The following is a 144179-nucleotide window of genomic DNA, read 5'->3' as shown; positions in this document are numbered from 1 at the left end:
TTCACATTCTCAATGTCCATCAAACCAATGTTGCCTTTTTAGATCTTCTCAGTTCCTCTATCCCTAACTGGTCCTGGTATCTTTTTTAATGACAAACCTCTGACTTTATGGTCATTCTCTCCTCTATCACACAGCATTATTCTACAAGCAGTAATTGGTTGTTCTGCTCGGGCTTTCCAAACTCATCTGTTAACAATATCTATCAGCACCAGAGCCAAAGACAATCAGCTGCTGAGCATGGATCATACCATGAGTGGGATATATTATATCAAGAAACCATGCTGACTGATATTATTTCAAACCATATGAACCCCTAACGCAATGTGAGATGAGGCACAGCCAGCAACCTTGCCATCTGCCGTGTGCTGCACCGCTGTGCCTTGCTTTCCAACTACAGTACATATGTTTCTGTTTCAACGGGCAGTAAAATCTAGGTATGAATGTCTACAGACAGTTATATCAGAAACAACGAGCAACAAAAAGCCTATGTGTCGGGATCAGCTTTCAAAGAGGAATGGAACCTGCATGTTCTCTGAATTCATGTTGACCGTTGTATTCTGGGAGCTCTACCATCCAAACTAATTTTATTGACGAGCATCTGAATAAAACTGATTTCTCTATACAATCCAATTCATTCACTGTTTTGTACTTGGCTGATTGGACCTCAAACTTATCTCAAATTGTCATTGTCAACTATTGCACATACTTTGCTTTCAGGGTGCTTTTGCCATTTCCCATGTAAGAATATAGGGAAAGTATTACATCCTCCCATAGCTGTCCACAAAAGAGATAAAATCAATCTGCAAGTAAGGGAGACAAGCTTCTTTTAAAGTATATTTTTGCTTGTATAATGATATTTTCCCTTTTAGATGGTTTTCTTCGAACACATTGAATTTGGTTGAGAATAGCGACCAGTGACCAGTCCAGTGTCACCCAGTGAAATTTATGGCAATTTGAATCCATGTCACTCTAGCTAGTTCTTGCCCAACACTTAACAACTGCAGATACACTTCTCCACTTTCTGTACTCTAAAAGAAATTAACATATTTCAGTTAATTAGTTATATGGGAACTCCTTTCCTAAGCCATGAGCATTTTTGTGTTAGTCTCAGCTAGTACCATAGCATATAGTACCAAACATATAGGAAAGAGATCATGCAGTGGCCACTAATTTTAGACAATCAAAGATAAAATTTTCTGAGTTTATAATGTGAGATGAGTTTTGGGGGAATCTACCAACAAAATTGTTCTGACTTATTCCAGCTGGGCAGAAAGCATAGCACATTCTCCTTACCATATGCACCACACAGGGTCAGCGAAGGCTAGATATACATTGCCTTCTATCCCAGGATCTGGTCCCAGATTATCTGTTTTGAGTCTACACTGCCAGATAATATCTGCCAGATATCTGGGATAGATAACCTGGGATCAGATCCTGAAATATAGGCCAGTGTAAATCCAGCCTAAGATATGTTTTAATTGCTAACCACACTGACAAGCAAGTTATTTTATTTTTCATCTTCCCTGAAGTACGACTTTAGAAACGAAAATATCTGCCACTGCATCTAATGTTTATCTATATATATAATAAAAGTGAAATCGGAGTATGTATCAGCGTTTTGATTGGCCAGGCGGAATATGTGCTCGCGATTTGATTGGCCGCCACTATCCCAGGCCACTGAGACCAACAGGAATGACGGATCTGCACCAAACTTGGCACACTTCATCCCCACGATGCACTTTATGACCTGCTGCCATTTGGGGGAGGATGGACCACAGATGATGGGATTTGCAGTACTTTAAAACACTTTAACTCCCACAGACTACTGCAATGCCCACCAATGATAGAAATGGACCAAACTTGGCACACAGAACTCCTGTGGACCCCTTTACGTCCTGATGTATATTGGGGCAGGATGGACCAAGGATGATGGAATTTGCAGTACCTTCCCTCACTTCTTGAGACCACAGCAACTGCCACAAATCACAGAACTGAACCAAACCAGGCACACATATCCCAAATGACACACTTCACATGCTGCAGCAGTTTGACGGAGGGTGGACCAAGGATTATGGGATTTGCAGTACATTCATCCAATTCACCTCCCACAAACCACTGTGATGCCCATGAATGACAAAACTGTATCAAACTTGACACACAGGTGCAGGGTAGCCCACTTTACATCCTGGTGCAGTTTGGGGGAGGAGGGACCGTGGATGATGGGACTTACACTATCTTCACTTACTTCCTGGGACTACTGTGACCCCCACCAATGACTGATCAAGACCAAACTTGGCACATAGAGCCACCATGGCCCACTCTACATCTTGGTGAGATTTGAAAGAGCTTGGACCTTGGATGATGGGACTTGTAGTATATTCATTCACCTCCCGAGACCACTGTCACCCCCATCAATGTCTCATCAAGACCAAACTTCAAACAAACAACACCCATGACTCACTCTACACCCAGGTGCAGTTTGGAGGACGATGGGACTTCCAATACCTTCACTCACTTCCTGAGAGCACTGCGACCCGCACAAATGACTGATCAAGACCAAACATGGTACATGGAGCCCTCATGACCTACTCTACATATTGGCTCTGTTTGGAGGGGGGTGGACACTGGACGATGGGACTTGCATATGGGAGTTGGAGCTCACCCGCACCCACTGAACCCAGCTGACATTGGATATAGGCTACACTTGGAACACAGGCAAACAATGCCTTTCTCAAATGACCCGGGCATCGCCGGGTCTCCAAGCTAGTATACTATAATTGTCAAAACCTTGGACATGTTGCTTCTTTAGATTGCACTTTTTTGTTTTGGTTTTAGCAAGCAGCTCTGTGTCCAGAAATCTTCATCAAGAGAAACCATTAACGAACAATATTAGTGAAGACCTGGGATCGCTATCAGTCACTGAAGATTTATTATCTATTTAAATGGACATCTGATTCACAAGCTTCAGTTAAACCTGTAACAGGAGAACCTGAAATGAAGGCACCACAGACTATCACAAAACAGATGGCATAGAAATTACTTGGGATGCTCAGCACAGCAGTTGTGTTTCATTTCAACACACCAGAAAGAATGAGAACATAGAACAAAACCTGAAGCTACTGTGGTTCCTTTGGAAAATGACGGATAAAACTTGAGACCTGAAAAGTTGTTTTTTCTGACTATAATTTCCAGAATCCCCAAGGAGACATGATAGACTAGAAAAGCTATTCTCCCGGAATACAGCTAGAACCTTTTAATCACACACACATATTGGCGTGATTAATTCATTTGTGAGCATTTTGGAAGAAAGAGCCCTCCCCAAGATAATTCCGATATTTTGTTATATGGCAATACTAGAGTAAGCACCTGGTATTTTTGGCCATTGCTGGAGTCCCAGTACTTTAGCTGTTCCTGTTTATGATACTTGCTCATGCATTGTGTTGGTGAGAGAACATGATTAACACTCAACTTGTCTATACGAAGCCATCACCTACATAAATGGTAGATAGGAAATAACAACCAATGTTAAATCAGAACATAAGCTGTCATGAGGGGATATCCACCAAGTTCTATGCCACAGTGGAGTTTTTATTTCTGATTGCTGTCATCTTCTGTGTCTTTTATTGTTCTGTCTTCCTGTCTGTCTGTCTACCTGCATTTCTAAGTAAATGAACAAAATATGAAAGATTATAGCTTCCTTTTTTTTCTTCTTCACAAGATATCAAGGCTTTCATTCTGTAGACTTGGCTGGTAAGAATGGACAGAAGCAGGCCCAAGGGATATTTAACAACATCATCTGGAAAATGTAGTGAGATTTATTCTGTTTGTAAACTTGCCATTTAGATGCTATCAGTGTTTTGTTTAAAATAAAATACCAAGATATAGTGAAAAGTCAAGTACAAGTTCTTTGTAATATATGCAATTAAAAATAGAAATGGATTCCCTACACCTGTATCACTGGTAAGTGTACATGTACCAAACCACAAAGCTACATTTTTGACTTAAAAATGAAACCTCCAAAAGAGGGTTGACTGTGAACTACAATGATAAAACTTCATAATAGAGAATAGGATAGGTAAGAAACAAGAATTCATTTTCCTAAGAAATTTTTCAGCTATTTAGACAAAATATTTCATAATATGTGTATTTCATGTCTGGATTTAAGCACTGAAAACAAATTCCTAGTCCTCTAAAGTGTTATGTAATGCTGGGCAAGAGATTTTTAAAACAGGAAACACCTGAAATGTAGGGTTTCATTTCAATCAGTTCTATGCAACATTATTTTTTTTGGCATTAATCTTGGCCAAGTTTTTACAAAGCACAATAGAGCATCTTCAGTCCTATGGCTCACACTTGGAGAGTAGCAGGAGAGAGATCTGTTCACAGCTATGACTGTCTTTTGTATTGTAATCCTAGACGTCATTCACTTCAGCTTCCAGCAAATGGAGCCATTATAGCCAATAGGGAGGAATAGAAGGAACTATAGTCCAGCAACATCTGGAAGATATTCTTAAAGCACAGAAAAAGAATGACTGCACAGCATTCTTAAAAGTGTGTCAAAAAGTGTTATATGGATGCGGTTTAGTAGAATATATAGCAAGTACAACTAAACACTATTTTCTTGTATTGATGTCTGAGTTGAATACAATATAACACATCATTATTAACATCAACACTAATATTAATTTTATTTAGACCCTACTTTTTGTTCAAAAAGCAATTACAGACTAAAACACAATGTAATTTCAACATACCAAAGATCAAAATTAAAATGGCCAACATTTAAAAACAATTTAAAGCATGCAGTTAATAGTGATAAAAAGAAGTTATAATTTAAACAATAAAAATAAGACAGTACACTCATTAAAAGAACTTTATTAAAAATTCAGTTCTTAATACCCTGTCAAAAGAGTAATAAAAATCTTTGCCAGTGAGAAGCAGCTCTAAGTAGCTTCCTAGAAAAACCTCGCTGGCAATGTTGCTTCTGGAGATCACATGACTGAGCGCCACATTGTGATCTCACCAGAAGTGACATTGACACCAAGGCTTTGCTGGAAAGATGCTTGGAGCTACTTCTGATTCTTACACTGAGTAGACCTAAAACAAGGAAGGAGGCTCGTGGTATCCTTAAAGATAATTTATTTTGGCATAATTTTTCATGAACTCTAGTCTGCTTCTTCAGATGGACAGAGGGAAACCCAAGTATCTGAACTCACATATATACAAATGCTTTGGGCTTGGTGTGGGAGTGTGAGATGTAGCATAATGCTATAAGCAGATATAATTGAATGCAATATTGAATCTCTCTACACAGACAGACAGACAGACAGACAGACAGACAGAAAGAAAGAAGAGTATTTGTCTGCTTCAGTATAAAGAGAAGGAACGAGCTTTCAGCATAAGCTTTCATGCCAATCCACTATCTCAGATGCTTTGAATAAAATCTCAGTGAACACACACACACACACACACACACACACACACACACAAATATGTTTTGCATGCAGTTCTAGGCAATATTTTTGATTTTGGGAAAGTTGAAAAATTGTACTTGTTTGATGTTTTACCACCACCCCAAAAATGGCACATAAATCCCTATTTCCTTTTTCTGACATCTCCAAGCACATCTCTTATTTTTGAAAAACAGGCTTTTAAAGGACATCAATGAAAACAGATTTGAAAACATCACAATAAAATAACAATGGCTCTAGTAATCCGTGATAAATGAAAATTGGAAAATTTACAGTAAAAATGTATGTGTGCTTTTGGTTTGGAACATGACACATTTACTGTGCTGTGGAATTGATGTACTGTTGTATCAAAGAAATAAATGGGTTCTGCATGAGATAGATACGTTTCCAAAGGCTGTATTTATAAAAGCCATGATTTAAAAAGAGTGCAGATGTAGTTATACAATTTTTCAAGTTTATAAAACGCATGCCCCGGAGTCATATCCATCAGAAATAAGGTGTCAGTTGCTACTTCGGAAAATATTTTTTACAGGAATTGTTGTTTTACTGAAGCAGAAGTCCCATGCAGTCAAAAATGTCTACTTCCAAAGTCAATGGCTTCAAATTACAGGAAAGGAGATTACATGTGAATATTAGGAAGAACTTCCTCACTGTGAGAACTGTTCAGCAGTGGAACTCTCTGTCCTGGAGTGTGGCGGAGGCTCCTTCTTTGGAGGCTTTTAAGCAGAGGCTGGATGGCCATCTGCTGGGGATGCTTTGAATGTGATTTTTCTGCTCCTTGGCAGGGGGTTGGACTGGATGGCCCATGAGGTCTCTTCCAACTCTATGATTCTATGATTCTATGTGTAGTAAAAAAAGGTTAGCTTCCACAAATGATGGGTTGACTCTGCATTTTGTTTTTTAAATAGGTTACAAAATGCTGCACAGTTTCTTGCTCTGCATTACCCACATTAAAGCTATAAAAAGATGTTAAAAGAAAAGCCCAGTTACCAGGTCTGTGTGATATCGTCATCTAAATATATCATGCCTGCTATTCCAGAGCGTGAAATTGGGTACAATGGTAAGAAATTAACAGCCAAGGCTTCATAACAAGTTCTTGAAGGTACTTGAAAGGAAAACACTAAGCGTTGTCCTCTCTGAGCTTTGCAGAAGTAGTAGTTTTGGTCTTTCAGATATCCAGCTAAAGTAAGTACCCCTGTAGCATTACATTGTTGACAGGTAGCCACGTCTTCAAATGCCTTCTTAAAAATCAAAACTGGGTATTTTTCTTCCTTTGAGTCTCTAGCTGCTTAAGTATCTTTTGAGAGAGAAAAAACAGGATATACTACTACTACTACTACTACTACTATCAAGGTTGCAGCTTTCCAGAATTAATATTTCTAACGCATGAGATCTTATCTTGACTGAAGATATGTCTTGAACATTTCAAATTTATATCTTAAAACTTAGGACTATTATTCCCATTTCTCTCCACTATTGTAAAGTTTTCATATGAGGTGATGCGCATTCAGTTTGTATATTTTAGAGAGAGGGATGGATAGAACATGTGTGGCAGGGAAGGGAAAATGAGGGGTGCATAAAAATAAATCTCTCTTTATGTTTGACAGAGGATGATGAGTTGTAGTCCAGCCACATCTGGAGAGTCATGTGAATCTCACCATAATAATAATAATAATAATAATAATAATAATAATAATAATAATAATAATAATATCTAACCCACGCCTCTCTCCCCAAAGGGACTGAGGGCGGCTTCCAAATATAACACAAAACATGGCAAACATTCAATGCCGTTAGATCAAATACATTCAAATACATTATAAAACATTTATACATACATTAGAAACAGCAAAAATGACTTTGGCTAAAATGTTGTAAAACAGTCAGCCATCATTGGTCATACTAAAGAGTTAAAATCTGTATTAAAATATAGTTCTTCAATAAATTAGATTCAAATAGACTTAAATAGACTTAAATGGCCATTGTCAACTTGGTCCACTAGGATAGTAGCAGAAATTTTATTCATCATCCTTACCATAAGCCATCAAAGAGAAGTAGGTTTTTAATTACTTCTTGAAGGAGAAGAGTGTGGGGGCTGTTTTGATTTCTTTAGGGAAGGAGTTCCAGAGGGAAGGAACGACCACGGAGAAGGCCTCCTCTCTCGTTCCCACCAGCCACGCTTGAGACGGGGGTGGGACCGAGAGGAAGGTCCCCTCCAATGATCACAGAGGGATCGACTGGTGGGATCTTTTTGGGGGGAGTGACAAAGGATGATGGGAGTTGTGGTTAACCCCATCAACAATGAATCTGGTCCAAACTTGGCACACATATCCAACATGACCAACCAAAAGAAAAATAAAGTCCTAATTAGAGGGAAAGGAATAATTGTTTTTTATCCAATTGCTGCCAGTTACAAGGCTAAACTCTGCCCACTTGGTCTCCTAGCAACCTACTCAGCCCAGGGGACAGGCACAGTTAGGCCTCAGGCCTCTTCCACACTGCCTACAAAATACAGATTATCTGATTTTAACTGGATTATATGGCAGTGTAGACTCAAGGCCCTTCCACACAGCTACGAGGGTTATCCAGAAAGTAGGCTACGTTTTGGATTTTAAAACGGACAAAGTATAGAATAAATCATTTACCATATGCAGCTGAAAGACACATCCCAAAACTACAATCTCATGTAATTCCCATTTAAATTTAGCCACGTTTCTTATAGATAAATGAGTTTGAAAAGTACTGCGCCAGTAAATTTGCCGCCTCTCTCCTCCGTTTCCAACAATGGGGGCGTGGCTGGCAGCACAGCGTTTTGGCTACGCTGCAGGAAGGAAGACGGGGGAAAAGCCCAGGACACAGGCAGGGAATTTACTGGTGCAGTACTTTTCAAACTCATTTATCTATAAGAAACGTGGCTAAATTTAAATGGGAATTACATGAGATTGTAGTTTTGGGATGTGTCTTTCAGCTGCATATGGTAAATGATTTATTCTATACTTTGTTCTTTTTAAAATACAAAACGTAGCCTACCTTCTGGATAGCCCTCGTATATTACCCATTTATAATCTTATATTATCTGGTTTGAACTGGATTATCTTGAGTCCACACTGCCAGATAATTCACTTCAGTGTGCATTTTATACAGCTGTGTAGAAGGGGCCTCATATAATCCAGTTCTAAGCAGATAATATAAGATTATAAATATACAGTAGAGTCTCACTTATCCAACATAAACAGGCCGGCAGAACGTTGGATAAGTGAATATGTTGGATAATAATAAGAGATTCAGGAAAAGCCGATTAAACATCAAATTAGGTAATGATTATACAAATTAAGCACCAAACATCATGTTATACAACAAATTGGACAGAAAAAGTAGTTCAATGCTCAGTAATGCTATGTTGTAATTACTGTATTTACAAATTTAGCACCAAAATATCACAATGAATTTAAAACATTGACTACAAAAACATTGACTACTAAAAGGCAGACTGCGTTGGATAATCCAGAACACTGGATAAGCGAATGTTGGATAAGTGAGATTCTACTGTAATATGAAATAATTACTGTGGTAATCCAGTCCAACCCAATTCTGCCATGGAGGACACAATCCAAGCACGCCCAACAGATGGTCACCTAGCCTCTCAATAATAATAATAATAATAATAATAATAATAATAATAATAAGAAGAAGAAGAAGAAGAAGAATATCATACAATCCTAAGGTTAGCAGATACCCCTAAAGATCATCCAGTTCAACTTCCTTATATCATGCAGGAGGACACAATCCAACCACTCCTGACAGATGGCCATCCAATATCTGCACAATAATAATACACATCAAATCATAGCATCAGACAGTTAGGAGACACCCCTAAAGGCCATCCAGTCCAACCCAATTCTGCCATGCAGGACACAATCCAAGCACTCCCAACAGATGGCCACCCAGCCTCACAATACTAATACTAATACTAATACTAATAAATACTGACAACAACATCATACAATCCTAAGGTTTGGAGTGACCCCTAAGGATTATCCAGATCAACATCCTTCTACCATGCAGGAGGACACAATCCAAGCAATCCTGACAGATGGCCATCCAGCCTCTACATAATAATGATGATGATGAAGATGATGATGATGATAATAATAATAATAATAATAAGAATAAGAATAGAAGCATAGAATCCAAGAGTTTGGAGAGACCCCTAAGGGCCACCCAGCCCAACCCTTTCTACTATGCAGCAGGACACAACCCAAGCATTCACAACACATGGACAACGTATAAATACTATACAATACTACACAGGGACATAGACCCCCTCTATCCTCACCACTTTCACATTACACAAACAACCAAATGCATACTAAACATAAAGACAACTATACAACAGACATTCAATACCACCACTACCTCAACAAGTTCTCACCAATACCACCAGACAACGCCACAGCAACGCGTGGCTGGGCACAGCTAGTTCATTATATAATATCATTGCAGTACAATCTGGTTGCATCTGAGGGGAAATCAATAGCCTTTTTTACACCTAAATATTACAATATTCAAATGTACTTTAGTTTCTTCTCTTTTTCATTTTTCTATTGCCACTATTCAACACTCCAAACATTCGTCTCTTTGCACACCCCTGTACTTGGGTCTAGGGTGTAATCAATGGATAAACAGATAAAAGACTTAAGTCTGTATCATGTTTTTAGTCTCTTCTAGAGAACAGAAGTTGAAGCAATTAATTTGATTGGTCTACTTTAATTGGAACGAACCATGGAACACAGGCCTTATTTAAAAATTTAATTAAGTTTTTTATTGTTTATATAAAACATGTTAACAGGTTAGGTTATAGGAGTGTATTTATTTATGAGTATGACTTTTTGGTTACTTGCTTTAAAAGCAAGTATCATTCCCTTGCCAATTACGCTGTTCTCGGCTCTGCTCCAGTTAGCTCACTTATTCATCCATCTGGACTTAAAAGTCTTCCACTTGACAGGAACTGATAGGAAACATAGAGTTACAAAGGGTCTGTTAGCTGTCTCCCATGTTGAGCTCACAACTATCTGAGACAAATGATCTTCAGCTGGAAGGCTTGCTTCTGCTTCATGTGAAGCCTTCCTTCTGATCTAGGACTTCTTAAAGAAAAGACAGCCTTCTGAGAAGTCTCATAGAATAGTAGAGCTGGAAGAGACCTCATGGGCCATCCAGTCCAACCCCCTGCCAAGAAGCAGGAAATCGAATTCAAAGCACCCCCGACAGATGGCCATCCAGCCTCTGCTTAAAAGCCCCCAAAGAAGGAGCCTCCACCACAGTCCAGGGGAGAGAGTTCCACTGACGAACAGCCCTCACAGTGAGGAAGTTCTTCCTGATGTTCAGGTGGAATTTCCTTTCCTGTAGTTTGAAGCCATTGTTCCGCGTCCTAGTCTGCAGGGCAGCAGAAAACAAGCCTGCTCCCTCCTCCCTATGACTTCCCTTCATGTATTTGTACATGACTATCATGTCTCCTCTTTGCCTTCTCTCATGTAATTCCCATTTAAATTTAGCCACGTTTCTTATAGATAAATGAGTTTGAAAAGTACTGCGCCAGTAAATTTGCCGCCTCTCTCCTCCGTTTCCAACAATGGGGGCGTGGCTGGCAGCACAGCGTTTTGGCTACGCTGCAGGAAGGAAGACGGGGGAAAAGCCCAGGACACAGGCAGGGAATTTACTGGTGCAGGCTAAACATGCCCAGTTCTTTAAGCCGCTCCTCATAGGGCTTGTTTTCCAAACCCTTGATCATTTTAGTTGCCCTCCTCTGGATGCTTTCCAGCTTGTCAACTTCTCCCTTCAATTGTGGTGCCCAGAATTGGACACAGTATTCCAGGTGTGGTCTGACCAAGGCAGAATAGAGGGGTCTCATTGTTTTTTATAATAAGTCTCATTGTTTTTTATAACAGCTTCTGTCAAAAGATAATCAGAAAAATACTGTTTTTGAGATCTTCCTTTGTTAGAAATTTTCACAGCTTCTGCTATATATTATTTCCCTGTGATTCCTCACCCTCTCCAGCCACGCTCCTCAAGACTATGCTACTATTCTTCTCATCCCACAGATTTCTCTCTGCTTGGTCCGAAGTGATCCAGCTGAGTCTTGATGATGCCAGGACCATCCTTAGAATACTTTCAAAGTACCGTAGGAGTATTCTAATCAATGAGTTTTTAACAGCCCATTCGTGTGTAATTCATGAGTTCATAAGAACCAAAGGAATGTTTACTAATTGCTCATGTCATCTACATAAATGCATGGCTCAACTGTAAATCTGCTAAACATTTTATATAGTAACAAACACAGTTTTACTAACAGTTCGCAGGCTGCCAAAGCACACATCATACTTATTTCACGTGTTGGCAGAGGCAGTCCAACAATGAGGCGAATTAGGCAGTCACCTGTGGTGCAGACCATGCGGGGGCGCCCTCGACCATGATTTTTGGGCGATGGGCCTGCGCACATGCACAGGCTCATCGACGGGCGGGTGGCAGGTGAGGAGTCCTCGGACAGCGAGGGAGAGCAGGAGGGCAGCCACGCGGACGGGTGGCTGGGCCTTCTGATGCTGCCACCGCTGGTGTTTATCAGCAATTTGTTTGGGGGGGGGGCAAAATTCGGGAGGGGCGCCAAAATTCCGGTCGCCTACTCCTGAAAATTACCTCGGGACTGTTCTGCGTGTTGGTCAATAAAGTAATTGTTAGACCTTAGATCTAAGCTTTCACCTCTCTACTATTTTTAACCACAGCAATATGATATGACACAATATTTATAAATGTGTATGCCCTACAGGATTTATAATAGGTCCCAGGATTCATGTTTGCCTTTGCTAAGCAGTAAATATGCAAGGAGTTGCCTAAATTCCCCAAGGGCAACAAATCCCACATAATCTTTGAAGCAAAGCATGGTTAGTTCTGGTTGGTACTTCGACGAGAGACATGCAATGAAGACCAGATGGTTGGCTATATTTCAGAGGAAGGAACTGGCAAAACTACTTTTGAATGTTATTTGCTTAAGAAAACCTATGAAATTCATGAGGTGATCAAAGTTAACAGATTACTTGAAGGCACATGGTCACACAAATACTTGAAAGCACATGCACGCACACTTGAGGGCACATGCACACAACACACACACAAACAAAAAACCCTTTCACAGCACCAGAAGTCTGTTGTGAAATTTGAGAGGCAATAACATGGATTGTTTCTGAGAAAACAGACAGAATAAAATTCCAAGCACTCAAGATGCAGATGCAAACCTATAGAGTAATATGAGCAACAACATTTCAGTCTTCACTGCCATATAATCCAATTTGTGTAGACCCATATAATGCAGTTCAATGATGTTAAACAACATTGAACCATATATCTATACAGTAAAACCCCGGTAAATCGAGCCCCGCTCGTTCGAGTGTCCGGGTAATTCGAGCCAAATTCCTCCCCCCCCCCACTCACCCCGCCAGATCCCAGTGCTGCAGGAACCCAGCCGGGTGAGTGAGTGAGCGAGGAATGGAGGGTGGGCTCGCTCTCTCACTCCTCCGCCATGCTGGGCGCTGGTGCTGCCGGCCCCAGCATGGCGAGGGAGCCGAGGCACGGGTGGGTGGGTGAGCGAGGAGGACTTTTGGAGCCCTCCTCACTCACCCACTCGCTGGCTGGCTTCTCCTGTGTTGTCGAAGGCTTTCATGGCCCAGATCACAGGGTTGTTGTCAGTTTTCTAGGCTATCTGGCCATATTCCAGAAGCATTGCGATGTTTTGGTGCTAAATTAATAAATACAGTAATTACTACATAACTTTACCGTGTATTGAACTGCTTTTTCTGTGAGTTTGTTGCAAAACATTATGTTTTGGTGCTAAATTAATAAATATAGTAATTACTAGATAACTTTACTGTGTATTGAACTGCTTTTTCTGTGGATTTGTTGCAAAACATGATGCTTTGGTGCTTAATTTGTAAAATCATAACGAAATGTGACATTTCCTTAATCCCTCCTTATAATCCAAGTTATTCGCTTATCCAAGCTTCTGCCGGCCCATTTAGCTTGGATAAGTAAGACTCTACTGTATATATAAATGAGTGATGGCATCACGGCGACCAACAAAACAACAAAACTACAGGCCCCCCAACCTCGAAATTTGACAACACAACCCATCATCCACGCCTCTAGGTTGATACAACAAAAAGAAAAGAAAAATAAAGTCCTATTTAGAGGGAAAGGAATAATTGTTTTTATCAAATTGCTGTCAGTTAGAGGACTAATCTCTCCCCACTTGGTCTCCTAGCAACCTACTCAGCCCAGGGGACAGCAGACTTAGGCCTCAGGCCTCTTCCACAGATTATCTAATTTGCACTGGATTATATGGCAGTGTAGACTCAAGGCCCTTCCACACAGCTATATAACCCATTTATAATCTTATATTATCTGCTTTGCACTGGATTATCTTGACTCCAAACTACCATATAATCCACTTCAGTGTGCATTTTATACAGCTGTGAAGAGGGGGCCTCATATAATCCAGTTCTAAGCAGATAATATAAGATTATAAATATACAGTAGAGTCTCACTTATCCAACATAAACAGGCCGGCAGAACGTTGGATAAGTGAATATGTTGGATAATAATAAGAGATTCAGGAAAAGCCGATTAAACATCAAATTAGGTAATGATTATACAAATTAAGCACCAAAACATGATGTTATACAACAAATTTGACAGAAAAAGTAGTTCCATGTGTAGTAATGCTATGTAGTAATTACAGTAGAGTCTCACTTATCCAAGCCTCGCTTATCCAAGGTTCTGGATTATCCAAGCCATTTTTGTAGTCAATGTTTTCAATATATCGTGATATTTTGGTGCTAAATTCATAAATACAGTAATTACTACGTAGCATTACTGCGCATTGAACTACTTTTTCTGCCAAATTTGTTGTCTAACATGATGTTTTGGTGCTTCATTTGTAAAATCATAACCTAATTTGATGTTTAATAGGCTTTTCCTTAATGCCTCCTTATTATCCAACATATTCGCTTATCCAACATTCTGCCGGCCCATTTATGTTGGATAAGTGAGACTCTACTGTACTGTATTCACAAATTTACCACTAAAATATCAAAATGAATTTATAACACTTGATTACGAAAAGGCAGACTGCGTTGGATAATCCAAAACACTGTATAAGCGAATGTTGGATAAGTGAGATTCTACTTTAAGATGAAATAATTACTGGGATAGAATAATGCAGAACAATATAATCTCTAAAACCAGGACAGTAAATAAAAACCAACAGTCTGAAAGCAGGGAAATTGGAAATTCCACAAAGGAAACAATCAGGGCCAGCTAACACCTCCCAAGAAAGGATTCTTCCAGAAAGGAAGCTGAGAAGGGAGTGAAGCACTGTGTATTACCAAAGTCATTATTATTACTATCATCATCATCATCATCATTATTGTGTTGCGGTCAACCGTGAAAATGAATACAATCTGGCTCCAAGTATTCAAAACACTAAAATCAGAATATATAAAAATTAATGTGGTATAATAAAACAGAACAATACGATCTCTAAAATCAGAACACTAAATAAAGAACAACACTCTGAAAACGGGAATTCCACACAGGAAACAATAAAGGCCAGCTAACACCTCCTAACAAAGTATTCCCATCATCAAAGTCTGGCAGATCCTCTGTTTTCTCAGGGCCACAGACAGTAGAAGCACATAAAATATCGCAAAGAACACCACTCTGAAAACAAGGGAATTCCAGATAGGAAACAATCAGGGCCAGCTAACACCTCCCAACAAAAAATTCACTCAGGGAGGAAACAGCCAGGCTTTAAAGCTGCAAGGCCATTACATCGTAATCATTTCCCCTAATTGCAGCATTCATACTTGCCTCCAACAGACAAAAGAAACAATCAGAAATATTGTATATTCCCAACCTTTAGGAAATAATATCCCCTGATGACGCAGCATGTTAAAGCGCTGAGCTGCTGAACTTCTGGACCAAAAGGCCGCAGGTGTGAATTGGGGGACCAGATGAGCCCTCACTGTTAGCCCCAGCTTCTGCCAACCCAGAAGTTCGAAAACATGCAAATGTGAGTGCATCAATAGGTACTGCTGCGGAGGGAAGGTAACGCCGCACCATGCAGTCATCCCACATGACCTTGGAGGTGTCTATGGACAACACCGGCTCTTCGGCTTAGAAATGGAGATGAGCACCAACCCCCAGAGTCAGACATGAGTGGACTTAATGTCAGGGGAAAACGTTTATCCTTTACCTTAACTACCACCAATTCCTCAATGCTTTATTTCCCATACCACCATACTTCGCCACAGCAATGCGTAGCCGGGCACAGCTAGTGCATTATATGATGGTATAGATCAGGCCTTATTTCCCCTTATTGCATTTGCTGGCAATTCTGGAAGAGAAGGAATATTTGGGGTCATGAGAGGGATGGATTGCTGTGAGTCTTTCGGGCTGTATGGCCATGTTCCAGAAGCTTTCTCTCCTAACGTTTTGCCCACATCTATGGCAGGCATCCTCAGAGGTTGTGGGTTCTATTGAAAACTAGGCAAGAGAGGTTTATATATCTCTGTAAGGTCCATGGTGGGAGAAAGAACTCTTGTCTGTTGGAAGCAGGTGTGGATGTTTTTATTAATCACCTTGTTTAGCATTTGATGGCACTGTGGCCTCAAGGCCTGGCTTCTTTCTGTCTGGGAGAATCCTTTGTTTGGAAGTGTTAACTTTCCCTGATTGTTGGGATTTTTCCAAATGGCTAGAAGAGCAGGGGGTTGTTAGAGGATCTTACCAGTTGGACTACTGATAATAAAGCATGATTTTATCCCACTCCCCTTTCTTTATGCTGTACTTTTATATCTCACCAGATGAAATTGCAACCCACCCCAGTATTCTTGCCATGAAAACTAAATGGACCAGTACAACCAGAGAAATGTCGGTATACCATCGGAAGATAGGACTCCCAGGTCAGAAGATGGTCAAAATGCTACTGGGGAGGAACAGAGGACTAGTCCAACTAGCCCCAGATGTGATGACGCAGTTAGCTCAAAGCTGAAAGGAAGGCTAATGGCCGACGGTGCTGGAAATGAATGACAAATCCAATGTTCTAAAGATCAACACACTATAGGAACCTGGAATGTAAGATCTATGAGCCAGGGCAGGGGTCCCCAAACTAAGGCCCGGGGGCCACATGCGGCCCACTGAAGCCATTTATCTGGCCCCTGCGGCGACAGCTCCCTCCTCCTCTGCCGAGGAAGGTGCATGCAGTGCTGGGTAGGAGGAAAAGATGTACACCTTTCCCGGCTCCTCCCTCGCCCGGAGCATGCCTTCAAAAGCTTTGCTTGTTTATAATGGTATTTTAATTATTATTTAATTAATAATTATTAAGGGGTGCTTTGCTAGTGATTTTGGTGCACAAAGGCAGAAGGAGGTTGGACTAAATGGACCAAGGCCATTTTCCAACCCAATTTATTATTTTTATTATGATTATGATTAACATTGAGGCTATATTTATTTCTGTTTTGTTTTTTTTTACTTCAAAATTAGATATGTGCAGTGTGCACTGCATAGGAATTTGTTCATAGTTTTTTAAAAATAAAACTATAGTCCGGCCCCCCAATGGTCTGAGGGACCGTGAACTGGCCTCCTGTTTAAAAAGTTTGGGCACCCCTGAGCCAGGGCAAACTGGATGTGGCTATCGGTGAGATGTCAAGATTAAAGATAGACATTCTGGGAGTCAGTGAACTGAAATGGACTGGAATGGGCCACTTCACAATAGATGACCACCAGATCTACTACTGCAGACAAGAGGTACACCGAAGAAATGGAGTAGCCTTCATAATTAATAATAAAGTTGCTAAAGCAGTGATTGGATACAACTCAAAAAATGATAGAATGATCTCAATTTAAGATCAAGGCAAGCCATTTAACATCACAGTGATCCAAATATACGCCCCAACCACAGCTGCTGAAGAAGCAGAATTAGACCAGTTCTATGAGGATCCGCAGCACCTACTGGATAATACACCAAAAAGAGACATTATTTTCATTACAGGAGATTGGAATGCTAAGGTGGGCAGTCAACTGACAACCAGGATCACAGGCAAGCATGGCTTGGGATAACAAACTGAAGCAGGACACAGGCTGATAGAATTTTGCCAGGAAAACTCACTCTGCATAACAAACACTCTCTTCCAACAACCTAAAAGACAGCTTTACACATGGACTTCACCAGATGGTCAACACCGAAATCAGATTGACTACATCATTTGCAGCCAAAGGTGGTGGACATCCATCCAGTTGGTGAAAACAAGACCTGGAGTTGACTGTAGTTCAGATCACGAACTTATTGCAAAATTTAGAATCAAACTAAAGAGAATGGGGAAAATACACAGACCAATTAGATATGATCTCACAAATATTCCTAGTGAATACACAGTGGAAGTGAAGAATAGATTTCAGGGACTAGACTTGATAAATAGAGTCCCAGAAGAACTATGGACAGAAGTTCACAACATTGTTCAGGAGGCGGCAACAAAGTACGTCCCAAAGAAAAAGAAAACCAAGAAGGCAAGATGGTTGTCTGCTGAGACACTGGAAGTAGCCTGAGAAAGAAGGAAGGCAAAAGGAAACAGTGATAGGGGGAGATATGCCCAATTAAATGCACAATTCCAGAGGTTAGCCAGAAGAGACAAGGAACTATTTTTAAACAAGCAATGCATGGAAGTGGAAGAAGACAATAGAATAGGAAGAGCAAGAGACCTCTTCCAGAAAATCAGAAACATCGGAGGTAAATTTCAGGCAAAAGCGGGCATGATCAAAAACAAACATGGCAAGGACCTAACAGAAGCTGAAGAGATCAAGAAAAGGTGGCGAGAATATATAGAAGATCTGTATAGGAAGGATAATAATATAGAGGATAGCTTTGACGGTGTGGTGAGTGAATTAGAACCAGACATCCTGAGGAGTGAGGTTGCATGGGCCTTAAGAAGCATTGCTAATGACAAGGCAGCAGGAGACGATAGAATCCCAGCTGAGTTGTTTAAAATCCTGAAAGATGATGCTGTCAAGGTGCCAGCAAATGCCATATGCCAGCAAATATGGAAAACACAAGAATGGCCATCAGATTGGAAAAAAATCAATTTATATCCCCATACCCAAAAAGGGAAATGCCAAAGAATGCTCAAACTTCCATACAGTGGCACTTATTTCTCATGCCAGTAAGGTAATGCTCAAGATCCTGCAAGGCAGACTCCAGCAATACATGGAGCGAGAGTTGCCAGATGTCCAAGCTAGGTTTAGAAAAAGCAGAGGAACGAGAGACCAAATTGCCAATATCCACTGGATAATGGAGGAAGCCAGGGAGTTTCAGAAAAACATCTACTTCTGCTTTATTGACTATTCTAAAGCCTTCGACTGTGTGGATCATAATAAACTGTGGCATGTTCTTGGTGGTATGGGGATACCAAGTCACCTTGTCTGTCTCCTGAAAAATCTGTATAAAGACCAAGTAGCCACAGTAAGAACAGACAATGGAACAAAAGACTGGTTCAAGATTGGGAAAGGAGTACGGCAGGGCTGCATACTTTCACCCTATCTATTCAACTTGTACGCAGAATACATCATGCGACGTGCGGGGCTTGACGAATCCAAGGCTGGAGTTAAAATTGCTAGAAGAAACATTAACAACCTTAGATATGCAGATAATACCATAATACCTCACTGAAAGCGAGGAGGAGCTGAGGAGCCTTATCACCAAGGTGAAAGAAGAAAGTGCAAAAGCTGGGCTGCAGTTAAACATCAAGAAAACCAAGATTACGGCAACCAGACTGATTGATAACTGGTAAATAGAGGGAGAAAACATGGAGGCAGTGACAGACTTTATATTTCTAGGCACAAAGATCACCGCAGATGCAGACTGCACCCAGGAAATCAGAAGACGTCTACTTTTTGGGAGAAGACCAATGGCCAATCTTGATAAAATAGTGAAGAGTAGAGGCATCACATTGGCAACGAAGGTCCGCATAGTTAAAGCAATGGTATTCCCCATAGTAACCTATGGATGCAAGAACTAGACCATAAGGAAGGCTGAGCGAAGGAAGATAGACGCTTTTGAACTCTGGTGCTGGAGGAAAATCCTGAGAGTGCCTTGGACAGCAAGAAGATCCAACCAGTCCATCCTTCAGGAAATAATGCCTGGCTGCTCACTGGAGGGAAGGATATTAGAGGCAAAGATGAAGTATTTTGGCCACATCATGAGAAGACAGGAAAGCTTGGAAAAGATCATGATGCTGGGGAAAATGGAAGGAAAAAGGAAGAGAGGCCGACCAAGGGCAAGATGGATGGTATTTTTGAAGTGACGGCCGACAGGGAGCTCTGGCGTGGACTGGTCCATGAGATCACGAAGAGTCGTAAACGACTGTGTGAATGAAGAAGAAGAAGAAGGAAGAAGTTGAAATTGCAATTGATGCAATGACATAATTTGGAATTGCTGTTCCAGGAGGGAAGGGGGAAATGGGGGGAGGATATGGGTAATGGGAGATACACACCTGAGAAATGTATAAAGTGACATATAAGGCAAGCTTATTTTTGAACAATGTAAATTGAAAAAAGACAATACAAGGGGTGGGCGGGGGGGAGGAGGATAAAGATCCATCCTAAAAAAAAAAGTTGAGGTTGCTGGTAGAATGATAATAACAATATACTTCATATGTTATCAAGGTAAAGATAAAAGTTTTCCCCTGACATTAAATCTAGTTGTGTCCGACTCTGGAGGTTGATGCTCATCTCCATTTCCAAGCCAAAGAGCCGGCATTGTCCGTAGACATCTACAAGGTCATGTGGCCAGCATGATTGCATGGAGCACCATTACCTTCCCATTCGAGCGGTGCCTATTGACCTATTCACATTTGCAGGTTTTCGAACTGCTAGGCTGGCAGAAGCTGGGGCTAACAGCGGGAGTTCACCCCGCTCCAAGGATTCGAACTGCCGACCTTTTGGTCAGCAAGTTTAGCAGGTCAGTGGTTTAACCTGCTGTGTCACTGGGGCCCTTATCTTATCAAACATATTGTTATTATTAATATCATATTTCTTAGTTTAATTGACTTAGCTGATTCATGTTTTGATTCTATATTAACTGTTCCTAGATCTGAATAACAAAATAAGGCTCCACACTGAATTGGAGCTCGGTGTACAGTCCTAAAATCACTGATTCTCCAAAGAAGACAAACATAATCCTGAATGTGGCAGACTTCTTAGCTATGTAATTACAAGGCAGTGGGTTAATAATATAGTTAGCCTTAACTTACAATAGCAAGAGTTGTGGCCCTTCAGATATGAATCTTTCAATGTCCATAAATAATGTCTATGCTGTTCAAAGTCATTGGAAGCTGCTCTACAAATTCTGGAAAGCCACACATTCTCCACTCTCTGCCATTCATCAATGGGAATTAAGCCTTCTTTCTCTATGTGTTGAAGAAGGCTTAATTTCAGTCGATGAATGGGAGATCTAGCCTAGGCCCGGGCTGTGGCGCAGGCGGGAGAGCAAGCCAGCTGCAATTAAATGCAATGAATCACTCTGACCAGGAGGTCATGAGTTCGAGGCCGCTCGGAGCCTATGTTTGTTTGTCTTTGTTCTATGTTAAAAGGCATTGAATGTTTGCCTATATGTGTAATGTGATCTGCCCTGAGTCCCCTTCGGGGTGAGAAGGGTGGAATATAAATGCTGTAAATAAATAAATAAATAGTTATTGCTACATGTTATTTTATGCTTTACAGCAGCCTTATATAGTGCATTCAACAGTAGACTTGAATGAATTGGGGGGACGATACTTCAGGATGAAGTGTATCACAGATGGACATGTTTCTCAACTTTCCCAGCAAGTTCTGATTATGGAAATCAGAAATTGCACAGATCTTGTATTGACACATGGATAAGTTGAACCTGGTCTTGACTTAAATTTCCAGACTTATACATGAGTATATACAGCAGCCATGTCTTATAGCAATGATATGCATCTGAGATTGATTGACGCCTATACTGAAAATTGGATGTAGGTGACAACCTTATTCAAATTCTATGATTCTAAATGATTCACATCAGCTGTTTGATATGGATGGTACTCATGTAAACACTGAACAAAATGTAGTTAGTAGTAAATTTTCTATCTTGACTTTCTACAAGTATATGTTTACGCCTTGCAGGTACAGAATCCATAAATAGAGCTTGTCTAAGAAGCTGTAAGAAAAACAAGTTTCTCTTTAAAAATCAAAGGTTGACAAACCTAGCCAATTTATGAGTTTTTTTTTTAAAAAGCAGGCAAACATCTCCATGGTGATACATTTCAGTGTTTAGTGCCATGTTCTGTAACCATGTTATATAGCTGGAAGCTACCTTACATAAAATATTCCCCCTGAGCAACTCTCCTAACACAAATCTTGGTTTTAGTTTTGCATGTAAGATATTGATATTCTTGATGACTGGAACCTTAACTCTTTCTTTTTCCAGTGAACTGGCATACTTATTTTTTTGCTAGATATTTTTCTCTTAAACTCTATCTATGTTAAGTGTTAAAAGTGTATATATAATAATCATTTATCAACATTTATTATGAAATAAAAAGCTAATCACACTGCATATGGTGCTGTCAGATGTTGAAAATCCTAAAAGTGAGGTGATCAAGAATACCCTGCCACTCATACATACCTGCTAAATTGCTTTTACAATTGGTATTGATTTCAAAATGACATCAGACATCCTAAATAAAGCTATGTTGACTTGGAGTAACAAATAGGAAGGGAAATATGAAAATAATTCAAATGTTTATTATTAGTTGATAATTTTTCTAGGGGGAAAGAAATTGATTGTATAATAATATTTTATTAATGATTTGTATAGTTCTAATATGTATTTTTAAGTTATCTAGAATTTCATTATTGGCAGAAAGAATATTCATTAATTAAATAAACACATCACCACAATTAGGGTTTCTATAAACTTTGTGTCTGCTTATTTATGTAATAGCATTTGAAAATTCTTCTTCTTGAAAAAAATGCAAACTGGTTTAGAATGAAAACAGATACAATAAAATACTCATTTCAAAACAAGTTATTGAAAAGCAGAGGCAATTGACAAGTTTTGCAGTCAGAAAATAATTGGTTTGTTTTATAACAATATTGTTATTGTTATATAACTTTATTTTCTTCACCTTTTATGAGTCTGCTGCTTTTCAAACTAGTCACAACTGTTCTACTTGCAGTTTTTCTTTTCCAGTTTTAATTTCTCCTTGATATCATTGTAATAAGGATGAGTTCATACATTTATATTATTTGGAGGATATATTATGACTACATGCTGGCATAGATCACTATAGCTGATACGTAGCCAGTGCCACATATCCTTGATTTTTACTATGCACAAAAAGTATCTCCCAAATGAGAATGAAACTGTAGAATTAATGCAGTTTCATACCTCTTTCATTGCCATGGCTTAAAGCTATGAAATTATGGCTGTTGTTGTTTTGCAAGTACTTTAGCCTATCTGCCAAAGAGTGTTAAGTGCCTCACTAAACTACAACTCCCATGGTCCTATAGTACTGAGCCATAGCAGTTAAAGGGGTGCCAAACTGCATCCTAAGAGGCAATAGTGGGATGTTAGGTGCTTCTCTCATTACATAGCTTAATGTTAAGGGCACATATATCACAGGAAACATAGGCGGCCTTGATTTAGAAAGTTATATCATGGCAAAGGCTATCAAGGTTATAAGTGGATTTCCCCAAGTTTTTTTAATCATGTCAGAAGCGACTTGAGAACATACTGCAAGTCGCTTCTGGTGTGAGAGAATTGGCTGTCTACAGAGACGTTGCCCAGGGGATGCCCGGATGTGTTAGCTGGGAGGCTTCTCTCATGTCCCCGCAAGCTAGAGCTGACAGATTCAAGCTGGCAATTCAGGTTATGAGGATTAGGAGTTGCAGTTGGGACTTTTTTTTCCATTGAACAAAAGATAGCTATGAGAACTACTCCAAAATGTTTCTAGTGGTTATTCTGAGAACAGAACAGAGATTCTGCACTGAAGGATTTGCGATCTCCACCTTCTGTCATTTTAAACCAGGGAAGAATAATTTACACAACTTACGCTCTAAAAATAACTCATGATTGATGTGAACCTTATTAGTCAAAGGGAGATCGGCTGGACAATGGTTTGTGCTGATTTTGAAGGGAAAAGGCTAAGAAATATTACATTACTGGGAATTTAAGTTTATAGAATCATAGAATCATAGAATAATAGAGTTGGAAGAGACCTCATGGGCCATCCAGTCCAACCCCCCGCTAAGAAGCAGGAAATCGCATTCAAAGCACCCCCGACATATGGCCATCCAGCCTCTGCTTAAAAGCCTCCAAGGAAGGAGCCTCCACCACAGCCCAGGGGAGAGAGTTCCACTGCCGAACAGCCCTCACAGTGAGGAAGTTCTTCCTGATATTCAGGTGGAATCTCCTTTCCTGTAGTTTGAAGCCATTGTTCCATGTCCTAGTCTGCAGGGCAGCAGAAAACAAGCTTGCTCCCTCTTCCCTATGACTTCCCCTCACATATTTGTACATGGCTATCATGTCTCCTCTCTGCCTTCTCTTCTGCAGGCTAAACATGCCAAGCTCTTTAAGCCGCTCCTCATAGGGCTTGTTCTCCAGACCCTTAATCATTTTAGTTGCCCTCCTCTGGACGCTTTCCAGCTTATCAACATCTCCCTTCAACTGCGGTGCCCAAAATTGGACACAGTATTCCAGGTGTGGTCTGACCAAGGCAGAATAGAGGGGGAGCATGACTTCCCTGGATTTAGACGCTATACCCCTATTGATGCAGGCCAGAATCCCGTTGGCTTTTTTAGCTGCCGCATCACACTGTAGGCTCATGTTTAACTTGTTGTCCACGAGGACTCCAAGGTCTTTTTCGCACACACTGCTGTCAAGCCAGGCGTCCCCCATTCTGTATCTTTGATTTCCATTTTTTCTGCCGAAGTGAAGTATCTTGCATTTGTCCCTGTTGAACTTCATTTTGTTAGTTTCGGCCCATCTCTCTAGTCTGCCAAGATCGTTTTGACAGGCAGTGTAGACACTCGGGGTCTTGAATTTGTGACTCAGTTTATCAATGTCTTTATGCCTTTCAGAAAAGTTATATGTTAGTTCATGGACACCCAGACCCTAAATATAAGATGAAAGCCCTGGGGATGCACAGACAGAAAATGTCACACCCAAAACAGCATTTTTAGTAATGGTAGCTTTCTTTTCAGACTGCTGGAAAAAATGATGTTCTCATAATCTGCTCTTCAAAGCTAAGCTGAACTGTATTGAAAGCAAGTTTAAAAGTACAAATAATTGACAATGAACCCTGCAAAAACAAGCAATCTGATTACCAATGGAAGCCTTCTGTCCAATTTGTGTCCGCTTGATGAAATGAGCCAAATGGGTTAATGCTGAGCTTAAAATGGAGAATGAAAAGGTGAGGGATATTCCCAACTAAAAAGTCATCTTCTTGATCTGTAATCATTAGCATTTGCCTTAATTCTTTAAATGCAATTTCATACTAAGCAGTAATAGGTTACAGAGGTGCAAAAGGGAGTCAGGGACCTCTCCACACGGGGCTTTTTTCACCCTGTCCTTCCATTTGTTGACAGGGCCTGCTGAGCATCATCAGGCAACGCTGGCTTGGCCCTACCTACATTCCTCTTGAAGTGGAGGGGAAAGTGTTTTTCAGGAAGCTCCCATGGAGCTACCTGCAATTCTCTTTCCATTTCTATTTTTTATTCTTATCTATGTTTTTGTTTTTGAAGGATGTTTGTATTTGTATCTAGGGGCACTTGCCCCGTGTGTAAGCTGCCCCGAGTCCCAATTGGGAGATGGTGGTGGAGTATAAAAATAAAGTTATTATTATCATTAAATATTCCTGATATGATGGGGACAGGGACATGGCGCTTTGTCCCATCCCCACCATATGATGGGGATGGGACACACTTTTCCTTTCGCGGGCAACTGCCCCAGGGGCCACATGAAAAGGTTGCACCTGCAGCACATAGTAATCTGATGTGTTTCATTTAGAAGAGCAAAGATGTTAATTAACCCAGCAAACTCGTTTTGCTATCTGATATAATTGTGCTTCTCATTCTCAGTATCTAAAGCCAGGATTCACAGGTTAAATAGTGCTCACGGGCAAATCTGGCACTGTCATCTTGATGAACTTCTCATAGTGGTGAAGAAAAAGAAGGCCAAAAAAAAGAAAAGAAAAGAAAACCATGCAACTAGTCCTATTAGTATCAAAGTCAATAAATTCACGAGTAATTTCAAAAAAGAAAAAAACATAGGAAGCAACATGATACATTAGAGATGTTGGTTGATGATTTGGGAATATTATTATTTTTGTGGTAATGTAAGACACATCATTAGGTCCATCTGCTCCCACTACTACTGTTATTTTACTTTTGAACCCAGTTTGATATAAACATGCAAATAGTTTAATACTGGTTTTGAGGAAAATGATTCACACATGCCAGGAAAAGGTATGTGTGAATCGCCCTTAAACTAGGACACTAGTATTCTGGGTATTTGGGTACTTTTATCTGTATTTTGATCTACTGGATAAAGAAGTTGTCTACTTGATTTTCAGCCTATAGATTTTGTTGGGATTATTTTAGATTATTTTATGAACTCTAGTGTGGATAATTGCGGAGACACCCCAGTAAAGTATGTGAGCTATTATTTTTTAAAGAGCATGCTAATGCATCTTCTTCTTCTTTCTTGCAGACTGGAGAAAGCAGTGGGTTTGTTCTTCTTGCAGACTGTAGGAAGCAGTGGGTTTAAACATGAATTATACGGATTTACCTAAAAGAACCAAACAATTTATCAAAATTATAATCTGATACATGGTTTGACTTTTCTACATAAGACACTTTGGAGCTATATGATTGTCATGCCATAAACACTATGAATTTCCTTTTCTTTTGGAAATGTCCAGTAATCAGCAGCAGATGGACATGTTTTGAGTTTGTTCATGTTTCTGAATGTTTTGGTATGCTCACGCTGACACTCACATACACATATGTGAAGTTCACCCACAGGACAAAGTAGTTCTCCATGCTGCAAATTATTCTCATCTCTGACACTTTTAATCCTTTTAACTGTCCATGAGTGCTGTTTGGGGCTATTTTATTCTCAGAACTGTCTTGAACATGCATTTATTGCTGCTTCCCCCCTCCTTCTCCTGCAGCTTCTTCAGGATTTTTTTTTCTACCCACATTTTCTCCAGCACTAACAACAGCACAACAACAACATAAAGTTGGGGGACAGAAAGAAGATTCTGTACAGAGGTTCTCACAGCATAAGCAGACTTGTATGGAGATTATAGTCTATCCGTTGAAACAAACAAAGGGAAAGTCTGGTTTGTATGAACAGCTTGTAGGAGGAAAGCAAGGAATCTTGGTATATTGTTTGTCAACGAGTAAGGCACTGATTCATGCTTTGGCAAATCTATCTAGCTAGAGTCTAATGTTAAGGGAAATGAAATCCAGATAGATTATTGTGTCTCAAGAAAACACAAGTACAGATGTATTTTATAAACCTGTGAAATGCTATTTCGCTTAGTTATATAATTGGCCAGAAACCTGGATTTTCAAATCTATAAACACAAAAAATTTCATAGGTTTGCACAGACACTTTGCCCCTCATAAAATAAAGTCTATGCAGGTGAAAGGGGATTACAAATACAAGCTAAAGTCTGAATTTTGACCTACTTATTCTTTATGTTTTATGTTTGACTGTACTGGGAGCACCATCTTGTGGCAACATGAATACATGGAAACAGCATTCAAGGCACATCAGTCTTCCATTTTTAGGATTTGAATACAGATAACTTTAGTGAAACATAGTTTCTCTAGTCATTGTGTGTGTGTACATGGTACTAAAATTGATTGAAAGATTTATCAATTATGCACTTATTATTTGAAAGTTGAATAATTTAACATATAGAACATCTTGTACTTATTGTCAACGGCTTTTATGGCCAGAATTACTGGGTTGCTGTGAGTTTTTCAGGCTGTATGGCCATATTCCAGCAGCAGTCTCTCATAACGTTTCATCCTCATCTGTAGCTGGTATCTTCAGAAGTTTTGTTGGCAGTGAAGCAAGTGGGGTGTATATACCTGTGGAATGTAAGGGTGGGAGAAAGAATCCTTGTCTGTTTAAAGCAAGTTTTAATGTTGCAATTAGCATTTGAGTAACCATGAAATTTGCAAAATCAGTCATATGTTTAATGCATTTGTAAAATATTGAGGTTATGTCAATGAATTTATCATGCATAAACAACTGTAGGTTTTGACAGCATGACTGGCATGGAAAGTTTTACATCAGAATCATGATCTTGAAGTTTATAGATAGGAACAAATCTATGAGCTTTTAAAATCATAATCTTAGAAAATACATTATTATTATTGACACAACGATGTTGTATGACACAGCAAACAAGATAGACATGCTGGATTTCGTTTCACAAAACCACAAGTCGAACACTTCCCAAGTGTCTAGGACTGTGTGATGTATTTTCGGATGATGCGTGCAGATCCCAGCAGGGTGGCCTTTTGCAGTTGGCAGATCGTAATTTTGTCAATGTCTATTGTTTCCAAATGCCGGCTGAGATCTTTTGGCACGGCACCCAAAGTGCCCATCACCACCGGGACCACCTGCACTGGTTTCTGCCAGAGTCTTTGAAGTTCAATCTTGAGGTCCTGATAGCGGCTGAGTTTTTCCTGTTGTTTTTCATCAATGCGACTGTCACCTGGGATGGCGACATCAATTATCCAAACCTTGTTCTTTTCCACAACTGTGATATCTGGTGTGTTGTGTTCCAGAACTTTGTCAGTCTGGATTCGGAAGTCCCACAGTATCTTTGCGTGTTCATTTTCCACGACCTTTGCTGGTTTGTGATCCCACCAGTTCTTTGCTGCTGGGAGGTGGTGCTTGAGGCATAAGTTCCAATGGATCATTTGGGCCACACAGTTGTGCCTCTGTTTGTAGTCTGTCTGTGCAATTTTCTTACAGCAGCTGAGGAGATGATCAATGGTTTCGTCAGCTTCCTTGCACAGTCTGCATTTTGGGTCATCAGCTGATTTTTCGATCTTGGCCTTAATTGCATTTGTTCTGATGGCTTGCTCCTGGGCTGCAAGGATCAGGCCTTCTGTCTCCTTCTTCAGGGTCCCATTTGTGAGCCAGAGCCAGGTCTTCTCCTTATCAGCTTTTCCTTCAATTTTGTCAAGGAACTTTCCATGCAATGTTTTGTTGTGCCAGCTGTCAGCTCTAGTTTGTAGTGTGGCTTTCTTGTACTGGTTTTTTGTCTGCTGTGCTTTGAGGAGTTTCTGATTTTTGACTTCAATCAAAGCAGGTTCTTCACTTTGCTTGACATATTCTGCCAGGGCATGTTCTTCTTCTTTGACTGCTTGTTTGACTTGTAAGAGTCCTCTGCCCCCTGATCTTCTAGGCAGATATAGCCGGTCAACATCACTGCGAGGGTGCAGTGAATGATGAATGGTCATGAGTTTTCTTGTTTTTCTGTCCAAATTGTCCAGTTCCATCTGTGTCCAGTTTATAATGCCAGCAGTATATCTTATGACAGGTATGGCCCAGGTGTTTATGGCCTTGATGGTGTTGCCTCCATTGAGCTTGCTTTTGAGAATTTTTCTGACCCTTTGTGTGTATTCTTTACTGACCACAGTCTTCACATGTTCATGCTTGATGTTGTCCAGCTGTAATATGCCCAGATATTTATAGGCCTCTGGCTGGTGACACTTTATTGTTTGGCCATTAGGCATATTTATGCCCTCACTTTCAATGATTTTCCCCTTCTTCAATGCCACTGTCGAACATTTGTCCAAACCAAACTCCATGTTGATATCAGTGCTAAAAATTCGGACAGTGTTAGTCAGAGACTGGATTTCAGTTTTCGTTTTTCCATACAGCTTCAGGTCATCCATGTACATCAGATGCGAAATTTTGTGAGAATTCTTAGATGTTTGGTAGCCGAGATTTGTTTTTTGTAAGATTGTTGACAGAGGGATCATGGCAATAATGAAAAGCAGAGGGGACAATGAGTCTCCCTGGAAAATTCCTCTCCTGATGTTGACAAGTCCATAGCTTTCATTTCCAACAAACAGTTCAGTTTTCCAGTGCTCCATCATGTTTTCAATGAAGGTGCCAACTGTTTTACAAATCCCGATGGCGTCCAGGCACTTGATGATCCAGCTGTGTGGGAGTGAGTCAAAGGCCTTTTTGTAGTCAATCCATGTCATGTGAAGATTAGCTTTTCGGCTTTTACAGTTCTCCAGAATCATTTTGTCAATCAATAACTGGTCTTTTGTGCCCCTGCTTTTCCGTTTGTTGCCTTTCTGTTCATCTGGCAAGATGTTTTTTTCTTCAAGATAGTCTTGAATTCTGTCAGCTATGATGCCAGTCAGTAGTTTAAACATAGTGGGCAGACACGTTATTGGCCTGTAGTTTCCTGGTGCTGCTCCTTTTGCTGGATCCTTTTGTATCAGGTAAGTTCTTCCAGTTGTTAGCCATTCACTGATACTTCCTTTCTGCAGCATCTCATTGAATTGTTGGGCCATTTTTCCATGTAAACTAATCAGATGTTTGAGCCAAAATCCATGAAGTTGATCACTACCAGGCGATGTCCAGTTCTTGACTTTTTGCACTCGTTTGCTGATCATTTCAGTTGTTATTTCCATCTGTTCCATTTTGTTCTGTGAGAATTTTCCTTCAAACTCCTTTATCCACCCAGCGTTTTTGTTGTAGTTCTTATTATTTTCCCAAAGCTCTTTCCAGAACTTTGTTGTTGCAGTTTTCTCTGGCTTTATGGTTACTGTGTCTGTTGTTTGGTTCAGACTCTGGTAGAACCGTCTTTGGTCTGATTGAAACAGTTGATTTTGTCTGTACTGGATGATTCTGGCTTCATATCTTTCAATTTTTCTGGCTGTTGCTGTAATTTGTTCTTTCACAATTTCCAAAGCTTCTTCAATTTTTCTAGTGTTCAGCCAGTACTTTCGGATCAGGTATTGCTTGATTTTGTCATTCTTCAGTTTCCTCTCTTTCATATTTTTCAGGTTACTTGCATCTGATCTAAGCTTCTTGATTTTCAACTCTAGCCTGACCTTCCACTTTGGTTTTCCAGTCGATTTTCTTTGGGGCTGCCTTGGTTGTAGGAGCCCAAGCTCTTCTGTTATTATCACTGCTGCACTGTAGGCATACTGGTTTGTTTGTTCAATTGATGTTATTTGGACAGTGGAGAGTGCTGCATTCACATCTTTCATGAGAGGCGCCAGGTGTCTCTTGGGCACTGTTTTTAGAGTTGGGAGCCGCTGTCTTATTGCATTTGCTGCAGCATGAGCCATGATCTTATTCTTGAGCTCTTGTTGTCTTGCTGTCAAGGTTCCTGGTGGTTCAACAGGTGTTTCAAGTGTTGGTTCATGAAATTCTTGCAAAAGCTCCACCCTTTCTTCTGGTTCAATCTGTTCCACCATTCCAAGTGTTGCTGGAGTCTCTGCTGCTGTCTGCTGTGGTCTGATGGTAATTTGCTTTGCAGATTTTCTGGATTTCTTCGAGTTCAACTTCACTGAACACTTTGTTTCTGATTATGAATCTTCGTTGGTCAGCCAGTCGGTAGTTACACTACCGCCAGCACAGCCCTCAGCATCCTCGGAATGGCTAAGCCCCCCCACCACGTCAAGGTGGCACCTGCGGGGGGGACATTATTATTATTATTATTATTATTATTATTATTATTATTATTATTATTCCCAACAGGTGGTTTGCATAGTCTTATTTATATAACCTAATTTTTTTGGAGTGATGTACCATCTGTGGAACATTTTTATCCAATTCTCCTTCAAGTCATATGAGTACATCTGTTTCATTTTCTGATTCCAAATATTCTCCCACTGATCCATCCGGATTGTTCGACCTATGTTAGTTGCCCATTTTATCATACATTATTTTACCAATTCTTTCTCCTTTTGCCATTCTAAAATTTTCTTATATGTCTTTGTTATCATTTTTTTTCCTCAGAGTTCATAATTCTGTCCCAAAATGTCTCTTTGGTCATAAATCCTTCTTTTATGTCTATGTTATAATACTCTCTAAACTGTCTATATTGAAACCACGAGACATTTGCAAAGTTTGTTTTAATTTCTTCATGAGGTCGCATTTCCATGTTTCCATCAATCTGTTTCAATGTATCTTTATATGTAGGCCATTTCACCCAGTCCAACCATCTTCTTTGCCCTGCTTCCCATGGGGAAACCCAAAGTGGGGTTTTCGGATATACTATTGTTTTATATTTGTTCCAGATTTTTATCATTGCAGATTGTATGAAATGATTGCCATTTTTTTTCCAATTTTATTTTTCCATACTAGAGGTATGCATGCCAGCCAATTCGCAAATCATGTCCCTCAAGGGCTATAATTTTTTCTCTTTTCAATGTCATCCAGTCTTTAGCCCATAAAAGAGCACATGCTTCATAATAAGATTTCAAGTATGGCATTACCAAACCTTCTCTTTTTGTCTCGTTGATTACATTTGTATACTTAATCCTGGATTTTTTTGCCTTGCCAAACAAATTTTGTCAAATCTTTTCCCCACTTTTTAAATAGAGTCATTTTCTAATAACTGGCAAGTTCTGGAACAAATACAGCATTTTTGGTAGTATATTAATTTTTATCACCGAGATTCTGCCCAGTAATGATAAGTTTAAGTTTTTCCAATTTTCTAATTGTCTTTTTATTTCTGTCCATTTTGCCTCATAATTATTTTTAAGTAGTTGAGAGTTTTTAGATGTAATGGAAATCCCTAGATAGTTGATTTTATTCATTACTTGAAGTCCATAAATTTATTTTAACTTTTCTTGGTCTTTCTTAATAATATTTTTAGCCAGCATCATCGATTTATTTTTATTAATTTTGAAGCCTGCTACTGAGCCAAATTCTTCTATAGTACTTAGCCATTTTTGTATATCTTCTATTGGGTCCTCAATAATACAAATTAAACCGTCAGTGAATGCCCTTGTTTTATAGTGTAAGTTTCTTATTCTTGTCCCCTTAAGATTGGGATCATCCCTTATCATGTTTAGAAGAATTTCCATAGCAAAAATGAAAATAAGTGGGGAAAGTGGGCATTCTTGACAAGTGCCTTTTTTATCTTTATCTCTTTCGTTTCATATCCGTTAATCAAAATTTTGGCTGTTTGCCCTTCGTATATCGCATTTATTGCATTTAGAAATTGATATCCTAGATCCAATTCTTTCATTAATATTTTAAAGAAGTCCCAATTAATGTTGTCAAAGGCCTTCTCTGTGTCGACCGCGAGCAAGGCCATTTCTTTCTGATTATTTGCCTCATAATATTCTATTACATTGATGATTGTTCTGACGTTATCTTTCAACTGTCTGTTTGGGAGAAAACCAGTTTGGTCCTCTTTGATCCAGTTTTTTAAAGAAAATCTTTCATTCTGTCTGATAAAATGTTGGTAAATATTTTATAATCTATATTAAGGAGAGATATAGGTCTATAATTCTTGACACTCGTCAGATCTGTTTTCTCTTTATGGATGATTGTTATATTAACTTCGTTCCATGTGTTTGGTAATTTCTCTTCATTTAGTATATTGTTCATCAGTTTCTTAAGGTATGGCATTAATTCTTCTTCAAATGTTTTGTAGTACACCACTGTGAACCATCTCATCCCAGTGCCTTGTTTGAATCCATTCTTCTAATCACTTTCTTTATCTCTTACTCAGTGATCGGTTTATTCAAATGTCCTCTTTGCTCATCTGAAATTTTTTGTAAATTCTTTTTACCTAAATACTGTACTATATCATCCTTTTTTATTAGACCCGTCTTTATATAGATTTTTATAGAAATTTTCAAATTGTTTTAGCATTTCTTTATCTGTCTGATAGTGTTTTCCATTTACATCCATTCTAGTTATATGTTTTCTCTGTTTTTTCTTTCAAATTTTCCTTGCAAGCCGTTTACCTTTTATTATTATTTCTATTTCATAATTTTCCTAGATTAGGTTTCAAAATTGCCTACAATAATAAAAAAAGACATTTAAAACATTTTAAATTGTGCTAATCAGGCTATTCGTTTACCACACTGGTTCCCATGCCCAGTTTGTTTTCACAAGTGCTCATTGTACATTTGAAAAAAACAAATGTCCTTTAAAAAAGTTATAGTTTAAAGTAGGCCTACACAATCCATGGTCCTCTAGGAGTTTGGGACTCACAATCTGGAGGGTGCAGATTGTGTAGATCCTTGGAGCGGTGAGAGCAACCAGATGTGTTCTAGTGTCACGACCCAGGCTACAGAGCACCAATAACCATACGCAGAGGCCAGATTCTATCTAATATCTTTATTAAGGAAATATATAAAGTTAGTAAAAGCAAATGTAAAAGTTAGTCCAGAAGCAGACCTTTCAGGAAAGGTCAAAATTAGTCCAAAGAAACAATGTCCAATATGAAATATTAAGGTCCAAAGTTGTAATCCAATAACCGAAACACTCACTTTGCCAGGCAAAGTGAGGGGAGATGACAAGGTCCTTTAGTCCATGAACTTGAGCAAGGCTAGGAGATAACTTGATACTTGAAAACAAGGCTTGAATCGTGGAACAAGGTAACGAGGAACAAGAACAAGGTCCGTGGAATAACTTGGTAAAATCCGTGAAACAAGGCAAGGTTTAGTCCTGGGAAACAAGGCAAGGTTTAGTCCTGGGAAACAAGGCAAGGTCCGTAGGTAAACAAAGGCTGGGAAGCAGGAGCGAAGGCAGGAAACAAGGACAAGGCTTGAGCAGGAACGAGGCTTGAAACGGAGCGCGCTGTCCAGACACAACTCGCTCCGGAGGCTGACGAATTGACTCCGCAAAGTTACTCCGCGGGTAAAACACCTATATAGAGTCTAACTTTCCCGCCGAGAGCAGTTCTCTGGGAACCAGAAACGAAAGCTAATCTCTGAGACCAGATGTTTGACTCCTTAAAGATTCTCATGGAAAGCAGGCTTAATTGGCAAATTCTTAGCAATTATTCTCGCACTCCTGCGCGAGGCTGCTTCCAAACCTCTCTGTTGTTTACAAAACTCATGGCGAGAAAACACTGGAGATGTAGCCTCAGTATTTGTTTGACATACTTCTGGAACATAATCCTCTTGCAGGTGCAAGGTTCCCAGATCTGGCTGGGAAGAATCTGTCTGGGAAGAATCCAGTTCTGACTGGGAAGGTAAAAAACCCAAGTTTTCTTCTTCATCAGGCATCACAATGTCATGAGCAGGACTACAAGGCCCATGGGTCATCACATCTAGATCCTTGCCCTTTTTGGCTTATCAAACGTGCCAGCGGGGGACTAGTTGAGTGGTTTGTGAAGATAATAAATGCTTTGTTGGAACAGGGACAAAGACCATCTAGCCTAGAAAAGGCAATTGTAAGACCAATTTTGAAAAAGCATCCCTAGATTTCTCCAAACTCAATAGCTACTGGCATATTTCCAATTTCCCCTTCTTGGGCAAGGTTTAGTAAGAGATTTGGGATGGGATAAGCACTGAAGTTATTTCAATGGATGTATGGGGGCCTGTCATCCCACGCCTTGCATCATCGTGGTTTCCCCCTTACCTCATCACATGGGGGGGGGGACCTTCTATATCCAGTTTTCTATATCTGGTGGCAGGGTTTTTTTTCCAGTTCAGTCACAGAGTTGCCCTGGAAGTAGTTTTACTGGGCTCTGTGGCCAAACTTACAAAACCCCATTGTCACCGCCGAAAAAAAAAAATCCCATGTGAAGAGGTCCATGGTAATCTTCAAGATGTCTTGAATTTCTGAGAAGAATCATAGGTTGCCCTGGGTTAAACTAGGCAAAGTTGGTGGATGCGCCAGAGTTTGTTTGACACTCCAGAGGCTCCTGTGGCTTTGGGGCAGAGTAAATTTGGACTGGTCTGCTTTCCACATATGGCAACTTTTCCTTATCAAAATCATGCCTATGTCATCATTGTGACTGCTCCCAACTGGCCACAGCACTCCTGGCTATTGCAGATGCCCTCTTCTGTCATCTGCAGAGGCACCCATGGAACCAGGAAGAGGGAAGGGAGATTGGCCTTTTCTTTTTTCTATCCATACTTTAAACTATATCTGTTCTACCCAACAGAGATGACATCAAAATAGGGTACTAGAAATAGTCAGGAGCTCACATGGAGCTGTGCAACTGGATGTGAGTAACTATGGTGACATGGAAGATGAAGTGACAGTCAATGGGGCAATGTAGCCTTGGTCTGGCTGGACCATGTAGATGCCAACCTGCTGCCATAATAGGTTTGTCAGGTACATATGGCCATCACTGGGACCAACCAGAAACAGATTTACTGGTTAGTGTAGACTCCTCTGCAGTAGTCTTAAAAGCAACCTTTTATTGGGAAAATACATATAAATGATGTAATTGCAAGTTATTTCATTTCTTTCCTATGGAGATTGCAAGTTCAATTTTGTCCTCACAGATCAGAGAAAATGACTGGCAAAGTTATAATGCTAAGAGAACACTTCATAAATGTTGAAACTATTTTACACAAGTATGTCTTTTAATTTATTTAGGATAAAAGCCATTCTGCTCTTTTTGTAGGGTACTTTTATAATAAAGGTAATAGCTCCCAAGAAATGATGTGCAATTAACTGAACTCCAAACTGAAGACTAGTGATATCTGAGTGTTCTGATAAATGTTCATGGAACAAGAACATGCTGTTTGTGATTATTGTATTTCTAGATGGTAGCACTGTATGAATGGGTACCTTGATACACCTACAATAGCTTTGTTATTTTTCAAAAATAATGAATAAACTGGAGAAGAGCAGAAGTACAGAAGGAAGAGATGGCAACATGCCCAGTGCCAAACAAAGGCACCAAAACAAGCAAATGAAAGTTGAAGATATCAGAAATACATGATGTTCTGTTCCTGAGAAAAATATACAAGGGAGCAAAGAACCACAAAATGTTGCCTTTTTATTGCAATATGAATTAGTTATTTTAGTTTTTTTAAAAAACCATTAAAAGGTTACATATCTCATTATCTGTACTTATGTCTAGCTACCCATGTCCATAACTGAATTTAATCAAGTTATCAATACTCTTCAATGATTATTAGCATGTTTTTTCCCTTAAAACATTAAAAAAATATTGCTTCTTTTGTGGTGCTAACACTTTTCAACCTCTGCTTACTGATAGCTATAGTAAAATACAATTATATGAAGTCTTCTTCTATCTGTTTCACTTGCTTGTTGAATATGTCAGATGCAAGAATTTATTAAACTAGAGGAAGGAGGCATTAAAACCTGATAAAAGAATACCAACTGTTTAAGGTATGCAAGTGACACCATACTATTAGTAGAAAATAGCAAAGATTTAGAAGGACTATTTTAAAAAGTCAAGATAAAAAGTGCGAAGGCTGAATATTAAGAAAACAAAAATAATGATCACAGATAACTTACATATTTTTAGCAAATAAAGAGGACATTAAAATAATTAAGTTTTTTTTTCATAACTTGGCTCAGTCATTAATCAGAACGAAGATGGCAGTCGAAAAATCAGGAGTCCAGGAAGGGCAGCTATGAATGAATTAGACAAGATCTTGAAATATAAAGTATAAAGATTTATTACTGAATACTAAAGCCAGGATTATCTATGCCATGGTATTTCCAATTTCTATTTATGATTATAAAAGCTGCATAGCAAAGCCAGTCTGATAGAAAAAATATCAATTCATTTGAAATATGATGCTGGAGGAGAAATCTACGGATACCACGAAGAGCCAAAAATACAGATAAATAGCTCTGAGAGCAAATTAAGCCTGAATATTACCTGGAAGCAAATTTCATTAACCTGTTGTACTTTAAGATGTATTGTGCTCGAAAACTTCAGCTGGTCCAAAGAGCTGCAGTCAGGTTGTTAACTGGGGCTGGCTACAGAGAACAGACAACCCATCTGTTGCAGCAGCTCCACTGGCTGCCAGTCTGTTTCTGGTCACAATTCAAAGTGCTGGTTATGGCCAACTGCATCCCCTTGTATGAACCTGCACGGGCCCTGAGAGCTTCAGGAGAGGCCTTTCTCAGTCCCACTTCCATCTCAAACTTGGTTGGTGGGAACACGAGAGCGGGCCTTCCTTCTTGGTGGCTGCCCCTTGACTCTGGAACTCCCTTCTTCCCAGGGAAGACAGAATAGCCCCCTCTCTGTAATCCTACCAGCAGCAGGCTAAAACCTTTTTATTCAGGCAGGCTTTTAAAGGAGACGGTTTTAAAGATCAAGTCAGGAGTTACTGTGGTTTTATAACATTGAATACATTTTAATGGATTTTAACTGTGAATTTTTAAATATAGTTTATATTTAATTCTGTTTTAATGTTTGCATATTTGTATATTTTAAATCGCATACTAATGCTTTTATGTTAAGCTGCTTGGAGTCTCCTTTGGGATATAAATATATAATAAAATAATAATAATAATAATAATAATAATAATAATAATAATGCGAATTTTGTCAGAGTATTTGCAGCGCAGCAGTAGTTGGATGGAAGCAGTGGAGCGCAGAACAAAGAGACACTCAGAGACGTTGGTAAAACTATTTACAAAGTTTTACTGTATCAACACAAACAGACTAACAGACGACAGATGAACACAGGACTTGACTAAAACTCTAGGCAGACAAAACTCAACTGAACAGACGCAATCAGTCAGCACATACACTTGTGTCTGGATACTCCCTGGTTCCAGCCAAACATCAAGGTCATCATAGCTTCTTGGCAATTAACTCTTTCCACACTATGGCACATTATGGATGATGCAATCAGTTGCAATACAAGCATGACACAAATTGCATTTAAACACTATCAATACACAAATCCCACATTAACAAATTTCAGATTATAAGAATCTATTTGCTTTTGGAATAGAAGATTTTGTAGATGGAATTTCTTTATATACCAGATAATATATATAACAATTCCCTCCCCCTTCACACAGTACAATAGAGTCCTGTGTAGAATTAATTTACTAAGAAAACTCCGTAACCAACATATCATATTTTCCTTTATCTTCCATCCCATTTTTCTTTCCCTCCCTTTCTTTTATGTTATAAAACTGAAAATGAAATGAAAACTTGTAAATACACACAGAAAAGAAGATGACCTGCAAAGAGCAAATATTTCATTCATGTAATTTAATGGGATGGCTAGATAGTTTTCAGCTAATGGACATAGGCAAGAGTGGGAAGATATGAATGTCGCCACTTGTAGCTTTCGAGTTCAAAATCTGATATTTCCAACTGCCTCAAAAGTGAATGACTCACTGAAGAAGGGACATACAAAAAAATGTGGAATTGCCAGTTTCATGATTTATTATTTATTTCATTAAATAACTAATATATTGGTTTATATACAATATAAATATATTGGTTTATATACAATATAAATATTGTATATTTAATGCATATAATTATGAAGAACAGTAAAACAACAAAAACAATAAAATGAGGTAGCAGAAAAGCTTTGGGTGGGTGGAGGTGAAGACAGGGCTGGTCCAAAATATGTTCTTGGCTTTCCTGAGAAAAAGAAGGCAAGCCAATATCTCTCCATATACAACATGTTAGCTACTACATGCATCTCTCTTCATATCCTTCTCCATATACAAAACCTTGCTGGAATACTACTTGGTTTTCATTCCGTTTTGATGATGGGATACTACAGTTAATTCACACAAAGAAAAATGAACAAGCTATTTTGGAGATGAGACAAGAGGAGATAAGAAGTACAAGAGAGCTTGTTTCAGAGGGCTGCTGCCCTAATGGTAGGGTGAGACAGCAGAGAACAAAAGAAAGAAGTATCATTAGAAAAATAGTCTTTATAGTTTTACATGGGTAGAGATAAAGGTTTTTCCCTGACATTAAGTCAGACTCTGTGGATCGGTGCTCATCTCCATTTCTAAGCCGAAGAGCCCGCATTGTCCGTAGACAACTCCAAGGTCATGTGGCCAGCATGACTGCATGAAGCGCCATTACCATCCCGCTGGAGCAGTACCTATTGATCTACTCACATTTGCATGTTTTCGAACTGCTAGATTGGCAGGAGCTGAGACTAACAGCGGGTGCTCATTCCACTCTCAGGATTTGAACCTGGGACCTTTTGGTCCGCAAGTTCAGCAGCTCAGTGCTTTAAAATACTGTGCCACCAGGGACCCCATGTTTTCGAACTGCTAGGTTGGCAGAAGCTGGAGCTAACAGTGGGAGCTTATCCCACTCCCTGGATTTGAACCACCAACCTTTCGGTCCACAAGTTCAGCAGCTCAGCGGTTTAACCCCCTGCACCACCGAGGGCTCCTACATAGACCCTGTGTAATGTTTAAAAGGGAAAAAGTGATAGCAAGTGTTTGCCTACATAATATTAATTTACTAATAGATAAAATTAACTTATTAGATTTATAAGGTAATAACTAAAATTAGATTAAAGATTTAAAATAAACAATCTGATAAGAATAATGATGACGAACTTTTAATGGTCAAGAGCTGGGGGGGAAGATAAGAAGAACATAAGATAATACAGGAAAATGTGATGACCAGACTTAAAGTTGGAGTACAATATTTCTCCTCTCTTTGCTAGAGGCTATACAGAATTTTTAATACATTGGGCAATGTGGGCAATTGTAACTGATATGAAAAAATAGATCTAACAGTATTAACTTTGCACAATGTTTTCTCCCTCCACGACATAAAGACTTAATTTACTAACAATAATTCCACTCCCCCCACCTAGTTTCTTTTTCTTTTTTCCCTGACCCCCTCCCCTTATATGAAAAAAATGGAAATGTTCAATAAAAACATTTAAAAAAGAATGAAAGAAAAGTAGTCTGCAAATAGAATACTGTATCTGTTGTTGACACACATTGCAGTCTCTCCCACCCAGTTCCTAAGATTGTGCACACAGCTTTCACTTTCTTTTTTCAACTAAATGCAAAGCCTGTGACTTCCGAGAAGGAGAGCATATTATCTGTTCTTGTAAAGTGTTCATTTTCACATTTGTTTCTTCTTCCTCAGTTGAAAAATTCTGAGGGATTGTAGAAGCAGCACCAAGTAACAGCAGTGAACAAGACAAACAACCACAGTAAGAAAAAAATGTGCATTTTAGATTAAGCAAGTTTTTTTTTCTGTGTGTGTGCTTGCCATCTTTTCCCCTGAATCTGTTCTTCAGCTTTGTCACTGTTCTTTCCATACAGGGTCCTTGCGATTAGAGTTTTTATGTTATTGTTGTTGGTGTGTATGCATGCCTATGTGAAAGGTCTTTTCTTTTTAAAAACTACACACTCTTATTTTCTCACTTACAGTATTCCTGAGTTACTACACCCTCCTCAGTTTGTGTTATACATTGTGGTTATACAGCTTTGTGCCTACTTTATTACTTCATTTGTTGTTGTGTGTCTTCAAGTTACGAGCTGGCATGTTATAGTGTTAAAACCAGGACAGTGGGAGACCAGGGTTCAAATAACTTTGAAGGCACAAGGTGACCTTAGGCAAGTCACACTCTTTTAGCCTCAGAGGAAGGGAAATTCTCCTAAGAAAACACTGTGATGGTTTGCCTTAGGGCAGGGGTCCTCAAACTTTTTAAGCCGAGGGCCGATCCACAATCCTTCAGACTGTTGAGGGGCCGGGTTATCATTTGAAAAAAAAATACAAACAAATTCTGATGCACACTGCATATGTCTTATTTGTAGTGCAAAAACAACAACAACAACAACAACAACAATGAAAGAACAATACAATATTTAAAAATAAAAACAATTTTAACCAACATACATTTATCAGGATTTCAATGGGAAGTGTGGTCCTGCTTCTGGCCAATGAGATAGTCAAGTTAATTAGGGTTGTTGTTGTTGTTGTTGTGTGCCTTCAAGTCATTTCAGACTTTGGGCGAGCCTAAGTCTAAAATTTATTTATTATTTATTTACTGCATTTATTTACTACATTTGTATCACACCCTTCTCATCCCAAAGGAGACTCAGAGTGGCTTACAAATTATATGTACATACAATATATATTATTAGCATAGCACAATATTAGCATTATATATTACCATGTTGAACTATACCACTATACTGTAATATTATTAGTAATATTATATGTAATATAGAATATATAATTAATATTATTATATGGTATTATTATTAGTGTTATATTGTATTACATTATAATATTATTATCAATATTATATGTATATACAATATATTATATTATAAAACTGAGGGCGGGGGCCAGGTAAATGACCTTGGAGGGCCGCATCCGGCCCCCGGGCCTTAGTTTGGGGACCCCTGGCTTAGGGTTACCATAAGTCACATGGTGACCGATCACAGGATTTTCTTGATAACATTTCTTGACAACATCTTCAGAGGAGATTTCCCATTGCCTTCCTTTAAGGCTTGATTTTCCCAAGGTCACCCAGTGAGTTTCCACAGACAAGTGGTGATTCAAAACCTGGTTCTCCAGAGCTCTGGTTAAATACTCCAATGTGTAATCATTTATGCATTTCTCTGACAGGCAATGGGAGGCCTTTTTTCTAAACCTGAACCTGCACCTACTCAAAAGAAGGAAATAAGTGAGTATATGAAGGAATGTCTAGCAAATTTCCTCAAGCAGTCACCTCCCTTTACTTCCAAGTAAAATGTCACGTTAAGCAACTGTTTTTTTTTTGTTGTTGCAAATATGCATTTAGTATGGCTGAAGCTACAGGGGATATACATTTCCACATGGGGTGGATTTATTCAGAGATGCCTCAGCTAACATTCTTGTAGATCAAGCCCTTATTAATGTTCCAATGAACATTCAGAAATAGAAATCATGCTAAAAGAAAAGAAGTTCTGAAAAGGTATGTGCTATCAGATATATCACCACTTCTTTGGATTGTCAGCAAGAAGACACCACATAGCTATCAGTCCATTAACAATTGCTAGAGAAAAACCTAAGGAAGCAGAACTTTTTAGTTAGGTAAACCAAAATGGCCCCTCTTCCTTGCAATGTTTACACCCACTTTTCAAGGATATATGTTTACCATTACTAATAGACGATTCTTCTAAAAAGAAGAGGCCAAAATGCTATTGGGGTAAATTTGTAATTTTTACAAAGGCCTGTTTTGAGGTTTTGTTACATTGCTGAAGTGGCACGAGGGGTGTGCATTGACTGCTATGGTGAATTTGCTTATAGATTCAGCATTTCAGAAGAATTGCCACTTTTATTTGGACTAATTTACACATAGACCACAATGCACCAGTCTACAGACACATTATGATGCAAAACACTTATAATTCATTACATAAGACAATTACATATTACACATAGAAAGTATAAAATCAACCATAGAACAGATGGTGGGGTGACTTTGCAATGATAGCGTATTCCAAGTACAGTAGACTCTCACTTATCCAAGCTAAACGGGCCGGCAGAAGCTTGGATAAGCGAATATCTTGGATAATAAGGAGGGATTAAGGAAAAGCCTATTAAACATCAAATTAGGTTATGATTTTACAAATTAAGCACCAAAACATCATGGTATACAACAAATTTGACAGAAAAAGTAGTTCAATACGCAGTAATGTTATGTTGTAATTACTGTATTTACGAATTTAGCACCAAAATATCACGATATATTGAAAACATTGACTACAAAAATGGCTTGGATAATCCAGAACCTTGGATAAAAAAACAAAACAAAACCCTAGACTATAACACCCAGGAAGAGTCATGTCAGTTAAAGTGATGTCAAACTGCATTAATTTTACAGTATATATTATGCTAAGTCTCTACAGCTCAACAGCTCTGTTACAGTGAATAAAACAAGCTGGACAACTTTTTCTTACCATATCCTATAGTGTGCAGTCTCTTACAGTTTTCTTAATGCTTCATTCTTAGTCAATTTAACTTGAAGACAATTCAGGCAAAAGGCCAATCTTTTAATATAACTTCACATCTTTTAAGAATTTTATCCTCACTGTATTCCTCAACATTTGAATTCTTATTGTCATTGCAGTGGTGGTGGTGTTTTAAAAAAATTCTTTGAGTACATTTAAATAAATTTTCTTGGTTGCTTATAGAAATTATGATGTTTGAATGTTTTTAACATCGTTTGGAAGGATACTCTATACATTTCCTAGGTCTTAGAGTTGATTTTACAGTGCTTTTGTCCATTTTTGTGTGGCCATTGCCTCAATGAGGCAGGTTGACAGTCTTGGTTCCCTCCATCTCAGTTGCTAGGAATCAGGGTACAAGTCCTTATTTTCCCCTATGCCAAAGGGAACACTTTTTGCCAGGAACATGTTTGCAGTGTCTAGGGTCTAGTGTCTAGTGTCTCCTTTGATTGGAGCTCCTACAAGGAGTTACAGCACATTCCTATTGCAGCCCAGAAGTCTTCAGAGGAATTTATTGGGGCTTGCTTCTGAGTACAGATATACAATATAGAATTGTACTGCCTTGAGAAACATTGGTCCTCCAGATGTAGTTGGATTGGTGCTCTAGTCATGCCAACCAGTTAGATGTGTGGTTTACCGCAATAGAGAGTAACCAACATCTGGAGAGCCTTGCAAACCATTCATGTATAAGAGAACCTGCTGTTACCTCTTCTTTCTTTGGTAGATTATGAATAGCTAATATTACATCCTGACCAGCCAAGGAGGAAAAAAAAGAGGCTGCTACATTTAATGGGAAGCAAACACTTCATCTTCTGTATAAGGGAAGCAAGCACTCATGGAACAATGGGAACTTATTTTGTACTCTTTCAAAATCCCAGTGAGAAAATGCCGATCAGGCTATATATGATTGCACTGTAGTGGATATGGTCCTGTGATCTCTGATATTTCTCTCACAAAATACTACTGCAATAGCGAAGAATGTCAATGCTTACATCTATATGTGAGCAGAAATAAAGAGATAAGATTCTCTGCATGGGGCTCAGCTGATTTTACACTTTTGTTTTTTGTTTTTAATATCTTTCCTCAGATGTGAATGAGATGATGGCGCAACCATGGAGGAATGTTACCTGGACAACTGAGTAGGTTGATTTGAGGCTATCAATCTGAAATGATCAAACTATTATAAATAGATTCTATAGTAATAGTGAAAAAATGCATGGCGCCATTTAGCTTTAATTTCCAAATGTGTGAAGATGGGCCATAGGGCCAACCCCCCGCCCCAAAGAGAAAGATCCCAGGGTCTAACATTGTTTACACAAGATAGACTTCTATCATACCTTGGTCCATGCCAATGTGGGTCTTCTAGTGTGATGCAGCAGCTGAAAAGCCAATCCAGTTGTGGGCTACATCAAGAGGAATATAGTGTCCTGGTCAATATAATTATTAGTGTTGCTCTAGTCAGAAATAACTTGGAATACTATAACCCCTTCTAGTTACTAGAGTTCACATTTATCAACTTGAACTTGTTCAGAGAATAGCCACCAAGGTCTGAAAAACAAGCCTTATAATGAATTTTGGAGATAGAGTTGTTTATTTTGAAAAAGACTGAGAAATGACATGGTATGCAATGGATATAGACAATGGAACTAGCCTGTTTTCTGCTGCCCCAGAAAACTAGGACATGAACCAAGTAATTTAAATTACAAGAAAAGATATTCCTCCTAAGAACTGGGAAGAGCTTTTTACTGTAATAGTAATTTTGAAAGTGGAATAGATTGCCTTTGAGGGACATTTTGCAGGAGGTCTCGTCTATTTCTACATGGTAGGAGTCTGGACTAGATGGCCTTTTTGGTATCTTCCAACTTTTAACTTTTTTTTATAATTCTACAGGAAATCACTCCAAAACTAGGGAACACGAAAGGCAAGTGCTGTCTAGAAATGTTTAAACAAAAGCAGGTAAAATGCTAGATTAATTAATCTAGCTTGAGGAAAGCATATACAACCCAACCAGGGTGTGTATCTTTCTAATGGGAAAGTGGAATAAGAGTAAAATATACAGAGAACCAGAGAAACATTTGGCAAAGGTATAGACATGCAAAAATAACAAAGTTTAGTACACACCAGCCCTATAACTTAAACTGGACAAGATGTCAAACATAGATGGCCAGATGATGAGCTGGTTTAGCAGCATTTAAATGAAGTTGGGGATTATCTGAAGTTTTGCTGAGTGAACTAATCCCTAGAAAGAAGATGGAATTACTATATTATTATTATTCATTAACTATTAATTGATTATTTATTATTAGACTCATACAATTGGAAGGGACGCCCAAAGGCCATCAGGTTCCATTTCATTCTGCCAAGCAGGAAGATGGAATTACTATTATATTATTATATGCATTATCATTTATTACATTTATTATCATTTATTACAATTATCATTTATTATTATTATTATTATTATTATTATTATTATTATTATTATTATTATTATTATTATTAGACTCATAGAGTTGGAAGAGAACCCAAGGGCCATCCATTCTGACCCCCTTCTGCTCAAAAGGAAAACCCCATTAAATACTTCCTGACAGATGGCCATCCAGACTCTGCTTATAGAATTATAGAATGCTGGCAGTTTCAAGGGACCCCCAAAGGTCATCCAGTCCAACAATACACAACAGGCAGGGAGATACCATCCAGGCCCTCCCAGCAGATGGCCATCCAGCCTCCGCTTAAAAACCAGTCCCCGGTCACATGTGCTGAAATTGAAAAAACCTTTAAAATCAGAAGATGAATGAATTTTCTGAAACATTGCAGGATTGATGCCCTGCTTATGTTGTGTCATTGTACAGAAATTCCAGGGGATCCTTCTTGTAGTTTTTTTTAAAAAACTTTATTTGAAATTTAAAAACAAAATTCCTAAAAATCTATGGATGATTGAAATGTTCTGAAACTTGTCAGGCTTAAAGTGGTAAATGTTGCCCACAACTGCAGCAAGTTTCAGCCTGTAAAAATATTTTGAAGCCTCTTGAGGCTGAGAGAGCGTGACTCACCCATGGTGCTTAAATGGAAAAAAAATCCCTACAACTCAATGGATGACTGAATCTTTCTGAAACTTTGCAGGAATGATGCTCTGCTTATGTTGTGTCACTGTGGAGAAATTCAAGGGGAGCCCTCTTGTAGTTATTTGTAATTTTTTATAATTCCTAAAAATTAGTGGATGATCCAATGTTCTGAAACTTGGCAGGTTTACAGTTATAAATGTGGTCTACAAAGTGTGGCAGGTTTTATCCTGATAGTCATAAAAATGATGGAGAAACAAGCTTCTAAAGTTTCCCCATTGGCAGTAATAGAACAAAACTTACTGAAACAATAACGAAACTTTGGAATTCATATGATGAATCAAAACACCTCCCGAATCTTTCCAAAATGGGGGTCATCCAAATTTTGATATGAATTACAAATCGGATTTCTGCCAGTTTGCCCAACTCTATAAACCAATATACTTAATATAAATATGTGTTTTGCTGTCTTAACAGGGAAAGAAATAAACTGATGAGTGAGATAGCAGCTTATCATCCTCGTTTGAATACAGTGCCACAGTTTCGGGTTCTGTTCGTGGGGCCAATTCAAGCAGGAAAATCCAGCTTTTTCAACTCTGTGAAGTCTGTTTTCCGGGGTCACGTGACATCTCAGGCCATAGCAGGAACTGATCTTAAAAGTGTGACCACGCAGGTTTGCCTTGCACAAAGTAAAAAATTGAGATGTATTCATTTAGTCTGTAGTTTTTATTACTCTATTTCTTGATGTTTCAGGTAAAGTTTTCAATAGATCATGGTAAAAAAAGATAACTGTAATCCATAGGGTTGTTGTGTGTTTTCCATGTTGTATGGACATGTTCTAGAAGTATTCTACAAGTATATACCTCACAACCTCTGAGGATGCCTACCATAGATGTGGTCAAAATGTCAGGAGAGAATACTTCTAGAACATGGCCACACAGCCCGAAAAACACACAACAACTCAGTGGTTCTGGACATGAAAGCCTTTGACAAACTGTAATCCATACTTTCAAAGTGAGCAGTGGTCAAATACATTCATGTTGAACAAACTTATGAAAAATATCAAAAAAAGGTTCTGTTATTCTTGCTCTCTCCGTGTTTAAATATCTCTCTGTTACCATCATTGGAAGTGTAATTTATTTCCGTTTAATGAAATCGTAACTATTTGACTAATGACCAAATCCATTCATGCTGAACAAACTGATCATGCAGAAATCTCTCCCTCTGAAACAGAAACAAGTTTATTAATCTGCCATGTTTGTTTCCTTGATAGGTTCACTCAGTATGCTGTGATATTGCCATGTGATAGTAGATAAAGGCTTCCCATGGAAGCAGGAGGCCACCAACAGAGCTATTCTCCCCTATGAAAGAGTTTGGGCCTTAAGATCTGCTGGGAAGACCCTCCTCACGGCTCCACCTCTATCACAAGTGTGGTTGATGGGGACGAGGGAGAGGACCTTCTTGGTAGTGCCCCCCCGGCTCTGGAACACCCTCCTCAGGGAGATTAGACAGGCCCCCATGTTATCCATTTTCAGTAGGAACTGAAAACCTGGCTATTCAAACAGGCATTTGAAAATGGGTAAATTTAATATCATCCAATGGTTGGAGAAATGAGATAAATCTAAAATTCAATCTTAATGTTCCTTTTCTCTTGAGCAGTGGCTGGGACTTTTAATGAATGATGTTTTATGTAATTTTAAAATACTGCTTTATTTTTATATTGTTTGCCTCATTATTAACTTTGATTTAATTTAAATTGGATATATTTCTGTGTGTTGTTGTCAAGATTATTTGTATAATTATATTGTTGTGAGCTGCTCTTGAGTACCCTTGGATCCCCTCAGAGCAAAAGGCATTTACATACCAAAATACAGATTTGATGAGTTTTTGAGAAGTCCATGCTGTTCACTCCCCTATCTCTTGCCTCACAGTACTCTTTATTCAGGAAGTGAACTGGGCATCACATGGCTCTGGTTACATGCATAATTAGGTACATCTCCAAAAGAGAGATGCCGGTCGTTGATATCAATTTCCTCACACCACCGTTGTCCATTGATTGAAGCCAAATAGCAGCTTTTAGAAAAATGATTTTATAGTTCACCTGCCAGCATAATCATTGCATGACCCTCTATCTGAGGGGTCCCCAAACGTTTATAATTGGAGGGCTAGTTCACACTCCCTTAGACTGTTGGGGGGCAGATTTTTAATTTTGTGAGGGTGCGTATGCGTGTGTACATGATATGCGCATAGGCATATACCAGCTATGAGTGCATGCTCACATGGTGGTAGCGGCGCAAGTCAGAAAAAATACCTTGGTGGTCCAGATTCAGCCTGCAGGCCTTAGTTTGGGTTCGCCTGCTTTAGCCAACAAGAAATGTACATTTCTCTCTCTCTGACATGTCTGGTAAGGAGGGCATGGTTTTGCCTAATCACACCTCTTCCTATTCTATAAATATGGGAATGTGGATATTTCAGGCAAAAGCCACTATCAATCATGTTGGGCCATCCAATAAAAAAGCAAGGAGAAAGACCCCCCCCCCAAACCTAACTCCTTCCATGTTTTTAGCACAGCACCTTAATTCTGTTCCTAAGCATTGTGAACCCACAAAGTCCTTCTTTCTTTTCTCCACTCTTATTGCCTGAGTGTTTTGTACAATTTAGTAAGTTTGGAAATATAGATAAAACTTTTTAAATATAACCACACATCTTTACTTTATATTAGATATAAACACAAACATTTATTTTGATACACCTAAAATGATAAATGAAATTGTTTCATTTTGTACTTAAAATAATTTTGACATTGGGCTTTGTGCCCAACAGCTGAATATGTGAAACCAAGTAGCATCCAGCATGATTTGGTGTAATCATAAACTGAAAAGCTTGATTTCATCAATAGGTGGACACAAAGGGGAGCCCTTTTGGCTGCTGATAGATATATGTCTATCACTCCTACCCAAAAGTCATTCAGTAGCACAGATTCAAATTTCATTTTTAAAGCTGAGGAGCATTAAATTTTGAAAACATCTTCGTATTCTGGCATAGGCAGTTATATTATATAACTTTCATATATTAAAGTTTCGAAAAGGATTTTAAAGATTTTTTATGCAAACTATGATGATCTTGTGAACCATGCCCAAGTGGATCCCAAGTGTTTATGGATACAACCCTAGACTTGGCAGTTTTTTTCTCAACAGTCACTGAGAATGGGCTAAAAAAGAAGGAAAATCCCACCGTCTTCCAACTTCCAGTATTGTTCTCTTCTAGTCCTGAACTGGGGTATTCTCTTCCTCAATATCAATAACTGTTATTTGCTGCTTACCTATTAAAAGAAACAAAGTAGATAAAGATGTGTGTGTGTGTGTATAATATAGATAAAGATGTATTTCAATGCTATCTAATTTTCTTTTGAAAAAAAAAAGTACAAGACTTATCAAGTGAAAAATGAAAAGGATGGAAGCACCCTACCCATCATCTTCTGTGACACTATGGGACTGGAAGAAAAGCAAGGACTGGATATTGATGATGTGCCCATCATAATAAAAGGGCACATTCCTGAGAATTATCAGGTAGTATCCTACACCGGATATTCCTCACTTTATGTTAAAATAGTACTTGTATTTCATGAAGTTCTGTTTTAAATTAATAATTTATTGACTGAAAAATTGCAGTCTTCAAAACACAAATTGCTCTACATTATCAGCCACATCCTGTAGTCTATGATTAATTCTCTTGACTGATGCCGTGATAGCTTCAGAAAAATGCGGTTGCAAGAAGGCTGATCTATATGCCAAGCTATATAATGTCTATGCTATGCGGACTTATATTTTAAAGTGGTTTTCAATAATATGATTATGGAAGCTATGTGAAAATTTGCTCACGGAATATATTCCTATTTTTAGTAGCTTGTAGAAGATTGGACTTTGAAGTCTTAAACTGCATATACACTACAGATTCAATGTAGCATGATACCACTTTAACTGCCTTGGCTCAATGCTATAAAATCCTGAAAGTTGCAGTTTGCTGAACCACCAGCACTCTTGGGGCTCTTCCACATAGCCCTATATCCGAGAATATCAAGGCAGAAAATCCCACATTATCTGCTTTGAACTGGAATATATGGCAGTGTGGATTCAGATAACCCAGTTCAAAGCAGATATTGTGGGATTTTCTGCCTTGATATTCTGGGATGTAGGGCTGTGTGGAAGGGCCCTAGGGCAGAGAACGCAAAATACCTTGTGAAATGAGAATTCCCATGATTCAAAAGCATTGAACCATGACAGTTAATGTGTCAAGCAGTACTCTGTATCAGCTACTGGTTGGAATGGATATATGTCCAGTATGGCAGACACTTCTCAGAGTGAAATAGAATGCTTCCCTCCTCGAAGGATCTTAAAGTCTAGTGTTAAGTATGGGAAATCAAGAAATGGGGGTACAGTGGATGAGATCATGTAATCTTTCTCTGCCTAATGAGAAAACGTCAAAGTAAAGATTTGTGGTTATATTGAAACTGTTTTATCTATATTTCCAAACTTACTAAATTGTACAAAACACTCAGGCAGTTACATTGATAACTGTAGAATATACTTGTTCGTTGATAAATGTTATTGGAACTTCTTTAGCACTTTCTATTAAAAATCTGATTCTGTCCTATTTTCTCATATTCTTATTGTTGTTATCTTTCTCTTTTCAGTTTAATCCAGCTGGGGCTATACAGTCAACCTCACCAGGCTATATCAAAGATCCATCTTTCAAGGATCAGATACATTGTTTTGTTTTTATCATCGAGGCACCCAAAATTGAGATCCTTCCTGACAATATGTTGGAAAAATTGAAAACCATTAGACGAAATACTAATAAGTTGGGTGAGTGTGTTACGCACTTGCTTCTCAAGCAGCCTGAAACCAATATTTTATAAGGTGATGCTGTCATCTTAAAGAACTGTCTATCTCTTAGTATAGAATGGGATCCTATAGAATGTTGCTACATTTCACTTAATGGTGGTCAAAGATAATGATGAAATAGTTCAACAATCTTTCGAAAGCCAGGGGGCAGGGACAGGGTGCCAATTCGCCTTGTCCCATTGACTCTGTCTGATGGGGAAGGAGGGAGGACACCTGCCGGCGAAACAGTACAGGAAGGAGGGACATCTGACAAAATCCTTTGCCTGCTGACAGAAGAAGAAAGGGAGGGACATTCTTGTCCTCCTAGGAAGTGAGTTATAGGACATAGGGTTAACCACAAAGAAGGCCCTATCTTCTGTTCCTGTGATAGTGGTAAGACTAAAATAAGTACCAGGGCTCAGAAGGCTGGTATAAAATGATACATCCTGGTAGCCTGGACACAAGCTCTTGAACTCTCTACAGGCCATAACTAGCTCTTAGAATTATTCCTGGAAACAGGATAGGTGTGTGTGGAGCTGTTGTAGCAGGAGTTGTATGATAACTTCATTTTAGGAGTTCATGAAATCTAATATTGCCATTTTTTCATAAATGTATTTCCATAATACATTTTCTTCCTCTAGGTTTGCCACAACTCGTCATACTTACCAAAGTGGATGAAGTTTGCCCTTCTCTTGGAAAAAATGTTTCAGATGTATACAGGAGCAAAGAGGTTGAGAAAAAGGTAACCTGCCCAATCCTTATCCTCATTGGCTCTATGAATAATTTGGAACATGTAGTACTGCTCTTATGTTGCACTGAACATGCTATTTTTTCACTATATTCTAAGCCAGGGGTCCCCAAACTAAGGCCCGGGGGCTGGATGCGGCCCTCCAAGGTCATTTACCTGGCCCCCGCCCTCAGTTTTAGACTTCGCCTTGCCCAAAGTCTGAAATGACTTGAAGGCACACAATACCAACAATCCTACTTAACTTGACTATCTCATTGGCCAGAAGCAAGACCACACTTCCCATTGAAATCCTGATAGGTTTATGTTGGTTAAAATTGTTTTTATTTTTAAATATTGTATTGTTCATTCATTTACTAATATTGTGCTATGGTAATAACTGAATATATTGTGTATACATATAGTATTGATACTAATATTATAATGTAATACAATATAATAATACTAATAATTATACAATATAATAATATATATTATACATTATATATTAAATGTAATATTACTAATAATATTATGTTAGTGGTATAGGACAATATAGTAATATATAATGCTAATTTTGTGCTATGCCAATAATATAATATATTGTATGTACAGTAGAGTCTCACTTATCCAACTCTCGCTTATCCAACGTTCTGGATTATCCAACGCATTTTTGTAGTCAATGTTTTCAATACATTGTGATAGTTTGGTGCTAAATTCGTAAATACAGTAATTACTACATAGCATTACTGCATATTGAACTACTTTTTCTGTCAAATTTGTTGTATAACATGATGTTTTGGTGCTTAGTTTGTAAAATCATAATCTATTTTGATGTTTAATAGGCTTCTCCTTAATCTCTCATTATCCAACATATTCGCTTATCCAACGTTCTGCTGGCCTGTTTATGTTGGATAAGTGAGATTCTACTGCACGAATATTATAATGTAATACAATATAATAATACTAATAATTATACAATGTAATAATATTAATTATACATTATATATTAAATGCACTATTACTAATAATATTATGGTAGTGGTATAGGACAATATAGTAATATATAATGCTAATATTGTGCTATGCCAATAATATAATATATTGTATGTACATACAACTCGTAAGCCGCTCTCACCTTCGGGGTAAGAGAGGGTGGGGTATAAATGTAGTAAATAAATAAATAAATAGTTGTTGTTGGGGTTTTTTTTTTTTTGCACTACAAATAAGACATGTGCAGTGTGCATAGGAATTTGTTTGTATTTTTTTTTCAAATGATAATTCGGCCCCTCAACAGCCTGAGGGACCATGAACTGGCCCTCCACTTAAAAAGTTTGAGGACCCCTGTTCTAAGCCATATAAATATACAGTCTGAACACATTGAAAGGCCCCATTTGCTGGGGTTTTCAAGGGGCTAAAAGATTATATATTTTTATCTATGCTATTATTAGATGCCTTTAGTTTGGGAATGGACCTAGAAGTTCTTAGGAGTGAGTGTTGCATATCAGGGAGCACAAACTATAGTACAAGCACAATTTCTCTGTTTTAGAGAAGGGGCTTTGTTTTGTTTCAGGATGAAGTCTTCCACATAGCTGAATAAAATCCCACATTATCTGCTTTGAACTGGAAAATATGGCAATATTGACTCAGATAACCTAGTTCAAAGCAGATACGGTGGAATTTTCTGTCTTGATATTCTGGGTTATATGGCTGTGTGGAAGGCTCTTACTATCCAGGGGACTGGAAAATGAAACTAAAGAGCTTTGGGGGCCTTCCACACAGCCATATAACCCAGAATATCAAGGCAGAAAATCCCACAATATCTGCTTTGAACTGGGTTGTCTGAGTCCACACTGCCATATATTTCAGTTCAAAGCAGATAATGTGGGATTTCATTCAGCTGAGGTCATGGGGGAATTCCCCCTTCAAAGCTCCTTGGGCCCCTTCTACACTTCCATATAACCCCCAGAATATCAAGGCAGATAATCCACAGTATCTGCTTTGAACTGGGTTATCAGAGTCCACACTGCCATATAATTCTGTTCAATGTGGATTTTATACAACTGTGTGAAAGGGGCCTTACTTTCATTTCCCAGCCTGGCTTTTCCTTTCTTTTTAAGTGCAAAACATGGGGGTGTGGTGGTGGTGGTGGAGGGGAGATCTCCATGCCCACCCCTGCTGACTTCAAATCAGGAGGGTGGGCAATCTGGCCCCTTTGCAGCTAAAAAGGCAGTATTTTGGTCCCCCGTGTGGCCACAAAATGTGAAGAAAATTGACATTTAAAATGGTATTTGGGCCCGTGTAGAACAGCTCTGAATGTTTAATTAGGAGTCTAGAGACTTCATCACATTAAGGCAATGAAATGGATGAAAATGTTTTCTCAGTAGAGCTCAGTAGAGTTCTGTTTTTTTATTAAATGGATGAATTCCTTACCTGCACCACACTTCCATGCAACTTAGTATGTTCTTAGCATTCTTTGAGTAAATTTCTCATCACATTACAGATCTGAGGCCCCGCCCACCATCCCCCCCCCAGCATAATTTGTTGAAAGAAACCCTACTCTCCTTGAAATCTCAGCCTCGCTCTGCATTAACGTGAGAGCCGAAAAGTTTCTGAGCATACTCAGTTTGTCCCTTTGGGATGCTGCCTAAAAGAGAGGAGGAAGTAAAAAAAAAAAAAGGGGGGGGGGAAGATAGGAACAAGAGGAGTTAGATATTTCAGTGTTATTTCTGGCATGAGGGAAGGGGGAAAAACTCTTCAATTTAGTTGTATGTGTTCTGGGAACAAAGTATTATACACTGTATTCATGTTATACTTTCAAAATCATATACAAACAAATTACTAGGGGATACTTGCATCATAGTGTAATTACAGCCAGGCTTTGAGGCTACAAGGCTATTCAGTGCCAATCAAGGTGGCCAGTTGCAACATTCCCTCTTGTCTCAGATAATAATGAGATAATGCTTCTGGAACACTGCCTAGACAGCTTTGAAAGGTGCTAGAATTTAGTTCAACTCAGTGGGCTTTATTTCCAAGGAATTTTATCTTGAAGTGATGTTATCTAATGCCCCATCAGCACTGCCATATATTCCATCTTCTGAATCTCAAAATCTGGATACTTGGATCATTGCAGAATTGCAGCCAGGCTTTGAAACTGCAAGGCTATTAAATGCTAACCAAGGTGTCCAGTGGCTAAATTCCCACTTGCCTCTGATAATAATGTTTCTGGAACATGGCCAGAGGGTCCTGAAAGAGTTTAGAGTTTAATTGAACTCAGTAGGCCTTATTTCCAAGGAATTTTATTTTGATGTGACAATCGCAACAATCCCACTTGCCTCTGAAGATGCCTGCCACGGATGCGGGAGAAATGAAATACAGCTTCTGAATCCCAAAGATCTGGATACTTGCTTGATAGTATTATTGCAGCCAGGCTTTGAAGCAGCAGGGCTATTCCCCCTCTCTCTATTGCACTCTCTCTCTCTCCCCCTCCTCTCTCTCTCTCTCTCTCTCCTCTCTCCGTGACAGCAATAGATCTCCTGCCTTCCTCCCCCTTCCCCCCCTCTCTCAGGGCGCGAGGGACCCACAAAGGCTTTTTAAAAAGAAAGACAATGTTTTGGCAACTTGCTCTGTGAGGAAAAGGTAATGGCTGCGGAACTCTTCCTTACTGGGGTAGATGGTTTAGCTCCTCCCACAACTTCCCCTCCCACATTTTCAACTAAGGCCACTACATTACAGAAAAGGTCAAACTTCCAGTTGACTTCAAAAAATCCAGTTCCCTACCACCTTCTGAAACGTTGAAAAAGACTGCTGGCCACCACACTTAAAAATACACAAAGAATGCTCTCTGCTACACTTGAAGCCAAACGAATGTGGTGGGAACAGTGGCTTCCTGGATTTAAAATGTAGCACTCAGTGGAATTTAGTACATGTGATGAAGTGGGAGGACTGGGTTTGAATCCCACTTGGAAATTCACTGGATGATCTTGGTCAAGTCCCACTTTCTCAGCCTCAGAGGAAGGCAATGGTTACTCCCCTTTGAATAAATTGTCCCTCTCAACACCCCCCCCCCCCCAAAGCCTCCAAAACCCTCCATTGTGACCAGAACACCTTTGGGTTACATTAAATCAGATACAGCTTGACAGGCATATAAGAAAAACAACTGGTAAGCACAGCTTGGATGTAATTAATTAAAAATAAACTTATTACACCCAGTTTGGTAAAACAATCATAGAATTGATTTCAGAAATTATTTGAATGGCTAACCACCATCATTGTTCATTATTTTGTGGCAATGAATGTTTCACATTCATTTAATTCAGGTTACTACTTGGGAGAATATTCAGGAAAAGGAAAGCATTGAAAACTGTAAAGACTTTGCGAGTGTTATATTCAAATGGAAAGTTAAAAATAGGGAAATATTAGGAGTTAGAAGAGAAAACCAGATTGACACCAATGCCCTTCCCTAAACAAACAAACAGGAACAAAATAAATAAAAGGTCTTCCAAAAAAAGGTGTGCTTACAAGAAATGGTCAAGTGAAAGAAATGTGCAATACAAAAAAAAATTAAAAGTGATATTTTATGAAACAAGAATTATTGTTTTCTAACAATAAGAAAGGGAATGAAGTGTTACCAAGGTATAGATTATAGAGCTGTTAAGTACAGAAAGAAGGGTCTACTTGAGCATTAAACTGTTATGAACAGTGTTTAACATTTGGAAAATAGTTACTAGGTTCAAGTTGTTTCATGTTATGGAGACTCTATGGCAGGGGTCCCCAAACTAAGGCCCGGGGGCCGGATGCGGCCCTCCAAGGTCATTTACCTGGCCCCCGCCCTCAGTTTTATAATATAATATTTTTATATCAGTTTTAATAATATAATATACTGTAGATACATATAATATTGATAATAATCTTATGTTATACAATATAATACTAATAATAATACCATATAATAATATTAATTATATGTTATATATTACATATTATATAATAGTATAGTGGTATAGTTCAATATAGTAATATATAATGCTAATATTGTGTTATGCTAATAATATAATATATTGTATGTACATACAGCTGCTCTGAGTCCCCTTCGAGGTGAGAAGGGTGGGATATAAATGTAGTAAATAAATGCAGTAAATAAATAATTAATTTTAGACTTAGGCTCGGCCAAAGTCTGACATGACTTGAAGGCACACAACAACAACAACAACAACAACAACAACAACAACAACAATCCTAATTAACTTGACTATCTCATTGGCCAGTAGCAGGCCCACACTGTCCATTGAAATCCTGATAGGTTTACGTTGGTTAAAATTGTTTTCATTTTTAAATATTGTATTCTTTCGTTGTTGTTGTTGTTGCACTACAAATAAGACATGTGCAGTATGTATAGGAATTTGTTCGTATATTTTTTTTCAAATGATAATTCGGCCCCTCAACAGTCTGAAGGATTGTGGACCGGCCCTTGGCTTAAAAAGTTTGAGGACCCCTGCTCTATGGCAAACCTATAATGGGGTTTCTTGTTAAATTATGTTCAGAGGTGTGCTGTTGCCTTCCTTCAACACTAAAAGAGTATTCTCTGCCCAAACCCATCCAGTCGGTTTTCATGGCCAAATGGGGATTGGAACCAGGATCTTCTGTAGATACTGTTCTGGATCCACATGGTCTTTCACAGTGAGGACGTACATTTCCAGATGGAAGGTGGTCATGACAAGAGTTTGCATGATGCACTTTCCACTTAGCACATTTCGCCCTTTCGCCCTCTATTCATGCCTTTTCAAAATCAATAGCACTGTTGGTAACAGCTTACCTCCAGTTAGAGCGCTCAAGGGCCAGGGCTTCTCAGTTCTTCTGTTTTTCATATTTAATATACTGTAAGTCTTGCCTATGCACCAAGTTTTGTAGTTTATGTATAGAAGTTATGAATCTTCCCAGAAAATGACAAGCCTGATGTTGTCATAGAGCCCTTCCACATAGGGCCCTTCCAGAATATCAAGGCAGATAATACACAATATCTACCATATAATCTATATTCACTGCCATATAATCTAGTTCAATGTGGATTTTATACAGCTGTGTGGAAGGGGCTTTAGTAATGTTAGAACTAACAACTATTAGAAGTAGTTGGGCAAGAAAACGAGATTTTACTTGATAATGATTATGTTTTCCCCCCATGTAGATGCAAATTACAGAAGCAAAACTTGGCATCCCTTTGTGTAACATAGTTCCTGTTAAAAATTACTGTTCAGAGGTGGAACTCAAAGAGAATGTTGATATCCTGATCCTGCTGGCACTGAGGCAGATTCTGCGCTTAGGAGAAAACTACCTAGATAATTTCCAATCGGACGAAATTGCTACAGTGGATTAATATTCTAATTTGTGATTGACTTAATATAGCCTGTTCAATACTGTCAATATCACACCACATTATATCCTTTTTTCTACTTTAATTGCTGTGTCTGCCTCCTATGGAATTCTGGGATTTGCAGTTTAAGGAGAGGCGTTTAGAGTCCTCAGGCTGAATTCTTGGGTCTCACTAAACTATAAAACCCAAAATTCTACTGGAGTCAGTCACATAGTATGATATTGATTATATAGGTGCATATTAAAGATCAAATGCTATCTTTCCTTTCTGATTTCTGAATTTTTTTTTTTCTGGAATTGCACTATAAATTTTCCTGTCACTGAATCACTTGCTTTGAGATTTGTTTATGCTCTATATGTATCATGTTTGGGCTTATTAACATTATACCAGAAATGGGCAATTTATTAATGATAAGAGTTATTCTGTGCACTAGGAAGAAATGAGTTTTTGGTATTTGAGTTCTAAAAATATGTAAGAATTAATTTTCCATTTTAATTTTGTACATATTAGAATGGAAACACATGCTAGGAAATGTGGAAGGCAGTAGGAAAAGCACTTTGCAGGTGGATAAAAAACCACTGGTCCTAAATTTTCAAAACTTTTAATATCAAGACCTTTTGGAACTTGTCACTTGTAGGATCACCATAAATGACGGAGCCCTCAGTGGCACAATGAGTTAAACCCTTGTGCTGGCTGGACTTCTGACTGAAAGGTCTGTGGTTCGAATTTGGGGAGAGAGGTGATCTTCTGTCTGTTTTATTTATTTATTTATTTACAGCATTTATATTCCGCCCTTCTCACCCCGAAGGGGACTCAGGGCAGATCACATTACACATATAGGCAAACATTCAATGCCTTTTTAACATACAACAAAGACAAGAAAAACATAGCTCCGAGCGGGCCTCGAACTTATGACCTCCTGGTCAGTGATTCATTGCCGTTAATTGCAACTGGTTTGCTCTCCCGTCTGCGCCACAGCCCCGGCGCAGTCCATCCTCAGCTAGCATGCCAACAACTTAAATATGGAGCCTCCGATGGCCTAGGGGATAAAAGCCTCGTGACTTGAAGGTTGGGTTGCTGACCTGAAAGCTGCCAGGTTCGAATCCCACCCGGGGAGAGCGCGGATGAGCTCCCTCTTTTAGCTCCAGCTCCATGCGGGGACATGAGAGAAGCCTCCCACAAGGATGGTAAAACATCAAAATATCCAGGCGTCCCCTGGGCAATGTCCTTGCAGACGGTCAATTCTCTCACTTCAGAAGCAACTCCGGTTGCTCCTGACACAGAAAAAAAACCCCCGACTTAAATCAAGAAACAGCTTCCTAAAATCAATTTGCTGGAATATGTACACACAGGAATACCTGCACGGTGTACTTGTAGGAACACCTCACCAAGCGAGAGTCCAAAAGTGGTAGGCTAAAACCCAGGACCTCAATCCGTGGCTGAGACAAGATGAGAAACTCCCTCCTGGGCACAGAGAAAACTGTGCGGCTTGGAAGGCGCTGAACTGACAGATCTCTGGCACCATGAGATGCAGAGCCAATCTTCAGAAATGGGGCTACAAAGTGGAGTCCAGGACATGCAAGTGTGGAAAAGAGCAAACCACAGACCACTTACTGTGATGCAGCTTGAGCCCGGCCACATGCACAATGGAGGACCTTCGTACAGACACCAGAGGCACTCCCAAGTGCCCATTTTCTGGTCAAAGGACATTTAGCATAATGCCAAGGAAGGCCCATTTCCAGGTGGGCGTGGAGTCCCTGCCCTCCTCCTCCTCCAGAAGCCAATATGTGCTGCTGTTGGATGTGAAGTAGAGGATGTTTCCAGCTTGCTCTAGCTTGTTTCCAGCTTGCTCTAGCTTGTTTGCTCTAGCTTCCCATGAGGGGACACGAGAGAAGCCTTCCACAGGATGGTAAAACATCTGGGTGTCACCTGGGCAACGTCCTTTCAGATGACCAGTTCTCTCATACCAGAAGTGACTTGCAGTTTCTCAAGTTGCTCCTGACCACCCCCCCCCCCTCCGGCGCAAAAACTATAAATGATTCTGTGATTCTATGGCCCTTTCCACACAGCTGTATAAAATCCACATTGAATTGGATTATATGGCAGTGTGGACTCAGACAACCCAGTTCAAAGCAGATATTGTGGATTATCTGCCATGGTATTCTGGGATAGAGGGCTGTGTGGAAAGGCCCCAAGACACCATGATGGAGGGAGATGGGTATGGGTCCACTCTGCAACCAGACCTTTTAATTTGGAGGTATGGATCCCAAAAACACTATTGTGGTCCCCCAATTCAGGAAAAAATAAAGAGGAACCAATGAATTATTTTCTTTACGAGAGAGAGAGGGTGGAATATAAAACAAATAAAATTTTTTTTTTTATTTCACTTGCATGCCATGAAAAATTATGATGGTGCCCTATATCCTGCAGTATTTAATTCTTTATATAGAAATAAACAAGTATATCCATCTCAGTATGCAAATTGGCTTTTGTCTGTAATAAATGAAAAAAATCTATGTATACGAAATAATTGTTTTAAAATAAATTTCTTCATGATTTATTATCAGTAAATTTTTGCTTTGTATATTTATTTTATATATCTATATACCCAATATATAATTTGGGCGAAAAGTGGTCATGACTGAAAAAAGGATAAGAAATCCTGTGTTTTCTTATACAGCTAGAAGGGAAGGGAAAGAAAGTCCTGATTTTGCTAGCATTTTGTGTGTGTGTGTGTGTGTGTGTGTGTGTGTGTGTGTGTGTGTATATACACACACATATATAATTAATAATAGATGCAATATGTGTCTGTGCCTTGCATTGGAGATACCCATTGATGTGTATTCCCTGGGCGGTCCAGGAAAATACTAGTGGCTACGGGATTAGTAAAAATGGCCTGTGAAAGGTTTATGTTTGGAATTCTGGTTAAGAAATGCTCAGCCTGTACTTACATATTTCATATCTGTTCCATCGAAAAACAAAACTCATAGGCATTCATACAGCAGTTTGCAAGTAAGCGACATGTGTCAGCAATTAAGCCCATGTACTCTACTTTCTGGAGGATGGGTATTTGAGGTTGCATTCAGACTAAAGTGCCATGATAGTGAACTGGGCATCAGAATCCTTTGTGTGTGCAAGAGGTAAGGAACAAAAGCTAGGAATAGGTTGTGATTGTAAGCCTCTGTATGAGATGGGAAGGGAGGAAGAAAGGAAGATATCCACTCTACTTAGTGGAGGCAGAGGAAAAGGGGTATGGGATCTTGCACTTTCCAAAAGGATCAGGCAAAAGCAAACTTGTGGATTTTCTTCATCAAAAACTTATGTAATCTTGTCCATGCTCTGATGTTTGGCCACATGTGTGCTATGAGGCATACCCATTACAGGCAGTCCCCAAGTTACGAACAAGATATGTTCTGTAGCTTTGTAGCATAGTGTTTATTTTGCTGCCTGTGCTCCTGTCCTTGCGATAATTGGATATTTGAAAAAATGGGCTTGTTGTAGAAAAAAGGATCAGCGATAAAGCTTTAATGGAGAGACCTTTTCCCATGAAAACTCTTTCAGAAGTGAATTTCCCTTCCTAGGGGTAGATTTCTCTCGCTTCCTATTGTCTCATGCCTGTTCTTAACTAGAAATTGTTTGTAAGTCTGATATTTATAACTCGGGCACTGCCTGTATGAGTATGTGGTATTTTGGTCTTAATTGGTTCTGTAATTACAAAATGGGTGGCACTGAAGAAAGAAACACTCCCAGAATCTGAATATCATGAATGAGGCGGATACCTTGCACAATCTGCGCCCCCTATTAAATTACCTAACCTTTCTCTTTTCCTGCCAAATGAGAAAACCTAAAACGTTCTTTTTTATTTTATTTCTCTTATTTCATGTAACACATTTAAAGCTCTGTAGAGCAGAAAATCCTTGGTAAATGTTTAGACCATAGGTATTTTTCTAGCAGTTTCTTTTAGAAATCTGATTCTGTCCTAGCTGTTTTCTAATACCAGCATTATTATATTTCTCATTTGCAGTTTAATTTATCTGCTGCTATGCAGCTTGATATGCAAAGTTACAAGCCTGAATGCTTGTAGCACCGGGGGTGATTTGAATGTGATTTTCCTGTTTCTTGGCAGGGGGTTAGACTGGATGGCCCACAAGGTCTTGTCCAACTCTATGATTCTATGATATCCCCACTTTGAAGGACCAGATCCATTGTGTTGTTTTTGTTATTGATGGTTCCAAGGTTGAGATTCTTTCTGAAAATGTGGGAGGAAAACTGAGAGGAACTCTCCCCCCGAGTGTGGTGGAGGCTTTTAAGCAGAGGCTGGATGGCCATCTGTTGGGAGTGCTTTGAATGAGATTTTCCTTCTTCTTGCAGGGGGTTGGACTGGATGGCCCATGAGGTCTCTGCCAACTCTACGATTCTAGGAATTTGATGGAAAACTAATGGGAAAAATATAGTGTCTGGCTTTACTCGGGAGGCTATCTGTATACTTTCTGTTAAGATCAAGACCCTTAACATACAGAGGCACTTTAAACAAGGTGAGAAGATAACCAGAATGGGTTTACTGAAAACAAGATGAATAAAGGGGTAACTCCATCCAAGACTATTATATTAGATTCTAATAATTAAAACAATACATTACAAAAGGAGATTTTGCTGGTTGCGATAATCTCTCTGGAGTCTTTGAAAGTCTTCTGCCTCTGATGCAAAGTGTATGTTTATAAGCTGGTCTTCATAAGCAGTTTCAATCTTTCTTGTGAACCTTAAGCTGGTCAAAAGCTTCTGTTGCCTCTGGGACTAGTGGTATATGAATACTGCTGAATGCAGGTGCTAAGGATGCCTGTTTCGGATTGCTTGGGCCTAGGATTACCAAATAATGCCCAAGCCACTAGTCTTTGTAGCTCTGCTGCAGAAAGAGGAGGAGTCTGGCAAGAGAGCTCTGTGCAGGCAAATGGAATAGACCAACTTTGGCTGAGCCCTTGGCGGTTTTTATGCTCCACCCAAAATTAATACAAAGGGAGATATCTACACTATTGGGAAAACCTATAAACAGGGGGAACTAAAGCAAAGGAGAGGAAAAGGCAGAGCCTTCACAACTCAAAAGCTTGGTCAGTTTTTTACCTTTACATTTTGTGCAACCTGAGAGCAATATTTGATAAGGTGATGCTGTCGTGTTGAAGGTCTGTGTTCCTTATAACAGGATGGAACCCTAGGGTCCTCTAGTCTAGATTAAGGCTTCTTAAACTTTTCCACTCAGGGTTCCTTTTGGCACAATAAATGTTTATGTGAGCTCAGGTATATAGATAAATAAAATAGGCACAAAAATCAAACATTTACAGGTACTAAAGCATTTGTAAGGCTTGCTAAACAGGTTGAATTTTCTTTTTATGAAGCACAGCTGAAAACATTGATCAACTGATTCCTGTAAGTGTTTAAGACAAGCAAGTGACACAATACTATTAGTAGAAACTAGCAAAGATTCAGAACAAGTATTTTAAATAGTTGAGATAAAAAAATTCAAAGGCTGAATATTAAGAAAACAAAAATAATGACCACAGATGACTTACATAATTTTAGAGGACATTAAAATAGTTAAAAGTTTTTTTTCATAACTTGACTCAGTCATTAATCAAAATGAAGACTGCAATCGAGAAATCAGGAGACAAAGAAAGTGCAACTATGAATGAATTAGGCAAGATCCTGATGTATAATGATTTATCACTGAATACTAAAGTCAGGATTATCTATGTCATTGTATACCTCACAACCTCTGAGGATGCCTGCCATAGATGTGGATGAAAGGTCAGGAGAGAATACTTCTGGAACATGGCCAAACAGTTCGGAAAACACACAACAACCCTGCGATTCCGGCCATGAAAGCCTTCAACAACACATTGATAAAAGTTAGTAATAAAATGACTCATTAAATTACATGTTAATTTCAGGTAATAATTAACTCATTTAGAAACTGGTTAAGGTCAGCAACAAGTAGCTGGGTACAAAGATCAATCAGTGAATCCAAGCTGGGAAATCTTTAATTCATTTTTAAAAACACCCTTGGTAAGTTTTTCTCAATTATTGAATCTGAGCAGTCTCCCTGGATCCCCCCTCTCATAAGAAGTATGATATGTAAAGAGCAGATATTTCATTCACATAGTTTCATGGGATGGCTAGAAATTTTCCAACTAATTGACATAGCGAGAGTGGGAAGGCATGGATGTAGCCACCTGTAGCCTTTGACCTCAAATGTTGCTATTTCCAACTGCTTCAAAAGTGTATGACTCACTGAAAAAGCCCCCCCCCCGGTGGCACAGTGCATTAAACCCTTGTGCTGGCAGGACTGCTGACCTGAAGCTTGCAGGTTCAAATCCAACCCGGGGGAGAGCATGAAGGAGCTCCCTCTATCAGCTCCAGCTTCATGTGGGGACATCACAGAAGCCTCTCACAAGGATAGTAAAAACATCAAAAACATCTGGGTGTCCCCTGGGCAACGTCCTTGCAGATAGCCAATTCTCTCACACCGGAAGAAACTTGCAGTTTCTCAAGTTACTTCTGAAACACACACACACACAAAACTGAAGAAGGGATGGGGAAAAGACTGTATTGGGGGTCAGGTGCAGAGGGAGAAGCCTAAAGAAGGAAAATAATGTTTGTATATGTTTACACTGCATGGCCAAATTCTTTCCCATCTTAACTGAGGGAAATACCAAGATCCTTTTCCCTCTGGGACATACAGAAAAAGATGAGATTGTCAATTAGATTTTTATTCAGAATTTATTATTTATTTCTTTAAAAAACCAATTGTGTATATTTAATGCATATAATTAGGAGGAACAATAAAATACAAAATGACGAAGTAGGAGAGCTTTGGGTGGGTGAAGGTGAAGGCAGGGCTGGTCCAAAACATGTTATTGGGTGAGAGAAAGAGCAGCTCTTTCTCCATATACAACAGTGGTTCTTAACCTGTGGGCTACGGCCCAACAGTGGGCTGCCAGAAGGAAAATCCAGGCCACAAATCTCCTTCCTCTTAATTTAATTTAATTTAATTTAATTTAATTTAATTTAATTCCGTTCCTTTCTGCAGAGCTGACTAGCCCCACTCTAGTTTATCTGAGGGACCTTCCACACAGTCATATAACCCAGAATATCAAAGCAGAAAATCCCACAATATCTGCTTTGAACTGGATTATCTGAGTCCAACTGTCCACAATGCTTAGTCAATAATAATAATAATAATAATAATAATAATAAGCTCTCATTGCCACACATCAGTTGTAATGGAAAAGAAGCCCTTTACAAGACCCTGTTTAGTCCCCGAAAGTAATAATAATAATAATAATTAGCTCCCATTGCCAAACACAATACAGTAGAGTCCCACTTATCCAACACTCGCTTATCCAACGTTCTGGATTATCCAACACATTTTTGTAGTCAATGTGTTCAATATATCATGAGATTTTGGTGCTAAATTCATAAATACAGTAATTACTACATAGCATTACTGCGTATTGAACTACTTTTTCTGCCAAATTTGTTGTCTAACATGATGTTTTGGTGCTTCATTTGTAAAATCATAACCTAATTTGATGTTTAATAGGCTTTTCCTTAATGCCTCCTTATTATCCAACATATTCGCTTATCCAACATTCTGCCAGCCCGTTTATGTTGGATAAGTGAGACTCGACTGTAGTTGTAATGGGAAAGCAGCCTTTTGTAAGACCCTGTTTAGTCCCCCAAATAATAATAATTATTAAAGCCATTAGGGACATTTTCTTGGGTCTCGCACTCTGCTTTTTGTATTTTTTTCAACTTCAGCCCCTCCCCCCCTTTTGAAACGTGAGCATTAACAAAATCCATGGATAATAACACAGCCCAACTCATTTTTTTTCTTCGTGTCTTTATTTTTAGGCCTTTTTCTGGGGTTTTTTGGGGTGCTGATTCAGATAATTGCTTTGATAGACCACATCAGCTCTAGATTATTAAATATGGATTTCTGTGGGTGAGCAGATTGCAGCTACTGGATGGCATATATTCTGTATCTGAAACTAGAGCTGATAATAATAATAATAATAATAATAATAAAACTTTATTTATACCCCGCCACCATCTCCCCAACGGGGACTCGGGGCGGCTTACATGGGGCCATGCCCAAGACAATACAATAGACCATAACATAATACAATTAAATAATACATTACATAAAATAAAACAGTACAACATAAGATCAAAACAGCAATATAACACGAGCGGGCCGCATGAATACTACATTTAAAAACTAGATTAAAAATTAAAACTCTGGGTGAGAAAGGGATCAGAATAAAACCTCGAGGGACGGGACATCAGATAGTGAACCAGTCTAGAGGATAAATATCGGGGGGGAGTAGCATAGAACATTTACTCTCCGAAAGCACACCGGAAGAGCCATGTTTTTAAATCTTTCCTGAAGGCTAAAAGGGTGGGGGCTTGCCTGATTTCAATGGGCAGCGAGTTCCACAAGCGAGGGGCCACCGCAGAGAAGGCCCTCTCCCTTGTTCCTACAAGGCGAGCCTGAGATATAGGTAGTGGCGACAGGAGGGCCTCCCCCGATGATCGGAGAGGTCGGGCAGGTTTATGATAGGAGATACGGTCACGAAGGTAGGCGGGTCCCAAACCGTTTAGGGCTTTATAAATGATGGTCTGCACCTTGAATTGGGACCGGAAGATGAACGGCAGCCAGTGGAGCTCCTTAAACAGGGGAGTAGATCTCTCCCTGTAACTCGCCCCCGTTATTAGTCTGGCGGCCGAACGTTGGACCAGCTGTAACTTCCGGGCCGTCTTCAAGGGAAGCCCCACGTAGAGCGCATTACAGTAGTCCAGTCTAGAGGTAACTAATGCATGCACCACCGTGGTCAAGTCAGACTTCACGAGGTATGGTCGCAGTTGGCGCACAAGTTTGAGTTGTGCAAAAGCCCTCCCGGCCACCGCCGACACCTGCGCTTCAAGCGTCAGCGCTGAATCCAGGAGGACCCCCAAACTGCGGACCTGTGATTTCAGGGGGAGTGCAACCCCGTCCAGCACAGGTTGCCACCCAATACCCCGATCCGACGAGCGACTGACCAGGAGGGCCTCTGTCTTGTCAGGATTGATCCTCAGCTTGTTCCTCCTCATCCAGTCCGCCACAGCGGCCAGGCACTGGTTCAGTACCCAAGGAGCTTCCTTGGAGTCAGGTGGGAACGAGTAGTGGATTTGTGTGTCATCTGCGTAGAGATGGCAACACCCTCCAAAACTCCGGATGACCTCTCCCAGCGGTTTCATGTAGATGTTAAAAAGCATGGGGGATAAAATAGACCCTTGCGGGACCCCACAGGTCAAAGGCCAGGGGTCCGAGCAGGTATCCCCCAGCTTCACCATCTGGGAACGGCCCTCCAGGAAGGACTGGAGCCACTGCAAAACAGTGCCACTGCAAAACAGTGATATGGTCTATTCAATGCAGTATTCTGAATCAGCACCCCAAAATACCACACCAAATCTAAAGTTGACCAAAAACTGATTTGTAATCCTTTTGGTACTAATGTTAGAGTGTGGTCCCTGGTCCAGTGGCCCCTGGTCAAAAAAAGGCTGGGAACCACTGATATACAACATGATATACTACATGCATCTTTCTTCATATGCTTCATATAAAATCTGGCTGGAATACTACTTGGATTTTCATTCCATATTGATGATGGTTTACTACAGTTTACCCACACAAGTGAAAAAGAGCAAGCTATTTTGGAAATAGAGACGAGAGAAGATAAGAAAAACAAGAGCTTGTTTCAGAAGGCTGCTACCCTAAAGGTAGGGCTGGCCATGGGTGATACAGTAGAGAACAAGAGAAGGAAGTACCATTAGAAAAATAGTCTGTACACAGAATATATTTTGTTGACACATGTTGTAATCTCCCCCACCCAGTTCCTAAGATTGTGCACACAGCTTTCACTTTCTTTTTCCAACTATAGGTAAAGCCTGTGACTTCTGAGAAGGAGAGCATATTATTAGTTCATGTAAAGTGTTCATTTTCACTTTTGATTCTTCCTCTAAAAGTTCAGACACATTTGAAAACTTCAGAGGGACCATAGGAGCAGCACCAAGTAACAGCAGTGAATGAAACAACCACAGTAAGAAAAGATTAGATTAAGCAAGGGTTTTTTTGTGCTTGCCATCTTTTTCCTGAAGCTGTTCTTCAGTTCTGTCACTGTTCCTGCCACACAGGACCCTTGTGATTAGAGTTTTTGTGTTGTTGTTGTTAGTGGTGGTGTGTACGCATATGTGTAATGTCTTTTTATTTAGAAAACTATACACTCTTATTTTCTCACTTATGGTAGTCCAGAGTTACTGCACTTTCCTCTGTTTGTTTTATACATTGTGGTTATACAGCTTTGTACCTACTTCATTACTTCATTTGTTGTTGTGTGTCTTCAAGTCAAGATCTGGCATGGTATAGTGGTTTAAACCAGGACAGTGGGAGACCAGGGTTCAAATCACTCTTCAGCTACTGTGTGACCTTGGGCAAGTTGCACTCTTTTTTTTGTAATGGGGGGGAGGGGGGAGTGAGGTGATGTGGAAAGGGAGTGAGAATGGGATGGTAAAAGATGGGAAGGGGGAGGGGGTTGGCATACTTCCATTCATCTTCCTTCCGAGTTCTACCATCTTCTTATTGTTAGTGGAAGAGAAGGGAAAAAAAGGATTTTTGTCCTTAGTATTTGTCCAAATTATTTATCTCTTCCTACCTTCGAGCCTTTAAGATTCTTCCTTAATATTCCTGCTTTAAATACTCTTCCAGGCACGTCCAATCCATCTCCTTCAAGGGCTTACCAGTATTCCTTTTCAATAAAAAGGTTAGTCTATCCATGGTTTTTATATCCAGTATTTTCTCTATCCACTGCCCCCGTTCTGGTATATAATCCGTTTTCCAAGATTTGGCAAAAATTATTCTGGCTGCCGCAATCAAATATGCAAAGATTTTATCTTTGTTTATATCTTCCATTTCTTGCATATCTGTCATCCCTAATAAGTAATATTCAGGCTTCAATGGTAAATTTATTTTTTAGGATTTTTTTTGCATTCTTCATGGATCATTTTCCAAAATTTAAAAGTTCTTTTACAGCTCCACCACATGTGGAAATAAGTGCCAGGTTGTTCTTTGCATTTCCAACATCTTTTATCCTGGTCTTTATACATTTTCCCAAGTTTTTCTGGTGTTAGATACCATCTGTGTATCATCTTCAACCAGTTCTCCTTTAAGTCAATGGCATATGTATATTTTAGTTTTTTAGTCCAGATAGTTTCCCATTCCGTCAATTTTATTGGCCTGCCAATATTCCTGGCCCAGAGTACCATTGAGTTTTTAATTTCTTCTGTTTCCCATTTGATTAGCTGATTATATAATTTTGTTACACTTTTCCTACCTGAAATTAATAATTTGTCCCAACAGTCCTGGTTCTCGTTAAACCCCAATTTTTGTCCATTCCAAATGCCTCATTAATTTGCATATACTGAAGCCATGATTTTTTTTATATTTTTGGGAGAGGTTTTCAAATCCTCGTACTTGAAATTCTTCTTTATTCTTTTTTATCAATATTTCCGTATATGTGGGCCAATCTATCCAACTGAGTATTCTTCTTTGGTAGGCCTCCAGTGGGGAGAGCCACAGGGGTGTTTTCCTATTAAAATAATCCTTGTATTTCTTCCATACTTTAACGAGGGCTGACCTAATAAAATGGTTGCCAAAGTTCATTTCAACCGCCGTTTTGCTGTACCATAGGTACGCGTGCTAGCCTCTCCTCAAGTCGTATCCTTCAATTGTTAGAATTTTTTTCTTGTCTAATTTTGCCCAATCTTTGACCCATCCTAAGGCGCACGCTTCAAAATAAGATTTGAGGTCTGGAAAACCAAAACCTCCTTTATCCCTTGGGGTAATCATAATTAAATATTTAACTCTGGGTTTTTTTACCATTCCAAATAAATTTCATCAACTCACTATTCCATAATTTAAATAATTTCATGTTCCGGATTATTGGGATGTTCTGGAATAAGTATAATAATCTTGGTAGGACATTCATTTTGATAGTTGCGATGTGACCTAATAATGATAAGTTAAGATTTTTCCAATTTTCTAAGTCCAATTTTATCCCTTCCCATGTTTCTATGTAGTTTTTTTTCCAATAATTGGTTATTTTTGGCAGTGATCTTTATCCCAAGATATTTTATTTTAGAGGCAATATTTAAACCAGAAATTCTATGTAGCTCCTCTTGCTTCTTCTTTGTCATATTTTTGGTTAAAATCGTTGTCTTGTTCTTATTTATTTTAAATCCGGCTAGTTGTCCAAATTCCTCTATTGTTGTGAGCCAATTTGATATATGTTTCCTGGGATTTCCAATAATACATATAATATCATCGGCATACGCCCTTACTGGAGCCCCCAGATGGCGTAGTGGACTAAGTGACTGGAAGGTTGGGTTGCTGACCTGAAAGTTGCCAGGTTCGAATCCCACCTGGGGAGAGTGCGGATGAGCTCCCTCTATCAGCTCCAGCTCCATGCGGGGACATGAGAGAAGCCTCCCACAAGGATGGTAAAAACATCAAACATCCTGGCGTCCCCTGGGCAACGTCCTTGCAGACGGCCAATTCTCTCACTCCAGAAGCAACTTCGGTTGCTCCTGACACGGAAAAAAAAATACGCCCTTACTTTGTATTTTTGTTTATCAATTTTAATACCGACTAGCTCCTTATTTCCTCTGATCTTCCGTAGTAAGACTTCAATGGCAAAGATAAATATTAACGGAGACAATGGGCATCCTTGTCTGGTTCCTTTGTTAATCTTAAATTGTTCTGTGTTTTGGCCATTAATAGTAATACAGTAGAGTCTCACTTATCCAACGTAAACGGCCCGGCAGAATGTTGGATAAGCGAATATGTTGGATAATAAGGAGAGATTAAGGAAAAACATATTAAACATCAAATTAGGTTATGATTTTACAAATTAAGCACCAAAACATCATGCTATACAACAAATTTGACAGAAAAAGTAGTTCATTACACAGTAATGCTATGTAGTAATTACTGTATTTACGAATTTAGCACCAAAATATCACGATGTATTGAAAACATTGACTACAAAAATGCGTTGGATAATCCAGAACGTTGGATAAACGAGTGTTGGATAAGTGAGACTCTACTGTACTTGCATTTTGTTCTTCATATATGGCGGTAGCATTTTGAAAATAAAATCCTAAATCTAACTCTTGAAATAATGCTTTAAAAAACTCCCAATTTAAGTTATCGAAGGCTTTTCCCACGTCCAACGATAACAACCCCATTTCCTTTTGATATACATTTTCATAGTATTCTGTTGTGTTCAATACAATTCTTAGATTACCTTTTATGTTTCTATTTGTTAAGAACCCATTCTGATATTCTTCTATCCATGAATTTAAGAAACCTTTTAGTCTTTCTGCTAGGATGTTCACGTAAATTTTGTAGTCAGTGTTTAGTAAGGAAATGGGGCAATAGTTCTTCACATCTTCTGAGTCTGAGCCTTCTTTGTGTTGGGAAATCATCCTGGACTACTCAAGTCCAAATGTAGTTAGATAGATGATAGAGTTAGATTGAGGGAATCCTTTCCCTGTTTCCAAAGCATGCCTAGACAGGCTTTACTGTGTTTCACTCTATCCTGTTTACGTCACATCCCTTACTTTGAAGTTAGTAGAAATGTGAATCTTTAGGGACACTAACTTCTCATTGGTCAGAATGTCTTTTATGGCCCCAATAAACTGGACCATGAGGCCAAACCATTTTGGTTCCTCCCTTCTCCCTTTGTTCTTCAAGCTAACAAGAAGCATCCTGCCATCTCTCCTGGCAAGATGTAACTATGTAGATGTTTGATATTTTTCTTTTCTTATTTTTCCTTAGAAACCAGTCTATAAGTAGTCTAGACAGCTCCCAAGCCTTTCTATCTACAATGGAGTTCTTTTTACCTGAATAAATACTTCTTGAACTTCTATTGAGACTCTGCAGTCCATTGCAATCCTAAAGGCTTCTCTTGCTCGCCAATGTAAGTAACTGTTGCATTTGAAAGCTTTGCTTTTGCTACTCTGCTGATTTTGGTGGAATCTCCCCCAGAGAGAGTTAAATTGAGTCTAACCGCTCAGAGATTACCACAACACTTTGTATATCATAATAATTTCCGCATTTTTCCATGTGTCTGGGATTTTCTTGTCTTGCAGTGCCGGATTCATTAGTTTTTTGAGGAACTGGATGATTTCATCTTGCATTGTTTTGTATAAACTTGCAGTGAAGCTATCAGGGCCAGGAGCTTTATTTGGTTTTAAATATTTTATTGCTTTTTTAACTTCTGCTTCCGTAATTTCCTGATTTAACCTTTGTCTTTGCTCATCTATAATCTTTGGAAGGTCTTGTTTACTTAGATAATTCACCATCTCCTCCATTTTCACAGAATTCTTTGTATATAATTGCGTATAGAAACTTTTAAACTCTTGTCTTATGTCTTCATCCATAGTTAAAATTTTGTCCTTTCCTTTTATTCTTACAATTTGTCATGCCTGGATTTTTTCCCTTATTTTCCTGGCCAACCACTTGCCAGGTTTATTTGCGTTTTCAAAGTAATTTTGCTTTGCAAATTTCAGTCGGTTGGCAATTTGGTCAACTTCAAAGTTTTGTTTCTGTTTTTTTAAAAGGTTCAATTTGTTTACTAGTTGCAAAGTTGCACTCTTTTACAACCTCATCAAATATTGACGATTCTGGTGGCACCCATTAGGAGTTGTGGGCAATCAGCTGCACCACATCCTGCGTCTTCTGACTCACCTGAGCCCCCATCCCATGTGGGTAAACATCAACTGCCCTGTTTCCCCCATTGTTCCTGGTGCAACATGGACTCTTGTGTTGCTGCCTTGGTAGCTTGTTCTAGTTCACTTTCCCTTTACCCATGGGGCCCTGCTGGAAGTAACTGTGCATCGTGAAATGGGAGCAGGTGGAACATGAACCTGAGCATGCTGCCAAATTCACCCCTGATTGAAGAGTTCATTAGCCTCAGAGGAAGGGAAATTCCCCCAGTAAAACACTGTGATAGTTTGCTTTAGGGTCACCATAAATCACATGGTGACTTATCACAGGACTATTTTTACAAGACTTCTTCAGATATTTCCCATTGTGTTCTTTTAAGGTTTGATTTCCCCAAAGACACCCAATGAGTTTTCACAGACAAGTGACAATTCAAAACCTGGTTCTCCCTCGTACTCCAATGTGTAATCATTTATGCATTTCTCTGACAGGCAATGGGAGACATTTTTTCTACACCTCAACCTCAATCAACTCAGACAAAGAAAACAGGTGCGTGTATGGAGGAATGTCTAGCAATTCTCCTCAAGAAATGGTCTCCCTTTACTTCCAACTAAAATTAATCATATTAAGCAACTGGTTTTTCTGGGTTTTTTTTGCAAATATGTATTTGGTGTTGCTGAAGCTACAGGGGATGTACATTTCCACATGGGGTATTTATTCAGAGATTTCTCAGCTAACATTTTTGCAGATCAAGCTTCTATTTATGTTCCAATGAAAAGAAATTATGCTAAAAGTAAGGAAAGAAATCCAGAAAAGGTATGTGCTATCAGAAATATCATCCTTCATCACTTCTTTGTATTCTCAATGAGAAGACACCACATATTAAACAGAGTCATCAGTCCATTAACAATTGCTAGGGAAAAAAATAAGGAAGCAGAACTGTTCAGCTAGGTAACCCAAAGTACCCCCCTCTTCCTTGCAGTGTCTGCATCCCCTTTAATGTTTACCATCATTAATAGATTATTCTTCTAAAAAGAAGAGACCAAAATGCTATTGGGGTAATTTTGGAACTTTTACAAAGGCCTGTTCTGCATTTTTGTTGCATTGCTGATGTGGCACAAGGGGTGTGCATTGATTGCTATGGAGAATTTGCTTCTAGATTCAGCATTTCAAAAAAAAAAATCTACTTTTGTTTGAACTAATTTACACACAGATCACAATACACCAGTCAACATGATATAAAACACCTGTAATTCATTACACAAGACACGACAATTGCATCTTACACATAGCAGGCATAAAATCAAACACAGAATAATAATAATTAATAATAAAACTTTATTTCTACCATGCCACCATCTCCCAAAAGAGACTCGGGCAGCTTACAAAGCACTTGTAATATAACAACACATACAGTGTAATAAATACAGATACATTCATATCAAAGGAAAACATAATTCACATCATCAATACATAAAACAATACCACAATAAAATCAATCAACTATAAAATACACATCAATAAAATGTTATGGTAATTATAAAGATAAAATGAATAACAACCAATCATGAAAAGTGCTTTCAGTGAAAAAACCAATGGTTCTACAATTGGAACCTTTTGGACTCTATAATTATTGGAAAGCTTGGTTAAAGAGTCAAGTTTTTAGGTTGGACCGAAAACACTGGAGGGTGGGGGCTAGCTTGAGAAACGGAGGTGGACTGACTTTACAATAATAATGCTTTCCAAGTACTTTAAAACCTATATCAAAGGAAGACAGAACAGTGGACAGGAGTACTACAATGAAAATTCAATGATACAAACACTAAAGAAGAATAAGGTACTGTAGGCATCCAGGTAATATTCATTTTTAATACCTTCCAGTGCTATTGATCTGGACCTTGTTTTCCTTCAGATTTTCAGTTCTACCTGTTGAAAACGTAGAATAAAAATGTAAACTTCAGAAGCAATTACTATTAACACTTTATTACTTTTTATTTATTGCATTTATATGCCCCCCCTTTTCCAGCCCGGGACCTAAGATGTCGCCTAAAGCTAAGAGCAAGATAATCTGAATATCGCCTGAGGGCTTTTTGCTCCTTTGCTTTTATATTCTCAGAGCAATAAGGCTCTCCAGGAAATTTGGGTTTTATTTCCTCTCTGCTTTCTTCAGGGATACAGAGACTGTGATCTGAGTTGAGCACTCCTTAAAGCAGTGGTTCTCAACCTTTCTAATGCTTTGACCCCCTAAATATACTTCATGTTGTGGTGACCCCCAACCATAAAATTATTTTAGTTGCTACTTATCTTATTTATTGCTTACCACATTTGTACTCCACCCTTCTTAATCCTGAGGGGGACTCTAACAGCTACCATGTCAGACTACATAGAGAAGCCATTGAAATCCACATGAAATCCACCCCTTTAATCTTTGTCCTCATCACAAGCCTTGCCACTGTCCTCCATCTGAGTTACCAGGAATCAGGGTACAGGGAGATTGTCCTCTATGCCAAAGGGGGCACTTTCTGTCAGGAACATATTTGCAGTGTCCAGTGTTGCCCTTGGAGTGAAGTTTACAAGGAGTTACAACACATTGCCATTGCAACCCAGAAGTGCCCAGAAGAATTGATTGGGGCTTGCTTCTGAGAACACATATTTTGAATTGCACTACCTTGGGAAACATTGGTCCTCCAAATGTAGCTGGATTGGAGCTCCAGTCATGCCCACCCATTTGATGTGTGGGTTATCTTAATAAAGGGCAACCAACATCTCGAGAGCCCTGCAAAAACCATGCATGTATAATATTCTTTAATAGATTAAGAATAGCTAATATTACATCCTGATCAGCCAAAGAGGAAAAGAGGGGGCTGCTACATTTATTGGGAAGCACCTAAGTGTTCTGTATAAGGGAAGCAAGCATTCATGGGAACAATGGGAACTGCAGCATAGCATCTGCAGCCAACAAGGTGCAATAGTAGTAGTGGCATTTAATTCAAGTGATTATAGTTTTGAACATATGGAACATATATAACTAAAGGAAAAACTCTTTCAGGTAAAAGGGAAAGACTTAAAGCTTTGGCTACTCAAATCCCAGTAAGAAAATGCCAATTAGGCTATATATGATCACACTGTAGTGGATATAGTCCTGTGATCTCTGCTATTTCTTTCACAAAATACTACTGCAACATCTTTGAATGTCACTGCTGATATATACATGTTCTGAGCATAACGCCTACTTAGAAAGGACCAGGTCTTTTTAGAATGTGAAGTATATTGAATGGAAGGTGAGCTGAAATCAAGAGATAAGACTATCTGCATGGAGGTCAGCTGATTTCACACTTTTGTTTTTTGCTCAGATGTGAACGAGATGATGGAGCAACCATGGAGGGATGTTACCTGGAAAACTGTGTAAGTTGATTTGAGGCTATCAATCTGAAATAATCAAACTATTATAAATAGATTGTAATAGTAATTGTGAAAAAATGCATGGACCATTTAATGTTAATTTTCAAGTGAGCCAAATGGGGCCACAAGTCCCTCCTGCTCCCAAAAAAGAAAGATCCCAGAGTCTAACATCCATTACATAAGATAGACTACAGTACTAACATAACTTGGTCCATCTCAATGTGGGTCTTTTAGTGTTATGCAGCAGCTAAAAAGCCAATCCAGTTGTGGGCTGCATCCAGAGGAATAGTGTCCTGGTCAAGATAATTATTAGTGCCCTTCTGGTCGGACATAATGGGTAATACTATAACATGTTCTAGTCACCAGAGTTCACGTTTATCGACTTTAACATGTCCAGAGAAGAGCTACCAAGGTGATGGAAGGTCGGAAAAATAAACCTAATGATAAATGACTTATGGAGATGTATGTGTTTATTCTGGAGAAGACAGAAACGACACGATAAATAAGACAATAGAATTAGCTCCTGCTGCTCCTGCTGTTGCTGCTGTTGCTGCTGTTCCTGCTGTTGCTGCTGCTCCTTCCAGTTGGTTGCTGCAGCAATAGGATCAACAGGATAGGTAAGGGAGAAAGTGCAATCAGGCCAACTCAGTTTTGGTCTGGCTGGAGTCTGCCCTTAGTGCAAGTTGAGGTGGAGCATACAAACATTTATGGGGTTTCCAGTTCCAGTCCAGAGTATTTTTACTCCAGTCTGCCTCCAATTTTTGGGTAGGTGTAAATGAACTCTCAGCAATGCAGAGGTCAAGGGCCACCCAGTTCCAAATAAATTCTCTGCTTTCCTTAAATGCTTTCTGATAGATGTTAATACATACGAACATATATAAAGGGAGTGACACATTAGAGGCACAGAGAAATGAGTATTCCAAGAAAAATGAATGTAAAATGTCTAAGAAAAGAGTTTGCTACCTACAAACTGCCAGTGTTCAAGCTGAGTGCATAAAGCTGCTGATTTTGTTTCTCTTGGTGCTTTAGTATACTTGTGAGCATAATGACGATGATGATGATAACAACAACAACTTTATTTGTAACCTGTCCTATTTCCTTGGACAGACTCAGGATGGTTTCCAGGCAGAAACATTCAATGCCATAATAAACAAACAAAACAAACCAAAACAATAAATAAAGTAGTATAGATATAAACTTATAATGACTAACCAAACAAATAAGTAATTAAAAACAATAAACCTCATCATACACATTTATGTCATAATAAGATCTAAATAATTAAACTGCCTTAAAGTATAAAATGATGAAGAAGATATTATATAAAATAATGGTGTACAACAGCCAACAGTGCCAGGGTGGGTTTCCAGTATTTAAACAAGGTTACATATTAAGATGTTCTAGTCCTCCTCCTCTCCATAGGCTAGGATGCAAATATGGGTTTTTAAGAGTTTTTTTTTTAAAGGAGAGGAGAGACAGAGGCATTTCTACTTTTTTGGGGAGGGAGTTCCAGAAGCGGGAATGTTCACAGAGAAGGCCCCCCTCTCTCGCCCCCACCAACTGTGCTTGAGACACGAGTGGGACCGAGAGCAAGGCCTGCTTTGCTAACCACAGTGGCTCTGTTGGTTTATATGTGGAGATGCAGTTAGTTAAATAGCCTGTGCCTGAACCATTTAACTCTACCTTTGAGCTAAGATCTTGGAGCCTCTGGTGGCCTAGGGGATAAAAGCCTCGTGACTTGAAGGTTGGGTTGCTGACCTGAAGGCTGCCAGGTTCGAATCCTACCCGGGGAGAGTGCAGATGAGCTCCCTCTATCAGCTCCAGCTCCATGTGGGGACATGAGAGAAGCCTCCCACAAGGATGGTAAAAAATCAACAACAACAACAACAACAAAACCATCCGGGCGTCCCCTGGGCAATGTCCTTGCAGACGGCCAATTCTCTCACTCCAGAAGCAACTCCGGTTGCTCCTGACACCTAAAAAAAAAGGAAAAGAAAAAAAAGCTAAGATCTTGAAAATCAAATTTGCTGAAATGTATGAACTTCTGGGAAGCAAAGATGAAGTGTAGCCCAACTTTATCATAGTATTTTTTCTACAGAGCTCTTCTTCCCACCATGATTTTGTTATTTCTCCTGTTTGTAAACAGCACTTTTTTCTTAGTCTCTTTCCCCCACAAATAACTGTTCCAAATCAATGTAGCTAATAAATATGAATTTTGCTGTCTTAACAGGGAAAGAAAAAAACTGATGTGTGAGATAGCAGCTTATCATCCTCGTTCGAATTCAGTGCCACAGTTTCGGGTTCTGTTCATGGGGCCAGTTGGAGCAGGGAAATCCAGCTTTTTCAACTCTGTGAAGTCTGTTATCCGAGGCTATGTAACAACTCAGGCCCCAGTAGCAGGGACTTGTAGTTCCAGTCGCACCGTGCAGGTTTGCCTTCCTCTAAATCTAAAATTAAGATATGTTAATTCCGTCTGTATTTTTTATTATTCTATTTCTTGATGTTTCAGATGAGGTTATCAGTAGATCATGTGGAAAAAAGACAACTGTAGTACCTAATTTCAAATTGACTTGTGGTCAAATCCATTCATGCATAACAAACTTATTGTGAAAAAATTCAAAAAAGTTCTATTGGCCTTGTGCTCTTTGTGTTTAAATATCTCTGTGTTAATATCTTAAGAAGAGTAGTTTGTTTCCCCTTTAATGAAATCATAACTATTTCAGCAATGGCTAAATCCATTCACATTGAACAGACTGATCATGCTTAGAATCATAGAATCATAGAATCATAGAATAGTAGAGTTGGAAGAGACCTCATGGGCCATCCAGTCCAACCCCCTGCCAAGAAGCAGGAAATCGCATTCAAAGCACCCCCGACAGATGGCCATCCAGCCTCTGCTAAAAAACCTCCAAAGAAGGACCCTCCACCACAGTCCGGGGGAGAGAGTTCCACTGCCGAACAGCCCTCACTGTGAGGAAGTTTTTCTTGATGTTCAGACAGAATCTCCTTTCCTGTAGTTTGAAGCCATTGTTCCGTGTCCTAGTCTGCAGGGCAGCAGAAAACAAGCTTGCTCCCTCCTCCCTATGATTTCCCCTCACGTATTTGTACATGGCTATCATGTCTCCTCTTAGCCTTCTCTTCTGCAGGCTAAACCTCCCTGAAGCAGAAACAAGTTTATTAACATGCCATGTTTGTTTCCTGGATATGTTCACTCACTATGTTGTAATATAGCCCTGTGATGGTAGAGCAAGATTTCCCATGGAAGCAGGTCACCAACAGAGCTATCCTGATTCCCTCAGAGCAAAGAGCATTTATGTACCAGAATACAGATTTGAGGAATTTTCTAACAAAAGTCCATACTGGTCCCACCCCTATGTCTTGCTTCACAGAACTCTTCATTCAAGGAGTGAACTAGGCGTCAGATTACTATTACTATTGTTGTTGTTCTTCTTGTTATTATTTACCCTGCTTTATCTTCTCAAAGTAACTCAAAGCAGATTCACTTCACTTCACTTCACTTCACTTTATTTCTTAATTAGTTGCTCTCCACCAGAGTGCTCCGAGCGACTTACAATTTAAAATATCATTCCACAATATAAAAACATTCAACATAAAAACATTAAACATAAAAACATTCAACCTAAAAACATTCAACAGTGACTGTTTGGCAAATTAGATCTGATTTACTTAAGTGCACAACCAAACAGCCAAGTCTTGAGCGCTTTTCCAAAAGGTCGCAACTCCGATATTGCTCTAACATATGGAGGCAATAAGTTCCGCAGAATTGGAGCATAGATCGAAAAGGCTCTACGCCTTGTAGCTTCCAGGTGTACCTCCCTAGGGCCCGGTACGTATAGGAGATTTTCCTGGGAGGATCGAGGTGACCACTGATGGAAGAAAGGAATGAGGCAGTCCCTAAGATATAATGGTCCTTGGCCATTTCGAGCTCTAAATGTCAGGACCAGTATCTTGTAAGAGATCCGATGTTCTATTGGTAGCCAATGCAGTTGTTTCAGAATCGGTGTAATATGGGATCTTATAGATGATCCCGCTAGCAGCCTGGCCGCCGCATTTTGGACCATTTGGATCTTATGGGTTTTTGTCTTCGGAAGGCCGGCGTATAAGGCGTTACAATAATCCAACCTGGTGGTGACTGTTGCATGGATTACCGTTGCCAATGCTTCTGTCGAAAGGTAGGATGCCAATTTCCTTGCCTGGCGAAGATGGAAAAAGGCCTGCTTACTTATGGCAGTGATCTGGGCCTCCATTGTCAGCAATGAGTCCAACACAACCCCAAGGCTTTTAACAGTAGCAGATGGAACCGAACTTCCCCATCAAAATCAGGCAGTGACTGGATTAACTCTGGTGGCTGGCTGGGCCAGAGTATCTCAGTTTTTGCGGGATTCACTTTTAGTCTACTCGCTCGCAGCCAACTCATCACTGCTTCCAAACACAGCTTAAAGTTCTCAGGAATCGTGGTTGTCTCAGGTTCGAGACGCAAGAGTAGCTGGGTATCATCTGCATACTGGTAGCACTCTATGCCAAAGCTCCGCACTAGTCCAGCAAGTGGTCGGACGTAGATGTTAAATAACAGGGGCGAAAGGATAGCACCCTGGGGAACTCCACAGCAAAGGCAGGAGTTCTCAGAGCTTTGGCCTGACCACTCCACCCTCTGTCTCCAGTCCCGGAGAAACGAATTGAACCATTGAAGAGCTAAACCTCGTACACCAGACATAGCCAATCGATGGATCAGCAAGTCATGGTCCACGGTGTCGAATGCAGCTGTAAGGTCCAAGAGTACCAATAGTGCTGATCTGCCCTGGTCTAACTGACGACGAATTTCGTCAGTAATAGCTACCAAGACAGTCTCTGTCCCATGACTTGAACGAAAGCCTGATTGAAAGGGGTCTAAGCCCGCAGTCTCATCTAAGAATTGCTGTAGCTGTCCCGCCACTGTTCATTCAATCACCTTGCTCAAAAACGGAAGGTTTGAAACTGGGAGGTAGTTACTAGGTATGGTGGCGTCTAGACTTGGTTTTTTCAGAAGAGGGTGAACCACTGCTTCTTTAAGACACTCTGGGAAAATTCCTTGTTCCAAGGAGCTGTTAATGATGTCCCTTAAGGGATCTCGTAGTCCCTCCCAGCACTCCTTAACCTACCGGGAGGGGCAAGGGTCGAGGGAGCAGGTCGTTGGTCTTGCTGCAGCTAGAGTCTTTTCCAGATCTTCCATTTCTAATGGCACAAAAAGTTCTAGAAGTTTGTCAGTAGATGGCCAGAAAGCTTCTAGTTCTCTCAATGTGTCCTCTGTGGGAGGTAGCCCTTCGCAAAGCAGATTGATCTTATTTATGAAGTAGCTCTGAAAGGTCTCTGCTGTAATATCTTGATTGGCCATATCTTTGGCTGGATGGGTTGGATTTATGATGTTATGAACAATTTTAAATATTTGAGCAGGTCGAGATCTGGCGGAAGCTATCAGTGAGGAATTATATTCTTTTTTGGCCTCTCTGGTGGCTGCTTCGTAGATTTTCTGATGTGTTTCGAGACCCAACTTCGATGTTTCATCAGGTTTCTTGCGCCATATACATTCTAATCTCTTCCGCTCAAGTTTCATCTGGCGTAATGCATCCGTGAACCACGGAGATCTATTCCGGCGGGAGTGAAAACCCCGTTTAGGGGCAACTATATCTAAGGCAGTTGATAGATTTTTTTCCCAAATTTCCACTCGTTCATGCAGAGAATCGGCTGTGTAATCCAGTTCTTTAAGGACACTCGAAAGTCTAATAGGATCCATCAGCTTCTTCGGCCACGCGAAAATTTGTTCAGTCTCCGGATGCTGTGGTGGTGAACTCTTTATTTGAGTGTTCAGGATGTAATAATCAGACCAAGGAATCTCTAAAACTGAAGATAAAGTCACTTGTATTCCGATACTAAAAATCAAGTCCAGAGTGTGTCCAGCTCGATGAGTAGGACCGGTCACCATTAATGAGAAACCTATTGTTTCCATAGATTGTACTAGGTCTCTTGCTATCGAAGAAGACAGCAACCTATCTGCATGTACATTAAAGTCTCCCAATACGATGAGACTTGGGAACTTCAAGGCCCAGTCCACCACAAGGTCTAATAACTTTGGGATGTTCTCGTTTGGGGCCCCAGGGGCCCGATAAACTAAGAGGATAGTCACACTTTCCCTAATAGCCAGTGTCAAACCTATACATTTGATACCCGTAATATCAGGGGTAGGAATAGTTCTAATGGAGAAATGATCACGAGCCACTATTCCCACCCCCCTCCTCGATTGACATAAAAACATTAGTATACAGTTTAAAATATACAAATATACAAACATTAAAACAGAATTAAACACAAACAGCATTAAAAAATCACAGCTGAAATCCATCTAAAACATATTCAATGTTACAAAACCACAGCACCTCCTGATGGCTTCAGTTACGCACATGGTAATAATATTGGGTTAGGCATGTCTCCAAAAGGGAGATGTTGATTGTTGCCTTATTGCTTTCCTTACACCACCTTTGTCCATTAGACTGAGGCCAGTCACTTCCCACCTGGTCAGTCAGCTGCATGGCTTTTGCAGGCCTGATAAAAAAACACATCCAAATATCTTTTCACTTCTCTGGTTTTGGCACTATTACTGTCACCCCAGGCTAGGATGGACAGCTTCAGAAGCTTCAAGAACTGTTTCCTGGGTCAAGATTAGAGTTTGTTTTACGCTTACAGAAAAGCAAAAAGAAAACAACAACAACAACAAAGCATATGCATGTGGGGACCAGTTTATCTTGTGTAGGAGAAAGAAATGACATCTTTTAGAACAATTGTATACTTCACTGTATCTCTATCAGTTAGCATCATCATTACATGACCCTTAAGCCAAGGGGTACCCAAACGTTTATAAGTACAGAGCTGGTTCACTGTCCCTCAGACAGTTGGAGGGCTGGACTTTTAATGTGGGTGCACATTGGGCATGCATGCATCATGTATGGGCTGGATCCTACACTAGCTGCTGCACACACTCATTTGCTGCCATCACATACTGACACTGCTGCACACATTCCCTTGTTCTCACCACACACCCACTGCTGTCACATATATGCACTGCCACCACACACCCACCACTCACAGTCATTCACCAAACATACATACATACATACATACACACACACACACACACACACACACACACACACACACACACTTGCTTTTGCTGTATGCATACGCATGGACTGGCCATGAGTGAATGTATGGTGGTAGAAGTGCGGGTCGGGAAAAAGACTTTGGTGGGCCAGATTTGGCCTGCAGGCCATAGTTTGGGGACTCCTCTTCTAGCCATATTGAAATGTACATTTGTCTCTCTCTGACTTGTCAGGTCAGAAGGGCATGGGTTTTGCTTGATTACACCATTTCTGTTCTGTGAATATAGGCATGTGGCCACTTCAGGCAAAAAGCTGCTATGAATGCACCGGCCAATATTTGGACCATACAATCATAAAGCAACGAGAAAAACAGCAGAAACCTGGGTGTTCTTTGCATAATGCAGTGATTTCTGCACATAGGTGTTTAAAAAAACAACAACAGAAGGCAGTTTCCTGTTGCCCACTTGCTGTAAAACTCTGTGACCCCACTATACTTAGCAGTTTTATTCTTGCAGTGCTCTGTACTCTACTCAGCACTGTAGATGCAATCCACCATTTGAGTCTTTTTTTAAATACAAGACTGAAAAGAAGATTGAGAATTTTTGTTCATGTTTTTAATTCACAAGACATTCCAGATATTAATCACATTTCATGGCAAAATTAGTGCTAATGTTAGACTAGAGAGAGAAAAGATTCATGCAAGTTAAGAGTTCATAGTGGCTTAAGGTGTTAACATGTGAGATTGGCCAGGTCCAGAAACCAGATTTAGAATTACAGGTTTAGCTATTGGAGAGTAAATAAAAAGTGCTGTCATTAGAAAACTTGTAATCACTATCTTCTTTTTTTTTTTAAAGAAGTCTCTTCCCCCCCCCCCGAAATGTAATTATTTCTGTGATTTTTTTGCGCAGCACTCTAACTTTGCCCATAAGCATTGTGAACCCACAAAGTTCTTCTTACTTTTCTCCACTCCTTTTGTTTTGTATAATTCAGTAAGTTTGGAAATAAAGAGAAAACATTTTAAATTTAACCACAAATCTTTACTTTGGAACGAGAAAATAATAGATGTAAAACACTTAAAATGATAAAGTGTTCTAACTGGAGCTAACTACATGGAGCATACAACACCCCAACTAAAACAGCTCCACTGGCTGCCGATAAACTGCCTGACCCAATTCAAGGTGCAGGTGATGACCCTATATGGCTCCCCCCCCCCCCAATCTTCGTGATCACATCTCCCTTTACGAACCAGTGCAGGCTCTGAGATCTGGTGGTTTCTGCAGATTTTTGAGCAGGATTAGTCTTCTCTCTCCCCCCCCCCTTCCCGGGTTGTTAACTAGGACCCCACTCAGCACTTTACCCACTTTATAGTTAGCCTTGCCCGCTCTGAAGCTCAGATTATTATATCTGGCCCTGCTGACAGAGCATTTTGTAACTTTTTTTTTTAAAAAAAATTGTGGTTGTTTTGAATTGTATATTCTTGTTTCATGTTTATTATTCTTTATTATGTTTAATTCATTGTATGATTTCTTTGCTCTGTTGGAAACTGCCCTGAGTCCTCGTGAGGAGACAGGGTGGTATATAAATAAATTATTATTATTATTATTATTATTATTATTATTATTATTATTATTATTAATACAGTAGAGTCTCACTTATCCAACATTCACTTATCCAACGTTCTGGATTATCCAACACATTTTTGTAGTCAATGTTTTCAATATATAGTGATATTTTGGTGCTAAATTACTACATAGCATTACTGCGTATTGAACTACTTTTTCTGCCAAATTTGTTGTCTAACATGATGTTTTGGTGTTTCATTTGTAAAATCATAACCTAATTTGATGTTTAATAGGTTTTTCCTTAATGCCTCCTTACTATCCAACATATTTGCTTATCCAACATTCTGCCAGCCCGTTTATGTTGGATAAGTGAGACTCTACTGTAATAATAATAATTAAATTGCTTCATTTTTTTTCTTAAAATAGTTTTGACATTGGGCTTTGTGCCCAAATGCCAAATATGTAAATACAAGCAGCATCCAGCTTAATTTAGTATAAGCATAAGATGGAAAGTCTGATTTGCATCAATTGGTAGGACCCAAGGGGGAGCAGAACTCAAATTGCCTTTCTTGCTACTGACAGATATATGTCTATCAGTTCTACCCAGAAGTCATTCAGTGGCCCAGATTCAAATTTTGTTTTTAAAGCTGAGGCGTATTGAATTTTGAAAAGATCTTCATATTTTGGCATGGATCGTTTTTTTTAAATATATTAAAGTTTTGTTTTTTTTAAACAACATTAAAGATTTTTCATGGAACCCCTGCAGTTCTGTTGTGGAACCCTGCCCAAATGGATTCCAAGTCTCTCTGGATACAACCCTAGACCTGGCAGTTTATTTCTCCACAATCACTTGGAATGGGTTAAAAAGGAAAAAAAGATCCCCTTACCCTTCTTCCAACTTCCATTATTGTTCCCTTCTATTCCAGAACTGGAATATTCCCTTCCTGGATATCAATATTTGTTATTTGCTGCTTACCTATTCAAAATAAAACAAAGTAAATAAGGATGTATTTCAATACTACAGTACTTATTTTTCTTTTTGAAAAAACAGTACAAGACATATCAAATCAAAAATGAAAAGGATGGAAAGACTCTACCCATCATTTTCTGTGACACCATGGGACTGGAAGAAAGGGAAGGAGCTGGATTACATATTGATGATGTGCCCAACATAATAAAAGGACATGTTCCTGACAAATATCAGGTAGGATATGCCAGCTATTCCTTACTTCTGATTAAAAAAAAATTCATATATAGCAAAGTTCTGTTTTAAATTAATAATTAATTGACTGGAAACATTGCAGTCTTCAAAACTCAAATTGCTTTACATAATTTCCACATCAGCCACATTCTGTGGTTCGGGGGTTCTCAAACATTTTCAGCTGTGGAGCCCTTTTTGAAGCAAAAGTTTCTTGTGGAGCCACAAGAAATGTTTATATACCCTGTTTCCCCTAAAATAAGACATCCCCAGAAAATAAGACCTAGTAGATGTTTTGCTGAATTGCTAAATATAAGGCCTCCCCTGAAAGTAAGACCTAGCAAAGTTTTTGTTTGGAAGCATGCCCAACGAACAGAACACCAGAGCATGCAGGATCGGTAAATGTACATACCATAGATTGTTGTACATGGAAATAATGGTAGTAACAAGAAATTCTTGATAGGATTCACAGTTTGTCTGGTTATGCTGGCTTGTGATGACAACTACGGTACAGTATATAATAAATGTTCATTTTTTTGTTCAACAATAAATGTGAATTCTTCTTCATGGAAAACTAAGACATCCCCTGAAAATAAGACCTAGTGCATCTTTGGGAGCAAAAATTAATAGAAGACATTGTCTTATTTTTGGGGAAACACGGTAGTTATAATGTATATATTTCAGGCATGGACAAACTAATAATAATAATAACAACAACTACAACAGTATAATAAACTAATAATAGTAATACTCATCATCATCATCATCATTATCATCATCAGAGTAATCCCAGTGGCTATCCAGTCCAATTCCCTTCTGCTATGCAGTAAAAGAGCAATCAAAGCACCCCAACAGATGGCCATCCAGCCTTTGTAATAATGATGATGATGATGATGATGATGATGATGATGATGATAATAATTGGAGCAACTCCAGGTGTTATCCAGTCCAACCCCTTTCTGCCATGCAGTGAAAGCACAAACAAAGCACCCTCAAAAGATGGCCATGCAGCCTTTTAAATAATAAGAACAGCAAAAATATGCATAATATGCATCTTCCTTCTTTGCTCCTTTCCCCCTTCCTTCCTTGTTTCCCTCTCTCCTTCCAGACCAGAGGGAGGAAGCGGGGAAGGAAGGAATGGGAAGGAAGGAAGGCAGACCAGCCCTGTGGCTCCAGGATGCTCCTCTTGGTACCTGTAGCATCATGGCACCGCCACTGCAGCTGAGGAGGAGGCTGAGATATCCCTGGACCTGACAGCTGGGAGTGTCTTTCAAAGCCTGGCCTAGATCACAAAGACTCCCTCCTCCTCCCCCCCTCCTCTTGGGAACGGATACACGCCCCTTGCTTCCAGAGGAAGGAAGAAAGGCAGGCACTATGTGCCTTGGGGGAGGGGCACCTGGACCTCAAGCAAGGAGGAGGAGGAGGAAAGAGGAGGGAAGCATCATGGCGCATGTCCTTGAAACTAGAACATGGCCCCTTATGTCAAATATAATACATTTATAACCATGTAGGATATACTTGTTCCTTGGTAAATGTTTACTGTTGGAACTTACTTAGCACTTTCTGTTAGGAATCTGATTCTGTCCCATTTTCTCACATTATTGTTATTAACTTTCTCTTTTCAGTTGAATCCAGCTGGGGCTATGCAGCCAACATCACCAGGCTATATCAAAGATCCATCTTTCAAGGATGAGATTCATTGTTTCGTTTTTATCCTTGAGGCCCCCAAGATTGAGATCCTTTCTGACAAAATGTTCGGAAAACTGAAAACCATTATACAAAGAACTAACATGTTTGGTCAGTTTATTTTGCATTTGCCTCTCAAGTATCCTGAAACCAATATTTAATAAGGTGATACTGTCATTTTAAAGAACTGTCTGTCTTTTAGCACAGAATGGGATCCTGTGATCCTATAGATGTTGCTACACTTTAGTTCTCTTAATAGTGATCAAAGATAATATTACAGTTCAATAACCTTTGGAAAGCCACAAGATTCAAGTCGATGGTTTCCCAGTGTTACAAGAACACCCCCTTTTCATTGAAATAATTTTTTGATGAATGTAGCTTTGGCATTCTGAAAATGGCATTAATCATTTAGCTGACATTCTCCTTACAGAGAAATGATTAAAAATTGTGTAGTACATATGGACCCTCTCAAAATCCAAATTCTGCAAAATTATCCACAGCTGGGGGGTGGGAGGAGGCTGTTAATACAGTGATACCTTAGCTTTCTGATGATCCAATATACAGAAATGTGCTTGATGCACAAAATTATTGAAATTATTGTATAAAATTATCTTTGGGTTAAGTTTGCATGGCTTATATGAAATGCAAATTAATTTCATGTTTAGATTTTAATCCCTTCTCCAAGCTATTTCATCATTTACATATCTGCAAATGTGGGCATTGCAAAATCTGAAAAATATCCAGAATCACAAAATTGTTTCATCCCAAGCATTTCGGATAAAGGATACTCAACCTGCGTAGTGGAATACACTTTAGTCTTCTTGACATTGGAATGTTATTTCAACCAGTGTTGCACATCTGAAGAGTGTTTTTTTTCACTCTCAAAAGCACAACATGCTATAGTTCAGTGATTTTCAACCTGTGGGTCTCCAGATGTTTTTGCCTACAACTCCCAGAAATCCTAGCCAGTTTACCAGCTGTTAGGATTTCTGGAAGTTGAAGGCCAAATTTGTATCTACCGTCCTTTGACACTTTTCATTAGGTCATAGCATAGTGTTTTAGTACATGTTAATGTTTCAAATACATTAAGTTAATTTGAAAAAAAATATTGTGGTTATCGTCATAATTATCATTATCATAATTGCCGTGACTGCTCTGTGATTTCCCCCAAAATGGCATTCAAGGTAGTCTTTGCCTGCTGACAGAAGGAGAGTAAAGGAAGGCCTTCCTAAAAATGAGTTTATAGGACATAGGGGTAGCCACAAGAAAGGCCCTGTCTTCTGCTCTTGTGATAGTGGTAGAACTGAAAGAAGAACCTTTCCAGAGTATCTCAGAGCTCAGAAGGCTGATATAAATGATACATCCTGTTAGCCTGGACACAAGTTCTATAACTCTTTACAGGCCATAATCAGCTCTTAGAATTGTTCCTGGAAACAGGCAAGCTGAGAGTGGAGCTGTTGTAGCAGGGAGTTGTATGATGCCTACATTTTAAGAATTTGTGAAATCCAATGTTGCCATTGTTTTAGTACATGTATTTTCATAATACATTTTCTTCCTCTAGATATACCACAACTTGTTATACTTACCAAAGTGGATGAAGTTTGTCCTTCTCTTGAAAAAAACATTTCAAATGTATATAGGAGTAAAGTTGTTGAGACAAAGGTAAACTGCTCAATCCTTATCAGTATTGTCTCTATAAATAGGCAGTATTTGAACAAGCAATATTGCTGTCATGTTGCACTAAACTTGTTATTTTTGGTCACTATATTCTAAGCGATGTCCTGAAAAGTTGCCATGTAAAATAAATGTATGATCTGAGCATATTGAAAGGCCCTATTTGCTGGCCTTTTCAAGGGGCCAAAAGGTTATATCTTTCTATTGATGCTATTTGATTCCTTTAGTTTGGAAATGGAGCACTTTATTCTAACATCAAGGAGAGAGTGTTAAATAGCAGGAAGCACAAATTACAGCACAAGCACTGTTTCTCTGTTTTAGAGAAGGGGCCTTGTTTTGGTTCAGGACAGCATCTCTAATTGGCAGTTACAAAGCGAGCCACTGTACTCTGAGGCTCCATCTACATAGCCACATAATTGACTAGTGTTTGACCTTGTATTTCTTAGTTCAACCAACAATTGCTGGACCTACCAAATATCTATTTGTTGCCTTTGTCAACTTTGCAGCAGCTTTTAACTCAATTGATAGAAACCTGTTGTAGCATAAACTGGCTAACACCAATATGGATAAGCCCCTAATTTTTTTAAATCAAGGCACTTTATTCTAACATCAAGGCTAGAATAAGAGTTGGCATTTCTGGCTCATTAACTGACTCTATTCATACTAATAAAGGAATAAAACAAGAGTGCCTACTGGCACCAGCACTCTGTAATCTATATTTGAACAACATAATACTTGCACTCTTAGGGCCAGAATTACTTCCATCTGCAGTAGGATTGAAGAAAATTTCCATTCTACTATATGCTGATGATATGGTTTTAATCTCACTCACCTAAATTGGTTTGAGAAGGATAATTTCTAAGCTCAGTAGTGTACATATTCTAAAGAAAAGCAGAATATCAACTAAAATAAAGCAAAGGTAATGGTGTTTGGAAAAATACACTTTCAACTTAGATGGTCCATCAGGGTCACCAAATTGAACACTATCGGAAATTTAAGTATTCTGGAATCCAGTTTACAGAAATATTTCAGATTAAAGTTATAGCCCAGATTTGTACAGTGCTGCTGCCTGGAGATGGGATAGTTCTTAGATAATGACACTGGAGGCCCCCCAATAACACATTTCTTAAGAAACTGCTGAGACTCCCACCGAGCACTCTGGCAGCCTTGGTCCAGGCAGAGGTTGGTCGTCTCTCCATTAGATCCCATGTTGACTTTACCCTATTTTACTATTGGAGAAGTATAAAAGATTCCTCAGTTAGGGTTCTCTCCAAGGGATGTTTTGAACTGCAAGCAAAATGCAAAACCTGGAATACAAGATATCAGAAGCTGCTTGAATTCCACCCTACTCTGTCTGATAATCTCTCTATCCTGAACTCAAGACAGAAGCTCCATGAATATATTTTCAATCACAGTGTTCACCAGGACAAGCATACTATTAATAATTCAAAATTTTCTAATTGGTTTAGATTGTACAGACTTGAACACAAAAGGGCTATTTATTTGACTAGGCCATCATTTCCAAAATTTAGGGAAGCCTTCACAGTCTTTCATTTTGAAAGTATGTCTGTAGTGATAACTGATTGCAGATACTCAGGGATTCCTCTGGCTCCTCATCTGTGTGTTTGCCCCATTATTTGTTTTCCTGCTGTTTGTATTCTGAGCCGAGAACTAAAGTCCTGGGGCCTACTCAGTATCTTCTACAATCCAACCCAGTTCCAGAAAAGATTTTCTTTCTCTTGACTGACACTAACCCAGTGATTACTTATAAGGTGTCTCTTTTGCTCTGGCACCAATGAAAATCCGGGCAAGATTAATTTCTGATATTGCAGACGACTGTTTTAGGGATGTTTTTACTTAATAATAGTGTGTTTTTTTATACCCAAAGTGTTTGTTGCTTAAGTTTTAATCATACTGAATTTTACTTGGTTTTTAACTATGCAAGAGCTAGTTCATATAGTATTCTATGTAGTATTTAAAGAGTGCATATCACAATTGATTAATGTAGCATTTTAATGGTTTATGTAGTATTTTAATTGTGTATTTTGTATTTTATTTAATGAACTGGTTTTTATGTATTTATTTGTTTGTCCTGTATGTGAAAGACTTTGGGTCTAAGCATTAAATAAATGAAACTAAACATAGCCACATAATGTGGGATAAAAAACAGATTAGTCTGAGGCATTCAGATGACATTTCAGATGAATCAATTTCAACTTGGAATAAACCTGGTTATCCAGATTTGTTCCAGGTCCTGTAAAGGTCTGAATCTCACTGAATAATCAGGATCTTTGCAGGTATGCGGGCAGTGGGAAGTGTCTCCTTGGATCGCCATTCACAATTCCAGGAGACAGTTCTCACAGCCATCCCTCCTCCCCAGGCTTAAGCATCTTGGGGAGGAGGGATGGCAATGCCACCCCACTCCTTATCCCTCTTTAGTCTTTACTAAGAGAGGAAAAATTGCTGTAGGAGCCATTAGGTTTGTCCTACCTTCCAGGGGACTAGAAAATGAAACTAAAGAGTTTTGGGGATGGGATGGGAGAATTCAAACCTCTTCAGTTTCATTTGTCAGTATGCCTTTTCCTTACTGTTTTAAGGGATAAGGAGGGGGAGGGGTAGGAAGATCTACATGCCCACCTGTGCCAATTTTGAATCAGCAGAGTGAGTAATCTGTGTGGTCTAGAAATGCGAAGAAACCAGCATCTGAAATGACATTTGAGCCTGTGTAGATGTCCCTGAATGTTGGATTAGGAAATTCACTGGGTGATCTTGGGCAAGTCACACTTTCTCAGATTCAGAGGAAAACAATTGCAACTCCCCTCTAAAGAAATTGTCCCTACCTCCCCCCCCCCAAAAAAAACAAACAATGACAGGAACACTTTCTGGATACATTTCGGACCTCTTCATATGGGCTCAAATTTGGCGGCCGTGATGGTTTTTTTTTTTTGTTTTTTGCATTTTTGCCACAGATCTAGCCAGCTCCCATTACACACATTAAAGGTTCTTCCAGGGCGGCTCTGTGGTTTTTTTCTTCTTCTTCGTGTCAGGAGCAACCTGAGTTGCTTCTGGTGTGAGAGAATTGGCTGTCTGCAAGGATGTTGCTCAGGGGACGCCCGGATGTTTTGATGTTTTTACCATCCTTGTGGGAGGCTTCTTTCATGTCCCTGCATGGAGCTGGAGCTGATAGAGGGAGCTCATCCCTCTCCCCAGGTGGGATTCTAATCTGGCAGCCTTCAGGTCAGCAACCCAACCTTCAAGTCACAAGGCTTTAACCCTCTCCGCCACTGGGGGCTCCTGGCTCTGTGGTGAAAGTGCAAAAACCCCCCTGTCGTCACCAAAAAATTTGCTGGTGGTGCACAATTGGAGGCTTCCCATCTTTCCATAAAGAAAAGTGGGTCAAGCCGGCTTAAAGAGGCTTCCTCCCATATGATGAGGCCATGGGTAAGCCGAGACGGTGATGGGCGCGGGGCGACAGGCCCCCATAGCCCCTAGCAGGGCGCCACTGGTATCGCTGCAATCAGTGGAAATTCCAAAAATGCATGTGAAGAGGTCCTTTGTCAGATATAACTTGAAAGGCACATAAGAACAACTGGTAAGCACAGCTTGGAGGTAATTCATTGAAAATAAACTTATTACATATAATTTGGTAAAACAATTCTAGAATTGATATCAGAAGTTATTATTTGAATGGCTAACCACCAACATTATTGAGCAGCAATGAATGTTTCACATTCATTTAATTCAGTTTATTACCTGGGAGGATAAATGTGGGGTGGCAGCTTTGTTATTCTCCAGAAGGAAGGCATTGAGAACTCTGGAGACAATGAAAGTGTTTTATTCAAGTGGAAAGTTAAAAATAGGGAAATACTAGGTGTTAGAAGAGAAACCAAGACTGACACCAACACCCTTCCCTAAACAAACAAACAAACAATCAGGAACAAAATAAATATAAGGTCTTCCAAGAAAAGGTATGCTTACAAGAAATGGTGAAATGAAAATAATGTGTAATTTAAAAATAGATAAAATAAAAATGATATTTTATGGAATAAGAATTATTGTTTTCTAACTATATGAAAGGGAATGAAATGTGACCAAGGTACCTTTTTAATTGAGAAAGAAGGATCAACTTGAGGATTACACTGTTATAAACAGTGTTTAACATTTGGTAAATTGTTATTATGCTCAAATTGTTGCACACTACTGAGACCCACATGAAAACCTATAATTAGGTCTCTTGTCAAATTACATTCAGAGGAGGTATGCTGTTTGTTGCCTTCCTTCAACATTGAAAGAGTATAACTTGCCCAACCCATCCAGTGGGTTTTCATGGCCAAATGGGGAATGGAACAATTATCTTTGAATTCCAAATCCATCATCATCATAGGCAATTCTTCGTAGCTGAGTATGATTGGCTTCCAAGGGTAGAGTCTTGGTGATAGATCCATAATGACTGTAAATACCTATTTTGGATCCACATAGTCTTTCACAATGAGGACATACATTTCCAGATGGAATGTGGACACGGCAAGGGTTTGCTTCATTTGCCTTCCTCTTAGCACGTTTCTCCCTTTCACCCTCTATTCATGCCTCTTCAAAATCGATAGCATTGTTGGTAACACCTGACCTCCTGTTAGAGCACTCGAGGTCCAGGGCTTCCCAGTTTTTCATGTTTAACAGACTTTAAATCCTGTCTATGCAACAAAAAATAGCTTCTGAATTTTGCAGTTGACGTATAAAAGTTATAAACCTTCCCAGAAAATAACAAGCCCAATGTTGTCTTAGTAATGTTATAACTAACAACTATTAGAAGTAATCAGGCAAGAAAATGAGATATTACTTGATAATCATGTTTTTTGTTTCCCATGTAGATGCAGTTTACAGCGGAAAGACTTGGCATCCCTTTGTGTAACATAGTTCCTGTTAAAAATTACTGTTCAGAGCTGGAACTCAAAGAGAATGTTGATATTCTGATCCTGCTGGCACTGAGGCAGATTCTGCGCTTAGCAGACAGTTATCTAGATAATTTCCTATTGGACGAAACAGCTGTGGTGAATTAATATTCTGATTTCTGATTGGTTTAACACTGTCAATATCACATCACATTTTACATCACTGTTGTTCCACTTTAATTGCTGTGTCTACTTCCTATGGAATTCTGGGATTTGCAGTTTAAAGAGGGGCATTTATGACCTCATCATACATACTGCCAGAATCGCCACGGATCGTGGCCAATCCGCCGGTGTCTCACTGAACTATGAAACCTAGAATTTTACTAGAGTCAGCATGTAGTGTGATATTGATTATATGATTGCATATTAAAGACTGAATGCCATTCTTTCTTATTTTGGAATTTCTTTTATGGAATTACACTATTAAAAAAACCTGATGGTTTTTTACATGTCGTTTTTCTGTCACTAAATCACTTGCATTGAGATTTGTTAATATTCTTTATGTGTCATGTTTTGGGCTTATTAACATTATTCTATCAATTTATTAATGATAAGAGTTATTCTGTGCATGTTGAAGAAAAGAGTTTTTTTGGTATTAGTTCTAAAAAGGTGCAGGAATTAATTTTCCATTTTCATTCTGTACATATTAAATGGAAACACATGCTAGGAAATGTGGAAGAAAGTAGGAAAAGCACTTTGTAGGTGGATAGGAAGGCACTGGTCCTGAGTTATTCTCTGCACTAGGAAGTAAGTCACACTCTCTTAGCCTCAGAGGAAGGGAAATTCTCCCAATAAAACACTGATAGTTTGCCTTAGGGTCACCATAAGTCACTTGGTGACCTATTACAGGACTTTTTTTTGACAACATTTATTCAGAGGGAATTTACCATTGCCTTCCTTTAAGGGTTGATTTTCCCAAGGTAACCTGGTGGGTTTCCACAGACAAGTTGTGATTCAAAACCTAGTTTTCCAGAGCCCTGGTTAAGTACTTCTATGTGTAATCATTTATGTATATCCCTGACAGGCATTGGGAGACCTTTCTTCTGAAGTTACTCAGACGAAGAAAACAGGTGAGTGTATGGAGGAATATCTAGAAATTATCCTCAAGTAATCATCTCTCTTTACTTCTACCTAAAATTATTTATGTTAAGCAACTATTTCTTCAAATATGTATTTAATGTTGCTGAAGCTACAGCATTTTCACTTTGGGTGTATTTATTCAGAGATTTCTCAGCTAACATTCTTGCAGATCAAGCCCCTATTTATATTCCAATGAACAGTCAGAAAAGAAAAGAAATAATGCTAAAAGTAAGGAAAGAAGTCCAGAAAAGGTATGTGCTATCAGAAATATCACAATTCATCACTTCTTTGTATTCTTGATGAGAAGACACCACATAGTAAACAGAGCTAGCAATCCATTAACATTTGCTAGGGGGGAAATAAGGAAGTAGAACTGTTTACCATTACTAATAGATGATTCTTCTAAAAAGAATGGATCAAAATGCTAATGGGATAATTTTATTATTTTTGCAAAGCCCTGTTCTGCATTTTTGTTACATTGCTGATGTGGCGCCAGGGGTATGCATTGACTGCTATGGCAAATTTGCTTCCAGTGCCTGACTCGCTTGAATGTAGGACCTGGCTAGCAGGGCGTTGTCGCCAATGGGCTGAAAATCTTCGGGTTTTTTTGGACCTTGGACAGAAAATCTCATTCGTGAACGCACCTGTTTGTGGGAGAGGTGCTAAAAAATGAAAACGGGGCCTTATGAATGAAACAAACTGAAACGGATAGCGATTCTATACAAATGCTCAAGATTAGTTAACACCCTGCAGTATTTGTTTTGCTATCTGTGCCCCTGTTCAGAAAATTTCATCTTACTTTCTGTCCCTGTAATAATTGGATTTTGAAAAATGTGGTTTGTTGTGGAAACAAGGATTGGTGAGAAAGCTTCAGTGGAAACACCTTTTTCATGAGTGAATTTTTCTTCCTCGGGGTAGATTTGTCCAATCTTTATGAGGTCATTGACACAATGAGGCAGGTTGACAATCTTGGTCCTTCCATCAAAGTTGCGAGGAATCAGAGTACAAATAGATTGTCTTTATTTTCCCCTATTCCAAAGGGGGCACTTTCCCCCAGGAACATCTTGGCAGTATCCATTGTTGCACTTGGAGTGGAGCTCTCCAAGGAGTTACAGCACATTCCCATTGCAATCCAGAAGTCCCCAGAAGAATTGATGGGTCTTGCTTCTGAGGACATATGTATTGAATTTTATTGTCTTGGGAAACATTGGTCTTCCAAATGTTGCTGAACTGGAGCTCCAGTCATGCCTACCTGTTGGATGTGTGGGTTACTGCAGTAGAGGGTAACCAACATCTGGAGAGCCCTGCAAATCTTGCATGTTGTATAATATAGATCCTGCTATCTCTTCTTTCTTTGGTAGATTAAGTAAATAATAATAATAATAATAACAGCAGCAGCAGCAGCAACAGCAACAATGTTCCCAGGGGGACACAGGGTGGATTCCAACATAGAAAAAGGCAAACATTCAATGGCTTAATATAACAAATATGTACCGACAAAATAATCCATAGTAGCTCCACATATGAAAACAATATTGGAACCTAACATCATTAAATTAAAGAAAACGTAATCAAACAAAATGATCTAATAACATAAAACCTAAACATAAAACATCCACATTGATTCACAGAAGCCAACCAAAGTTCATAAAGTCATTTGGGTTGATTTTGTGGACAGTGATGACAGCTAGGCCAACATGGACAACAAAATACAACAATAGTTTTAAGAATAGCTAATACTAAATCCTGACCAGCCAAAAAGGGAAAGAAGGGACTACTGCATTTATTGGGAATCAAACATGTAAATGTTCTGTATAAGGGTAGCAAGCATCTGCAGCCAACAAGGCGCAATTGTAGTTGTGGCATTTAATTCAAATGGTTATAATTTTGGACATTTCGAGTATATGTAACTAAAGGAAAACTACTCTTTCAGGTAAAGGGAAAGACTTAAAACTTTGCCTGCTCAAAATCTCAGTGAAAAAATGCTGATCAGGCTATATATGATAATACTGTTGTACAGTGGTTCTCAAACTTCCTAATGCTACAATCCCTTAATACAGTTCCTCATGTTGTGGTGACCCTCAACCATAAAATTATTTTTGTTGCTACTTCATAACTGTAATTTTGTTACTGTTATGAATTGTAATGTAAATATCTGATATGCAGGAGATATTTTCATTTGTTGGACCAAATTTGGCACAAATACCCAATATGCCCAAATTTGAATACTGGTGAGTTAGGGGGGGGATTGATTTTGTCATTTGGGAGTTGTAGTTGCTGGGATTCATAGTTCACCTATAATCAGAGAGCATTCTGAACTTCACCAATGATAGAATTGAACCAAATTTGGCACACAGAACTCCCATTACCAACAGAAAATACTGGAAGGGTTTGGCGGACACTGACGTTGAGTTTGGGAGTTGTAGTTCACCTACATCCAGTTTTCTCTGCCAAAAGGGTTCCTAAGACCATCAGAAATATATGTTTGCTGATGGTCTTTGATGACCCCTCTGAAACCCCCCTTATCACCACCCCCAGAGGTCCCGACCCCCAGGTTGAGAAAAGGCTGCTGTGATAGATATGGTCCTATGATCTCTGCTATTCCTTTCATAAAATACTACTGCAATAGCCATGAATGTCAATGCTGACAACTACATGTTCTGAATATAACTCCTACATGGGAATGACTAAGTCCTTTTAGAATGTGCAGTATATTGAATGAAACACAAGCAGAAATAAAGAGATATGACTCTGCATAGAGCTCAGTTGATTTTACACTTTTGATTTTTGTTTTTAATATCTTTCCTCAGATGCAAATGAGATGATGGAGCAACCATGGAGGGATGTTACCTGGAAAACTGAGTAGGTTGATTTGAGACTATCAATCTGAAATTATCAAACTATTATAAATAGATTGTAATAATAATGGTGAGAAAATCATGGCACAATTTAATGTTAATTTTCAAGTGTGTGAAGATGAGCCATAGGGCCAAAAATCCACTCCCAAAGAGAAATATCCCAGTGTCTAACATCCATTACACAAGATAGACTTCTATCATACCTTGGTCCATGCCAATGTGGGTCTTCTAGTGTGATGCAGCTGCTGAAAAGCCAATCCAGTTGTGGGCTGCATTAAGAGGAATAGAGTTTCCTGGTCAAGATAATTATTAGTGCCGCTCTGGCCAGACATAACCTGGACTACTCTAGCATATTCTAGTTACCAGAGTTCATTAACAAAATTGTCCAGAGAATTCTTGATATTTGAGAATTTGATTTTTCATCAAGGTGATGAAAAATCTTAAAAAATCTGACTCTGGAGATGGTGCTCATCTCCATTTCTTAGCCGAAGAATGAGGGTTGTCCATAGACATCTCCTAGGTCATGTGGCCGGCATGACTGCATGGCACCCTGTTACCTTCCTGCTGGGACGGTACCTATTGATCTATTCACACTTGCATATTTTCGAACTGCTAGGTTGGCAGGATCTGGGGCTGACAGCAAAAGCTTCACCCTGCGATCCTGCAGATTTGAACCGTTAACCTTCCAGTCAGCAAGTTCAGCAGCTCTGCAGTTTAACCCACTGTGCTACAGCAGCCACAAAAAAGAGCAATACAAAAGTTTTAAAAAAAACAAATAATAACAATGTGGTAAAAACAGAATTAAAATACAGCAAATACATTAAAACTCATATCCCTTCCCTTCCATTCCACCCCCCCCCCTCCCCAGAGAGTCCCCTTATCCTTCCCCATAGGCCTGTTGGTAGAGGAAGATCTCAATCTGCTTGCGGTAGGCCAGCAGGGATGGGGCCATCCCCAGCTTTGCTGGACGATTTTGTACTGCAGCAATAGTATTTGTATAACACTAGATGGCCTTTTTGGTTCCTTCAAACTTTAAGGTTTTATCATTCTACAAGAAATCCACCCCCCAAAACTAGGGAACACAAAGGCAAGTCCAGAACCGTTTAAGCAATAGCAAGTAAAAATATATATAGCCCAAACAGGCTGTGTGTCTGTTTCTTTTTAATGAAGTGGAATAAGAGTAAAATATACAGAGAACCAGAGAAACATTTGGCAAAGGTGTAGACAGGCAAAAATAACAAAGTTTAGTACACAACAGTCCTATAACTCAAACTGGACTAGAAGTTAAACCTAGATGGCCAGATTGAGCTCCAGCAGCCGAAGAGGAGGCAGGAATCCCTCTTAGCTTGTGGCAAGCCTTGTCTCTTAGAGTGCACTAGAAGGCTGAGTGTCAGAGACAGAACGCCAGTGAGTAAAGCAAAACTCAGTTTATTGAGATTACAAAACCCCCTTCTTCTATTATCGGAGCCCGAAGGCTCAACCATAACACTGAGTGTTTGTTGTTTCTTGTTGTGTAAATGCTGGGTACTTGTTTATAAGGTGGTGAGTGTGTTGTTAAGACTTTATGGTTAGGGTCACCCTGTTGTGAGCCGCCCCGAGTCCCTTCGGGGAGATGGGGCGGGATATAAAAATAAAGTTTATTATTATTATTATTATTCTGGTATCTAAGAAACTGATACCTCTGCTTGAGGCCTTGTGTTTGAGACTGTGTGCTTTGTCTCCATGCTTGAGAGGAGTAGCTTCTGCTGTGTGCTCAAGGTGTGGAACTTCAGCTAGGTCATCTGACCAGTTTTCAGGAGATCTACAGAGCATTTTACAGAAAAGGGACCCTATCAATCCTCAAAGGAGATAGGTGTTTCCCACCTGATAAGAATAGAAGCTGTGATTTCTAGTTCTAGTTCAGATCATTTGTATTCCAGTTCAGATCATTTGTATTCCAGACTGCCTCCAATTTTTGGGTAGGTTGTAGATAAGCCCTCTGCAGTGCAGAGGTCAAGTCCATCCAGCTCCAAAGGAATTATCTGCTTTCCTTAAATACTTTTTGATAGATGTTAACACATACCGTATAAGGAGACCAATAGATTAGAGGGAAATGCATACTGGGTGCAAATGAGTATTGCAAAAAAATAAAAATAAAGGAATGTATTCATGTAAAATGCATAGGAAAGGGTTTGTAACCTACAGATTGCCAATGTTCCAGCTGTGTGCCTAAAGTTGCTGATTTTGTTTCTCTTGGAGCTTCAGTACACTTATGAGCATATTAACTTTTCTGTTAAACTAAGATATTGAGTATCAAATTTGCTGAAATGTATGAATATCTGGGAAGCAAAGATTAACTGCAGTCCAACTTTTATTATAGTTTCTTTTACAGAGCTTTTCTTCCCACCATGATCTTATGTTATTTCTCCTGTTTCTAAACAACACTTTTTTCTTTGTCTCTTTTTACCACAAATAACTGTTTCAGCTACGTAAACCAATATAGCTAATAAATATATGTTTTGCTTTTTTTTACAGGGAAAGAAAAAAACTGATGAGTGAGATAGAAGCTTACCATCCTTGTTTAAATTCAGTGCCACAGTTTCGGGTTCTGTTCTTGGGACCAGTTGGAGCAGGGAAATCCAGCTTTTTCAACTCTGTGAAGTCTGTTTTCCAGGGCTATGTGACAACTCAGGCCATAGTAGGAGGAATTTCTGGAACCAGCATGACCATGAAGGTTTGCCTTCCTCTAAGTCTAAAATTAAAATGCATTCAGTCAGTCTGTAGCTTTTACTACTCTATTTCTTGATGTTTCAAGTAATGTTTTCAATAGATTATGGTAAAAAGAAAAAGACAACTGTAGTTCCTAATTTCAAATTGACCAGTGGTCAAATGCATTCATGCTGAACAAACTTATTTCAAATAAGTTACATTGTTCTTGTGCTCTTTGTGTTTAAATATCTCTGTTACCATCATAGGAAGAGTGGTTTGTCTCTTGTTTAATGAAATAATAACTATTTGATCATTGGCTAGGTCCAATCATGCTGAACAAACTAATCATACAAAAATCTCTCTCTGAAGCAGAAACAAGTTTATTAACCTGCCATATTTGTTTCCTGAATATGTTCACTCACTATGTTGTAATATTGCCCAGTGATGGTTGATCAAGGATTCTCATGGAAGCAGGAGGTCAGCAATAGAGGTATCCGGATTCCCTCAGAGCAAAGAGCATTTACATACCAGAATGCAGACTTGAGGAATTGCTGGTCCTTCCCCTATCCCTTGCTTCACAGTACTCTTGATTCAGGGAGTGAATGGGGCATCAAATGGCTCTGTTTACACATAATAATATTGGGTTAGGCATGTCTCCAAAACAGAGATGCTGGTTGTTGCCTTATTGATTTCCTCACACCATCTTCATCTATTGGACCGAGGCCAGTCACTCCCCACCTGGCCAGTGAGCTGCATAGTTTTTGCAGGCCTGATAAAAAGGCACATCCAAATATCCTTTCACTTCTCGGATTTTGGCACCATTACCGTCACTCCAGGGTAGGATGGACAGCTTCAGAAGCTTCGAGGACTGTTTCTTGGATCAAGAGTAGAGTTTGTGTTAGGCTTACAGAAAAGCAAAAAGAAAAAAAACCAAACCACATGCAGCACCTTAACTCTGTCCCTAAACATTGTGAGCCCACAAGGTTCTTCTTTTTTTCTCCACTCCTATTGTTTCGTACAATTGAGTAAATTTGGAAATAAATAAAAAAACATTTTACATCTAACCACAAATCTTTACTTTGGTACAAGAACACAGACATTTACTTTGGTACACTTAAAATGATAAATGAAATTGATTCATTTTTGTACTTAAAGGAGGTTTGACATTGGTCATTGTGCCCAAATACTGAATATGTAAATCCAAGCAGCATCCAGTTTAATGTGTAGTAAGCATAAGATGAAAAGTCTGATTTGCATCAATAGGTAGAACACAAAGAGAAGCAGAACTCAAGTTGCCTTTCTGGCTGCTGACAGATATATGTCCTACCCAAATTTCATTCAGTCCCACAGATTCAAAATTCATTTTAAAGCTGAGGTGCATTGCATTTTGAAAAGATCTTCATATTCTGGCATGGATAGTATTTTTATATACTGGTATTAGGGTTTTTAAAAATATATTAAAGATTTTTCATGGAAACCCTAAAATACTTTCAGAAAATTGGTCTCCTGGCGTGTCATTACTACATGTCAGGATGACTGAAAGACCACCTTAATGGTGGCCTGGTAAGTTTTTTAAATGTAAGGCTTGTTGGAGCCTCCGGTGGCTCAGTGTGTTAAAGCGCTGAGTTCCTGAACTTGCAGACCAAAAGGTCTCAGGTTCAAATCCAGGGAGCGGAGTGAGCGCCCACTGTTAGCTCCAGCTTCTGCCAACCTAGCAGTTCGAAAACATGCCAATGTGAGTAGATCAATAGGTACCGCTCCAGCAGGAAGGTAACGGCGTTCCATGCAGTCATGCTGGCCACATAACCTTGGAGGTGTCTACGGACAACGCCGGCTCTTCGGCTTAGAAATGGAGATGAGCACCAACCCCCAGAGTCGGACACGACTGGACTTAACGTCAGGGGAAACCTTACCTTACCTTACCTTTAAGGCTTGCTTTTGGGAGGCTTGGGGGAGGCCGTGGGTGCCATCCAAGAGCCAAAAAGGTGCAAGATGGTTGTAGGAACTCATCCCCGGGTAGTTACGATTCGTCCTGGAACTACCCGGGGGTGAGTCTCCACAGGCCCAATGTCCCATTAGACCCAGCCCTTTCAGGAAGGCCTGGATCTAATGGGTTAACTCATTAATTTGGAAAACCCTGGTTTGATTCAAATTAATTCAGTTTTACCAAATTTGAATCTGGTAAAATTGATACAGGTCTCAGTTAGAAGGCCTGTCTGGATGGGCCTTACAATACTTTTGTGGAACCCTGCCCAAGTGGATCCCAAGTCTCTCTGCATACAACCCTAGACATGGCAGTTTATTAGTCCACAGTCACTGGGAATGGGCTAAAAAGGAAGAAAGGTCCCACCTTCTTCCAACTTCCTTCCAGCATTGTTCTCTTCTAGTCCTGAACTGGAATATTTTTTCCATGATATCAGTATTTGTTATTTGCTGCTTACATATTAAAAAGAAAACAAAGTAAACGATGTATTTAATACTATTTATTTTTCTTTTTGAAAAAAAACAGTACAACACTTATCAAGTTAAAAATAAAGAGAGTGGAAAGACCCTGCCGATCATCTTCTGTGACACTATGGGACTGGAAGAAAAGCAAGGAGCTGGACTGGATATTGATGATGTGCCCAACATAATAAAAGGATATGTTCCTGACAAGTATCAGGTAGGATACACCAGCTATTCCTCACTCATGCAGTTTTGTTTTAAATTAATCATTTGTTGACTGTAAACATTGCAGTTTTAAAAACTCAAATTGCTGTACATAATTTCTATATAGCCACATCCTGTAGTCTATGATTGATTCTCCTGACTGATGGCATGATGGTTTCAGAAAAATGCAGTTGCAAGAAGGCTTATCTGTATGCCAGGCTATATAAGAGCCATGCTATGTGACCTTATATTTTTAAGTGGTTTTCAATACTATGATTATTGGAACTATGTGAAAACCTTTTCACAGAATTGATTACCTTCTTGAGAAGCATGCAGAAGATTGGACTTTGAAGTCTTAAATTGCAATACACTGTAGAATTAATGTAACATGATACAATTTTAACCGCCTTGGCTCAATACTATAAATTGTGGGAAGCTGTAGTTTGGTGAGCCCACCAGCAATCTTGGGCACTGAAGGCTAAATACCTTGTGAAACCACAACTCTCATGATCCTATAGCATTGAACCATGACAGTTAAAGTGATGTCAAGCAGCATTTATTCTATAGTGAAGTTGCATTCTGATGAGTCTGCTACTGCTCAGAATGAATTAGATGTCTAGCTGTGGTTGCAGTCCTTACTCTTTTGTTCTGCCAAATCTATATGTAGAAACATATATTAATTAGTTTTGGTATTTTGAATCACTGTGTGTTTCCTCCTTTGTCTCATATCCACCCCCTCCCCCCAGCACGGTTTAAATGAACACCGAGTAATCATAATGCAATTGCCCAAACATACAATAGTACCTTCAGCAGGATGCCTGTAATTCCACCTGAGCAGATTAGTAGGGCCCGACTCTGAGGGAACTGAAGGAAATCGCTTGTTATCCAGTACTAGATGGGTCTGGTAGGAAAAATCTATTTCCTACCTAAAATGGAGCCCATTTTATGCAGCCTTGCATGAAAGGCACTTTCTAGGATGATCTTAAAGTCTAGTTTTAAATATATGAAATCAAGAAAAGAAAGTGCAGTGTATTGGATCACATAAACTTTCTCTTCCTAATGAAAACATGTCAAATATAATACATTTGTAAGTGTGTCGAATGTACTTGTTATTTGATAAATGTTTATTGTTGGAACTTCTTTAGCACTTTCTATTAGGAATCTGATTCTGTCCTATTTTCTCATATTATTGTTATTACCTTTCTCTTTTCAGTTTAATCCAGCTGGGGCTATGCAGTCAACATCACTAGGCTATATCAAAGATCCATCTTTCAAGGATCAGATTCATTGTTTTGTTTTTATCCTTGAGGCCCCCAAGATTGAGATCCTTTCTGACAAAATGTTGGAAAAACTGAAAACCATTATACGAAGAACTAACATGTTTGGTCAGTTTGTTTTGCACTTGCCTCTCAAGTAGACTGAAACCAATATTTAATAAGGCGATGCTGTCATTTTGAAGAACTGTCTGTCTTTCAGCACAGAATGGGATCCTGTGATCCTATAGATGTTGCTACACTTTAGTTCTCTTACTGGTGATCAAATATAATGATGTTACAGTTCAAAAAACTTTTGAAAGTTACAAGATTCAAGTTGATGGCTTCCCAATGATATAAGAATACCACCTGTTCATTGTAAGATATATTTTGTCTTAATGTAGCTTGGCATTCTGAAAATGGCATTAAGCATTTATTTGAAGCTCACATTCTCCATACAGAAAAATGATTACAATTGTGTAGTACAGGTGGAACATCTGTTATCTAGAGTTCCAAAATCAAATTCCCCAAAATCATCCACCGGGGGGGGGGGGGGGGGGGGGGCTTAATATTTCGAATCGGATCCCTTCTCCAATACCGGCAAATGTGGATATTCCAAAATGTGAAAGATATCCAGAATCTTAAAATTCTAAGCAATTTGTACAGTGGAATACACTTTATTCTTCTTGAAGCATTCCTGAAAGTTTTCTCTCCCCCCCCCCCCCCCAAAGTACAACATGCTACAGCTAAATTTGTATCTACCATCCTTTGACTCTTTTCCTTGGGTCATAGCATAGTGTTTTAGTACATGTAAATGTTTCAAATATGGAAGGTTTGTGTGAAAAATATTTATTGTGAAAAATATTTATTGTGGTCATTGTCATCATTATTATCAATTGTCGTGATTGTTATTATCTTTAGTTATACCCTGTCATTTTCCTTTGTTTGCTGACAGAAGAAGAGTAAGGGGAGGGGCATTCTTGCCTTCCTAGGAAGTGAGTTATAGGCCACAAAGAAAGCCCTGTCTTATGCTCCTGTGATAGTGGTAGGACTGAAAGAAGAACCTTTCCTGAGTATCAGGGCTCAGAAGGCTGATATAAACGATATGTCCAGTCTACCTGGACAAGAGCTCTCTAACTCTTTGCATGCCATAACCAGTTAGTGAAATCCAATGTTGCCATTGTTTTAGTAAATGTATATTCATATTACATTTTCTTCCTCTAGATTTACCACAACTTGTCATACTTACCAAAGTAGATGAAATTTGTCCTTCTCTTGGAAAAAACATTTCAAATGTATACAGGAGCAAAGTTGTTGAGGCAAAGGTAAACTGCTCAATCCTTATCAGTATTGACTCTATGAATAGGCAATATTTTGAACATGGAGTATTGCTCCTACGTTGCACTGATCATGCAATGGAGGAATTGTGTCTTCAAAGCTTTTTTAGTTTCATTTGCCAGTCTGCCATTTCCTTACTGTTTTAAGGGATAAACGAGAGGGAGGAGTAGGGGAAGATCTTCATGCCCACCTGTACCAATTTTGAATCAGCAGAGTGGGTAATCTTTGCAAGAAATGTGAAAAAACCACTATCTTAAATGACATTTAAATGTTGGATTAGGGAATTGGGAAATTCACTGGGTGATCTTGGGCAAGTCACACTTTCTCAGACTCAGAGGAAGACAATGGCAACTCCTTTCTAAAGAAATTGTTCCCACCCCCAATAAAAAAACAGTGACAGGAACACTTTCTGTTTACATTAAATCAGATACAACTTGAGAAGAATATTAGAATAACAACTGGTAAAACAGCCTGGAGGAAATTCATTGAAAATAAGATTACTACACCTAATTTGGTAAAACTATGCAAGAATTGATTTCAGAAGTTATTATTTGAATGGCTAACCACAACATTGTTAATTATTTGGCAGCAATGAAGGCTTCACATTCATTTCATTCAGTTTATTATTTGAGAGAATTTTCAGCAAAAGGAAGACACTGAGAACTTTGAAGACATTGGAAACATTATATTCAAATGGAAAGTTAAAGATAGGGAAATAATAGGCATTAGAAGAGAAAACCAGACTGACACCAATGTCCTTCCATATACAAACCAACTAACCAAGCAACTGACAGGAACAAAATAAATTACATGTCTTCTAAGGAAATGCATGCTCAGAAGAAATGGTCAAATGAAAATAATGTGCACGTTTCTCCCTTTTGCCCTCTATTCATGTCTTTTCAAAATCCATAGCACTGTTGGTAACACCTGACCTTTAGTTAGAGCGCTCAAGAGCCAGGGCTTCTGTTTTTCTCTTTTCATTTTTAATATACTGGAAGTCCTTCTATGCACCAAATAATTTCTTCTACATTTTGCAGTATATGTATGAGTTAGGAACTTTCCCAGAAAATGACAAGCCCCGTGTTGTCTTAGTAATGCTAGGACTAACACTTGTTGGGCAAGAAAATGGGATTTTACTTGATAATCATGTTGTGTTTTTTGTTTTCCATATAGATGCAGTTAACAGCGGAAAGACTCGGCATCCCTTTGTGTAACATAGTTCCTGTTAAAAATTACTGTTCAGAGCTGGAACTCAAAGAGAATATTGATATCCTGATCTTGCTGGCACTTAGGCAGATCCTACGCTTAGGAGAAAGCTACCTAGATAATTTCCCATCGGATGAAATAGCTACAGTGGATTAAGATTCTGATTTCTGATTGGTTTAACACTGTCAATATCACACCACATTTTTATATCACTGTTGTTCCACTTAATTGTGGTGTCTGCTTCCTGGGATCTGGGATTTGCAGTTTAAGGAGGGACATTTAGAGTCCTCAGGCTGAGTTCTTGGGCCTCATTAAACGGTGAAACCCAGAATTCCACTGGAGTCAGCCATGCAGTGTGATATTGATTATATGGGTTGCATATTAAAGATAAAATGCCACCCTTCCTTTCTCAGTTCTGAATTTCTCTTTTGGAGATACACTATAAAAAACTGATTGTCCTTTAATGCCATTTATCTGTAACTGAATCACTTGCATTGAGATTTATTTATGCTGTATATTTATCATGTTTTGGGCTTATTACATGATATCAGAAATGGGTAATTTATTAATGATATAGTTATTATGTGCACTATTAAGTTCTAAAAATGTACAGGATGTACATAAAATTGTACATTTAATTCTGCACAAATTGGAATGACAATTCATGCGAGGAAATGTTGAAGGCAGTAGGAAGAGCACTTTACCTTGATAGATTCAATCAAGGAAGTCCCTGGCCCTGAATTTGCAAGCCTTTTAGCATCAAGACCTTTTGGAGTGTGTCATTTGTAAATCACCATAAATGAAAGCAAATTTGATAGCACACAACATCTCCTAACCCTCTCCTGTGAAATCAAATTCCATTACAGTGTTGTTACAATTAATAGTTAATGCTTGTAACAATGAGGAAAGCCAGGTAGCTGACACTTCCTTTAGTTTGGGTAGCAAAATACTTGGCAACAGTAAAAGGTTTCTGAATGACACCTAGAGGAGTTTTTAGAAATTTACATGATCAAATGTTTCAGCTGTACATCATAAAAAGGGATATAGATCAGCATGCTTTATATCAAGCCTTACAAATGCCCATTTTGCTTGATTTTTTTTCAGTTTCAGAAATACTTCCTCTCAAATTTTGATTCTTCAAAACTAAGTTTGATTCATAAAATATACTTAAGATCAAAAACATCAGTTATCTGCCATTAAAATCAAGAATTTGTCTGCAAACTCTACAGAAAGGAAAGGATATGGATCACATGCATATATGTGTACAGAAAGGACATTATAGCCATGTTTAAATATTTTAAAGGGTGTCACATTGATAAATGGAGCAAGAATGTTTTCTGTTGGTCTAGAGACCCAGACATTGGGCAATGGATTCAAATTGCAGGAAAAGAAATTCCACCAAAACATCAGAAAGAACTTCCTCAGCCGTTTGGCAGTGGATTATGCTGCCTTAGAGAGTGGTGGAGTCTCCTGAGGATATTTTAAGCAGAGGCAGGATGGCCATCTGCCAGGAGGGATTTGCTCATGTGTTCAAGCAAAGCATGAGGTTGACCCTTGGAGTTTCTTCCAACTTGATGATTTTATGATTCTGTTATTCTAAGAGACCATGATGGACAAAAACTGGAGATACATATGGATCTACTCTGCAACCAGTAACCTTTTAATTTGAAGGTATGGATCCCAAAAACAACTCATTGTTGTCCCACAATTCAGGAAAAAAACCCAGAGGAACCAATGGAGTATATGCTGCCATTTGAGGCTGCAAACCAAACATGCCAGCATGGCATGAAATAAATGATGATGTTCTACATCCTATAGTATCAAATAATCAGACAAGATTTAACCCTTTGTATACATTAGTATGCAAATTTGCATTTGTCTTTAATAAATGGTAAAATTCTATGCATATGAAAATTGTTTTAAAATTTCTTCATGATGTATTATCAATAAATGTTTGATTTGTATATCTATCCATCCATCTATCTATACCCAATATATAATTTCTCGAGCAAAAAATGGCCATGAGTGGAAAAGGTTTTAAGAAGCTCTGCATTATGGTTTAACAAAGGAGAAAATAAAGAGAGCCAGCACTAGAGAACTCAACGGAGAGGAGAAGCCAGATGGATGAGGAATTGAAAATAGAATTGAAAGACCACTCCAAAAGTGACAGGAAGTACTTCATATTGTTTAGTATTGGTTTAGTATTGTGGGGTTTTATTTTCTCTCTCCTTTTTTTCTTTGCTTTTCCTCTCCCGCTCTCCCATACCATTCCCTCCCCTGGTTCTCTTCTCCTCTCCCCCCCCCCCCCCCCGCCTTCTCTCTCTCTTTTCTTAGAGGTAATAGATGTAATTTGTTTAGGTTTGATTTTTTTGAATGTAAGAAATATAATTTTCAATACAAATATTTAAAAAGAAGCTCTGCATTAGAGGACTACAGCTAGAAGGACACACACACACATGCATACATAATATATGCAATATATTGTTGATGTGGCATTAAGTTACTACTAGGGCAATATGTAACATGTGTCTGTGTCTTGCCTTAGAGGTACTCAGCTATGGTCAAATTGGTTGTCATAAATGGTCCAGGAAAATATTGGTGGCATTTAGAGATGGTGGTTATGGTATTTGTAAAATGGCCTGTGAAAGGAAGCAGATCTGCTCAGCTAAGCAATCGTACTCATTGTTTATGTCTTCATATGTGTTTTAATGGCCTTATGTTTTTGCCTATGTATTTTGTGTTGTACCCTGCTTCAAATCTTGAGAGGCCAATACAAATATATTAGCATTAGCAGTAGTTGTAGTATTAACCCAAGGTACCTCATCTCCCTTGCAGTGTTGAAACGTTACTAAGAACTAGAGCATCTATCCACTTTAGTGAGGAACCGGACCTTTTTGGCTGAGCAGTTTCAGCCCCACTCCCTAAATTATAAGCCCCAAAATTCTACAGGAGGCAGCAACCAGATTTAAAATGGATAGATTCTCTGTGATGAAGCTTAATAGATATTGCATTTTTTTTTAAAAAAAAGAACAAATGTGTTTGGTATATTTTGTAATTGTTACAAGTGCCCATTTGGCATTTTTGTTACATTGTTGATGTGGCATTAAGTTACCACTAGGGCAAATTTTCTTCCAGATTCATCATTTCATTTTAAAAGCCCACTTTTGTGTGGATTCATTTGTGCCCAGATTACAACACACCAAACTCAGCATGCACTATGATGCAAAATATCTATATTGTAGCATTGGACAAGACATGCAGTATTTGACACAGATGTCATACAACTCAAACATAGAACAGATAGTTTACAATAATAACACTTTGTAAGCATCATAAAGCCTGAATAAAAGGAAGATAGGGGCCGCAGTGGTGCAGCGGATTAAACCATTAAGCTGCAGAATTTGCAGACCAGAACGTCGGCAGTTCAAATCCGTGGATTGGGGTGAGCTCCCGCTTTAGCCCCAGCTTCTGCCAATCTAGCAATTCAAAAACATGCAAATGTGCAAAAACATCAATAGGTACTGCTTTTGCGGGAAGGTAACGGCGCTCCATGCAGTCATGCCAGTGGCCACATTGCCCTGGAGGCGTCTACAGACAACAGAGATGAGCACCAACCCACAGACTCGGACATGTCAAAGGGAAACCTTTACCTTTACTAAAAGGAAGACATAGCACCCTGAGCGACAGTAATACAATGAAATAATAATCTATACACATAATAAAAGTGAAAATCTGTGTGTATGTGGCATGGGTGTCCATTTACACATAAAGGCTTCAGCCTCCTCAAACACCTTCAAATAACAGTGCTGAGGAGTCACCAATAGCTCTCCCTCCAAGGAACATTGCAGGTTATAGTGGGCATCATAAACATGTCCAAGAGCCCTGCTAATGTCCTCCACAAACACCATACTGCCCACCACTCAAGTGAAGGCTTTCATTCTGGGACCATTTCATCCTAGATTTCCTGTTTTTCCTCCACCAAAGGCACCCCCAGTGTTCCTTTCTCTCTGCATTGGTGTGGAATTTGCATGACTCTGCCCACTGCCTATCCATTAAAAGGTAAAGGTAAAGGTTTCCCCTGATGTTAAGTCCAGTCATGTCTGATTCTGGGGGTTGGTGCTCATCTCCATTTCTAAGATGAAGAGCCAGCGTTGTCCATAGACACCTCCAAGGTCATGTGGCTGGCATGACTGCATGGAGTGCCGTTACCTTCCCGCCGGAGCGGTACCTATTGATCTACTCACATTGGCATGTTTTCGAACTGCTAGGTTGGCAGAAGCTGGAACTAACAGCGGCCGCTCACTCCGCTCCCGGGATTTGAACCTGCGACCTTTCAGTCTGCAAGTTCAGCAGCTCAGTGCTTTTAACACACTTCGCCACCGGGGCTCCACTTATCCCTTACCCCCTTCCGATTCTTTTCTATGGCACACAACAAACAGAGGAATTGATCAGCAACTGAACATATTAGAGAGGTCTGGGGAGAATTCACCATAATGTATAGTTGCAGGGACTGAGAAGAATAGTTCACCTGCAATCTAAGAGCACTTTGAACAATACCAATGACAGACCTGGAACTAACTTGGCACACAGAAAGAAAAAATACTGGAGGTCTTTGGAGGGATTTATAGGAGTTGTAGTTCACCTACATTCAGAGTGCACTATAAACCCAAACAATGATGAACCTGGACCAAACTTGGCATGCATACACAATATGCCCACATTTGAATCCTGGTGGAGTTGAAGGTACTGAGATGTATAGTTCACCTGCAATCAGTGATCACTCTAAACTCCACCAAAGATGGAATTGGACCAAACTTGGCACACAGAGCCCCCATGACCAACAAAAAATACTGGAGACTTTTTCTGGGGGAAATTCACTTGGATTTGGGGGAGTTGTAGTTCACCTACATCCAGATAGCCCTGTGAACCTAAACACTGATGGAGCTGGACCAAACTTGGCACACAGACCTGATATGCCAAAATTTGATTACTGGAGGGGTTGGGGGAGAAGTGACCTTCCTTTCTCGGACTTGTAGTTCACTCACAACCTTATGCATTTTGTACAATTAAAAAACTGACTTTTTCAAATAACCTGGGCAAGCTAGTATAGAAAAAAGACAATAAAGCAGAGGGGTGCCTACCGTAGGTAATATCTATTCCTTGAAGATCTTTCAGTGCTATTGTAGCGGAAGCCAGATTTCCCCTCTTCCCGGCTTCTCGTGTGTCTGTGCGGACGCAGTGGAAGTAGGAGACAGACAACTGGAGGTTTTTCCAAAGAAAGCAGTTTTACTAACGTTCCTGCAGCTGCAGAGGTTCATCCCACGCACAACTAGATGCTGAAAAGGGAGAACCCCGCAGACAGGGTCGAGTGTCTATTTATACAATTCAGTGGGTTCAGTTTACGACCGCCCACATATCAAACCATTGGTGCATATTTGTGGTGCAGTATTACATTTCATTACTTTCGTTTCTCTCAAAACACATGATTTCAGGGAAACCATGTGATAACCCATCGGCTGTGTTCCTGGCCTGCTCGTACCTCCTTATATGGCCATTTCCTCCTACCCCTTCATTCCTGCCTTATTCCCCCATTTTTTTTTTTTTTTGCGAAGCGTGTATACAAAAGCTGAAGCAAACTAAATGAGCAGACTTATGGGTCCCTCCAATCCCTTCTAGCTTGCAGCCAAGCTATCTTTTCAGTGGAAAATGAGCGCAGAATAGCATTTGTACATAGTTTCATCACCAGAGGTAAACAACACATGAGGATTAAAAATATTAATCAGGTTTTAGAAAGGACATAGTCCACAGTAGAATTCTGATCTAGCCCAGTCATTTGGCTTCTTCCGATGATGGATTTGTTGCTATGGCCAGAGGTGGCCATTCACATACATGTCCAACTTTCAGGTCTTTTCAGTCTTTGGCATAAAGTCAAACTGGGGGTGTGTTTCCTCTTCCTTGATCAAAGGAATAATGTTCAGTTAATTTGAAGAAAGTCTCTTTGTCCAATCAAGTCTCTAGTCTCTAAGAATTGTCTCTGTGTAAAGAAAAGTCCGTAAAGAAAATCTCCATCTCTCACAGGGCTTTTAGCTGTCATACCCAGTATGTGTGGCGTGGGGTAGACTTAAACTCCTACGGGTTTTGGATTCCAAAACAGGCCTTCCAGTAATAATGCCTTATGGATCTCCATTTTGGAAAACAGGCCTCTCAGTAACAATGCCTTATGGATCTCCAATTTAGGAACAGGAGTCCAAAAAAGCTGAAAAAAGAAAGCAGGAAGACAGTGAGAGAGAATGGGGGAGGGGGAACGGATTACCCATCTGTCGATCATCCTGTTCGGCATCACTTTTGTCTCAGCCAATCTTGTTGAAATCCCTTGTCTCTCCACGGGTGGGGCAGGTAGGCCACTATTCAGCTCCCAAACGACCCCTCCATGGCCTCTTGAGAAATGATTCCTCCATGGGCCTTCTTTCGCGATCTGCAGTAATCCTTTTTACTCTGGTCCTGCTGCAATGGTTAACTTATTTTTATTCTTTGTCACATTGTCTCCGTGCTATATCCTCCTTTTGGCTTAAAAAGCAAGGTTGTTAGATGGCATATGAAAAAGTCCCTCATTGTCTCTCAAATCCGGCAAAAATCCGAATTATTTGCAATGTCCCATTACAAAAGGTCCTATCCAGGAGAGTTGGGTCAAAATAGAAAATTGTATGTTGTTGAGTTGGTCAGCCCTTACAGCCTCCAGCCTGATGCCACACTCCATCACAGCCTTAACACTCAGCAACACCTATAGGCCCTCCCAGGCCTCTCAATAAACATGTCTCATAGACTTCTGGGTTTATCCCATACAGGAGTTCAGGACCTGTAGCAAAAAACAATGAGAGGGAAAAGAAGGGGAGGGAAATACTCATCCTTCCAGGCTGTATGGCTCTTGAAGCACTCTCTCTAGTCGTTTCGCTCACATCCACGGCAGGCCTCCTCAGAGGTTGTGCCTTTGACAACACACTCATCTGTCTTGAAATCCAACAAAATCTTTCTTCTCCGCATCTTTTTCTTTTCCTTTCTGCAAACGATTTAACAATCGTGTATCCACTTGCTGCAATGCAATCTTCCACTCCAGTCCTGCTGCAGTGTTAAACTTACTCAATTCCCCTTTTACACCGACTCGTTGAACAGCTCAAAATTTGTTAGTAACACACGTTGAAAAGCCTCCTGCCGCTTCTCAAATCTGGCAAAATCCAGGCTGGGGGCGATGGAAAAAATGCCCCTATTTGCATGATCTAATGTCCCGTTTACAAAAGTCCTAGTCCTTCCTTTCCGTAACCTTTAGAAAGAGTTGGGCCAAAATCACAAAGTCCAGAATCCAAATCTCACAAAATTATTATGAAGCAACATGAGACGTAGCCAATTATATCATGTCTTTGGTTCTCAAAAGGATAACTTTTTATCACTTGGGCACTAGCTCCCTTTTTGAATAAAATGTCAATCAAAAAAATTTAAAAATCAATGTCAGTTCTTAATCCTTCTGTGTCAGGAATATGGGATCAATTTTTTTTTTCCAAAAATAATTTATTTATTTATTTATTTATTTTTTCTTAATAAACATAATCTTTATTCTCTGTAGTTATACACATTTTAAGATGCTTTTAAAAATTCAAACTTTAAACACCTTTATTATGTAGGAGAACGCAGTAAGAAAATAAAGTCCATCAAAAATGTAAACCCTCCAGCATTCTCCTTTCCAAAACATTCATTCACATTCCTTCTCCTTCTTCTTGACTCACCAAGATCACCTGTATTCCAAAGTGCTGCAAAAAAAAAGGACCTCCAACATTTCCCTATAACCTGTAAGGGGTTTAAAGTCTGTAGAACAGAAAAAAAAAAAAAAAAGGGGAGTAGCCCACAGAGGCTTGAGTTTTCAAAAGTGCACTTGTTCAGGCTCATTTTTTTTTTTTTCTTGAGATTCAATTTCTGGGCAGATGTCCAGCTCTTATCACCATGTTCTCTAAAAACACTGAAGCATTGTTCTTTCAAAACAAGGAATTTTTTTTTTTCAAGCCTAAGACCATTTTTTTCCCCCAAAAAAAATATCTACAGCTTCCGAATTGCTTCTGAACAAATCTACTAACATTGTTTATAACTCTTTATGCATTTTGAATTCAACACATACATCTCATTCACACAAAGTCCACAGGAATTCTGATTAGTGGTTAGTTGTTTAGATAAAGTCACACACTCTCTCTCAGCTCATGAAACATTCTCACCCAGTTGTCCCAAAATAAGTCCAAAGCAAGGATTTAAGATCCAGGCGAAAGACAGAACCCCAAAATATTATATATATATATATATACACACATTTACATCATCATTTTCTTTCTTTTTTTTTTCTCATATTAGATTCACATTACATTTTTAAAACTTCACTAGTTCACAGCAGCTTTCATTTGACCTTGGCTGTCCACTGGAATTCCATTATCTTTCTCTGGGCATTTCGCCTGAGTTTTAACAAGAATAACAGGGAGTTTTTACCTTGAACTGTCTGCCAAGATTTTCCCACTATCTTTTTGGCATGAGGCCCAGGTGCAAAGGAAAACTTTTTAAGAAAACAGCCTTTGTTCCTCAGAAATAACAAGGAAAAAACTTTCTGAGCCTCAACACCACTTTTTCTCGCCTCTCTGCAGCTTGTCAGCAAAAGCAAACTAACACAGACCCTCTTCGAATCAGATTTTTTCAACCGTAATAAAACATTTCTAGATATTTGTGCTCAACATTTTTTGTGTAAATCTATAGACTCATTTTTCATTTTCACTTCAATATTACCACGAAACATGCAGAACTTGAAACTCATTATTCCCCACACATGACAAAGAAATCAAACAGTTTTTTTGTTTTTTTGTTTTTTTTTTCCTTTCCCCGGGAGTTGCGACTCCTCATGAGCCCTGCACGACTTGGTCTTGGGGCACCCTCACAAGTCTTGTTCTCTGGGGAATTCCTTCTACGGCTCTACTTGCAACTGAGCCGAAATTGTCTAACATACACTGTAATGGGGTGGTGGATTTGAACCCACTGCCTCCCATCCTGCCTAATAGAGGGGACTGCCTTGGACTGGGCACCTGGACACTCAACGGTGTGTGTCAGGAATCACAAGACAGAACCCCTTTTATACCTCCCTGGGAACCTTTGTGTCCCTCCCGGCGCGGTTCCCTTAGTGTCTCATTTAACCACTATACTTGCCAGATTGCTGTAGACGTCGGACCAACCTTCGCCCCTGGGCTTTTTCCCTGGATCCTTTTCCCTGCCTGGTTTCTTTGGAACCTCGCTGTCGTTGCGGCTCCCACCGTCGGCCGGCGTTGGCATCAGAGGCAAGTACCGCAGCCGGTCTTACAATATTCAGGGGCCCCTTCTCGTCTCACGGTAGTTGCCTCTGGCCCCCACCGCCGAGTTGGGACCGTCCCGCCAACGGGATCCGTCTCCGATCTCCTGGCCCGTCTTATTGTGGAATCACGTCGGGGTCACCAGAAAATGTAGCGGAAGCCAGATTTCCCCTCTTCCCGGCTTCTCGTGTGTCTGTGCGGACGCAGTGGAAGTAGGAGACAGACAACTGGAGGTTTTTCCAAAGAAAGCAGTTTTACTAACGTTCCTGCAGCTGCAGAGGTTCATCCCACGCACAACTAGATGCTGAAAAGGGAGAACCCCGCAGACAGGGTCGAGTGTCTATTTATACAATTCAGTGGGTTCAGTTTACGACCGCCCACATATCAAACCATTGGTGCATATTTGTGGTGCAGTATTACATTTCATTACTTTCGTTTCTCTCAAAACACATGATTTCAGGGAAACCATGTGATAACCCATCGGCTGTGTTCCTGGCCTGCTCGTACCTCCTTATATGGCCATTTCCTCCTACCCCTTCATTCCTGCCTTACTATTGCTAAGACATAAGTTTTCCTTCATGATTTTAGTTGTGTCGTGTACAAAACATATTTAATGTCAACACTTCATTTTTGTTTATTTTTTCCCCTTTTTATGCCTCCTTTCTCCCACCATGAACCCACCATGATATAGGGCCATCCTTCCAGGCAGCCCTATATCAAGGCAGAAAATCCCACATTATCTAAGTGTGGACTCAGATAATCCAGTCCAAAGCAGATATTGTGGGGTTTTCTGCCTTGATATTCTAGGATATAGGGCTGTGTGGAAGGGCCCTCAGAAGATTAGCTGAAAATCTCTGAGGTTTTTTTTTTTGTTCCTTGATTTCTATATTCACAAAGCAAGCAAGAGTCTCTGGGAAATGAGAGAACAAGAAGGGTGTGTTTTCTCCTCTGGGAACCCTTTTTATTTTCACTTTCGTTTCCTCCTCGCTTTCTTGGGAGACACGAGGAGAGAGAAGCCTGAACTGAGCACAAAGCCTCTCCGAAGGAAAGGCAGCCAACAAGGTAAGGACGCCCCAATGGGACGGATGGAAAGAAACTCCAGATGAGCGTTAGGCGACTGAGGGGAGCCTTGTGGTGATGGAGTCCTTGGCTGCTGGCGCGAAAGGGGAAAACAATAACAACCCCTGGGAATTATAAACAAGAATGGGTTGTGGGTTGGGCATAAAGAGAGACTGGAGACAGAGAAACCCATGGGGGGGGGACCATGAGCAAACTGGGGACCCTTCCAGACAGCCATATAACCCAGAAGATCAAGGCAGAAAACACCCCTTTATCTGCTTTGAACTGGATTGCCTGCTTTGAACTGATAACCCAGTTCAAAGCAAATATTGTGGACTATCTGCCTTGATATCCTGGTTTATATGGCTGTGTGGAGGGACCTGGGGCCCCTTCCACTCAGTTGAATAAAATCCACGTTTCTGCTTTGAACTGGAATATATGGCAGTGTGGACTCAGATAACCCAGTTCAAAGCAGATACTGTGGGATTTTCTGCCTTGATATTCAAGGTTATATGGCTGTGTGGAAGGGCTGTGGGTTATCTGAGTCCACACTACCATATATTCCAGTTCAAAGCAGACATTGTGAGATTTTATTAAGCTGTGTGGAAGGGGCCTGAGTTAAGGTCTCTATAGGTGGGAAAGGACTTATGGCCCTTTCACGGAATATCAAGGCTGAAAATCCCACAATATCTGCTTTGAATTGAGTTCACACTGCCATATATTCCAGTTCAAAGCAGATAATGTGGGACTTTATTCAGTTGTGTGGAAGGCGCCTTAGAATCACACTGCCGGCATTTCTCTGGTGCCAAGGTTTCTTTCATTATCACATTTCTGTTAGGACTGAAAATGGGATTGGTAAAGACACGGGCTGTGTGTGATTTATAGGAAGAGGTGACACTTTAGGCAAAGAGGAGTTTGCCTTCACTTCTCTGTCTTTCCTAAGGAAGTCTATGGGCCCTTCCACACAGGCCCAATATCCCAGGATCTGATCCAAGGTTTTCTGTTCATCCAGGATTATCTGGCAGTGCGGACTCATATAATCCAGTTTATAGCAGACAACCTGGGATCAGATCCTGGGATATAGAACCTGTCTGGACCCAGGAATATCAAGGCAGATAATCCACAATATCTGCTTTGTACTGGATTATCTGAGTCCACATTGCCATATAATCCAGTTAAATATGCATTTGATACAGCTGTGTGGAAAGGGCCTATGTCTCTTGTGTCAAGAGCAGAGATCTGGCAGTTGATGAGGAAAAGCCTCCCATACCACTGCCCTGCTATTTCCCTTCTTGTTCCAGGTAAGAAAGTACACTGTCTTTACAAAGCAAAAAAACAAAAAACAAAAACAAAACACACACACACACACACACAAAAACCAAACAAACCTCCAGTGTAGTGTCAGTTTACAACAGGCAGGATATGGTCTGAGTTTTCTGTTTTCAAACCAATCTTCAAAAGACACGCTTTTCCTCCCAATGAAGTGAGAGCCAGCTTGTGGTGTAGCAGTCCTTTGAGAACGATTTGTGGCAACTGCACTAGAGTGAATGCAGTTTGACACCACTTTTAATTATCTTGGCTCAATGCTATAGAATTCCATGGGGATGTAGTTTTACCAGTTTTAATAATAATAATAATAATAATAATAATAATAATAATAATAATAATAATAATAATAAAACTTTATACCCCGCCACCATCTCCCCGTGGGGACTCGGGGCGGCTCACAATGTTACAAAAGTAACAGCACAAATACATTAACAATACACACAGTTTAAAACACAAGAAGATGATAAAACAGAAGTTAAAACAAAGGTTTATACAACAGTGATAATATCAATAGTAATAATATCAAACAACCACCAATGCCATTCAGTCAACTTCAAAGGTGTGTGAGGGGGGGGGACTATTGCAGCAATATAAGATAAATCATTAGATTAAAATATCCCAGTGAAAGGAACCTAATAACATTCAGAATAGAATTATAATGAGGCTGGTCATCCAATGGCTGTCTCTCCAAAGGCCAGCCCAAACATCCAGGTTTTCAATTGTTTCTTAAAGGATGGTAGGGAGCGCACCAACCTTTACTAGGTCTTGAGCCTTCTCTACCAAAGGGTGCTGGTGTCTCACCAAACTACAACTCTCATGATCATGCTGGGCCATGGCAGTTGCAAGTGGTGCATTTTCTAAATAGTGTAGATAGACCTTAAGAATCTGAAGAGACAGGGCTGAATTCACCTATAACTTTAATCTGGTCTTTCTCTCCTGTTCTGTGCTTGCATTGACGATATTTTTTTTTTTAAAGCAACAAGTAGAACACCAATGCCAGTGGCAGCAATGTGCGATTCCTTCCCAATGCAAACAACCCATTCAGAGGACAGATTGTCTTCAAGATGACGGAAGGAATTGTAGTTATGTGCCTGCCGGTTGTTTCTCACCTAGTACTAAAAAATCATGCCCTGAACTGGTGCAAAAGTCAAATCATAATCCTATATAGTGAGAGATGATCTTTTGTTCCAAGTCTGTGAATCTTATCAAGAATTTCTTGTTACTACCACTATTTCCATGCACAACAATCTATGGTACGTACATTTACCAATCCTGCATGCTCTGGTGTTCTGTTCAGCGGGCATGCTTCTAAACAAAAACTTTGCTAGGTCTTACTTTCGGGGGAGGCCTTATATTTAGCAACTCAGCAAAACCTCTACTAGGTCTTATTTTCAGGGGATGTCTTATTTTTGGAGAAACATGGTAGTACATAATTTGTTGTTATTCTTACTCTTTTTTAGATTAAGAATGGCTGGAATCCAATCTCGGTTGACTGAAAAGGAGAAGAAAGGACTTCTACATTTAGTGGGATGCAAAATCTTAAGCCTTTTGTATAAGGGAAGCGTTCATGGATACAGTGCAAATGTGTTTCATAATATCTGCAACCAACAAGGCCCAACTGTAGTTGTAGCATATAATTCAAGTGGTTACATTTTTGGAGGCTTTACTGCACAAGGTTATACCTCCTCTGGAGCAATTGTAGCAGATGAAAAGGCATTCCTCTTTAGATTGAAAGGGAAAGAGGAAGAACTTGTTCCACTCAAAATCCCAGTCAAAAATGCCAATCAGGCTATAACTGATAAAGCAGAATTAGGTCCTTGCTTTGGCTATGGAGCTGGATCTCTGGTATTCCTTTCACAAAATACTGCTGCAGTAGCTACCAATGCTGAGCCTGGCTCCTATGTTTTCCAAGTAGAAGAATTACATGGAAATGACCAGGCCCTTTTAGAATGTGAAGTATATCGAGCCGAAGGTGAGTTAAAACAAAGAGATAAGTTTATCTGCATGGTGATCAATGGATTTTACACTTTCTTTTGAATATTTTTCTTTAGATATTGGTGAAATGTTGACGAAACCATGGAGGAATGTCAACTGGACATCCGGGTAGGTTGATCTGAGTTTATCAACTTGAGATTATCAAACTATTGTAAGTGGGGTTTAGTAGTAATTAATTGTGAACAAATGCATGGTACTATTTAATGTTAATTGTCAGGTGTGTGGAGGATGGTCCATAGGGCCCAAGGTTTAAAAAAAGATCCCAGAGTCTAATGTCCATTATACAAGACAGACAGTGTGGGTCATGTAGTGTGATCCAGCAAGCAAAAATGTCAATGCAGTTCTGAGCTCTAGATCAAGAGGAGCAGAGTGTCGTGATCAAGAGAAGTGTTTTATTTTAAGAGTGGTTTAACAGTGGAATGGATTGCCTTAGGTGAGCTTTCCAAAGTGTGCGTTGTGTCACACTGTTGTGTTGGCTGTTATCCATCAGTGTGTTGCATTAAAAATGCCCCCCCCCCCCATTAGCGAAGATGTGTATTGGACGTCCCTGAAACACCATGAAGAGCAGCAACAGTGGTGGCCACCATTTGGACAGCTACAAGCCTGAGGCCCCGCATTGCCTGGCCCAGGAGGAGGAGCCACCATCCGTGGGAGCAATCCATGGGCCTTGCTTTGGTCACTTCCTCTTCTTCCTTATCATCCTCAGTTCTCTGTGTTGCTCTGAAGAGGGTTGGAACAGTTCAATCTCCTTCAGCCAGAGAGGAAGACACACCGTTCCAAAAAGCAATCATCCATTCTCACTTCAAAAATAGACACCAGAGACCCCCAAAGGCCATCCAGCCCAACCCCCTTCAGCCAGGCAGGAAGGCACAGTCAGAGTACCCCTGGATGGCCATAAAGCCTCTGTTTGCAAACTTACAGACAGGTTTTATTACCACAAAAGGAGTGCTGGTGCTGTTCAAGTGTGGGTATAACTTCTATAATTTTCACAATTTGTTGATTGAGTTGCAATATTACCACTAAAATTTGTAACTTTTTAATTAAGAAAATAAAATATGTTAAAAATTGTGTTTGTGATTAACTACGTGAAGTGGCTATAAAGGAAACTACACTAGAATCATGTGTAGTACATAAGTGTAAAGGAAACTTTTCCAAACCTCATTTTCTCAGTAAAGGTTATATGAAACATATTTGTATATATAGTATGAAAAACTTATAAGCGGATGGTTTAACCTTCAGTTTGCTAATAAAACTGAATTACTGTGTCGCAAAAGGATTTGTGTCTAAAAACACAAGTCACCAACTTGAAATGTTTGGAAAGTTCTGCCTTAGAGAAATCTATCAGACACCATGGTCACTGCAAATCTCCCAAATTCCACAGGATGAAACTATGACATATAGGATAGTATCACAGCTTTATAAAAATATTGATGAACATATTAATTCTCCTGTAAAAGTGAAGACTTTGAAAATGAAATTTGCTGAAATGTATAAACTTCTCTGCTGCAAAGATTTACTGCTCTCCTCCTTTTTACTGGAGTCTTCTCCCCACTCAAATGTCTTCTATTTTTACACAGGAATTTGTCTCCTGTTTTTTTGGCCTCCTTGTTGTTAATTGCTGTCAAGTTGTCTTTGACTTGTGATCCTATGAAAGTCACCCTGTCATGAGGTCCTGCAGACTCAGGCCCTTGGCTTTCTTGGTCGAGAGCCCATCCATCTTGAATTCAGTTTTCCTCTTTTTTACTGCCTCTGCCTTATCAAGCCTCTTTATCATATGAATAATAATTTAGAACTGTATAAGCCAATGTAGCTGATAGCTATGTGTTTTACTGTCTCATCAGGGAAAGAAGAGAACTGATGAGCCAGATAGCTGCTTACAAGCCTCGTTTGAATTCAGTACCACAGTTTCGTTTTCTGTTCCTGGGGCCAATTGGAGCAGGGAAATCCAGCTTTTTCAATTCTGTGAAGTCTATTTTCCGGGGCTATGTGACAAGTCAGGCCATAGCAGGATCTGATTCTACTAGTGTGACATTGCAGGTTTGAGATGTGTTCAATCAGTCTGTAATTTCCATAACTCTTTTTCTTGATGTTTTTAGATGCATGTTTCAATAAGATTTCAAAAACGACAATTGCACTCCCTTGATTTCAATCCATTGTATCTTGCAATGTTTGTTTTTAAATATCTACATAGGAAGAGGAGTTTGTTTCTCCTTTTACTAAACCCAAACCATACAATTACAGCGTTCCCTCACTTATCGCGGGGGTTCTGTTCCAGGACCTCCCACGATAAGTGGAAATCCACAAAGTAGGGACACTATTTTAATTTTAATATTTAAACATTATTTTAATTGTTATGTGGCCTTTCTCCCCCTTGCAAGCCCCTTCACTACCAGCACTAGCTGGGCCCTTTCTCTGGGCCTGCCATGTTGCTCTGGTTGCTTCCCTGCAGCCCGGGAAGAAGGAACGCTACTCCAGCCAAATGAATGAGCGAGGGAGGGTGGGTGAGAGAGTGAAGGGCGGCGGCGGCAGCAAGAGCCTGAAAGAGGTGGCCAGGTCCAGCTTCTGTCTCCACTCCAGCCGGGACACACCGAGGTTTTATTCTTCCTGGTGCCCCCGGTGGCGCAGTGGGTTAAACAGCTGAGAGACTGAACAGGCTGACCAAAAGGTCAGCAGTTTGAATTTTGGGAGCGGGGTGAGCTCCCGCTGTTAGCCCCAGCTTCTGCCAACCTAGCACTTCAAAAACATGCAAATGTGAGTAGATCAATAGGTACCTCTTTGGTGGGAGGGTAACGGTGCTCCATGCACCGGAACAATGGCTTCAAACTACAGGAAAGGAGATTCCACTTGAACATCAGGAAGAACTTTCTCATGATGAGAGCTGTTCGGCAGTGGAACTCTCTCCCCCGGACTGTGGTGGAGGCTCCTTCTTTGGAGGCTTTTAAACGGAGGCTGGATGGCCATCTGTCGGGGGTGCTTTGAATGAGATTTTCGTGCTTCTTGCAGGGGGTTGGACTGGATGGCCCATGAGGTCTCTTCCAACTCTACGATTCTATGACTCTATGATTCTATGATTCTATGCAGTCATACCGACTGCATGACCTTAGAGGTATTTGCGGACAATGTTGGCTCTTTGGTTTAGAAATGGAGATGAGCATCAACTCCCAGGGTCAGACACGACTAGACTTAGTGTCAGGGGAAAACTTTTACCTTTACTATTCTTCCCACAATGTAGTATATTTTCCAGAGTTGTGTCCATATTATCCATTATTTAGGTGTTTATTTCTACACACAGCAAGGCTGAAAAAGATTGATTGAGGAATCTTTTATTCTCTTCTAATTGGAGAAGAAATACCTTACATTGTTTTTGTAGAGCACAAGGCAATGGTTCATTGAAGCTCAGATGTGTTCACATGAGGGATTTGCCATGTCCAGCAACCAAGGGTACATCTGTGGCGTAGAATTAATGTGGGTTGAACAATTTTAACTGTCATGGCTCAATAGTATGGAATCCTGGGGTGTGTCTATTGGTGAAGCACCAGTCATTGCGAGTGGACCGAAAAGGAAGAGAGATCCACTTTCTTCCACCTTCCAGTGCTATTCTGACCAGAACAACCTGACAGTATGGAGCCCCCGATGGCGTAGTGGGTTAAAGCCTCGTGACTTGAAGGTTGGGTTGGTGACCTGAAGGCTGCCAGGTTCGAATCCAACCCGGGGAGAGCGTGGATGAGCTCCCTCTATCAGCTGCAGCTCCATGTGGGGACATGAGAGAAGCCTCCCACAAGGATGGTAAAAACATCAAAACATCCAGCCGTCTCCTGGGCAACGTCCTTGTAGACGGTCAATTCTCTCACACCAGAAGTGGCTTGTAGTTTCTCAAGTCACTCCTGACACACACACACACAAAAAGCTGACAGTGGCCTTGGAAGTGATGGGTTGTCCTGGACTTTGCTCGCCTTTAGAATTGCTCTGTAAATGTAGAAATTACAAACCTTTAACCTCAGTATGTCTTCCAATTAAATAGATGCAATGTTTGATAAACGGAAACACCAGTGTCAATAGGAAAACCTCTATTCTTTTTGCAACCTTGTGGCTATATCTTAAAGTTATACTTTGTAATTGGATACATGCCAAATCATGGAAAAAAAATTTTGGGGAGATATCCTGGATGGCAGTGAACCAGTAGCAGACTACCAAAGGGATGATTCAGACATTAATAAATCCTCACAACCTCTGAGGATACCTGCCATAGATGTGGGCGAAACGTCAAGAGAGAATACTTCTGGAACATGGCCACACAGCCCAAAAGACATACAACAACCCTATTATTGTTATTGTTATTATTGTTATTAATATTATTATTTTTATTGATTGTAAGACACACACTAATTTCAGTACCACCACCAAAAACAAAAGCACATAAGATAACCTGTGATTCTAAGACTCATCTCATTTTTAGAGATGTTTGTATAAGAACAATAAGTGTCTTAGAAAAGAAGAAATAGTATTTGTTATAAATACTTCCTTGATAGCAGTATTTAATATGTGCTCTCTACCTGTTGAAAAAGAAAACAAAGTGGATAGGAATGTTTGTAATACTGTTTAATTTGTTATTTGTTTTTTAAAGTACAAGATCTATAATATTAATAGTGAGGAAAGTGGAAAACTATTACCTATCAAGTTCTGTGATACTGTGGGATTAGAAGATAAGCAAGGAAGTGGACTATACATTGATGAAGTGCCTAATTTATTACGAGGGCATGTTCCCGACAACTATCAGGTAGGATGAATCTGAGGTTCCTCCCCACTACATTATTCTCATATCAACCATATCTGGTAGTCTGTAAATGATTCTTCAGCACATGCAAATCTCTGGCATGACAGCTTCAGAAAAATACAATTGCAAAAAGGCTGATCTATGTGGCACGCAATGTGATGTCCAAGCTATGCAACCTCATATTTTAAAGTGCTTTTCAATAATGTGATTAAAAAAAATATTGCAGCTATGTGAAAACCTACTCACCACATGGATTTCTATGTCGATTGGCTTGGACAAGGTTGGTCTGCTGCTGCTTGTGAGTGTGACATAAACGTACTTCATTTCCAGTGTAGAGACTCCAACTTATAAAAATGGGTGTGTTGTGCAGCATTCCGTGAAAGGTATTTCCAGAGTGCCAGAGGATGGGTTATCCTTGCAGGATCTTATAGTCTAATGTTAAGTATAGGGAAAACAATAAAAATAAAGGAAATTCAATATATTAAATTTCCTAACTTTTCTATTTTCCTGACAAATGAGAAAACCTTTCTTATTTTATTTCTCTAATTTTATGTAACACATCTGAAGCTCAGTAGAGCAGATAATCCTTGGTAAATGGTATCTTTCATAGGTATCTTTCTAACAGTTTCTGTCAGAAATCTGATTCAGTCCTAGCTATTTTCTAATATTAGTACAGTAGAGTCTCACTTATCCAACATAAATGGGCCGGCAGAACGTTGGATAAGCGAATATGTTGGATAATAAGGAGAGATTAAGGAGAAGCCTATTAAACATCAAATTAGGTTATGATTTTACAAATTAAGCACCAAAACATCATGTTATACAACAAATTTGACAGAAAAAGTAGTTCAATATGCAGTAATGCTACGTAGAAATTACTGTATTTATGAATTTAGCACCAAAAAAAATCACGATATATTGAAAACATTGACTACAAAAATACATTGGATAATCCAGATAAGTGAATGTTGGATAAGTGATACTCTACTGTATTTTTTTCTTTCTCATTTTCAGTTTAATTCATCTGCTGCTATACAGCCTGATACCCCAGGCTACATCAAATCTCCACTTTTGAAGGACCAGATCCATTGTGTTATTTTTGTTATTGATGGTTCCAAGATTGAGATCCTTTCTGAAAACCTGGGAGGAAAGCTGAGAGAAATTCGACGGAAAACTAACAAGCTTGGTCAGTTTTTTACAATTACATTTTGGGTAGCCTGAGACCAATATTTGATAAGATGATGCTGTCATGTTGAAGGATGAAACTCTGGGGTCGTCTAGTCTAGATCATGGCTTCTTAAACTTTTCCACTCAGGGTTCCTTTTGACCCAATAAATGTTTATATGAGCCCAGGTTTAGAGTTAAATACAATAGGTATAAAAATCAGACTGATACCAAATCAGCATTTTCAAGGCTTGGTAAACACATTGATTTTCCTTTTTATGAAGCACAGCTCAAGCATCTTCTGCAGAGTTCACTGTAAACACTGCACAACATATTTGTGTAAATGTCTCATACACCACTTAGGGCCCTTCCAGACAGTCCCTAGATCCCAGGTTTTCTGGTTTAAACTGGATTATATTAGTCCCCACTGCGAGATAATCTGGGATAAACAGAAAACCTGGGATCAGATCCTGGGATATAGGCCCTGTCTGGAAGGGCCCTGCTTGTCATTCAGAAACCTTCCACAAATGACTTGTGACCCTGACAATGAGCTAAATAAAGGGGCCCCATTTCCGGTCAGAACCCACAGCTGGTCTAGGCACTGGATTTTAGTTCTCTTAAAGTTGATCAGAGCTAATGATGTTGCAGTTGAATGGCTCCTGGAAAATTACAACACTTGCATGTAATAAGCAGTATGTTTGAAGCTGATGGCTTTCCAATGATGTGAAAGCACCAACTGTTGTAAAGTATTTATTGTATAAAGCTCTTTTCCACATCAAGAACACTGTTTATAATTTTTTTCCTTGCACACCTTGAGAACTATTCTGGGATTACAAGTATCTGCTTGTGCTGGAACCTTATCTCATACAACACTTGAGATTGCTCATTCCTACTTCCTCCAAGACATCCCTGCCACTTTTCCTAATTTGGTATGCACGCATGCACACACACACATGTGTTCTCCCCCTCCCCAAATAAAATAAATGAAAACAATCTTGCCCATAAAAAGATCCCCCTCTTGTGAAGGGCTTCCTCCTCTGATTAGATTAGATTTCTCAAATATACCTAATCACTGGCAGAGACAGTCAGGAGCTACTGTATGTGACTGACTGATCTATTCCTATGCCAGTAGAAGCAACAGCAAAAAAGAGCCGGAGGGTTACTTAAATCTTTTGGATTTTCCTCTTACATTTTCAGGTGTGAGTGTAAGTGGGTGAGAAATAATAAGGACACTATGGCTTTATTATTTATTTATTTATTTCCATCATTTTTATCCCGCCCTTCTCACCCAAAGGGACTCAGGGTGGCTTACAAAACTGGCAGAATTCGATGCCAATACACAACAATACAAAAGAATAAAACAAGTAGTTAAAAACAGATTTAAAACAATACAAAATACTTGAGCCGTTCATCCACAGAACCTTGTACATAAACCTTATGACATTGTCATGAGAAAGATAAGCTGCCAAATGCAGTTGGAAAAGGAATTGGGGTAGGAGTAAGCACACTTCTGGTTTCTCTGACAAGCCCCAGTTTATGGGAGGGGAGAAGCAATGGATTCTCAGTTACTTTGCTAATCAAAAGGAAATCACATTGAAATACCCATCCCATTTCCCCTGATGTTTCTCCTCACAAGGAATACTGGTTGAGCACCCCTTGACCATCCAGAATGGGAATAAAGGTACAATTGAACCTTTGCACAAGAAATCATGGCACAACAGAAACAAGAATGGGGGTCATCAATGGATTTCATTTATTAACTGAAGAAAAGGAAATCCACTGATGACCCACCATTCTTGTTTCTGTTGTGCCATGATTTCTTGCGCAAAGGTTCAGTTGCACTTTTATGCCAATTTTGGATAATCGGGGTGCTCAACCTGCTTTCGAAATGATATCCCATGGGAGAATAACACAAGAACAACAACTCTATGTAACAAGCTCCAACTGATAGCTGTATTATCCTGATGTAATTGAGGTTTACCTGCCTCATGTGATAAGGTTCATATATTGGTCAACTTTGCTTGGCATAAAACATTTACCTGGTGTTGGCATTAAGAATTATGTGTTATATTGGAATAAACCATGCTCTCCCTGACATAGGAATGTGTTTCAAGTGGTGGCACGCATCTGAAGAGGCACATGAGTTATCAAACTGCTTTTGTTTCATTTTGATGGTCAGTGATTGTGTTTCAAATACAGGATGCTCCCCTGTCTTTAGGTGCACAAAAGTTGGATTTGTCTGGCCAATGTGCTCTTCTTGGGGACAGTACCTTCATTTGTTTTATAGTAGTAGCTCAGAGTTTGCACCATATACCGTCAAAAAAGCACAAATGTGCATCTACTGTCCTTAAACTTTTTTTCTTAGGTCACACTGAATTATTTGAGTACATGTTACTACAGGCAGTCCCCTGAGTTACAAACATCCAACTAAAATGGTTGTGATTATAATTGTTGTTATCATCAACGTCATCATCTTCTCTATCAAAACTATTATGTTTATGTCTTGTCTTTCTTTTAAAGCTGGCATTCAAGGCAGCTTGCAAATTTAGACGATTACAACATTAGTTGAAAATGTACAAAAAAGGCATTAAATATTGACTGTTTAATACATACATGTAAAAGTATAAAAAGCAGTAAAAAAAAACCCTTAGTACATTTACAGTACTCCAGCACCCTTTTAAAAGTCCTTTTGCTAAAAACTTTCATTTTAAAAAGCCTGTTGGAATAAAAACATCTTTGCCTGCTGATATAAAGGAGACCAAGGAGTGGAGCATTCTAGTCTTCTGGGGAAAGGAGTTATAAGGGTAGCCATTAGGGCCCTGTTTACTCTGCCATATAATGCAGTTTAACTGCATTGAATTGCATTATATGAGTCTACACTGCCAAATAATGCAGTTAAACAGCATTATGAAACTGCATTATATGGCAATGCAGGTGGGACCTAAGAAGGCTTGCCTCCTGATCCTGTGATGATGGTAGGACTGAAAGAAGGCCCTTTCCTGAGTATCTCGGGGCTCACAAGATTGATGTCAGCCTGGACATGAGCTCTGGAGGACTTTATAGGTCATCATCAGCACTATCAATTGTGCCTGGAAATAAGACCAACCAAAGATAGAGCTGCTGTAGCAGGGGAGTTGTATGATGCCTGCATTTTAAGAGACAGGTTGGGTCTACACTTTCATATTATTCTGTTTCAGTATGCAGATTAACTTCTTTGAACTGGATTATATGTGTCCATACTGCCATATAATCCAGTTCAATACAGATAATCTGCATTCACAAACTGGGTTATATGACAGTGTAGATGGGGCCTGATAAATTCGTGTATTCATTGTTTCAGTAAATGTCTTTTCATAATACGTTTTCTTCCTCTAGGTGTGCAACAACTTGTAATACTTACCAAAGTGGATGAAATTTGCCCTTCTCTTGAAGAAGATGTTTCAGATGTATATAGGAGCAAAATAGTTGCAAGAAAGGTAAATGCTGGCAATCCATATTGACTCTATGGATAAGCAATATTTTAATCAAGCAGTATTGCTTTTCTGTTATCAATCTGAACTAAAGCCCAAGCACAGTTTCTCTACTTAAGAGAAGATCTGGGCTTCTCTAATTGGCTGTTACAAAACTCTGGATATACTGTACTGTATTTTTTTTTAGAGATAAGTAAAGTAAACCAGTGTGGTGGAGCAATTTGAAGGTTGGATCGGGACTCAATGTCTGGGGGAACAGGGTTTGAATCCCCACTTGGATCTGGAAACCTACTGAGTGACCTTGGCAGGTCACACTTTCTCAGCTTCAGTAAAAGATAACTCCAAAGCCCCTTTGAACAAATATTCTCAAGATAAAAACCTTGTGACAGGTTCATCATAGGGCTATCATGGCTATGTCTCCATGGGCCAAATAAAACAGCCTCATTTTGCAACTGCTCTGAGCAGTCTATACAGTATATGCCCAGTTTCACAGTAGAAGTGCTTCTCCCAGTTATTAATACAGCACAAGGGAAACTGCAGTCTGGAGCAATTTATTTTGGAATTTCACATACATTTACTTCAGTTTATTATTTTGGAGAGTAATTGGAACAGGAGCACCTTTTTTTACTGTTTAGCAAGGGTAAGGTGCCGAAACAATGGAAAATTCATATTGAAATATATTTTTTAAAATAGGAAAAATGATAGGCATCAGAATAGAAATGTTTTCACTTGATCCAAACCTAATTCACTTAAATATAAAACATATCCCATAAAAAACACATAGAAAGCACTTTCAAATAATGATAAATGACAATACATATGCAATGCAAGAGATGTTTGAAGTTAATATTCAACAAGAAATATTATTTTTGAAGTATAAAGAAGGAAGGTGAAAGGTAACCACAGTACAGGATAGGAAGGAGTTAAATGCACAGAGAAGGAACCACTTGGGGTTTAAAGTTTTCGGACACGTGTTATCACCCATATTTATATTTTTTATATTTTAACATATTAGATATCTGGTCTGTGCACCAAACAGTTGCCTTTAAACTTTGCAGTTTACACATGAATTTTATGAAATATCTTAGGAAATATTTAGGTCAGCACTGTCTGTGCTAAGTAGTTGGGCAAGAAAATGGGATTTTACTTAACAACTATTATGTTTTTATTTTATGTTATTTATTTTATTTCCCATCTAGATGCAGTTAACAGCAGAAAGACTTGGCATCCCTTTGTGTAATATAGTTCCCGTTAAAAATTATTCTGTAGAACTGGAACTTAAAGATGATGTTGATATCCTGATTCTGATGGCAGTCAGGCAAATGCTACGTTTAGCGGAAAGCTACCTAGATAATTATTCTTCAGACACAGATTCCACAGTGGATTATTATTCAGAATATTGATAGGCTTATTGAATGTAGTTTTACTGCTTTTTGTGTTAGATGTTCAATTTAAGTTCTCAAGCCAATCCTGCTTACAAATGATTGAATAGCTGTATTTGAAAGATTGAATGTTTTCCTGAAGAGATACTTTGTTTAGAGCTCATCTCTGAGTTTACTTTTTGGAACGGCACTTTCAGAAAATTGTTAACTTGTATTTAAGTTTTTAAAAAATGTGCAGAACTTTTAATTCTGATCCGTACTGCTGATTACATTTCCTTTTGCTTTTTCACGTGATTTACTTTTTCATTATGTGAAGTTATATTGTCTCTATTGTGAATCTGATTTCACTAAAAATCCAAAATAAGTAATGTAAATAGAAAAGTCAGTTACAATGTCTGAGTCTTCCTGAGTGAAATCAATATGTATTTTTAGGCTATGCACACATACATGTGAAACATTGTGAAAGGCTTCTTTTAGGTGAAAGCAACTATGTTAAAATTTAGGTTGAGTATAATTTATCTGAAATAGTTGGGTTGCATGTTGCAAGTCCATGACATGCATGTTGCACAAAGTGAAGTCCATGACATGTGAGTCTGGAGAAAAGCAAACCACAGACCACCTACTGTTGTGCAGTCTGAGCCCTGCCACATGCACAATTGAGGACCTTAGAGCAATACCAGAGGCACTCCAAGTGGCCAGCTTCTGGTCAAAGGACATTTAGCATAATGCCAAGGTTTTTTTAAAAATTGTTTTCAAATCCATTACAACTTGTATCCTTGGTTCGCTTCTGACACGATAAATAAATAAATATCTGAAATAGTTGGCATCAGACGACTTTTGGTTTTTGGAATACCTATATTTGCATACGTTCGTATAATGGGTTTATCTTGAAGATGGAACCCAAGTCTAAACACTAAATTCATTTATGACTTATCTTCTCCACATTCTGAGAAGGTGAAAAATGGTAAATAAAAATTGCTATTTTTAAATTGTGTTTCTTGTTTATTAGTATTATACACACACGCGCGCGCGCACACACACACACACACCTTCAGCACATTTCTGGTCAACGTCCATTGTAATCTGACTCTTGAATCTCACTGGAGGACCTAGAGATTCATAACTATAATATTTTAATAAATTGGTGAATCATCAAATCTGCTTCTCAAAAGGCAAGATGGGCTTCACCTCGAGACATCAGCCTCTGAGCAGATATAAAATTTCCAGGAGAGAGAGAATCCAGTGGTAAGTGAAGAAGTTCCCCTAACCAGTTTCACACTCAATGGTGTAGCATGCTCTCTTGAATGTGGGTTTGAATTCACACTTTCTAAATCCAAGTTCATAAAAGCTACTAATTGGACACAATGGCTTGTAGCTGTCTGATGAAGTAGGAAGGATTATCCTTATCCTGCTCATACTACAATAGAGTCTCACTAATCCAAGCCTCGCTTATCCAAGCTTCTGGATTATCCAAGCCATTTTTGTAGTCAATGTTTTCAATATATCATGATATTTTGGTGCTAAATTTGTAAATATAGTAATTACAACATAACATTACTGCGTATTGAACTACTTTTTCTGTCAAATTTGTTGTATAACATGTTTTGGTGCTTAATTTGTAAAATCATAACCTAATTTGATGTTTAATAGGCTTTTCCTTCATCCCTCCTTATTATCCAAGATATTCACTTATCCAAGCTTCTGCCGGCCCGTTTAGCTTGGATAAGTGAGACTCTACTGTAATACTGTTTCTTTTTATTTCAGTTCTGTGCAGAATGCCCCCTTGTGGAACAAAATATGTTTGCCATTTTCAGAACTCTCTCCTCCCCCCCCCCCCCCCCCCGTAGTTAGTGATTTATATAGCACTACATCAAAACAAAATGCATAGGTCTGTATGTTGCAGTGTACAAGTAATGTCACGACCCAGGCTGCAGAGCACCAATAACCATACACAGAGGCCAGAATCTATCTAATATCTTTATTGTAGGAATATATAAAGTTAATAAAAACAAGTGTAGAAAATAGTCCAGAATTAGACCTTTCAGGAAAGGTCAGAATTAGTCCAAAAAAGCAATGTCCAATAAGAAATATTAAGGTCCAAAGTTGTAATCCAATAACCGAAACACTCACTTTGCCAAGCAAAGTGAGGGGAGATGACAAGGTCCTTTAGTCCATGAAACTTGAGCGAGGCTAGGAAATAACTTGATACTTGAAACAAGGCTTGAACGTGGAACAAGGTAACTAAGAACAAGAACAAGGTCCGTGGAATAACTTGATAAATCCGTGGAACAAGGCAAGGATTGATCCTGGGAAACAAGGCAAAGTCCGTAGATAAACAAAGGCTGGGAAGCAAGGCGAAGGCTGGATAGCAAGGCAAGGCTTGAGCAGGAGCGAGGCTTGAACCGGAGCGCGCTGTCCAGACACAACTCGCTCCGTAGGCTGACGAATTGACTCCGCGAAGTTACTACGCGGGTAAAACACCTAAATAGAGTCTAGCTTCCCGCCGAAGCAGTTCTCTGGGAATCAGAACCGAAAGCTAACTCTGAGACCAGATGTGAGACTCCCCAAAGATTCTCACGAGAAGCAGTCTTAATTGGCCACATTCTTAGCTGCAATCCTCGCACTCCTGCGCGAAGCTGAATCCAAACTTCTCTGTTGTTTACAAAACTCCCGGCGCAAGAATACGGGAGAAGTAGGCTCTGGGCTTGTTTGACATACTTCTGGGAGACAACTTTCTTGCAGGTGCAAGGTTCCCAGATCTGCCTGGGAAAGATCTGGCTGAGAGGAATCCAGTTCAGACTGGGAAGGTAAAAAACCCAAGTTTTCATCTTCATCAGGAATTACAATGTCCTGAGCAGGACTACAAGGCCCATGGGTCATCACACTATCCCCCTCCTCAAGGCCCCTCCCAAACTGGGGCCCTCTCCCCGAGGCGCGAGGTCGTGGTTTGGTGGGATAGGTCTGATGAAAGCGACGGGTTAGATCAGGAGCATGGACTGTGGAGGCGTCTTCCCAAGAGCGTTCCTCAGGGCCAAAACCCACCCAGTCAATGAGATATTGTAGGCGGCGGCGGTGAAAGCGAGAATCCAAAATGTCCTCAACCTCGAACTCCTCCTCCCCATTCATCAAAACAGGAGGGGGGGCCGGTTGGTCTGTATCAGGTCGCACACCATCCGCCGGAAGGAGCAGGGAACGGTGAAACACTGGGTGAATGCGCATTGAACGCGGAAGTTGGAGTTTGAAAGTCACGGGGTTTAATTGCGCCACCACTGGATAGGGACCAATGAAACGGGCATCTAACTTCCGGCAAGGGCGGTGGGAGGGCAGAAAGCGAGTGGACAGGAAAACCCGATCTCCTACCTTGATTTCAGGGCCCGGCTGGCGATGTTTGTCAGCGTGGCGTTTATAGTCCTCCTTGGCTTGGTCCAGTTGCTGGAGCAAAAGTTGTTGCACCGCTGTGAGTTCCTGCAGCCAATCCTCTGCTGCGGGAACCTCTGAAGTTTCAATGACAGGGGGAAAGAAACGTGGATGGAAGCCGTAGTTTGCAAAGAACGGCGTTTCTTTTGTAGAAGCTTGAACTCCATTGTTGTAGGCAAACTCAGACAGTGGTAACAGAGAAGCCCAATTGTCCTGTTGATAGTTTACATAACAGCGAAGATACTGCTCCAAAGTGGCATTGGTGCGCTCCGTTTGCCCATCTGTTTGGGGATGATGAGCTGAAGATAAGCGAGAGTCTATGCCCAATAGTTTTTGTAGTGCCTTCCAAAAACGAGAGGTGAATTGAGATCCACGGTCTGTGACTAAACTCTTGGGCAATCCATGTAGTCTGAAAACATGTTGAAGAAATAGATCCGCAGTTTCCTTGGCCGTGGGGAGGCCTTCGCAGGGAATGAAATGGGCTAACTTGGTGAATAGGTCCACCACCACTAAGATCGTGGTGAATCCACAGGAAGGTGGTAGGTCAGTGATGAAATCCGCGGAAATTATTTCCCATGGGCGAGATGGGGTAGGAAGGGGGTGTAAAAGCCCTGAGGGCTTCTCCCTTCGTATCTTGGAGCGCTGGCATACTGGGCAGGTGTTGACATATTTTTCCACATCCTTGCGGATCTTGGGCCACCAAAAATCCCTTAGGATCAAATGCATAGTTTTAAATAGTCCGAAGTGTCCTGCTGGTTTGCAGTCATGACACAGACGAAGCGCTTTTTCCCTGCCCGGTCCGGGTGGGATATAAACATGATTTCTATAGCAGAGCAGCCCATCTTTAAGCGAAAAGGGGAAATGCAGACCTTGGCGAAGTTGGTCCTGCGCCCAGGCATCTGCTTGCTGACTAGCCCTGATTTCTTGAGCACAGATGGGTCCTGGAGTAGGGGAAGTTGAACCAATGGGAATGGATTTGGTGTTCCCCACCGTGAGCGTGGCAAAGTTCTCAGGTTGTAGCAGTTGGGATTCAAAGGTCTCCTTGCGTCCTGCAGCGTATTCCGGTTTACGTGACAGGGCGTCTGCTTGCTTGGTTTGGGCTGGGGTCACATAATGGATCTGGAAGTTGAAACGTTCAAAGAATAAAGCCCAACGTTGCTGCCTCTGATTTAGTTTGCGGGCAGTTCTTAGATGTTCTAGATTACGATGATCAGTGTGGACTTCAATGGGAAATTTGGCCCCTTCTAGCCAATGTCTCCAAGTTTCAAAGGCTGCCTTTATGGCCAGTAGTTCTTTTTCCCAAATGGTGTAATTCCTCTCTGGTGTGGTTAGTTGACGAGAATAAAAGGCACAGGGGTGGAGGTGATCTCCCACCGGTTGTAAGAGTACAGCCCCAATTGCCACATCAGAGGCGTCCGCTTGCACCACAAAAGGGGTTCCAGGATTTGGGTGCTGTAGAATTGGCTGGGAGGTGAATAGTTTCTTTAGTTGCTGGAACCCTTTCTCTGCTTGATCAGTCCAGCGGAAAGGCTGCTTTCCACGGATGCAGCTAGTGATGGGGTCGGACCAGCGGGCAAAATCTGGAATGAACTTGCGGTAGTAGTTCGCGAACCCCAAGAAACGCTGCACCTCTTTCTTGTTAGTTGGCGCCCGCCATTCCAATACTGCTGAAACTTTGGCTGGATCCATGGAAAGCCCTAGAGGCGAGATGCGGTAACCAAGGAAATCTACCTCTTGTAGATCAAAAGCGCATTTTTCCAGCTTGGCATAAAGTCCATGATCCCGCAATCGTTGTAACACCATTTTGACGTGGTTCTCATGTTCTGATTGTGATCTGGAGAACACCAAAAAATCGTCCAGGTAGATTATCAAGAACCTGTCTAGATAGTCCTGAAAAATGTCATTGACAAAATGCTGGAACGTTGCGGGGGCTCCGCATAACCCGAAATTCATAACTCGGGACTCAAATAATCCGAATTTGGTCTGGAAGGCGGTCTTCCACTCGTCCCCTTCCCTGATGCGAACTAAGTTGTAAGCCCCCCGAAGATCCAGCTTGGTGTAAACCTTGGCTCCTCGAAGCCGATCCAGTAGATCCGAGATTAAAGGCAGGGGATAGCTGTTCCGCTTGGTGATATTGTTCAATGCTCTGTAGTCCACCACCAAGCGTAGTTCCCCTGACTTCTTCTTCACAAACATCACTGGGGAGGCGGCTGGGGATTGAGAGGGTCTGATGAATCCCTTGCGAAGGTTTGTCTCTAGGAATTCCCTGAGAGCTTCTTGCTCTGGTTCAGTCAGGGAGTAGAGATGCCCTCGCGGGATCGGGGCCCCCTCCACCAAGTCAATGGCACAGTCATAAGGTCTATGTGGGGGTAATTTTTCGGCTTCTTTCTCATTGAATACATCCCAATACTCGGAGTACTTCTTTGGCAAGGTGATGATGGGCTCGGTGTCTGTGGCATGGCATACCTTGGCTACGAGGCAATGGTTTTGGCAGTACGGTGAAGCAAACTGCAGTTCTCTGTTGGACCAGGAGATGTTAGGGTCGTGGAGAGTCAGCCATGGAATTCCCAAAATCACAGGGAAATGGGGGACCTCGGTAACAAAGAAGGAAATCTCTTCCATATGTTCCCTTATCCACATCCTGGTGGGTTCCGACCACTGACTTACGGGGCCCGTCTTGAGGGGACGGCCGTCTATGGCTTGCACCACACGGGCATTCTTGAAATCATGATATTGTAATCCCAGAGAGTCGGCATACTCTCTATCGATGAAATTGTTGGTAGCTCCAGAGTCTATCATGGCGTGGATCATGACGGGTCCCCTTTTTGCTGACCATAATGTGACCACGAGAAGGAACAGGACCCCGGTTGGCGGCTCTTGGATGGATTTTTTGACCGGGTTGGCGAGCCTCTCTACACCCGGTCGTTGGCTTCCCCCGCCGGCTGTGTGCCAGTCGGCTCAGACGCCTTCGTCTCCGTGGAGGACGCCGCCGCAAGACGGGCGGCAGGCTTCCCTTTGGCTGGGCACTCTCTGGCGAAGTGGCCCCCGTTCCCGCAGTACCAGCAGAGGTTTAAGCGTTGACGACGGGCCTTCTCGGCGGCATCTAGTCTGGGACGCACATTGCCCAACTGCATCGGCACCTCCTCGCCTCCTCTGGGGTATGGGGTTGGCGGTGGGGGTCTCCACACCGGACGTGGCTGAACGCTGGCGGGAGCGGGGGGTTTTGCCCCGGCTCTACTGCCCTGGCCTCGAACCCACTGTTTCCTGTTGGCAATCATGACTTCAGCCCGTAAACATTGATCAATGAGTGCCTCGAGGGTCTGGGGAGGATCCACCTTGGAGATTTCTTCCAGCATTTCAATGTTGAGACCCTCCCGGAATTGTCCCCTGAGGGCTACATCGTTCCAGCCGGTGTTGTGGGCCAGCACTCGGAACTCGGCTATATACTGAGACATAGGTCTGTCTCCTTGGAAAAGGCGACGGAGTTTGTGACCGGCTGCCTCCAAATTGTCCTCGATTCCCCAAGTCTCCTTGAGGTGGTCCAAGAAGTGTTGCGCTGATCTTAGGTGTGGAGAGGCTTGGTCGAACAGTGCCGTCGCCCAGCTGGCCGCTGGCCCGTCTAGAAGACTGTAAACCCATGCCACTTTGATGTCTTCTTGGGGAAACTCGGCAGCACGGGCCTCCAGATAAGCTTGACATTGGCGACGGAAGACATGAACCTTAGAAGCTTCTCCAGTAAACTTGGTTGGCAACGCCATGGCCGGAAGACGAACTCCGCGTTCCTTCAAACCCCTTATTTCTCCATCCTGTGCATTGAGCTTATCACGGATTCGGTCCACCTCTTCCTTGTCGATGGTGTAGGTAATCGGCTGGCCGCTCGGCCCAGGTACGACTCCGGTAGACATTCTGGCCGAGGTTAATTGGTGCTTAGGGTGGCGGAGTCAAACTGTCACGACCCAGGCTGCAGAGCACCAATAACCATACACAGAGGCCAGAATCTATCTAATATCTTTATTGTAGGAATATATAAAGTTAATAAAAACAAGTGTAGAAAATAGTCCAGAATTAGACCTTTCAGGAAAGGTCAGAATTAGTCCAAAAAAGCAATGTCCAATAAGAAATATTAAGGTCCAAAGTTGTAATCCAATAACCGAAACACTCACTTTGCCAAGCAAAGTGAGGGGAGATGACAAGGTCCTTTAGTCCATGAAACTTGAGCGAGGCTAGGAAATAACTTGATACTTGAAACAAGGCTTGAACGTGGAACAAGGTAACTAAGAACAAGAACAAGGTCCGTGGAATAACTTGATAAATCCGTGGAACAAGGCAAGGATTGATCCTGGGAAACAAGGCAAAGTCCGTAGATAAACAAAGGCTGGGAAGCAAGGCGAAGGCTGGATAGCAAGGCAAGGCTTGAGCAGGAGCGAGGCTTGAACCGGAGCGCGCTGTCCAGACACAACTCGCTCCGTAGGCTGACGAATTGACTCCGCGAAGTTACTACGCGGGTAAAACACCTAAATAGAGTCTAGCTTCCCGCCGAAGCAGTTCTCTGGGAATCAGAACCGAAAGCTAACTCTGAGACCAGATGTGAGACTCCCCAAAGATTCTCACGAGAAGCAGTCTTAATTGGCCACATTCTTAGCTGCAATCCTCGCACTCCTGCGCGAAGCTGAATCCAAACTTCTCTGTTGTTTACAAAACTCCCGGCGCAAGAATACGGGAGAAGTAGGCTCTGGGCTTGTTTGACATACTTCTGGGAGACAACTTTCTTGCAGGTGCAAGGTTCCCAGATCTGCCTGGGAAAGATCTGGCTGAGAGGAATCCAGTTCAGACTGGGAAGGTAAAAAACCCAAGTTTTCATCTTCATCAGGAATTACAATGTCCTGAGCAGGACTACAAGGCCCATGGGTCATCACAAGTAAGTACTTCTGTGAAATTTGCAACACGTGGTAGCCCTTTGTGATAGATCCATATTTTAGGTTGCATTGTGAGTGTCTTGCGTGGGGCAGGGGAAACAAGAAATGGAGATAACCCATCTTGAACAATGTGATTTGTTTTAAGAAATAACACTTAGCAATAAAATGAGGCATTAAAGATAAATATGAGGGGGGTTATTTATACTACAACATTTGTTTTCCTCTCACTTCAGCTACTAGGAGAATGGACCAAAGCTCTCAAAGTCTGAGAGCTCATCTTCATAGACATTATAGACCTGACTTGCCCTGAGTTCTAATTGGCTGTCCCCACAAGGTTCCTGCAATTCTGGCGGAAGCTTTACATTAGGAAAAGGCAGGGGATGTTCTGGAGTTTGCCTGAAATGCCAGAACAATCCCATAGCTTTGGGACAATGTCAACAGGAGTACTGGGTCCAACTCAAACTGCTCTGCTATCTACATGGGGCATCGCCATCTTTTACTTGCACTCATCAGCATATGGCGAAGGATCATATCCTTTGGTGTGGGGGGACCTGAAGTGAGGTAGCTTAATGGTGATTGTCCATATCTGTGGTTTCATGTAACCATGGTCTGGATGGGAAAGTATTCCTATGAATATGGGGCTCTTGCTGTACTATAATGTAACAAAATACCACAGTTGCAGTACTGTAACAGGATTAACTAGTATTTTGAGTATTTTTGATAAATCAGGTCAAGTTTGCCCTCTAGTGGAAGAAAATTTGTGCATTTTTAATTTATTAATCCACTATATTCATAACAGGTTTTAAAAAATGTTCAGATGATGCCATAACACAGAGAAGCATAAGGGGATTACTTTCAGTTTCTCTGTAGGAAGTTCTCATTTCCAGGAAGCACCATTTTAGCCTGTCTCCCATCATTGACTCGAGGTATCCTTTCATTCCCAAGAAAATACTGACTGGGTGGAAATTAATGTTAATCATTCCTTACTTTGTTCTGAAATGATATAACATGGAACTTTATTCCATCTGTTACTTCCACTGCTGAAGAATTTATTTTATGAAGGCATTGTCCCACAATAAGAATTCTGACTCCACCAATGACATTTTGCTTCAATCTCCAAATTTCTAGCATTGAAGTAATTGAAAATTTCACTACAGCATTTGGAAATAAGAGTCCAGCATCCAAAGAAAAGGTGCAGGAAAAATTACCAAGGGAATGTGAACACAACAAATACGTATATGGGTCCTTTGTGTTGATCATTTTCAAGATTACTAGGGAGGAAGATGGGATAACAACATAATCATCATCAACAACAACATTATCATTTTCATCATCATCATCATCCTCTCTGAAATTATAGGAATTTGGGCCGGCTTTAGCGCATCAGGTTAAACACCAGCTTGTCAGTTGAAAGGCTGCCAGTTCAAAGCCAGGTCAGGGTGAGCTCCTGGTCTTTAGCCCAGCTTCTGCCCACCTAGCAGTTCGAAAGCAAAGGTATCGCTCATAAAAAACATGGGAGGTATTCTGAGGCACCCAGAAGAAAAGCCGGTGATTCAGTCCAAAGGAGGACGTCATGAACTAGCTCTTCGGCAGTTCAACACAAAGTCTGTGGGCTGAATCCAGCCCGTCATGTCATTTTATGTGGTCTGCAAAGCTTTGAATGCCAGGTAAGTTAATTTATACAGTCTTAAAATTACAAACAGCACTCAATGAAAATGAGTTTATCACCCCTGCCCTATAAGGTAATATGTTCAAGCTGAAATTAATGACTTGGGGGAGTGAATTTTAAAATGTACAGAGTTCTAAGGAAAGGTACTGAATGCATGTTATGGACTGGCAAGTTTTTTCTGTGTGATCATGAAAAAACTTAAGATTTCTCTTCTTCCCTTTCTCAAACTACTCTTACTTCTACATATCATACAATAGATTACAACATATATTCTGTTCAAAGACAGGGTGGTAAAATTGAGGGTCACAAAATTTTAGCATTTAAAATAACCTTCTTCAGAATTGCAAAGAGATGGGTAGGAATCTGTATCACTTTACCTGAGATGATTGCAAAACTGTGAAACAACCTGCAATGATTGCAGCTGAAAATAATAACCCTAAAGTACCACTAGATGGCATAAGTGACTCATAATTTAGTATTTAAAATGTGAATAATATAAAGTACTTTCAGTTGTGCTTATTTGTTGTGACAGCTTCAGCCTTCTATTTTTTTATGAAAATAAAAAATATAGATAATATTGGGATAATGACAAAATTTTTGCTTATTCTGTATGTGAGACATTCTAAGATACATATGCCCTTTCCTTCACGCTGTATTCAAAATTTGAAACATAGGATTTTTTTTTTACTAAGTCTTTCCCTTTACAGGAAAATTTATTAACAGAGCCAGGATGGATCAGTGGTTTAAACATTGGACTACCATTTTAAATCCTTGCTCAGTCCAGAATCCCACTGGGTGATCTTAGGGAAGTCATACTCAACCTTAAACTGGATCTACACTGCCGTCTCTGAATCCGGACGAACTGGATTCTATGAGTCTATGCTGTCATATAATCCAATTCAAATCAGATAATCTGGATTTGGAAATTGGCCTCAGAGGAAGGGAAAACCAACCCATTTTGAACAAATGCTGCTAGGAAAACCCCATGATAGAGTCACCTTAGGATTCCTGCATGGAGGAAGTTGCACTGTTCTCCTGTGGTCTCTTCCCACTTTATGAGTCTGTGAAGACACAACAATTAACAAAAGTTTCCCTTGAATCGATATTGCATTTTAGAAACAGAGCTCAAACTATCTGTCAGAACTGGAAATGAGCAATGCACCTGGGGCTTAGACTAGTCATTCTATGAATGGAATATAGTTGACTGAATCAGATCGTTCGTCTCTCTGTTCAGTGATAGTAGCTTTGATTGGCAATGGCTTTCTATGCTTTTATGCTGTACTGTCTTAAAGCTCTGTCTGGAGTTCCCAGACAGTCTCTCATTCAAGGCCTAAATAGGCACGATCCTACGTAGGTTTTCAAGTCAAGCATTTTTAGATATGCACAAGGTGATAAACCCTCTCACAGTGAATGTGCACTGCCTTGAACCCTCTGCCAGGGTATCAAACAAAAGAATATCTTTCCAACTATAATGCACTGAGAGAACAGAGACTGCTGAAGATAGTATGTGGGGATGTCATCTTCCGTTAATGTTTGTCTGATCAGCTCTACCTGGTAATCCTCCTCCTCCTCCTCCTCCTCC

The 144179-nt window shown here is 39.8% G+C and overlaps 2 protein-coding genes across 2 annotated transcripts; both read left to right on the top strand.

Moving 5' to 3' along the window:
- The first annotated feature begins 40534 nt into the window (after positions 1–40534).
- LOC100568253 (uncharacterized) lies at positions 40535–110024 on the top strand. The gene is made up of 21 exons (XM_062978129.1): positions 40535–40715; positions 42143–42200; positions 44594–44645; positions 47046–47241; positions 49991–50137; positions 51262–51433; positions 52093–52193; positions 73852–73909; positions 76714–76765; positions 78993–79191; positions 86527–86679; positions 88299–88470; positions 89921–90021; positions 94902–95081; positions 96007–96052; positions 98873–98924; positions 101435–101633; positions 104118–104270; positions 105471–105642; positions 106735–106835; positions 108022–110024. Exons 2-21 carry the CDS (start codon positions 42146–42148, stop codon positions 108208–108210), a joined length of 2550 nt encoding a protein of 849 aa, XP_062834199.1. The 5' UTR covers positions 40535–40715; positions 42143–42145; the 3' UTR covers positions 108211–110024.
- Positions 110025–118355: 8331 nt separating this feature from the next.
- LOC107983056 (interferon-induced protein 44) lies at positions 118356–133584 on the top strand. Its single transcript, XM_016994881.2, has 8 exons — positions 118356–118484; positions 121271–121782; positions 121862–121913; positions 123647–123842; positions 126430–126582; positions 127594–127765; positions 131119–131219; positions 132413–133584. Exons 2-8 carry the CDS (start codon positions 121278–121280, stop codon positions 132614–132616), a joined length of 1383 nt encoding a protein of 460 aa, XP_016850370.2. The 5' UTR covers positions 118356–118484; positions 121271–121277; the 3' UTR covers positions 132617–133584.
- Positions 133585–144179: the final 10595 nt, after the last annotated feature.

The sequence above is a fragment of the Anolis carolinensis genome, chromosome 4 (assembly GCF_035594765.1).
Source record: "Anolis carolinensis isolate JA03-04 chromosome 4, rAnoCar3.1.pri, whole genome shotgun sequence".
NCBI classification, from domain to species: Eukaryota; Metazoa; Chordata; class Lepidosauria; order Squamata; family Dactyloidae; genus Anolis; species Anolis carolinensis.
Note: the sequence above shows the minus strand (reverse complement) of the source record. Positions and strands in the feature narration are given on the sequence as shown.

What these genes read in the sequence shown, in the direction of transcription:
- LOC107983056 (XM_016994881.2), top strand. Translation starts at nt 121,278, where the DNA reads ATGGCTGGAATCCAATCTCGGTTGACTGAAAAGGAGAAGAAAGGACTT. An exon ending in TGAAGTATATCGAGCCGAAG is followed by an intron (nt 121,783 to 121,861) that starts GTGAGTTAAAAC and finishes ATTTTTCTTTAG; the next exon opens with ATATTGGTGAAATGTTGACG. An exon ending in GCAAAATAGTTGCAAGAAAG is followed by an intron (nt 131,220 to 132,412) that starts GTAAATGCTGGC and finishes TTTCCCATCTAG; the next exon opens with ATGCAGTTAACAGCAGAAAG.
- LOC100568253 (XM_062978129.1), top strand. Translation starts at nt 42,146, where the DNA reads ATGGGAGGCCTTTTTTCTAAACCTGAACCTGCACCTACTCAAAAGAAG. An exon ending in TATTGGACGAAACAGCTGTG is followed by an intron (nt 95,082 to 96,006) that starts GTGAATTAATAT and finishes TATCCCTGACAG; the next exon opens with GCATTGGGAGACCTTTCTTC. An exon ending in GATGTTACCTGGAAAACTGA is followed by an intron (nt 98,925 to 101,434) that starts GTAGGTTGATTT and finishes TTTTTTTTACAG; the next exon opens with GGAAAGAAAAAAACTGATGA.